Here is a 144,179-nt window from a genome sequence, read left to right on the forward strand (position 1 = left end):
CTTGCAAAGATTTGGCGTTTCTAAACGATCTCAATATAGCTACCCGGTCAGCATAATTGAGATAGCGCACGATGACAGGGCGCGGTGTGCGCCGCTCGTTTTGATGGGGGGCCAATTCTATGGGCTCTCTCCACTGTGCAAGGCATTGCGAGCCCTAAGGCCTGAGGGATGCGGGCTGAGAAAAGTTCCGGCAGTGCCCCAGGTAAGACAGTCTCAGGAACACCGATAATGCGCAGGTTGTTCCTGCGAGAGCGATTTTCTAAATCCTCCAGTTTATCAAGAACATACTGCTGGGTTTGCGCTGTTTTTTGATCCTGCAACATGTTAGACTGGAATTCTTCCTCCACATCAGAGAGCCTGTGTTCAAGATCAGCGATGCGTTTGGAGTGATCACCTAGCTCTCTGCGCAGCTGTGCAATGCTGTGTCCACTGCTGCAGTAATTGTGGGCGATAGAAGAGCAGCCACAGCCTGGGCAATTTTAGCATATTGTTCCTCTTCAGGCAGTGGCAAAGGATTCCCTGCTTGTGGCTGTGTGAGCGGGACAGCCACAAGCAGGCCTGCATGCTGCTGGTGGCCATTTTGGAAAGTTCAGGAGCGGGAGGATCGTCGGCCGGGCGGGTTTCCCCAGAGCCCGGGGTACCGTGTATCACATACCGGTCCGTCGTGGGGGTACAGCGGAGCGAGCCTGGATCGGTAGCGGGAGTCAGCGGACGAAAGTGAGCCTGTAGCGAGGTTTTGTATGCAGGGTATGCCGGAGCCACCGTACACACCGCCTACCTCATCGGGCGCCGGAACCGGAAGTGTGTGTGCTCACTTCTGAGCCCCACTGCTGTGTCCATTGACACAAACAGTGGGACTCGGCCCCACCCCCTGATCCCTTGTCACTGTGTCACTGGCTTTGAATGACAGCACTGGGAGCCAATGGCTCAAAGACAGTGAGACCTGGAAGTAACGGGAGAAAAGAGCTGCAGAAGTGCACAGCACTGGATCGAATAAGGGCTCGGGTAAGTAAGGGGGGGTGAGGGGGGATACTGATACCTAGACATTTTTTACCTTAACTACTTACTGACCAACCTATAACACTTTTACTACTACAGGCAGCAGCTGTGTGCAGGATCATACTGTATATACATGATGTTGCACTTCTGCGGGCAGAGTGTGCCCGCACTGCCAGGGGGCTGCTTCTGCTGTGATAATTCACTGCAGAAGCCGATCTGCCATGTCCTCCAGCACTCATCGTCAGTAGAACAAAAAGAACTGAGATATGCCTATGTAAACAAGGCATATCTCAGTTCTTACAGGGGGTGGATATATTTGGTGTCTCTGCAAAGTGGGAACTAGAATTGATCTCTTCCCCTAGTGAAAGCAGCACACTGTGTACACAAAAACACTGGCTAAGCAGACAGTTAATCCTTTGATTGCCTTAGATGTTTAACCCCTTCCCAGCCAGTTTTATTAGTACAGTCACAGAGCATATTTTTAGCACTGATCACTGTATTAGTGTCACTGGTTCCTGCACAGTGTCAAACATTTCAGTTAGTGTCCGCGCAATATCGCAGTCCCGCTGTAAGTCACTAATCGCCGTAAAAATTCTGTAAATATTTCCCATAGTTTGTAGATGCTATAATGTTTGGGTAAACCAATCAACATACGTTTATCGGGAATTTTTTTACCAAAAACATGTAGTAGAATACATAGTAGCCTAAGTTTTTGTAGAAATTTGATTTTTTTTTACATTTTTTTTATTGCATGTGTTTTATAGCAGAAAGTAAAAAACTTTATTTTCTTTTTTTTTTCTTTTGTTTTTAGTGCAAAAAATAAAAAATGCAGTGGTGATCATATACCCTAAAAAGAAAACTCTATTTGTGGGAAAAAATTACATACATTTTATTTGGGTACCGTGTCGCACGAACACTTAGTTAAAGTAATGCAGTGCCGTTTCGTAAAAAATTACCTGGTCAAGAAGGGAGGTAAATCTTCCGAAGGTCAAGTGGTTAATGCAAAGAATGCATTAAGGTAAACGATGTTTAGGCTTTAGAACCACTTTAATTCAATGCCATATTTTTGTCTCTGATAGTTCATTTGGATATATCAAATAATTCCTAACATACATATGTTGTTGAATGGCTCTGCTTTCTTAGGGTTAGGGTTATTGTGCTTTAGAAAAACTATGATAGATAGATAGATAGATAGATAGATAGATAGATAGATAGATAGATAGATAGATAGATAGATAGATAGATAGATAGATAGATAGATAGATAGATAGATAGATAGATAGATAGATAGATAGATAGATAGATAGATAGATAGATAGATAGATAGATAGATAGATAGATAGATAGATAGATAGATAGATAGATAGATAGATAGATAGATAGATAGATAGATAGATAGATAGATAGATTTTTCTTTCACAAAACCAATAAAGTAGAAATGTGTGCTTTTTATTTCACTTAAAACCATGATAACATTAATCTTCCATCTAGTAACATTACTCCTATTTTCATCACATCTGTGTTTAATCTGCAATTTTCACAAGACGTTTCTTAATATCCTGCTATCGCTCAAAACACCTAAGTTAAACGTATTAAATTTTAGCAAACAGTCCTGAGAGTATGAAGAATATGTACTTCGATGCCAACAAACCTGGTTAATTCAAATAAAGCCACTAAGATAATACCAGCAATTTAAGGTCAAATGCAATACAAGTATTAGATGAACAAACATGAAAACAGTGCCACGTTCTGCCTTGATGAAAGCAAAAGAACATATCCTTCAGCAAAAATTTTTTTTTATCAATAAAAAAAGGTTTATTGATATCATATACAATATACATCAAGTATGTTACATGTCATACAATAAAGAATGTACATCAGAGCTAATAACTCTCATTTCAAATTGTGAAAAAACAAAAAAAAACAAGAAACAAAAACCAACTAACATACTATAGAGCAACAAACGGTTGGAGTGTGGCATTAAGGAGCAATAATGCTCTCAGAAAGTTATCCTTTGGCTTAAATGGAGTAAGCCCTTGGTGTGTATTCAATTCTACTTGACAAAAGTATAATCATAAGCAGTTATAACCATAAGACATCAGTGAAACTTAAGTTTGCAATAGCCTATCTAAAAAGTTTTTTAGGGGCTTAACATCAAGCCAACATTGCCATATGGACTGGAATTTCTTGGGTGAACATTTATGTTATTATGTGTTATTTTCCCTAATAAGGATATGGTTTACTTGTTCTATCCATTGTGTGCGACTCGGTGTGGAGGGGGAGATCCAGAAGTGTGCAACAAGCTTCCTAGGCAAATATAGGAGATGGCTAAAAGCTATATAAGTGCCTGGAGTGTATTGTTCCACATTAATTACCCCTAAAGGGCAGATCAGTGGATCCACAGTGAGGTGTACATCATACGTCTGGTTGATTACTTTAGGTATCTCTCCCCAATAACGTACAAGTTTGGGACATTTCCAGATCATATGTATAAAGTCTCCAGTATGGGCTCTACACTTGGGACATATAGGAGATTCTCTTCTTCCCCAGGTGAACAACTGTTTCAGTGTACGATAAGTGTGGTGCAAAATAAACAACTGCGACAGCTTTTGTGCAGCTGACACTGACAAAAATGGTACAGCAGCCAATGCTGCTTCCCAACTTTCTCATCTATGGATCCTATATCAGCCTCTCACTTCCCTCTACTTGGCAGCAAACCTGAGTCTCCATCCAGAGTAATATCCATATTCCTCAAAAAGGCTCATTGCTGCCTCCAAGGAGCCGGCAGTGTCTCCCTGATAAAATAGAGCATTGTCAGCGTTCAATGAAATGTTATCCTCCCGTGTTCCTCTTTTGAAACCTATTATATTGGGGGAGGCCCTAATAAGTGCTGCTAAAGGTTCCAGTGCCAGGGCAAAAAGCAAGGGGGACAACGGACACCCCTGCCTAGTGCCCCAGTCCAGAGAGAAAGTCTCTGATAAGAAACCATTAATACGCAGTCTTGCCACTGGCTCCACATAAAGTATCTTTATCCAGGCTATCCAGGCTACAAAACAGTGCCCAAGGGGAAATGTATTAAGGAAAGCCCATAAATAATCCCACTCAATGCTGTTGAATGCTTTTGCAGCATCAAGGGAAAGGACCACTTTATTACCTGGGTTGTCAAGGGGAAGTTGGATATTTATGTATGTTTAGGGCAGTAGATCTTGTGGGGATCAAACCCGATAAATCTATATGTATTAATTTTTGAATGCTAGTCACCAATCAGGTAGCCAGGATATGGGCCAATACCTTAACATCAGTGTTTAGTAACAATATTGGGCGGTAAGAATCTGGGTATACTTTATCCTTGCCAGGTTTATTGAGGTTGTAAGTTTACCCGCATCTAGAGCTGCATTGCAGGTTTTAAGTAACTGTGGAAGTAAGGATTCGCTATACTGCTTGTAGGTTTCAGCGGGAGACCATCAATACCTGGGGATTTGCTATTGGCCATGCCAGCCACAGCTAAGAAGAGTTCCTCCAGGGTTAGGGAGGCATTTAAAATGTTAGGCTCTTGAGAGAAACTTGTGGGAGAAGCAATCTAAAAATTGGCTCAGTTCAGCAGAGGTGGGTGATACCTTAGAAGAGTACAGGTCAGCATTAAATTGGCAAAATACTTCAGATATTTGATCCTGTTGATGTACGATGCTACCAGTAGGATCAGTTATAGCATCTATATGGGAAACTTCCTGCTGAGATCTGGCAATCAAGCAAGAAGATGACCCAAATTTTCTCCCTCCTCAAAATATTTTTGTTGTGTAAAGAATCGTTTGTTTTCTGCAATTGTTAGAGATACTTGTGCATAGAGGGATTGGGCATCCAACCATCCTCGTTCTGTATTGTCCATTGGGTTTGCCACATAAGCCTCCTCCAACTCCTTAGCCTTAGTAAGAACCTGCATCTCCCACGCCTTAGTAAAGGTTTTTATATGTGTGATTTGTTTAATGATGAGTCCTCTTAAGTTAGCCTTGAGGGTATCTCAAATTACACCAACCGGGGCCGAACCATTATTTTGTTGCAGGAACAGGCTCAGAGCATCGGGAACCCTGTTAGTTTCTGTATAAATGTCAACCAAAATATATTACCCTTCTACAATCTAATTCCCTTCTTTCAGGCCAATTTCTACCCATAGAGGGGAGTGGTCAGATATATTGTGAGGGACATAGTCAGGGGAAGTTACTAAGGGTAGGGCTGGGACATTACCAAAGCAGAAGTCTATACGAGACAGACATTTGTGTGTAGCTGAATAGCAGGAGAACACTATTTTATAAGGGTTTCTTTCCCTCCACACGGTTCTCATTCCTATTTTGGTCAAAAATCTTGCAAAACGGGTGGGGCCCCCAGGGTGTGACATACGAGCAAGTCTAGGGGAAAATGTATCCAACTGTAGTCATTACTAGAGTTGGACGAAAAGTTTGGGCCGATCAAAATTTCAGCCCGTACCTTGCTGCCCAACCCTACTCCAGCTTATGTAGAACTGTCTGAATCTGGCCACCTTTACCTTTTCGACATTATCCAATCGGGGAGGCATCAGCCTTTTTTACTCTCACATGCAAGACAGGTTAAGGTTTGTGAAAGCGAACCCACAACTGAAATGGGAAAAAGATCTAGGTCAAACGTTCACGGAAGCACAATGGAAATCGGAATTCAAATTAAACTACTCCCTTAAATGCTGTTCCAATTTTAGGGAAGGTGCCCAGAAAATACACTTAAAATGGTACAGAACACCGTACATGTTGGCCAAGGTCCACACCAGGCACTCCAATGTATGTTGGAGAGGATGTGGCCAAGTTGGCACCCTCCTCCATATTCTATGGTCCTGCCTTTCCCTAAGAAGTTTTTGGGTGTCTATCAACCGTCTAATTGCTGAAGTGACAGGTATCTTAAACAAATTGAGAGTGGAACAGGCACTATTAGGCATAGGGGTGGATTGGGATCCGCCTTCATGCAGAGTGGTGGTCCAACATATTCTGTATGCTGCACGTCTAGCTATTACCCGCAAATGGAAAGATACATCTCCTCCCTCTCAGAGAGAGGTAATTCAAATAATGAGAGAATCTCACCAATATGAAAAACTCCTTATTCCTTATTTGTCCAACCCCAACAAATTTAAAACTAGATGTCAAATTTGGGAACTTTTCGTGGATCAGAGGTCTTAGTGGAGCACCCCTGTTTGGCTTGGCGACAGATGTCTGGCGCAGCCGGCTCCCCTTGGGACGTAAAGAGATCCCGGTTGGGTGTCCCGAGGAGAGCAGGTGGCGCTTGAATGCTTATCTTGTCTGTGTTAATTACCCCTGCTCTTGATCTTTTTTCCCTTCTATTTTTTATCTTCATATATCACACATCTCTGAATTTGTTTTCACTCCATCCCGATTGTTCTCAATTGATATGACATGTAATTTATGCATATTGTTTATGTAAACTCATCAACCATTAAGATGTGAATTGCACTGTTTCTATCATACATTCAAACTGTTTTATTGTTACTTCTGTTTAAAACCAAATAAAAAGATTAAAAAAAAATAAATAAATTCAGCCCGAACATTGCCTGTTCACCCATTCAGGGAACACCCCAGTTTGCAGGGCACTCTGCGTGATGTTCGCCTGCTGAGCACGCCACAATGCACTGTGCACTGCACAGTTCATTCTGGGGCCCTAATTGGATGAAGCCTTGCACCTGACCATTGATCAGGTGCAATGCTTTGACAATTGGGGCACTGTCAGAGACCTGATTGGACAAAGTGATCATGACTTTGTCCAATCACAGCTCAGTGTTCATAGTCCCACCCCCCCACCATAAAAAGGTTTTTTTCCTAGAGCAAGCTTTTGCAGTGTGTTGTTGAAGTAAGGGTAGATAGAGCATGGCTCAGTTTGCTACTAGCGAGTTAGAATATTCACTGATTGTAGAATGTAGAGTGTTAGTATAGTGTAAGCATAGTATGTCATTATAGTGTATTGTGAGTATAGTGTGTCAGTATAGTGTTAGTATAGTGTAGTGTTTCAGTATAGTGCGAGTATAGTGTGAGTATAGTGTAGTGTGTCAGTATAGTGTGAGTATAGTGTGTCAGTAGGGTGTGAGTATAGTGTGAGTATACTGTAGTGTCAGTGTAGTGTGTTAGTGCTGTATACAGTGCTGTATACCCTTTTTTTTTGGTTGCTGCATATTTTTTTTGAGGGGGGTTGTTTGTTTTTTGTCCCCCACCTGCCCCCTTTTTTTAAAATCGTCAGTCACAGTTTTCTGCCTGTGACTCAGTGTTCCCCCTTTTTTATTTATTTATTTTTTTATAGTTTTTACATTTCTATCAGCATCAGTCTTCAATTTAAAGTGGACTAAACACACATTTCCCAGTTTGTATTACATTTGGATAATAAGACCCCCCCAATCATGTCTGGGAGGCCAACAAGGAAAGGTAGACGTTCCCACGGCAGTATGAGGGGGGCCAGCAGCATCTGTGTCCACAGGCAAAGGTGGACATGGGCTATCCTCAGGCAGGGAACATTTTTCTCTGTTTAGTGATGTTGCCCCATGATATCCAGCCACAGCATGCAGAGGAGATGGTGGACTGGCTTACTAAACCATCCTCATCCTCCTCATCCTCTATGACCCAAGCGAACACTAGTGCGCAGTCCACCGCAGCTGCCAGAGTTACCTATTCTGCTTCCTTGCTCACAGCTCTTCCTGCCATAGCCCTAGCATCCTGCATGAAGGAGTCAGCCTAATTATTTGAACACAGTGTCAGCCACTTGCTTGTTGAGGATGCACAGACATTACTTGATTCTAAAGGTAGAGGAAGGGAGTAACATGAGCCTACAGAGAGTGGAGAACAGTAATAAACAACAAATTGGTAATCATGCTCCCCGAGCCACACGTATTGCCAAGTTGGCTCCAGTGATGAAGAGAATGGAGGAGATGATGATGATAAGGTCATTGATGTGACTTGGAGGCGAAAAGTGAAAGGGCAGCACAACCCCAACGAGGCAGGATGTACTCTAGAGGCAGCCATCATGGAAGGGTAGAGAGCAGCCACCATACTCCATCAGATTGTCGAGCTGTTATCTCTAGGCCCACTTGCCACAGCTTAGCTGTGTGGGCCTTTTTTAGCACATGTGCAGCTGATCCCACTGTTGCAATGTGCAATCTCTGCTACTAGCAGATTAAACGTGGCCAAAACACCAGCCATTTGTGTACCACATGCTTGACAAGGCATTTCGTTTTCCACCACTCAGCCCATTGGCAAGAACACCTGAAAGCCACACACAGGACATAATTCTTCTCCTTTTCACTCCTCACCTTTCATGCCTACAACTTCTCAACAACCTCCACTGACAGGGATGATGGTATAGCAAAGGTTGTCACAGGTCCTTGGAACACGTCTGCTAGCAGCACACCACCAGCTGTAAAGAATAGCCAGCAGATTTCTCTGCCCTAGCTGCTGCATAAAAAAATAAATAAATAAAATACAGTCCCTGCCACCCACATGCCCAGCGCCTAAATTCCAGCTTGTCCAAATAAAGAATGCTTGCAGTGAAAATCTATTTTAATGTATTTTTTTTCTTTATAAATGTCAGTTTTGCTGCAGCAGGTTCTATATACAGTACAGATGTGTCACTTTACAGGCAGACTAAGGGGACCCCCCCCCCAGGCACTATAGTTAAAGGAATTTTTCATTTTTATTGTTTCACTTCAGGCATCAATAAAATCACTGCTCCTTTAAAAACAAAATGTTTTTGCATTAGTACATGTCCACCAGAACAGTACCCTGGCCCCCATACCCTTTTTATTGCCAATAACTTGCATTTAAGCCTTTAAAATATGGACTTCATGTACTTTATTTGCCTGGAAAGTTCAGGGAGTGAGTAGTGGAGTGAAACGTCTAGCCGATTTCAATACCATTTGCCAATACAGGCCTGCTGTTCTATGCTTGCAGAAAACTCACCTGTCTAAAGATAACGTGTCTTTCCTAACACATTGGCAATATAAGACACAATTTCACTCCACATACTCTACGTTTTCAAGGGGTGTTAATATTTTGATTGATAATGCTGTACCTTTCAGATCCCTGCATGAGGTTATAGATGATGCTGGGAAGTTTGTTTTCTTACTTTGTAAGCTTGCTAACATAATATGTATCATTGCAGCCTTACATATCCCTCCACCCTTCTCACTAGAAGTCCTGAAACAGTTTTCACATTTTCTTTCCAGATATCCTGTGTAGCACTGCCCCCATGGGAGCTGCTTAGATTGGATTCCCCTGGGTTACCCATAGCAACAGCTTGTAAATTCTTAGCACTCTAAGTCCTTGGCTCAGTCAGTAAACAGTCCAGGGGATTTTTTTTTGTATTTTATTTGAACTTGGATGGGAGCTAGGGATGAGTGGGTACTCCAACTTGACAACTATGCACAATCTTGAGGACTTCTATCTCCATTGAGTGTGGCAAGGCCACTGCTTCACCCTGCCACTGAAGTGAAGTGTTGAAAGGCGAACTATTCAATAGATTACTCTTCAGGGTCTAGCTTGGAACCCCCTTTCTCGCTGACTGTGTGTGCTGACCTTCTGTCCACTGACCCCACTGGCCCCCTTCCTGGGCAGACCCCCGGCAAGCTGCCTGGTACTCACGGACACTGTTTTTCCCAGGTGGCTCTGCCTTCAGTTCCACTGTCAGTTTCCTCTGGACTTCTCTGGCTCAGCTCCACACCTGGCTCACAAGGCCAACTACCTGTGACCACTTTCTTCTCTGACAGGAGGAGAGACATCCGTCACCCTCCTCCTGGGATCTGGCTTCCAGCCCAAAGACCTCTTGTTACATGTGCCCTTGGCTTTTATGGTCAGTCCCAGGATGCACCCCTGTTGTGCCTTCCCACTGAGACTAAAAGCCGGTGTGTCACTGGCTGGGTTTCCTCCACTGTACAACAGGCTCCCCTATTGGATACAGGCCTAACTAGAAATACTGCTCCCTGATAAGCAGGAAAGCAATTTGATGCTTTTACCTAGCACCTGACTAGGAGGGTGCTACATCTGGTATCCAAGTCTGGGCACTGGGGGATTTTAATAACTGTCTGGACAATACAACATACACAAACTTAACTACAATAAATTGATCCGAGGCACTAAAGACATCAGATTCTGATCAGACATGCAAAGATGATTCAATCACCAAATGACTTTTCAAAAAGTTGATTCTTCCTCACATGTGTGCATTTAGCTTGGAGAATCATGCATGCCTAGGAATGTAGAGAAAGGAAAGGGATGAGCACATTTATTTCAGTAAATTATACTGCAATATTTGTGGTCACTCACATTCCCTAGTCTCTGATAACAAGCTTAAACATTTATGTTTAACATTAACTCCTTAAGGTCTGCACAGGAAAATGATCATACTGAATATTTCTGCACAGCTATACTCCACACCTGCCCCCTTTATTCTAGTGTGAAGAGGACATATAGATAATAATTGTTTTCTGTGTGCATTTGAGGAGAAAGTGCTAAAACACACTGGTTTCTGCACAAGTGTGAAACAGCCCTAACCCTTGATGATAACCCTGGTTCCTGATTCTAACTTAACCAAGATTGTGACAAAGGAAAGACAGTGTTAATATTTAAATAACTATATTATCTGTACTGCTAGAAAAGGGGCAGAGGCAAGTATTAAGAGCTGTAAATAATTTTATTTTCCTTCTTTTGAAGGCTGGTTAGAGTCTAAATGTTTTCTAAATATTTGGAACCAACAGTGCAAAAAAAATACATAAACCAATGCATGCATAAAACTTCCTCAATGATTGTTTGTATAAGGAAAAAAAGGTGTAATTACCAATTCTGTTTAACCACTTCCCGACCACGCTATAGCCGAATGCCAGCCCATCTTATGACGTCCTACCGTGGATCTGTGATCGCTGTGTCCTTAGGAGCAGGGTAATAGGCCAATCACAGAGGCCCTTTACCACATGATCAGCTGTGTCCAATCAAGGCTGGTCATGATGCAAACACTAGCCGGTTATCGGCATTTCTTTCCTCACACTGACAGTCTACACTGATAATCAGAGCACTGATCATCAGTGCAGCCCCAACAATGCTAATCAGTGCTGCCTATCAGTGGCCATCAGTGATGCTAATTATTGGCCATCAGTGCTGCCAATTAGTGGCCATAAGTGCTGCCAATCAGTGACCATCAGTGCTGTCCACCAGTGTTCATCAGTACCACCTTCCAGTGCCCATCAGTGCCACCTATCAGTGCCCATTAGTGCCCTTCTGTGCTGCATATCAGTGCTCATCAGTACCACCTCCTTGAGTGTTGTGAACCATCCAGCTTCCTGCTGATAAATGCCCACTTTAAACACACACACACCAGTAAAAGTAAAAATAACAACAGTCATCCTAACGGGTCATGTGTCCACATATGCACACTTCAGGGTACAGAGTTCCTGATGGATGCTATATGATCTTTAGATCAAGAGGAGCAAGGGGTTAACTTCCATTTAAGGCTGAGAGAGCCAATATCAGAAGCACTGGATGGTCCCGCCCACTTTCTCCTGGGGGGAGGAGGGAGGGAGGGGGATTGAACTGATGCAATTAAAGTTGTCATATATAGTTGTGATCTGCATGTGGTAAGACCAGCTCTGAGGAAGGGGGCCTGACCCCCGAAACGCGTTAGCGGTCCTGACTGAAGGACTTGTTCCAGTTCACACATGGTGGATTCTTGTAACATGTTTTTATCTCTACGTCTGTGAGTATGCATTTGGCATTTTTTATTAAACAATTTGCAACATTGACCACGGGTAATGCACTAGGTGTTTGCGCCTCCTCTTCCTTTCTTTTCTATGTACCCGTTTTGGAGTTCCCTGCCTGAGGAGAGCAGCACGCCAGTCTTCCCATTCGGAGTGAGCGCTGGGCTGAATTTTTGTACTCATCAGTACCACCTATCAGTGTCCATCAGTGCTGCCTATTAGTGTAGCCTCATTAGTGCCTCCTCATCAGTGCCCATCAGTACTGTCTCATTAGTGCCCATCAGTGCAGCCTACCAGTGCCAAACAGTGTCCATCAGTGCCGCCTATTCAGTGCCACCTTATCAGTGTCCATCAGTGCAGCCTATCAGTGCCCATCAGTGCAGCCTCATAAGAGCACATCAGTGAAGGAGAAAAATTACCTGTTTGCAAAATTGTATAACTAACTATGACAATTTTTTTTTCTAAATTTTCGGTCTTTTTTTCGTTTATTTAGCATTTCATATGAGTACAGTATAGCATGACCGCGCAATTGTCATTCAAAGTGGGACAGTGCTGAAAGCTGAAAATTGGCTTGGGCAGGAAGGGGGAAAAAGTGCTCAATAGGTAATTGGTTAAATAGCAGAATGGTGACAATTCTAATTTTGGCAAGGACATTAAGGCTGTATATAAATGAGTAAGGGTAGCTCCATTTGAGATTTAATTCCCAGTATAGCACTAATATGGAGTTGGTAGAGTTGGACTTGTCACCATTTTAAAATTAATGATACCAGCAAGTCTTTATGCATTGCTATTTTAACTGTTTTAGAAATGAACATCCTACAGCGATTTTCCTCAATAAAGACCATGGGGTTGATTTACTAAAACCAGAGAGTGCCAAATCTGCTGTGGTTATGCATGGTAGCCAACCAGCTTCTGACTTCAGCTTGTTCAATTAAGCTTTGACAGAAAAAACACTGAAAGCTGATTGGTTTCTGCACCAGATTTTGCACCCTCCAGTGTTAGCAAATCAACCCGAATGACTAGGGAAGTTTCATGCGCATGTTGGATTAAGTTATTTTTTCTAATTTCCTGATTTCTAAATGGATGCTGATTAATTAAACTTTATGCATGAGTTTTTTTAATAAGTGTACTGTATGTGCTGGATACTTTATAATTTATAATATTAAATGTTCAATGTTTAGAGAACTGAATTGTTCATGAAGAGAAGTATACAAGATATCTACCACCCAGATTCCTTTACTGTGTTTTTTTTTTTTATAGTAGTCTCCCTCTTTTTGTGGGCACTGGACAAATGCAATTGTATGCCTGTTTTCTAAAATAGAACAGTGTTGAAATACTCAATGACAAATTGCAAAGGCTTTACATAGGTACATGAAATGGGGTTTTAAATAACCTTCCTACAAAACATAAGACATTCCTTATCACTGACCAACATGGAAAGAAAAACACATAAATTAAGATTGTGGAGTTCATACATCTTCAGAATTTGTAATGATAAGGAATTTGATAAGAAATATTTTGGCTCATTTGGAATGTCCTTTTAACCTCATTATGGTATAAATTGAGCCACTTCAGAGAGATCATTTGCACATATCTGATTTTCGGTTCTGCTGTTCAAGGCTTGTCATTAAAACGCCACCATGAAGATCACTCTTGCCTTTCTGTTGGTGTCTCTAAGCTGCTGCTTTACTTTACCAGTGGATAAAAAAGGTGTGCCTCTATCACCAGTATTTTGATTACCCAAAATATTTATAGAAATAGTGTATCGTGTGCAATACATTTTAATATACATTCTTTTTCCAGATGAACCAGCTGTACCTGTGCCAAAGGTACCAGAATCTGTACCAAAGTCAGAACCAAAGGTTCCAGAAACAGAACCAAAACCTGTTCCCAAGGAACCACAGCCAGTTCCTAAACAACCAGAGTCAGTTCCAAAGCAGCCACAGCCAGTTCCAAAGCAGCCACAGCCAGTTCCACAACAGCCACAGCCAGCTCCAAAACAACCACAGCCAGTTCCAAAACAACCACAGCCAGTTCCAAAACAACCACAGCCTGTTCCACAATCAAGACTTGATTGCCTTATCCAGCTGCTAAAGGTAATATATATGTATCTAAATATATAAGTGATATAGCAAACTGAATTGTGGCTAAAAAGGTCTCCATTCTCCAGTTGTGTTGAGTAAAGTCATAGGCCTGTATGCACTTAAAATGAGTAAATATCTATTAAAGATTATGGGTTATATTTAAAAAACTGTGAATGTGACATTTACTAAACATTCACTGTAGGTAAATCAATCATTGTAATTTAACGTGCATGTATCACGGAAATTCAAATGCATCACATGAAGATTTCCCTTACATTTCTGTAACAAATGCAGTAACAATCCTAATAAAAGGAGGGTAAATCACCCCAGTGAGCATGAAGGCATCAACAAAAGCCTGCCAGAGGTTCTAACCCTTCAATACTACACTACCAAAAATACTGCTTATCAACAAATATATACATAAAATTGTATGTATAGTATATACTTGTATATACATTTAGATTTACTATACATTTAATGTATAGTTACATGACTGGATAATTTGATTTTTTTGGCTTATAAGAGATATATGATATTGCATGTGGCTATTCATTACACTGAACATATACAAACGTTCAATTTGTAGGAATAAGAATTGCCTTTCCTTTGTCAATTAGGGTTCTAATCATACATTCCTTATGTACAGGCATTAAAGGAACAGCCTATAAAAATCTGTATCTTTAAATAGTACACAATGATACAAGTTATTTTTATTGAACAATGTTAAATTCAATCCATTTTTCTTTTTTTTTACTAAACAGAAAGATGCCCCAGCTCTCCTTCAGAATTTGGGAACTCTCCTTTGTAATTACAGAGTGGCCCAGGTAAGTCACAGATTTGAAATTCCTCTTACATTGTATACACACTGATGGGCACTTATTGGCAGCACTGATGGGTACTGATAGATGGCACTGGTGGGTACTGATTAGCAGCACTATGGGCAATGATTGACAGCGCTGGTGGGCACTGATTAGCAGCACTGTGGGCACTGATTGACAGCGCTGGTGGGCACTGATTAGCAGCACTGGTGGGCACTGATAGGTGGCACTGGTGGGCACTAATTAGCAGCATTCGTAGGTACTGATTGACAGCACTGGTGGGCACTGATTAGCAGCACTGGTGGGCACTGTTTGGACTGATGTCCCTTTAACAGAAGCCAGTTTTTTGGCTTTCTTCTCCTCTCCTCATGCTGTCAGCATGATGAAAGAAAAGTCGACAACCCAATTGTGTTTACATCCTGTGATCAGCTGATCACGTGGTAAAGGGCAGCTGTGATTGGCCCTTTACCCCCTTTATCCTAAGGACTCGGTGATTACAAAGCGTGCTGCCCATGCACCGCAGGGGGAACATGGGCAGCACAATCATGGGAGGACGTCCACCGTCCACGTATGCCCTTCCGGCATTGTAAGCCTGTGCTGCAGCCATCTTTCAGGTATGGCCCAGATGGGAAGCGGTAAAATTACAGTTAAATACATGAAAAGTAATCATATAGCCAAAGGGAAAGCTAATTGGTATTTACCTTTATCAAAGTCTTAATATATGAAGATGAAATATTTATAAGCAGTGAAAACTGCATGTAAAATGTTCAGTAGATTCAAAAATTTAGACAGCAGTAGTTGTATGCAAATCTTGAATTTTCCTATAAAAGTCAAGCTTTGCCCTTGCTTCTTTCCCTTTTCTAAGACATCTTACTGGTCAGTAAGGCTGTCAATTAAAATAAAGGACCAATAGGGAGGCTTAGGTGATGGAAGGGGTATATGACCTCAACTACCAATGTCACTAGATCCAATTACTGCTTTGGGCTTTTACCAATGGTGACTAGTTTTTAACACTAAGTGCTTATTATTAATTTTATCTGGTTATTTAATATGAAGGGGATTTCTCTTTCCAGTTAGTATTCTATAATTTAGCTCTTCCTCTCTAATGCAGAGACTGCAAATATATAATCCTTGCTCAATGAAAAATTATAGAATAATTGTTCAGGATATGGATTATTGTTTAGAAAGTGTTACATCCAGTGTTATATCTCTTTACCAACATTATTTCAGTAATCTTTTTTTTTTATTTGTTTTGCTTCAGAAAGACCAAAATATTGCTTATTTCATGTCTTTCCTGGAACAAGTGGACAACATTCTGGTAAGATTACAATACTTAATTTTAAATCTCAGTAATAATAATAATAGTAATTTAACATGCCTTGTTTACACAAGTGGAGCATGGCGTGTGTGAACTTTATTAAGTGAAATTTCACAATTTTATTATTATAATATTTCTAAAATTATATTTTGCTAATTCTTTATTTAAAGTATGCAGCATTCACAAAATTAGAAAAAATACAATGGGAACATATTAAAGTAAAAGAACATATTACCTAAGCGTGTTTTGGATGTTTTATGATTTTCATTTATGTCACATTCATCTATATTTGTATTCACATGACATAGTGCGGCGTGGAACTATTTTTCATATTAAATACAGTACAGTATATGTAGTATGGGAACATACTGTATGTATACATGTATTCCGTCAAGGAATACATCAACAACTGCATTCATCATAAAGTGCAGAGATGATCGATCAGGGGTAATAACAACATAGCCACCATAAGACATCCTGCAGCATAGTTATTTAGCTGAACCATCACTACTCTAGTGCATACTAAATGTTATAAATGTGAAGGATACAAAAGCTTCTTCCTTTTAACAGAGTAGACAGGGCAAGTGTAGAGAGGAGCTCGAATTGGGGGGAGGGATGGATCCAAGTACTGGAGTAGGCCTCATGTTTATATTGAGCAGATAGTACCAGGTCTTCCATTTTGTTCAGTTATTCGACTTTTCTAAGCCACAGTGGGATGGAGAGAGGGAGCGGGTCTCTCCATCTAAGCGCAATGCTCTTAAAATTATATTTTTTAATTTTTAACTGGGTATGGTAACATAAATTCCATAATAAATGTAATAGATTTGGGACAGAGCAAGCATTCAATCACATTGACTTTCTTCATATTTGAAAGTGTTACAAAAGCCAAGTTCTTTAACTTTGTTCTTTTGTTGTGTTTTCTTTCTCATAATGTGTGGCATATAGATTCAGTAGATCATGTTGTCTTGAGTTAATATCACTTTTAGTTATTAGTCCACACTTTTATTTGTAGGTACTAGCTACACTATTGTTTTGAGTGAGAAATAATGTATTTTGTAATGTTTTGCTTTAGTGTGTTAGTGCTGTTTTTTTTTTTTTTTTTTTTTTTTTTTAATTAGTTAATGTGTTTTATTCCCTTATTAGAAACAAGTTGGCTGCTCTTTGAACAACCTTTTGGGTTTCAAAGTCGTGAGTATAGATTACTTTCCTATGCAATTTGACTATATACACAGATTAGTGAAAACATAAGACTGCCAAAATATGTTATGGAAGTATTTCAATATATTTGTATAGTAAATGGCACTAATCCTGACATAAGGGCAGTTAAGAGCTGTTAGCTTACCTGTAATGTACAAGTGTGCAAAATTTCAGACTTGATGAAAGCAGTATTTGTACAGTATTAACCAAAAGTTATATGAGGATAATACTAAGCCTGAGGATAAGATGACACCAATACCAATGAATGACACTTTTGTCTTATATTAACCATAACTTCCTCTTTTTTTATATGGTTTCTATGCCATGAAATACATATTTCAATTACTAATGCAGTCAATTTCTAACCATGCTAACAGGGTTGTTTTTATAGATTTTTTCTATAACAACAGAAAGTCTGGTTAAACTATTGTGCACCATATACTGTCAGCTATGACAATTACCGTATTTATTGGCGTATAACACGCACAAGCGTATAACACGCACCTTCACTTTATGAGGGAAGTTTTAGGAAAAAACATTTTAAATATTTAAAAATAACAGTACACTGCCTCTTTCATTAAACAGCCCCCCTATACATTGCACAGTTCCCCCCATGCACACTACATACCCCCTTTTATTACAGAGCCCTCTTTACATTGCACAGCCCCCCTGCACTCTGAGACAGCCCTGACAGCGTGATCTAAAGTAAAAACAAAATCACTGCCAGCCCCTTTCCATAGATACTTCCTACATTGTGTCACTGTTATTGTAAACCGATGCCTCTAAATACCTCAGTAGCTCCGTTCTTTCATGGCCGGTCATGTGACTGCTCTTCTCTGACATTCAATGGTCGGTTATGTGACCGCTCTCCTCCACCAATCTAAAGCTACAGTCAGAGGAGGAGGAGCGGGAGGAGGAGAGCAGCCAGCAAGAACGAAGCTAACAAGGTATTTAGAGGCAGCGTTTTTCAATGACAGCAATCTATTATGTAGTAAAGATCTATAAAAAGGGCTGGCAGTGATTTTTTTCTTAACAGCAGAGTACGCTGGCAGGGCTGTCCCAAGGCCAGGAGAGGCGGAGCGGACCACCCAATCCCCGCCCCCCCCCCTCGTTGGAAAAAAATATATCGTCGTATAACATGCACCCACTGTTTGCACTATATTTTCAGGGGAAAAAAGTGCGTGTTATACGCCAATAAATACGGTATATGATAACACATGGTTTAAAGAAAAATGTCATAAAAAGATGGTAAAAGTAAACTTCAGCCGGAACTAAAGTTTACAATGGCTGTAAACCTTTACATATTCCCAGTGAAAAGACTGACCTCAAGTGATACATAGAGATTAAACGAATCCTCCTACATAAGTTGTACCTTTTTATTTGAAGTCTTCTTTTCTCTACATCAGTTTAAAGTGCAGAATTTATAAAGCTTGTCTGAGCTGTCAGAAATAAGGTAGTGGAAAGCACAAAATTACACTCTGCAGAGTTCAGTGAGGTGAGCTCTGACAACTGATTGGAGGAAAGGGACACCCCCCCCCCTTCGCACAGAAACAAAGCTGAGGCTGTCAATCACTTGCTGTGTGCTGGTTCTCCCTCCCCTGTCTCCTTTTTTCTCTTGGTGTCAGAAAAACTTGTCAGAAGTGACCCATGATGATAGCAGAGGAATAAAGCAGCAGAGAGAAATCACACTTAGTGCTCTTATTTCTTGAAAGGTGAACGTATTGTTTAACTCACAGCAGAGGCTACCATGCTTTGCTGCAAGTTATCCCAAAACTAGCACCGATAACTGTGCAGCGGCTTGGCTATGACATGTAACAGCTATCCTAACTACATACATTTAATGGGGTTACACTTTTAGAAAGTTGTTCCAATAAATTTTTAATTCAGTTAGACATTTCTTCAGAAACTCAGTGAGGCAGATATATTATGGAGATGAGAAAGTTCACACAATAAATAGCTTAAATATTTACTTATATTAGCCCATTATAGGAAAAGCTCATTCCAGATTACTTATTTCATCTGCACATGATTGGGTGATCAAAGTGAATTTGATTTTTACATGATTTATCAGCCAAAATCTCTATAAGGAGATGATAGAAATAAAAATAGGTGCATTAGAGGCAATTCACACTGCCCCTCAACAGAGCAGTTGAAATGATTCACCGGTTTGTGTTGCCGGCTGGCTAGGGACAGTGTGGTGCACGGTTCAGTGCACCGCACCCCCCCCCTTTTTTTAACAAACTTTATGTGAAGTGTACAAAATGTACAATTCATACACTGCAATGTCTGACAATGCAGTGCCATTCGGGCCAGTGAGCTGAGATAAAAATTCAGCATGTCTGTTTGGGACATATATGAAACAATTGTTTTATTTATTATAGTCAGGGCTAAAGATACAAATGTAAAAATACATTTTTATTATAGCCAGGTAAACACTCAATATTAATAAAATGTAGTTTTTATTAAGCCAACAGATGGGGGCTTTCATTTATTTTCCACGGTTTCAGCTGTTTCAGCTCCTTGCTTACAGAACATGTATGAATCATCATTGTAGAGACTTACCAATTATCAGATAAGTTAGTATAAGATTTCAATCAGACAAAAAGAGTTGCAAAGCAGGCTTCATTAGCCATCTCTTTAGATAATGCATATGTCCTTCAAAGATTCTTTGTTACATATTGAATTTTTACTTGTAAAGCAAAGACTGTATATCTATACATTAAAAAAGCCGATGTGAAACAACAGTTTGAAAACAAATAAATAAAAACAGCTTAAATAAAGCTGAACCAAAAACATTATAGTTTTACTTTAAGTAAACATGTGACTTAGACTGTAAGGTATCTTAAACAATTAATTACAGTGAATAATACAATAATTGCAAGAAGTTTTTACACATTGACTGGAAATAATGTTGATATTAAATATTAGGGAACAGGAAATATTTCTATTAATTGCATAATACTTTGTACTTTTTATCCTATCTAGAAAATCAATGCTGCAAATGCTGAGAATCTGGCACAAGAAGTTTCTCTAATCCTGTTCCAGTTTATGGTAAGCAATGTGTTGCTGTCAGTGTCTCTTTTCTCTAAACTGTAAGCTGGAAACACACATAAAACATTCATTTAATAATTGCATTCTACCATCTAAAATTCTTTATCAAATACAGTACTATATACCCCCTTACATAAAGTGTTATTAACTGTGAATTTTTAATTTTAAAGGTCAGTGCTTTGCTAATTAACTTCAAAAACAAATGTGATACATAGTAAAGCCTGTCACCAGCCCCAATTTACAGAAATCCCTATTTCGTCTATTATTATCCCTTCTCTCTGTTCTTGTAGAAGTTGGTACACTCTGATTAAAGGAGTTTTCCACTTACTAAATTGAAAATCCCCTCTTTGTGTCCACAACAAAACATCACTTCTACAATGCTATATCATCTGTTCTTTACAAAGCTGCTAAGCTGTTATAAGGACCAGCAAATTAATGGTGGTTCCCACCTTATTGTACAATAATTGGATTTCAGGTACAAGGACCACTCATAGTGCTCATAGTGCTCAGAGCTGCTTGGCTTTTTATAATGCTGCGAAAAAAAGAAATCCCGATGAACCAAATTCATTAAAAGGTAACTCCACTTTCAGGGGGAAAGTAGCAAATAAAAAAAATAATATAGCATATACAATTGACACACAAGTCATATTGTATTTGAATGTTATTACCTTGCCTTTTCAATCTGCAGCTCTGTAATTTTCTGTAAAATGCAATATGGCTACCTGAAGGTGTTCTGTACACAGATGGTGTACAGAACGCCCCCCAGAGATATATTTTCCTGCTTGTGTAATTGACCCACTGATTTTCCTAGAAAGCTGTTATAAGATACCAATCCAATTTTGGGCATCCACTACAACAAAAATGTTATTTTGGTGAGATACCCCCAATGGTAAATCTAGACATGATACAGACTCTAGCATTTTTCTAATTAGAACCCTGCAAGTGCAACTGATTAATAATTACAAAATCACTTACATTTTCATCCACTTTACCATGGACACAGATAAACAAACATCTATATCTTCAGAATAATAAAAGGAAGGAATCTGCAACAAAGTTTGGTAAAATCCCTGCAATGTACAGAGATCACTCAGAGGAGAATATTTTTTTCTCAACAAAAGTGGAATTACTCTTTAAATATTTCAAAGCCAAGTTCAATGAGTTACAAAGTTTCAAAAGAGGCATAAAAAAAAAACACAATTGGTGACTTATTACGGAGTAATCATCAATACTTAATCATACTCATATTATATTTTCAAATTTTTATCATAAAGTGATCATGAATAGTTGCACAAATTTCTCTATTTTAAGTGATCTTGAAACTACAGAAACATTAGGCATTAGGCAGCCTGTAAAAGAATAAACTGAATAAGAACTTACCTGTCTGGCCACCCACGAGTCAAAGCTATTTCAATACTGTGTCCTGTATTACCAGTCGGTCCTGAACAAAATGAAGATATAACTTATTCTTTTACAGGTTGCTACATGGTATTTTTTTTTTTCATAGGAATAGAGTCACTTTAAAGATATTGCCATTTAAAGACCTTCCTTCCCTTGAATTATTTGCCTATGGGGGTTAACCATACCGTCAAAGTTACTCACAGCATTTCTTTCTTTTTTTAGTCTCATAGCTTATAAAGAAAATCTTTTATAAAAGGTTAAAGTTTTGACAGGTAACAAGCCACACAAGGCATTTGCTTCCATTGAAAATTCTAATAGATAGCTGAGGCCCCTTTCCCCACCCATAAGTTTAGCTTTATACATGTCCGTACATACAGCCTTTATCACTATCTGGGTAGCTAGTTCACTTGGTAAACATGCACTGTAAATTAATAAATGTACTTAAATTTCATTAAACAATATTAAAAAATTGTACAACCCCTTGGAACATTTTGATACTTTTCAAATAGTGTAATATAAAAAAAAAAAAACACTTTTAATTTGGATACCAGGCATAAGGAATTGGACACTAATTCACTACGTCACTTTGCATGATTTATATGTGTTTGAATATTCATTGTACGGTTATATTGCATATAGAGAATTATTAATTGTGTTTAAATTGGATTTACCGGCATCCTAAAATTTACACCACCATAGGTTGCTCGAAGTCCCATTTGAATTTATAAAAAAAGCTTAGCTATAACACTTCTGTAGAGGATTTTTCTGTAAATTTTTTACATGTTAGTAGACACAATAAAACACTGGTAGAATTTGCTTCAACTTTTTTTTATTTTTTGTTTAATATTAGGAAGACATTATTGAAAGAGCCATGAAGATTCTGGTAAGAAAAACTTGTGGATGAATTGTATTTTATATACAGTATATGTAAAACCAAACATTTTTCCCTTTACATTTTGGAGAGAGTAGGATTTTTTTTTAACCATCTCACTTGGGAATTTTTTCTATACGTCCTGACCTGTGGAAACAACAGTAAGTGATAGAACATTGCAAAGTAAAAAGACAAGTGTCCCATTTTTAATATTTCTCCTCTATTCCTGTTCTGGTTATAACTCAAAATTTAGGAATTTTCCTCACTTTCAGTTTTGATTACATTGGTCAATAGGATAAAGAGAAAGAACACATTTCCATAGCAATACAAATTTGGCTAAGATTCCAACCCCCCACCACACCATTCAAAACCTAATAAATATTTTGGCTTTAGATGCATTTGATTTCTGTATGAGAAACCAAATATGTTACTAAAGAAATGTTTTTTTTTTTTTTTACCTAAACATTTTTAAAATGGTTAGTCATATAATTTATTTAATTACTTTTTACTTTTAAGTTAAAAAGATATATGTGGATGCAAAATGTTAAGTTAAGCAAGGCTGGATAATTGCAGTTTTCTGGTTTTCGCTTGCAAATGTAGGTACTGTATGATATATTTTTATTATATACAAGAGATGAATTTGAGATGCATCAGCTACCTTTTGGAGGAAACTAAAATTGTTGCCAGCTTAATGACAGAGATTGTCCACAATTCATTAGTAACAACAATGTCCCTTTCTTGAAACACTATATGAGCAAACCTATCTCAGAAAAATCACACCTACAATGATAACCACGGCAACACAATGTAGATGGTTACAAGCAGGTGCAACTTTTGATAACTTGCAACAGTGCATATCTGTAACAATCATTGTTGACAAGGTGTTATTAAGAGAGTAGGATTAACATGATATGTCAGGAAATGTTCACTCACACCTCTTTCTGAACTGACATTCAGATCTGGCATTAGACCCTAACCATAGAAACACAGATACATGGAAGAGCACCAGCAGAAAAAAAAAAAAAAAAAACACACAGTCCATTGAGTCTGCACCATTTTTGAACCACACTGTAACTTTAATATTCTCTTTAGGAAAGAAAATGCTTTTTTTCTTGCATTCTCTCACACTACTACAAAAACTAAAAAATTGTATTCCATTTTAAACTACTTGTCTCTTGTTCTGAGGCTACCATAATAGATCTAATCAAGTTTTATAACCTTGTGTTATCTTCTGGAAATTTGAGTTTATCTGTCAGACAAGAATTCAATTATTACCCCTACCTTTAAGAAATTATATTTTGGTACAAGCTTAATCACGTTTTTACTACTCTATATCTGAAGATGAATTTGCAGCTATTGCTAAGGCTGAGCAAGAATTTCCAGTTCTATTAAATATAAAAAATCTGAGGAATTGAACTGAAATTTCAACATTTGCAGTAGAATTTATACATTTTGCAAATTAATTTAAGTCAATGTGGTTAATTTATTGAAGGTGCTGATCACTTTCCAAGGAACTTTTCCCCAGAGCTTAGTGAATGAGCTGAAGCTCTGCAGACTTCCAATATCATGTGCAAACAAAAATTATGTTTATTTTTTCTTTGCACATGATTGGGTATTTTTCACAAAGTGAGATTTGTCCCATTGCAAAGTGTACCTTTCCCTGGAAAGTGAACAGCTTATTTGTGTTTAATAAATCAACTCCAATAGGTAAAATTTGTTAAAAAGTAAAATAAAAACCAAACACACAAAAAAAGGAAAAGAAAAAACAAATGCAAGGAACTCTAAACTACCCTAAACTACTAATCTACCCTAAATACAACTCCCCTAGAAAAAATAATCCTGTAAATAAAAAAGAGTATACATATTTTCACTCATACAATAATCAAAAACTGAGAGTTTGCCCTTTGGTGAAATCGCTCATATTATCAATAATGATAAATATTTTCTGATATACATGTCGGAGTTAGCAACTGCTCTATGAAAAAAAAATCTTATTATCAGGTTTGTTAAAACAAATTTTATTTCTTCTATCATGGTCATTTAGGAGGAAATTCCAATCCTTGGTGACTTTATTGTAAGTATATCCCATTACAACATTTTATAATTATTTTACTTATTTTATTCTATACAGTACATAAAGAATAAATAAACAACTACATATAAATACATACAGATATAAGTGCATGTATAGTAAAATGTGTGGATAGTACTTGAGTTGCAAGCGTAATGAGTACAAACCTTAATGAAATGCATTTTGAGAGTTATGTAACTATTGACTTTTATGAGTAAAAAAAAGGAGAAGGGGAAATAAAAGAATATAAATAAGCAATTGTAAAAATATCCAATTACAGTAACATGTTGCATAACAAAATGTTGAAATTTTGCTTCTCTCTATTGTCATCATCATAGAATGATATTCCTCTCACTACGGACATCAGAAATCTGGCCTGCAGTGTGCTGGTAAGAACATGAACAAGAAAATATTTGAAAAGAAAACATGTCTATATGTTATATTTATGTTGAGTAAATTGCATTACATTGCATATGTTTAATAATTACCCAGTACTTATCTATCTTTTTTTTCTGAATACAGCAACATTATCTCAATGAAATCATCAAAGTCCTGGTAAGATTGTGTTTGTATGTATTTTGTTTAGTTTAGGTGTCTTCCAAATGTAAGGTGGTAAACAAACTTCCATCTACAATGTGCATGTAAAAGACACAGCTTTCTTCATATATCCATATATTAAAGTGTACATATATGGATATATTTTCAAATCAAAAGTCCACCAATTCCACCTTTATCTTTAGAGACTCTAACAATAAACTTCAAAAGAAGTACATACTTTTAAATGTGAAAATTGCAGCATTCCAAAGCATACTTAACTTCATTCTTTTCTTTGGGAGTTTCTTGCCCTTTGCCCACCACATATGTCTAGCATATGTTCAATATTTTTTTCCAAAATAAATGAAGTATGTGCCAGCTCTGACAATTAAATATTGCTATGAAGTTTTTAGAAGCAGAGCCTAGGAAGAGAGCACTCTACAGCACATGTATCCTTTGCAAATTACATTTTGTACTTCTACTCTTATCACTCACCATGTTTTTACAGGCCAGTCAGTGATCTTTATGATACCTTTTTTTTTTAAATAAGGATTGTGCATTTTACAATATTTAAAATTCAATATGTATGTATGTCTATTTTTTATTTTATTTATTATGTTATCTTACTTCCTAACTGCACTTATTTCTATGCTAATAGAACATCATAGCTGATGTAACTGGAGGACTTACACAGATCATTGAAGGGCTGTAGAAAGGCAATAAGCAAATGCAAGTCTAGCAGTGGATCGTAAGTAACTCCAATCAGTTTATTTGCAAAGCTATTCTTTCTTTGAAAGTGTTTAAACTAAACTTGTGTGGCTGTAGACCTTAAAAGCAGGTCACTATAGGAGGATGCAAAGTCGAACTCAAGCCAACCCCTTCTTGCCTCCTACATCATTAGTTAGGAAGAATACCAATTATGTTTTTGTTCCAACAGTGAGGCAAAGGAAATGTACTCGAAAGAGAGATGCTTGATACTCAAGCTGAGTTTAAAGCTAAGCTCACCTTTTTTCTAAATTCCAGCTGCCCTATGCACCAATATACAATTAATGTACCTCTGTTTCAGAAAAAAAAAAGTTTTCTATGTTCTAGGACTGGCTTTACCTGAGCCTCTGGTCTCCTAAAGAAAACTTGCCTCTATTACTTCCTGCTCCATCCTGATATTTGGGACAGTAAATCAATCTGTTAATGAACTAAGGAATAAACTAATATACCTGACCACACCCCCCCCCCCCAAAGATTGACCCTACCCACCTCTGCAGTTTCATGCTTCTCCAGTGTGGAGAGTGAGCATGCCAGTGAGCAGTGTTCTCCCTCTACACACAGCGATTGCTTGTTTTGTATCTTCTTTTTGCATGGAACATTCATTTTACAGAGTGTGCTGGAGCTGAGTGATCACATAACAACCTATGTGGAGCAGAACTGTAGTTTTAAAAACAAAAGAAGAGTGTCCCTGGAAGCCTTTACAGAACACCATACACTATACAGTCTAATTGTATGATCTCCTTTAGATCTACCATCAACTATGTAATGCAAGGGCCTGCCTGATTGAATACAGAGTGATTGGATAAATAGGTGTTTTGCCTTTTGTATATTTGTAGTAACTTTAAAGGAGGTTGTGCAGAGCTTGTACAATCAGTTTGTAAAGTGCATGGCCACCTTTACGCACTTTAATTGAATTAGTTGCACTTTTGGTGCCATTATTTGTTAATGGCACCCTAATGCGCATCCCAAATGTGGATTTTGTTGAGTGCAATAATGCACAACAAACACAAGGTAAAAAAATGTGCAAACTGCAACACGCAAAAGTGCCATATGGGCTATTTTGCTGTATTTATCGTGTGTAGGGAAGCCTATTGAAATCAATGGGCTGGCCTATGCTTGTCACAGGTAAAACACACCAAAAAATGTGCACTCCACGATGCTGTGTAAAGGGGACCTAAAAGGGAAATTGGTGTGTTTGCACCCTCCCCCACCCTGAGCTGGATTACAAGAATATTGACAGCTTAATGTCTTCCTCCCATGTACTTGTATAAAGCTGGTCAAACACTATGCAATCTGATTGTACAATCTTCATACAATTTCCTTTGGATTTACTGAAATTATGTAATAGGAGGACCCATCTGAACAATCCATTACATTTGTATCAAATCAGGCAGTCATTTGCACTACATAGTTGATGATAGATCTAAAGGAGATTGTACAAACAGACTGTATGGTGTATGGGCACCTTAAATTAAGAAGTAGGAAAGTGGGTAGAAATAAAAATGAGGTGGCATAGTAATGAGGGAGCTGTGCTCCAGAGTGGTAAACATTCCATATTCTGTGATGCATAAGAAGTGTATGATGGGATATTACATTCCTGGAAGGCCACATTATGATACAGGAAGTCAGCTCCCAGAAAGCATTTTTAAACTTATAAACATAGAGGTAAAGATTCAAACCAGCCATGGGCTAGGTAATTGACAGATGAGCATATTTGGATGGCTTGGGCAGAAAAAAAGGTTTTTTGTGAAAAGTGAAATTCTGTCCAAAAAGGTGAATTAGCCTTTACGATTTACAAACTATAGCACCTCTCAGCCCAGTGTGAAAAGGGCAAATTAGGAAGCAAACAGAAGATAAAAGGAAAGGACATTTTTTGTTTCTTCTTTACACTTCTCAAGAAGTGCTTGTCCCAGAAAGTGAGACCTTATGGCAACAAATTTTAATAAAGTGTCGCTTATACCTTTATAAGGAAATAACAAGCATTCCCCAGAATACATATAAAAAAAAAATGATGGAAAATGCCTTAAGGTGAGAAGACTTGTGGAATACTGAGAAAATGTTTAGTGAATGATGAAAGCTAAAAAAAACTGAATGCATCCCTTTACTTTACATCAACTTTTATGGGCATATTGATAGAGCATTGAATATGCCTTTCACCACACATTCACTAGTGGTGAATCACTACCTGTCATTTAAAAACACATGCACCTGAAATGGTTAATCTGTAGTTAATATTTGGAGAATCTCAGGTTTACTGATTTTTTAAATGTGTCCCTAAGAGTTAGAGAATGTACTGATTTGTCATTCGTTTTACAGGTAGAGATAGAGAAAATTACTCCAGAAAATGCACTATTGGAATGCTAGGTAGCACACAACTCCCTTTGATTGGCTGTGTCCTGAAAGTAAAACATGCACAGAAGGACAAAAAATGAATTGCGAACGCAAAGACAGGTCTTTGTCCATACATGAATTGTCATTCGACCAGTTCAGCAGGGACTGGCTGAAATTTGATCCATGTATGAGCAGGTGGGTTGCACACAAAGCGATCTATTGATCGACTTGTGTACAACTGGCCTGTTGGAAAAATTTCTCTTGATCAGCAAATGAGTGTGTTCTGATGGTGAGGATATCTCCCGACTGTCAGAATAACACAGCTCAGCGGGAGGGATTTCCTCATCCTGATTGAGTGTATGGATGGGGGAATCAAGGCAATTCATATCAATCAACATGCTGGTTGAATGAAAAAAAAAAATGACTTGTGTGTGGCCAGCCTTAGAATCCTCCTTTTAGGATCTAAAATGATATAAACACAGTTTTATATGGTATATATTTGTTTTTTAAATACAATTCTTTAAATTAATTGTAATGCTTTATTTTACAGACATCATCGAATTGGCTGGTATTTCAGTTTTATGCAATAAATTGACATCTAAGAATGTATACATTGGATTGGTTGTTGAATTTTCTTTCAGTTCCACAATAAAGTAATTTCTTGGCAAATGTGTCCTTTTTCTCTAGTTTGTGGTGCTAATATGGCCTAAAATTATAGAGCCATTTATTACAAACTGCATACAGCATGTTTCTATAGAGCAGGCCTTGAGACTCCTCAAGCAAGTATAATCTTTAAGGCAATTGTGAGAAAGGACTAAAGGAATGAAACCCCTCCAACTGAATTAGTGTGCTTTGGGATATGTGATGGAATGAGACATAAATGCCTACTGTGCTACCCACTGATTCATTTGATTCCTTGGGTCTCTTCTCATCATAAACATAAAGCCCAACACTAGGCAAAATCTACACTTGCAGCTGACACCCCCCCAACTGTAAGTTTTAACTGCTCATTCAAGCTAGGGGTGCTGGAATAAGGAGTAATACCTTATCCTTCCCAGAGTCCTTTCAGTGGTGCGATTAACCCCACAAAGCCTCCTCTCCAAGAAACTCTTAGCCACAGTTCTACTCCCTCTACGAACAACACAATGTAACAACCAGGGTTAATTACTACAGAAATGCAGAAAAATTCAATATGTAGTATATACGGTTTCCTTCACTAAATTGTATATCATTGGGGGCAGCCCTGACTCATAAACATAGATGATCTTTGTATTCCCTACTTCAGCAGAAAAAGGGATATCTGTTTTAGCCAATCCATATAGAAAGTATTTAACCTTCAAGATAAAGGGGTAAAAAAATGTATCTTTAAGATGAAGGGTTGCCAGAATTCTCATCCTTCATTTTCCTTGAGAGAAGCTATGACAGCCAATTATTCTGGTTCTCTAGATTGCCAGGGGAACATATTTGTATACTGAGGTCTTAGGAAAATCTCAGCAGGTACAAAAAAAAAAAAAAGCAAAACCAAAATCTATGGTCCTTAAAATGTGGATACACCTGCAGTTTCAGGTTACTGTTACATAAATTGAAGACCTAACGTAAGCAAGGAATATGCAACACTTGAATTGCCTGACTCAAGTTTGCATTGGAAACATTAATATTTGCCCATATAATAAATCAAGAAAATGAATGCAAGAATAATATGTCATATGATAACTTGACAGTTCAACTGAGAGCAAAAGCAAATGTGACAGTTTTCATTCACGACATGCCTTGAATCACACTGTTTGGGGAAACAGTTACATTTATGGGTTTAGTTCAGCTTTAAGCTGTGTAGGCAAGCAAGACACATTTGCTTTGACGTATAAAGAATATAGGGATGGAAATGGCTAAGTAAATTAGACATCACTCAACATTACTTCTCAGATATACTACGACTACACAGGGAATTTGTTGTTGAAAACATTTGTTCAGTTTTTAGACACTAACAATGATTAATGTTGGGCTAATTTCCTCAAGCAAACATTGAACATTTCTGCAGTCTTTAGCAGAAGATTTCTAAACAGAAGCAATGTACAAAACTGACTACAAGTTCCCAGAGCTTATAGAAAACCTTAATTTACTGTATAGTGTGTTTGTCATCACTTTAACCCTTTCACTGCCAGAACCGGCTCTCCATTTTTCACCTGAAGTGGCCAACCAATTTTTTTCATTTTTTTTATAATTTCTGACTTACAATTTCTAGATATTTGTATATTACCGTAATAGAGATATACTCTATGCAGTCAGCAGCGCTAGCTCTTACACAACAAATATATTATAATACACCAATCGCCCACATATATGGCTCACAAATTACATCAAAAATGTATTATAACATGTGCTAACAAAAATGTGCTACTGGGAAATATAAAGTGCTCGTGCAAAAAAAGAAGAAATTAACCCCATGTAACCATAGTGCTCATAAATAACAAATATTATATAATAATGTCCAATGAAAATAGTCCAACAATAAATCAATCTTTCCTAAAGAAATAACCAAATACGTAGTGAAGATATGTTTTGAATGTAGTGGTGAAGACACCCTCCATGCAGAATATGGAAGGAATTCCCACTCACCAGATGGTGTTGATCCCTCCTACCTTATGGTAAGTGGGATCAAATCTGACTTTAATGGTCTCTGTGACCTGGGAGTAGATGGCCGGATTCTCCTACCGATGAAATTCCTTCACAGATGGGTAGTAGTTAGGATGATGGCAAGGAGAGGGAACAGAAAACAAACAGGCTCCTCATGGCGTGATAATGTTCAGGCTTTATTTTCTAAAAATAATCCCCAAAGGGCTGATGTACAGACAGTAACATTTTTTAAAAAGGGGATAAAAGATACTCCTGTGCAGATTCCCGCACTACACAAGAGAGCGGTGCAAAGCCAGGCAAGCCGGTGACAGCGTGTGTTCCAACCAGCACCCAGAATGAAGCGATGTGCATCCCAACTTGACATGTTTCATCATCAGCATGACGTCTTCATAAGCTGGAGGCATGTCGCATACTACTCATTCAAACACTTGCAACCAAGCCCACATCCCCCTCCTCCTTGTTTACAAATCGGAGCAGATCCGGCAGATTTTCTTGAGCCATCTACCCCATACAATGAATCATAAAACCTCACAACTGACTGGGGAGTCATCGATATGCTCCGTGATCTCATTCATGGAGGAAAATTCCAATTTTAATTTAAGACATCCCCAAAACTCCAATGGATTGCCTTACAATCCCTAAGTAACTAAAGGTACTCAACAGTTATCCCCCTAGCCACAAGGTGGCACTGAGAATACCATCTAAAATTCTAATAGCTACATTTGGGGGAATATCAGCACCATCAAAACATACTATATGCTGATACAACACACCCAACATAGGGGAGATCAATATATTAGTTCTGTTTAAAGGGCCAAAGGGCAGAAGTAGGTACCATAACACATATATGTGTTATAATTTACAAAATGCATGTCCAAAAGTAAAGTAAAAAATATCACTTCTGTACATGCATCTTAAAATGAAACAAATATATAAAAATGTATATAAAAAAGGCAACATTTTGACTGGGATTTATTTGTACTCTTCCAATGTAATCCTGTAGTATATGGCTGATAGGCGCAAAATAATCTACCTATTACAATAATTCATACACATCAATAATTTGATATGAAACAATTAATACCCATATTTATGTTTATATCCTGGGGGCTCATTGTACCTATTTCATAAATTCAACGTGACTCATTCTGTGATACTGCTTTACGCATGTCTTTCCCCCTCCATTGTGGTTCTATTTTATCCATTGCACAAAAGGTAAGCAAACTGGGGTCCCTATTATGTTTGAATCTAAAATGGTTAGAGACACTATGTTTTTTTAAAGCCTTTTTTGATATTATTAAGATATTCACCCAATCTCACCATCAGCTTCTATGTAATGCAGCCCACATATTGGAGGCCGCATGGACAAGAAAGAAGATAGGTGACATGGGTGCTCTGACAAGTTATAAGTTTTTTTATGGGGTATTTGTTAGGTTGGTATTAGATTGGAAAAACATTGTTTTTCTCCTCCTATCCCTCACCATTCTGCATGGTTTGTATCTGCCACACGTAAAGAACCCTAGTTGGTCCAGGAAAGCACCCATCAACCTAGGGGGATATGGCACATTATGCACCAGTCTATCCCTCAAATTGGGCGCCCTGCGGTATACAAACCTTGGTTTGAGGGGTAAAATGCCTGCTAACACATTGTCTCGCAACAGAATAGGCCAGTCTTTCCTAATAATTTGTTCCAATTCCCTATAGTTTTTGTTGTAATTGGTGAGGAGGACCATATGATGGTCTGCCCCTCCCTTTACGTTGTCCCTAAGCAAGGTGGTTCCATCTAAACTCAGAATTTCTTGTTTGACCTCCTGTAAAACGTGTTCCCCATATCCTTTATCTTTAAGTCTTTTAATAAGTATGTCTGCCTGTTGATTATATTCAGTTCCTCCCATACAATTACACCGGATCCTCATTAGCTGACCTTTGGGTATCCCTTTAATCCACCCTGGGTGTTAGCAACTATGTGTTGGAATACAGCCATTCTGATCAATGGATTTGAAGAATGTTTTGGTATATAATTTATTCCCTTTTCTATATATAGTCAGGTCCAAAAAATGAACTTCCTTATTATCCCATGTGTCCGAGAATATGATGTGATAGGCATTAACATTAATATCTTCCAAAAACTCCTTAAGGCCCTCTTCCGTTCCCTTCCAGACTATAAACACATCATCTATGTATCTTCAGAACATTAACAAATTCTCTCGTTTTTTTTCTGAAAATTTTCTCATGTTCCCATTTGCTTAGGAAGATATTTGCCTTACTGGGTGCATACTTTGCTCCCATAGCGACTCTCTTATGTTGACGGAAATATGACCCATCATGCCAGAGGTAATTGCTACCCATGGCTAGTTGCAATATTTCCACTATAAATGCCTGTGGTTCCATTTTAAGTTCAGACTTCTCTCTCAAGGACCATTTTACCACTCATAGCACATCATCCTGGCCAATGTTCATGTAAAGGGACTCCACATCCATGGTGGCCAGTATGATGTTGCCTTCGAAACTGGCTTCCTCTAGCGTATTAATAGGTTGTTTACTGTCCCGCAAATATGCTGGGTAAGATTGGGCCAAAAGTTGTAAATAGGTGTCCAAATGCTCCCCAATCCTTGAGAATATGGAGTTAATTCCGCTAATTATAGGTCTTCAAAGTGGCATGGTCTAATTTTTGTGGATTTTGGGGATTTGATAAATAACCGGTAACCTAGAGGCTTTCAGTATAAGGTACCTGAATTCTTTTTTATTTAGAAAACCCTTCTTATGTGCTTTTTTAAGTAGTTTCTTACATCTGTTGCGATATTTCACTGTGGGATTATACTGTAATTTCTTTTTTTTTTTAAAGAAATATTTATTGAGTTTTCAGCATTAACAAATTATGCAAACAATCCACTCAAACACAAGCACATAAGTACAACATTAGAAACATGTTTGGTATACAGTGGGTGAAATAGAGGCCCAAGAAACTGGATCCATAGTAGAGGAGTCGGTGTGATTAGGGGCCAAGACTTATGTCAGCAGAAACAGGAAGGAGGGAAAAGGGGGGGGGGAGTGGGGGGGAATAGCGAGAGCAGGACAGACGTCCTGAGGAGAGGGAAGAGTCAGGTGTGGGAGAGCGGTAGAAACGGGGATGGGAAGAAAAAGGGGGGGAGGAGGGGTAGGAGTGACCGGATTAGCAGTCAGAGTAGTAGCTATGAACCTTCCAGGTATATCACATGTAGTTAATGAACAATTACAGCCAGAGGGGAAAAAGGGGGGGATAGGGATACCAATTGAACTTGTAACAGGTAGTGGTAGTAGAGGGCGAGTAAAAATCATATACAGAACCCAGGAGAAAGGGGAAACAGGGAAGTGTGAGTCAAGGAGTGAACTATTGAACTGTATCAGCCTTCAGGTGCCCATTGGGGGCAAAGAAATGTTCGGGTGAAACCGTAGCAAGTATGCCTGCCATTTCCTCCAAAACTTAAGTGGGTTGGACTAGAATACAGTTAAGTCCAGGCGATCCTTAGTGAGCAGGCTGTCCAAGTCCGACTGAAGTTCACTCACAGTGGGGGGGGGGGGGAGGGGGATTTCCAATGCCTGAGAATGGTCCTACGGGCAAGCATTAGGCACGTGGAGATCCAAGCTTTATGGGCAGCCAGTATAGACGCCTGGGTTTTGTTGTGTGTGATGAATGCAAGCGATGGTTTATTGTCCAGGAGACCGAACAGAAGTGAAAGGGGGTTTTTCGTGGGGAGGAGGCCCGTGACCCTATATATCAGAAGTTCCACACTGTCCCAGAAGGATGACACAATTGGACAGCTCCACAGTCGGTGATGTAGCGTGGGGCGGTGAACTAAGCACCAGGAGCACCCCTGGAAGGGGACATGAAGGGGGGAGGAGGAGAATGGGGAATAGGCATGGTGAAGTATTTTCAATTGTTGCTCCCTCCAAAATTCGTTGGTGTTGAAGGCACATGTGGTGATATACTCCGCTATCAGGAGCTGTTTGGATCCAGTGATATTCAGGGCCTTGTCCCAAGAAGATTTGGTGAAGTCCGTTCGTGTGTCCAATAGTGTGGCCTGAAGAGGGCGGTAGATATGAGCAAGTTTAGGGTGTTCCACAGAGAGGATGGTGTCCAGAATGGAAGGCATAAATCTCTTCGACCTATCCCTACACAACTCCACGGCATGGGAAGTGACCTGGTGGATATACAAGAAATGGTGAACAGGGATTTTGTACTGGCGTTGGAGGTCCTGGAAGGGGAGAGGTGCTCCCGTTGAAGAGTCAAACAATTGAGCAATAGTCTTTAGACCTTCCTGAGCCCAGGATGAGTACACTCTTTCCAGGTCCATATTATGCAAGGATGGGTTACCCACAATAGGGAGATGCTGAGAGATGTGTTGCGGCAAGCCCAGCCTTTTCCTAATCTCCCTCCAAGCCACAAGAGTATCACGGAACAGGATGTTCTGCTTGAGATTTGAGGGGAGACCGTTCAGTTTGCTATGCAGGAGGCCCAGTGGCGAAAAAGGGTCTGGAATTTGAGACTCCAGAGAATAATTCGAGAACCTAGAGGACCCCTTTAGCCAATCCATACCCACTCTCATCAGACAAGCCAAATTATAGAGTCTAATATCGGGTAGATTTGCGCCCCCAAAGGACTTTGGGGGGTATAGTTTGGGGAGGGAGATCCTTGACCTCTTGGTTTTCCACAGTAATCTGATAAGGGATTTGTGTATAGTGGTAATATCAGTGTGTTTGATGAGCAGGGGAAGAGTTTGCATAAGATACAACAATTTGGGGAACGTGACCATTTTAAAGAGATGACACCTGCCTAGGAGAGACAGGGGAAGGGAGACCCAATTGTCTAATTCTATGGCTAATTTGGATATCAGCGGAGTATAGTTTAGTTGGTATAGGGAGGTAGGGGATTTACCTATGTGAATACCCAGGTTTTAATACTGGTTTTGGCAATGGCAAAGGGGGAGTGTGACGTCCACTCTAGAGAGCGCGGTTGGCCGAGAGGAAGTATTTCACTCTTCATATAATTGATACGCAGACCTGAGTATAATTTAAATCTGTCAAAGATGTCCTTGACATGATGCATGTCCCGCTCTGGGTCGGAGGTAAACAGCAGAATATCGTCTGCGAACAAGGTGGATTTTCTTTCCTCCCGGCCAATCCGAATGCCCGTCAGGGGGGATGTGAAGGATAAATGCCTGGAAAGGGGCTCTAAAGCTAGATTAAATAAGAGTAGGGAGAGGGGGCAGCCCTGCCTGGTGCCCTTGTGCAGGGGAATGGGATCCGATAGAATATTTGAAGTGACAACGTTAGCCGTAGGGGAAGCATACATCGCAGAAATGAGGTGAAGGAAGGGACCCGAGAAACCGAACTTTTGGAGGGCCAGCTGTAGCCACTGGAAACTAACATTATCGAATGCCTTTTTGGCGTCTAATGTGATAATGGCATAGTTGTTGGAAGGGTCGGCCTGTGCTTGCACCAATACTGCTAAGACCTTGCGAATATTAGAAGTCGCGGAGCGCCCCTTGGTGAAGCCCGCCTGGGATGGATGGAGGAGAGATGGCATGATCACGGGCAGTCTGGAGGCTATAATTTTTGATAAAAGTTTAGCATCAAGGTTGATCAGTGAGATCGGACGGTAGGAGCCTGGCTCCATGGCATCCTTTCCAGGTTTCGGGATGAGCTTTATGAAGGCCTGTGAGCCCGTGGGCATGTACCTCCCTCCATCCATGATATGTTGGAAGACAGTGGTTAGCATGGGGGTAAGTAGGTTTTTGGACAGTTTGTAGAACTCGGATGTATACCCGTCCGGTCCAGGGGCCTTACCAGGGGATAGAGACGCAATGGAAGATGCCACCTCCTCAGGGGTAAAAGGGGCATTCAGAGCAGATAATTGGTCCGCAGTGACCCGGGGGAGATGGACCTCCTCCAGAAAGTTATTGGCTTCAGTGACATTTATCGGATCGGGGCCATATAGTTTAGCATAAAACTGTTGCATGATAGAGTTAACCCCTTTCGGGGTGTCATTTAGAACCCCCGACTGGTCTTTGAGGGAGGTGATATGGGTTGGAGTGAAGGGGCCCCTGCACAGTCGGGCTAAGAGTTTACCGGACTTATTACCATATTTATGATATTGGAGGTCTTGTAGAGAACGATGAAATTGCTCGTGAGCCAAGTCCCACTCGTCAAAACAATGCTTTGCCTCCTTCCATTGGGTCCTGTGGGCAGGAGTATCTTGCTTCAGGAGGTCAGAGTGGGCCGAGCGCACCAGGTCAGAGATTGATGGATTATGCAACGTAGGGAGGAGGGGTGCGGTACAGAGGAAATAGTCTATGCATGAGAACGTACCATGAGGGGAGGAATAGAAGGTGTATTCCCTGTCTGTGGGGTGGGCTAGTCGCCACACATCAGTCAAGTGCAGGCTATCAGCAAACGCCGACAGCGTGGGACCTGTGGAGTGGGTGTGAGGAGCGCCCGCAGGCGATTTCAGTGATCTGTCTTCTGTGTGATTCATGACCGCATTAAAGTCACCCCCAACCAGCAGAGGGAGGTGCACGTATGGGGCCAATATGCCCTTGAGGGTGTGGAAAAATGAGTGCGTCGGAGGTGTGGGAGCATACACGTTGGACAGAATGATGTCCTTAGGGACAGTTTAAGGATTTGGATCCTGCCCTGGTCATCAGTGTAGAGGGGGGTGCAGTCATATGTAAGGCGTTTGTGTATTAATATGAGAACACCTGCTTTGCCTTTGGATGCAGCCGAGCCAAAGACTCGGCCCACCCAAAGCTTACACAAGTGATCAAAGTCGGCTGAGGAAAGGGTTTGCTGCAACATGGCAATGTCAACGTTGAGACGTTTTAACTGTCTAAGGATGGCCATGCGCTTATTAGGCGAGCGGAGACCCTTGACATTCCAGGAGACTATCTGGTGATTAAGGAGGATCATAGGGAAGGGATCTTACAGTATGAATTGATAAGGTGAAGGAGGGAAAGAGGGTAAGCCACTGGCTGAATGTGGCAATACAATGACACGGGGGGGGTGACATACCAGAACCCTGTTGAGGTGAGTATGGATATGGCACTAACCCGGCCAACAAGGTCCAAAACAGTAGTGAACCAACTACAATATAATGCATAGTAATACATCGCAACATATAGTAATGGAAGCATGGACTTCTCTTTTTTCCACATGAAACTTACATAACCCACAGCGTTACCGGCGTTGAGGCTGAGTCCGCTCGCCATCGGAGAAATGGTGGAGTCGCTCCCAGGGAGGAATATACTCAGAGGACATGAAGAAGTGTTAACCTGTCACCTATAGCGAGAGGACCAGTGCTCCGATAAGGCTGTGAAAAGGCATAGGTTAATACATAATAACATGTCGAGAGCAAAACTAGTGAACATAACATCAAGAATGCAACAGGCATCAATGGCAAGTAAAGAAAAGCTCAGATCAAAAGCAGGAGCAGAGAATACTTCCCAAACATCAAACCTGCCTAAGGTTTCTCAGGGCCCCTGATAGCAAACTTATCTGTTAGGTGGGAAAAAACACAAAAACCGTTGAAGAACTTCAGTGCGGTCTGCCCTGGCGGGAATTGTAGGACACACAGGGTCTTTTAGGCGAGTCTCTCCTGGGGCTCAGGAGGTCTTTCGTAGAGGGGGAGAAGGAGGGAGCAGCAGGGGTGTCCAAGTTGAGATGCAGATGGGATTTAATGTAGTTAGCTGCCTCATCAGGATGGGAGAAAGATAGCGCTTCTCCAAATTGGTCCATGAACCGCAGGATTGCGGGGTATGCCAGCGTAAATTTTATGCCTTTATGGAACAATGCGTTACAGGAAGGCTGGAAAGCTTTGCGCCGACGGGCAACTTCTTGTGAGTAGTCGGCAAATAACAGTAGCTTATGACCATCCAGTACAAGCGATTTAGCATTCTTGAAGGACTTGAGGATAGCCAGTCTGTCCGAGTAGTTGAGGTACCCTTCGATAACTGGGCGGGGGGTCTTGTGATCATTAGAGGGGGCACCCAAATGGTGAGCCCGTTCTATCGTGCAGTTAGTGGTGATGCCCAGAGCGTGCGGTATCTGCGTGGTACATACCTCCGCCAGCATGCCGGTGTTGACAGATTCAGGCAGCCCGATGATTCGTAAGTTATTCCTTCTCGACCTGTTCTCAAGGTCATCCAGCTTGTCAAGGATATAGTGTTGTGTCTGAGCAAGTTTGGCTTCCTTGGTAAAGGACGATTGGAGTTCATCCTCAATGTCTGACACCCTGTGTTCCACCTCTGTGAGGCGTTTGGCCTGGTCAGCAATGTCCTTGCGGAGCTGTGCGACTCCCACTGCCACCGCCTTCTCCACAGCCTCCGTGATGGTGGGAGATAGGATTGCCGCTACTGCCTGAGCCATCTTATGGCACTGGGCATCCTCCGGTGTGTCAGGGTGTACAGCCGGCATGGAGGGAGAGACCGCGCCATCCATGGGCTCTGCAGCGGCCATGATGCCTGGGGGGAGGGCGCTCTCTGTTGCGGAGTGTCCTGGCGTGGCTGAGTGGCGGCTCCGGTCCCGGTGTGGACCACAAAGCGGTCCATTCGTACGGCAAGGAGGAGCGGATCCTCTAGGGGTGAGCGGGGCCGGTCACCGAGTCGTCTGGAGCGGTGTAGAGAAGGCTTTGTATGCCAATGATGCCGGAGCCGCTGCCCTTCACTCCTACTTCATGTGGCGCCGGAACCGGAAGTTCCATACTGTAATTTCTAATAGGTTGTTAGATCATTCACTAGCCTATTTCATCCCTTCAAATATTTCTCTTTTTTTAGAATGACAAAGCCTCTCCCTTTATCAGCTGGGCATATTACTACTTCCTTTCTCCTCTCTAAGTCATGTATACCTGGCTATATATTCTCCCTTGTTGTTGATTAATACTTTTGAGGTCTTGTTCCACCATAGACTTAAATGTTTTTAAAAAATAATTAGAGGCCCCTTTAGGGTTGAAGACAGATTTTTTTTTTTAAATTGTATTTTTATTGAAATTTTTTTAAACGAGTACAAAATAATTCCCAAAGGGACATTTCAAACAGTAAAAGAAACATACAATATCATGAACAAATGGCACTCAAAAGAGTCAAGGTATTACATAAAAAACAAAGAAGAAAAAGTTTAAAAAAAGCAACATTAAAACCTGTAACAGTATGACCTGAGGATTTTTAGGGCTAGATAATGGAAAGCCACAAGTTAAAAGGTGTAAGCTAAGTCATGGAATGTAGAGATCGGTTAGTGTGAAGATGAGAAATGGTTCCCTTTGGCCTCTATCAATTTTGGCCTGGGGGGAACCAAAGGCAGAGGAGTCCCAGGCATCCCATGTCTTATTAAAATGAGGGATAACATCTCCCACTAGTGCCGTCATATATTCCATTCTGCGTATGTCAGCAATCACTTTCAATAATTAAGTTAGATTAGGTGGGGAAGTAGATAACCAATGTAATGGGATTAATCTCTTGGCTGCTAGTAGAATAAAGGAAGCAAGTTTATTCGGAAATTTCCCTATGTTGGGAAAGGGAAGGCCCAAGAGATAATGTAGCAGCTCCAACGGCAAGAAGTGGTCCAATACCTGTTGGAGCAGAGACAGTAACGAGGTCCAAAAGGGTTCAATAACCTCACTTTGCCAGAAAATATGAAAATGAGTACCTCTAGCTTTGCCACAACGCCAACATAAAGGGTAGTGAGAATGGTTTTGACAATGGAGAACCTCTCTCTCTCTGCGCCACACATCTAGAGATCTAGGCTGTAGATGACCAGATTGTATCCCAATTTGGGAGGGAAATAGAACATTGTAGAATGGTTGACTATTTACTCATATAGGAGTGAGAGTCCATGGTTATTGGGGTTGCTTCATGGAGTAGCTTATAGGTAGAGGAAATTTAGGTGGAGTTGATGTGGGTCGTGAGCACAAAGAAGTTCAAATGCGGTGGGTTTGGATAAAACCAGTGAGGGCATAAGCTTGGAGAAAAAATGCTTAATTTGGAGGTATAGGTAGAAAGCACGTTTAGGAATGTGGTATTTGGACTGGAAGTCTTCAAATGTGCGAAACCTGCAGGTGACTGGGTGCACAAATAGGCGTAACTGGAATAAGCCCGCCTGCGCCAAGGGTAACACATGGGTCTGCGATAAGCTATCAGGGAGGAGAGGGTTAAAAAGTACATTAGTTAGGGGAGGGCATGGCAAAGAGAGAGAGAACCTATTGACACATGTACACCACAGTTTGACTGTAAAAAAGCATAGTAGCCAGGCATTGACTCTGATGTTTGGGGTCTAGAGGAAAGGAAGAAGACCAGATTAAGGAGCATGGGTGATAAGGATACCGGGAACCCATTTCAATTTCTGACCATCTATTTGGCACCTCCTGGGATGTCCAGGAAGAAACCGAATGAAAGTGAGATGCAAGATAGTATTTAAGGACATCAGGAGCACCCAAACCTCCTCTATTTTTGGGGGAAAAAGATCACTGATAGAGTTGAGCTGACACCTGGATGTTTGGGTTTGACGGATTCGGCCGAACTTCGCGAAAAAGTTTGAGTTCAGGACCCAAACTTAACCCGAACTTGAACCCAAACCCAAACCCAATTTAAGTCAATGGGGACCCAAACTTTTGAGCACTAAAATGGCTCTAAAAAAAGTCATGAAAAGGGCTAGAGGGCTGCAAAAGGCAGAAAAAAATGTTGTTAAGAGCATGGCAAGTGCTCTGCAAACAAATGTGGATAGGGAAATAACTTAAAATAACATAAAATACATAAAAATAAAAAATAATAATCTTGATCTAGGAGGACGAGGTCCATATGGAGTAGGAGGTTGAGGTGGTGGTGGATGTGGCGGTGTAGGTGGAAGCGGCGGTGGAGGAGGACGAGGTAGCCAACACTGGTTTTTGTTTTTAATTACATTTTTTTTTAAATTAGGGTACACCCCAAAAGAGTGAGAAAGATCAATAATACAACAATGGCTGGGTAAGGCCGGTATAAATGTCTATTCTGCACAAGGTACGGACAAGTCCTGTGGGATCCATGCCTGGTTCATTTTAATGAACGTGAGCTTGTCCACATTGGCTCTGGACAGGTGGCTGCGCTTGTCTGTGATAAGGCCCCTTTGTAATGGGGATCCAGCAGCGTGGCCACCCAGTAATCAGCAGCGTGGCCACCCAGTAATCAAGTTAGATTGTGGGCAACTCGGCGGTCGTTGCGGAGACACTGCAGCATGTAATCGCTCATGTATGCCAGGCTGCCCAGAGGCAACGAAAAGCTGTCCTCTATAGGAGGTGTATCGTCTGTGTCCTCTGCATCTGCCCAGCCATGCACCAGTGATAGCCATGAGCTGGTCTGGGTGCCACCCTGCTGTGAACATGGTTCCTCCTCCTCCATCTCCTCCTCCTCATCCTCCACCTCGTCATCCTCCAGAACTGTGCCCTTGCTGGACAATTGTGTACCTGGCGTTGTGGGTGCAGGAAACCACCCACGGAGCCACTTGTGAATGACTGCCCTGAAAGCCTTGGAAATGATCCCTCTTCCTTCTCCTCCTGTGCCACATCCTCTTCCATCATTGCCCGAAGCATTTTTTCAAGGAGCCATAGAAGTGGGATAGTAACGCTGAGAATGGTGTTATTGGCACTGGCCATGTTGGTGGAGTACTTGAAACAGCGAAACAAGGCACACAGGTCTCACATGGAGGCCCAGTTATTGGTGGTGAAGTGGTGCTGTTCTGCAGTGACTCACACGTGTGGGCTGCAGCTGAAACTCCACTATCACCTGCTGCTGCTCGCACAGTCTGGCCAGCATGTGCAAGGTGGAGTTCCACCTTGTGGGCACGTCACATATGAGGCGGTGATTGGGAAGGCCGAAGTTACGATGCAGCGCTGACAGGCGAGCAGCAGCAGGGTGAGAACACTGAAAGTGTGCACAGACGGCCCGCACTTTCTGCAGCAGCTCTGACATATCGGGGTAATTTTTAAGGAACCTCTGCACCACTAAATTCAGCACATGCGCCAAGCAAGGGATCTGCATCAAACTGGCTAGGCCCAGAACTGCTACGAGATTTCGCTCATTATCACCCACCACCAGGCCGGGCTTGAGGCTCACTGGCACCAACCACTCATCGGTCTGTTGTTCCATGCCCCTCCACAACTCCTGCGCAGTGTGGGGTTTTTCCCCCAAACAGGCAAGTTTTAAAACTGCCTGCTGTCGTTTACCGCTGGCTGTGCTGAAGTTGGTGGTGAAGTTGTTACGCTGACTGGATGAGGAGGCGGTAGAGGATGAGGAAGCGGAGTAGGAGGAGTTAGGAACAGGAGGCAAACTGAAGCACTCTGCAATCCTTGGTGGCGGAAGGATATGCACCAAACTGCTATCCGCCTCAGGCCCAGCCACCACTGCATTTACCCAGTGTGCTGTTAGGGAGATATAACGTCCCTGACCGTGCTTACTGGTCCACGTATCTGTAGTTAGGTGGACCTTGCCACAGATGGCATTGCACAGTGCACACCTGATTTTGTCCCCCACTTGGTTGTGCAGGGAAGGGATGGATCGCTTGGAAAAGTAGTGGCGGCTAGGCATGACGTACTGTGGGACAGCAACTGCCATAAGGCTTTTAAAACTCTGCGTCTCCACCAGATGGAATGACAGCATTTCAAATGCCAGGAATTTTGAAATGCTGGAATTCAGGGCCAGGGATCGCAGGTGGGTAGGGGGGTACTTCCTCTTCCGCTCCAGTGTTTGGGAGATAGAGAGCTGAACGCTTCCATGGGACATTGTGGAGATGGTTGGTGACCCAGGTGGTGGTGTTTTCCGGGAGATCATCTGTTTGTGGGGTGGCAGGTGCCACTGTCACTACAGAGGTGGATGAAGAGGCTGAGACTTCAGGAGAAAAGGAAGCAGGAGGAGCCAGAGACCTTTCTTGGTTTTTGAGGTGTCTACTCCACTGCAGCTCGTGCTTTGCACTTAGATGCCTGGTCATGCAGGTTGTGCTCAGGTTGAGAAGGTTTATGCCTCGCTTCAGGCTCTGATTGCACAGCGTGCAAACCACTTGTGTCCTATCATCATCACATTGTCTGAAGAACTGCCACGCTAGGAAACTCCTTGGAGCTGGCTTTTGTGTGCTCGTCCCTTGCTGCGTTGGGCAGTAGCAGGAGTACTGTCTAGGGGACAGCGGCTCTGCTATTGCACCCTGCTCTCTCTTCTGCTGTGCTGGTGGCTCTGTGCGACCACCGCCTCTTCCTCCAAACTACACAGGTCATCTGCATGACGTTGATTCCATGTGGGGTCGAGGACCTCATCGTCCTCCACATCATCTTCACCATCCTTGTTGGTCTGCACAATTCCGAAAGCTGCAGCAGTTGGCACCTGTGTTTCCTCATCATCTGAGACGTGCTACGATAATGAAACATAAGTGGTTGGCCATCGGTGCACTCAATCTCTTCCACTTCTGGGGCAGAGCTAGGTGGATGGCCCTAGGAAGCCCTGCTAACAGAGTCATCAAAAAGCAGAAGAGACTATGAAGGGTGATCGGACCAGGTAATTTTACCCAGGTCAGACGACACCACACTAGTCAAAAGTGGGGCAGAGACAAATAAGTATTGTGTGGGGTGGAAAAGAAGGAAAATTGTTGGTTGGGTGTTTGATCCTCCACGCATCAAACAGATGGTGAGTCCGTATCAGCTTCCGAAAGGAGGCAGATAGAGAATGTGTTGAGGGGGGAGAATTGGTGTGGAATAAGGATCTCCTTATTTTTTAGAGATTTAAATAATTGTTCCATATCCTTATTTTGTGTGTTAGATCCTCCCATAAATAAATTATCAATATGTACTTTCTTATTTCCCACATAATCAAATTTATCATAAATGCCCATAGCTGCTAAAAGTGTCAACTATAGTGATAAATGTGATTTCTGTGAATACACTCGTGCCAAAGGCTAAAAAAATATATGAATAACACTGTGAGCTGCTGCAAATCACAGTGAAGTCTATAGATATTTGTATATTACCGAAATAGAGATATACTCTATGTGGTCAACAGCGCTAGCTCTTACACAACAAATATATTATCATACACCAATCACCCACATATATGGCTCACGCACATTACATCAAAAGTATATTATAACACATGCTAACAATAATGTGCTCTTGGGAAATATAATTAACCCCATGTATCCATAGTGCTCATAAATGACAAATATAATATAATGATGTCCAGTGAAAATAGTCCAACAATAAATCAATCTTTCCTAAAGAAATAACCAAATATGTAGTGAAGATATGTCTTAAATGTAGTGGCGATGACCCCCTCCATGCAGAATATGGAAGAAATTCCAACTCACGAAGGTGTTGATCCCTTCTACCTTATGGCAAGTGGGATCAAAGTAGACTTTAATTGTCTCCGTGACCTGAGAACGGATTTAAGGATTCTTCTCCCAATGAAATTCCTTCACAGGGCGGGTAGTAGTTAGGATGATCTCAAGGAGAGGGAACAGAAAACAAACAGGCTCCTCATGGCTTGATAACATTCAGGCTTTATTGCCAAAAAATATTCCCAAAAGGACCGATGTACAATTAAAAAAAAGGGGATAAAAGATACTCCTATGCGGCTTCCCTCACTACACAAGGGAGCGGTGCAAAGCCGTGCAAGCCGGTAACAGCGTGCGTTCCAACCAGCACCCAGAAGGAAGTGACGTGCGTCCCAACTTGATGCATTTCGTCATATGTGTGTGACGTCTTCATAAGCTGGAGGCATGTTGATACTATTCATTCATATACTTGCAACCACGCCTACATTCCCCTCCTCCTTGTTTACAAATCAGAGCAGAACGGGCAGATTTTCCTGCACCATCTACCCCATCAACTATAGCAGCTATATAACAGCAAAAATGCACATGTCTACTTTCAAGCATTTCAGCCTTTTATGCTCCTTTAATGTAACTACAACATTATTATGTGGTGCAATAATGCAAAACAATATGTTCTTAAGAAATACTGTGGGTCTTTTTATCTTTCTTTTTTTTTTCTTTTTTTGTAAGTACATTATTTGGGGTACTTGAGGGCTTTTTTTTGGGGGGGGGGGGGGTTGTTGTTTTTTTTTATTGTTTTTTTATTTGCATGACTATATTATTGTGAATCAATCATATTTGTGCTCTATTTAATCAACAGCTATTTGACTATGGTCACATGGCCTGTAATGGCATGACTTATTTTTTCTGTTTATTCACTGATGTTTGGTTCATTGTGACTGAATATGATGATGGGAGGCAATTGTTATCCTGAAATGCTGTTTCTCATTTTTCTGCCCCGTTAAACTGAGATATGCCCTAAATTCTCGCAGCCAAAAACAGCAAATAAGAAGTAATTTTCTGCCATTTCTAGACAGGACAATGTCTAGGATTAGAGGATGCAATATATTTTCTCCAAATCTTCTGCCTTACAAAAGCATTGACCCATAGTCTGTATTGGTGGTATTTTCTTCTTTTTCTTTCCTAAACTGTAGATTAGGAAACATGTTGTCCTCTAAACCAATACACTAATGTAGGTGCCCCTGAATTCCATGTGTTGATCACAAAATGTTTTCACCTTTGGCAATTGGTGACAATATTTCTGGCCACATTGATAATTAGTCACTAATTCTTTAGGTCTTCCTCAAAGTGATTTAGCCACCTTTTTTTAATGCTGTTCATGAATCATTTGGTGGACAAGCCACACTCACCGCAGTATATGGCCAGCAACTGGTGTTCAGTCTGCATGTGGTGAAACCATAGATGTCTACATTTTTGGATTTATTTTTCAACTGAAGGGTGAAATTACCACTAATGCCAAGCAGTAATGCCAATTGCTTATTCTTGCAGAGTAGCACATGGCGCTCAACTTCAGACCAACCAGACATATTAGTTACATTATATGCACAGTATTAGTAATATTCCTAAAAAAGCTTTTTTAATATCAGATGGATAAATTCAGTATTACTAGAGGCAAATAACTAGCTTCCTGTAAAAAATGTTCACATACTAATAATGTTGTCAAAAAAAAGATTATTGGAATCATCATAACTACAATACCGATGGTTGCAATTCAAAATACACTGGAAGAATCATGGGTACATTTAAACCATTCATAAACATAGAAGTATCTTTCTAGCAGAACAGTCACTGACAGGGCAGTCTTTCTCTCCCTCTCAGTTCCTTATGTGGTAGAATCTCTCAGAAACATTTGAATATAGGGATATCTCTGATGGCATGGCAGTCTATCAGAAAACACACAGGACTCTCTAATAACAAAAGTAGCCATCTGTCATGCATTTACCAGTTTTATGTGCAGGAGTTTATACTAATATTGTGTTCTTTTTAACCAACCATTGATGAAATCATAGACCCGTGTTACAGACCAAATCCCTCTTTAGTTGCAGCACCCTCACGACCAATACACATTACAGTTTTTGTTGACATGGCATGTTTCACACATGGCTTTTAGATTTTCTAACTTAACTTGGCAAGCATATATCTCTGTTAGAGATATCAAGTGCCTGGTACTAGAACTGTAACTAATTAACATTTAATATAAAGGAAAATCTTTTTTTATATATATCACTTAGAACCAATAGAGTATAAACAAGAATTGTGATTATGGATTTATGTTTCTCATAACTATTATTAGCTGTTCATTGGGGCTATCCAGTTATTGTGTAAATATTTAAGGGGTCACTGTTACAATAAATGGGGTCTCACAATATCAAACCCTTTTGGGTTCAAGACAGAATTCTAGGACCTGTGCTTGGATAGGGGCATGCTTAAATGAGGTGCTTCTGTTTTTCTTCCAGGGTTCAAAAATCTCTTTAAACTCAGGCAAAATATCAGAAAGCATACCGGGGATTTATTCATTTTTAAAGATTTTTTAAATCTTAGCATAACCATGGTACCATAGCAAATTAAGCCTGCATCGTTGATTATTGTAATGATGTATTTAGCAGCTGCTATTATGAAAAGGTTTAGGGGTTTTTTTTTTGTTTTTTTTGTTTTTTTGGGGCGGGGGGGGGGGGCATTTAGCAATGCTGTCCAGGCTATTAATTGTATCTGCCACACAAAAAGATCTGACACCAGACCCAAAATGGACATTTAAGAATGACAAGCATACCTGCCATTCCCTCCATATATATTTAAATAATCCTCTGTTAAAGGTCATGTTCAATAAAAGACTGGAGAGATAGAGGGAAATATTTCATAAAGTCTAGATAGAGTATAATACTCAATAGCTGGTATGCTTTGACATTTGACATGCTCCTTTGACATTCACATTCTGCAAAATTCAGAAAGTTATTGTTAATGTTTTATTCCAGTTTGTGCAGGAAAGTAGGGGACCCAGTTTCTCACCCCACCTTATTACATAAGTAGGAAAGTCCTGGTATAACATGTTTTACAAGGATTTGTAAAGTCAGAAGGTTTTTTTATCTTAATGCATTTTATGCATTAAGATAACAAGCCTTCTGTGTGCAGCCGCCCCCCCCCCCTCCAGCACCCCCTAATACTTACCTGTGCCCCATCTCTCTCCAGCCATGGCCACAAGTCCCTCAGCCATTCAGGACTCTCCCTCCTGATTTGCTGAGACACAGCCGCCATTGGAGCCAGCAGCTGTCAATCAAAGTCAGTCAGCCAATCAGGAAAGAGAGGGGTCAGGACCGAAGGGCAGCTCTGGGTTTGAATGGACACACAGAGCTGCAGCTCAGCTCAGGTGCCCCCATAGTAAGCTGTTTGCCTTGGGTGTACTCGACAGGAGGGAGGTGCCAGGAGAGCCGTAGAGGGACCCAAGAAGAGGAGGATCTGGGATGCTCAGTGCAAAACCAACTGCACAGAGGAGGTAAGTATAATATGTTTGTTATTTTAAAAAAATGAGACTTTGCAATCACTTTAACCACTTTACCTCTGCTCACATTGCTGCTACTGCAGCAATGTGGCACGATCCCGTCCAGCGACGTAGACCCCTGTAGGCGGCGCTCCCGCTGTTTTCAGTCACAGCGGGAGTCGGGCCAGGGGAGGAGCGGCGGCGATTGCCGCCGCTCTTCCCCGATCGTCGGGGAATCGAGTGAGGAGATTCGCCCGCCTGTGTAAACAAAGCGGGCGGATCTCCTAAGTGACAGGCAGGGACAGATCGGAGTGTTCAGCATAGCTGAACATCCGATCTGTCCCTGTGTCACTCAGTCACCTCCCCCACACACGTTAGTAAGCACCAGGCATACATTAACCCCTCCCTCTCCAATAAAATGAACCTCTTCCCTGCCAGTGTCATTTTTACAGTAACAGTGCATATATATAGCACTGATTACTGCAGTAATGTCACTGGTACCCCCAAAAGTGTCAAAAATGTCAGTCAAGGGTCCGATCTGTCCGCCGCAATGTCGCAGTCCCGCAAAAAAAATCGCAGATCGCCGCCATTACACGTTTAAAAAAAAAACACCAAAAATGACATCAATCTTTCCCTTAGTTAGTAAACGCAATAACTTTTGCGCAAACCAATCAAAATACGCTTATCTTGATTTTTTTTACCAAACATAGGTAGCAGAAAACAAATTGGCCAAAAAATTAAAAAAAAAAATAGATTTTTAAATTGGGGGGGAATTTCATATAAAATTTTTTTTAAAATATTGTTATTTTTTCAAAATAAACGCTCTTTTTTTGTTTATAGCGCAAAAAGTAAAAATCGCACTGGTGATCAAATACCACGAAAAAAAGCTCTGTTTGTGGGAAAAAAGGACGTAAATTTTGTTTGGGTACGGCGTCGCACGACCGCGCAATTGTCAGTTAAAGTCCGAATCACAAAAAGTGGCCTGGACGTAAGACAGCAAAATCCTCTGGTGGTAAAGTGGTTAAAGAATAAAGAGGTGTGGGGGGGGGGTAAGTCTTTTTGCTCTAAGTATTGTGTGGCAGTTAGTTTCAAAAAGCTTTAGGGAGGGATTTGGGAGAACTGTTAGGGTTAGGAGAGATAAAGCACTTGAGCTGGTGGTATCTGAACAACCCCCTCTGGAGTGTCCTTCTAGTGTTAAATAGCATAGAATATAAGTCTTTATATAAAGACCCAATATTTTTTCCCCAGTACAAATGAGGCAACATATTATAATTCAGTTTACTAACTGCTCTGTTAACCTTTGCCCATTCTACATTAGTTCATGTAAACACTAGAATTGTCATCAATCTGTATGGGACTTTTCACTTTAAAAGTGTAAACACAAACAATGAAAATAGTTTATCTATCCATATTATTTCCATATGAGGACATTTTATGACTTCTCCAAATTGTGTTCTTGATACTTGTAAATACAAAAGTTGGCTAGCCAAACTTACAGATATTGATAGTGGTTTGGCAAGAATTATCAGATATACCATGAGGACTGAAGCCATATTGTTCCTTCTGGTGCTTGTAAAATAGAATATGTAATAAGGCAAGAATCGGGGCATATTCATGTGAACCATATGAACTGTAACACATACTTGGCATATTGTACTGTTGAGCAAAGTAACCTTTTGGTGGTGGTGGAGCTGCAGCAGGTGGAGGAAGGGGTGGGGTTAGTGGAGAAGTTGGAAATGCTTGGGAACATCATCCATAAATGTACATGATGACAACTCTTACTGGTGCTTGCTTGTTTGTTTAGTTTTACAGTTTAGTTTTACAGTCTTTAAGCAGCCCATCCATAATTTTTACAAGGTCTTCGGTAGCTTAGACTCCCTTCTTTGTCTATATTTCCTCCATTATCTTAAAAAAATGTTATTCTACTTGCAATTTATACAAAGGAAAAAATTATTTTAAAAGCAAAATTTATAAATGCAGAGAAAATATGTCAGAGTCTGTCATATATTTTTTTAAGGGCAATTGAAGGTGCTTTGATGCAACCACCACACCACAAAAAGTTATCTTTCGCACTAGACTGAATATTTAGAACTTTTATTCAGAAAAATAAATAAATAAAAAATTCTAATCATTTTTTTTTCTCCTAAATGTTTTGCTCCTCAATGCCCACTGAGTTCAGATTAACCAAATCTAGGATCAGTAGATTTAAAAAATTAAAACCACTTAGAAGGTGCTCAAGTGTTTGATGCCTAGTCCTACTAGCATTAGATGGGAAAAAATAGCCAACCTCTAATGGTGCCAGTGAGACTGTATTAATTCACTAGATGATAATTATGATAAATAGTGCCTGGGAGCAGGAACTCTTGGAGGAGTACTTCTCTGTTATATGCAAATCTTTATTTTTCATGAATTTGCATGCCCCACCCCCTACCCAGTAGTAATATTGGTTGCATTAAATTAATAAAATGGAGGCTTGAGAGGCAGGGAAAATAGGGTTTAGTTTACTGGTACTTTCTGATGTTAAATAATGCAGAAACATGATGTCTGGAGAAAACCTAACCAAATAGGGTTTTATCAAAGACGTTACAAAAGCACGGTCCAATTCGTCACCGAGTGTGTTGCAGTTCTATGATAGTTCAAGGCCCAATATACATAACTATCTGGTAAGCGTGTTTTGAACACTCCTTTTGGTGGTGGATTCCTTTCACTTTACTGCAAATTGGTGCCGTGCAATATCACTGGTGGAAATGGACTTTATTTATGGACTTTGTTCAAAATGTTTTAGCGCTACATATTTTATTTCTTTTTTGTTATATACATATGCTCAGTGTATGATTTGAGTGTAGCTGCTTTGTTAATTATTTTATTGTGCGTTCAATCGCTTAGTTTTTAAGTTTTTTAGCGCAACTATACCCATATTTTGTTACAAAAGCACACTTCTCTAGTTCTCTGTAATAAGTCAAAGTAGGTATGCTAGCTTGTTCAGAAAGTGTGCTGAATTAACAGTTTAAATCTATTTGAATAGTATACATGTTTTCCATAGTAAAATATTGTATTTATTAGTAGCTTTTATAGAAGTGACTAGTAAAATTAGCAGCATCAATTTTCTATTTCGGTTGACTACATCCCCCCAACCTATAGCAAAAGATTCGCTGGGCGGTGACTCCCGTTCTGGCTGGACGTCATATAACAACCTTCAAAACAAGCCGCTTGTGCGCGCCCATGGGGGTTCGCAGCACTGCAATCAGTAGCGGTGTGTTGCTTTGACACACCATATTTCTGATCATGGTAAAGAGCCTATGAAGTAGGCTCTTTTACATGTGATCAGGTGTGTCCAATCACTGCTGATCACAGTGTAATTAGGACGCTATCAGCATTCATCTATTCACGCTAAAGCGCGTAAGTAGAGGAGAGCCGATAAGCGGCTCTCCTGAAAGGGGGGATCTGCACTGATAATCAGTGCTTACCCATCAGTGATGCCCACCATGATCCACCAGTGCCCACCAGTGATGCCAATTAGTGCCCATCAGTAATGCCATTCAGTCCCCAGCAGTGATACCTGTCAGTGCCTCATCATTAGTGCCGCCTATCAGTGTCATCTGTCAGTGCCCATCATTGCCCATCAGTGCCACCCATCAATGCCCATCATTGCCCCCTATCAGTGACCATCATTGCCGCCTATCAGTGCCCATCATTGCTGCCTATCCGTGCCCATAAAGGCTGTCCATCAGTGCTCATCCATACCACCTATCAGTGCATATCAGTGCCACCTATCAGTGCCCATTAGTGCTGCATATCAGTGCCGCCTACCAGTGCCCATCAGTGCTGCATATTAGTTCCTCCTTATCAGTGTCCATCAGTGCCCCTTTATTCATGCTACCTCATCAGTGCCCATCAATGCAGCTTCATCAGTGCAGCTTCATCAGTGCACATCAGTGAAGGGTAAAATTTACCTATTTACAAAATTTTATAACAGAAACAAAGAAAAACTTTTTTTATGTATTTTCATTTGTTTAGCAAAAATAAAAAACCCAGTGGTGAATAAATACCACCCAAAGAAAGTTCTATTTATATAAAAAAAAAAAATTTGTTTGAGTACAGCGTTGCATGACCGTGCAATTGTCATTCAAAGTGTGAAATCTGAAAATTGGCCTGAACAGGAAGGGGGCGATAGTGCCCTGTATTGAAGTGGTTAAGGAAATTCTGGCCATATTTGGAGTCTTTTTATCTCTTTTGCGGCACACAGCTGGGGTTCTGGAATGGATAAGAAAATAAGATAAGAAGTGTGTGAGTTTAGGAGGTACCCACAGAAGGGGTATAAGGGTACCTACACCATATTACCAAAAGTATTGGGACGCCTGCCTTTACACGCACATCAACTTTATTAGCATCCCAGTCTTAGTCTGTAGGATTCAATATTGAGTTGGCCCACCTTTTGCAGCTACAGCTTCAACTCTTCATGGAAGGCTGTCCACAAAGTTTAGGAGTGGACAGCCTTCCATGAATTGAATTTTTGACCATTCTTCTAGAAGCGCATTTGTGAGTTCATGCACTGATTTCGGATAGAAGGCCTGGCTTGCAGTCTGTGCTTTAATTCATCCCTAAGGTGTTCCATTGGGTTGAGGTCAGGACTCTGTGCAGGCCAGTTAATTTCCTCCACCCCAAACTCGCTCACCCATGTCTTTATGGATCTTGCTTTGTGTACTGGTCTAAATCATTTGATGAAGGGGGATTATGGTGTGGGGTTGTTTTTCAGGGGTTGGGCTTGGCCCCTTAGTTCCAGTGAAGGAAACCCTTAAGGTGCCAGCATACCAAGACATTTTGGACAATTTCATGCTCCCAAATTTGTAGGAACAGTTTGGGGTTGGCCCTTCCTGTTCCTACATGACTGCACACCAGTGCACAAAGCAAGGTCCATGAAGACATAGATGACATGGATGAGCTACCATATAGGTAGATAACATGGTTAAAATCAAAGGTATCCCTAGGATGGTGACATCGGTACCCTGTGGGGAGATGGTAGAGTGGCATGGACCAGAGTAGAAGCAGTCGGCCACGGTGGAACTAGCGGGGAGCGTGATACCGTGGATAGTGCACAGTAATGCATTTTGAAACTTCCTGTTTCTTCTTCAGACCTGATTGAATGGATTACTAGATGGTCGAATAAAGGCAAGGAGCTAGGTGGGTTTGCATACAGCCAACTAACTCTGTCATCTCCGATATCCAAGCAACCTGAAAAGCGGGACTGCAGAGATCAGCAGTGGACCAATTTAAATGTCGAAGCATAGCTAAAAGTGGCTACTGATGATATTCCTTGCCAACACAATGGATAACAATTAAAAACACTAAAATGTAATAAAATAATATTATATTGATTCCATAAAACATGAAATGAAATGAAATAGAGTAAACAAAATATATAATAATAAAAACAATGGAAAATAATGCTAATTGACAAAGTATAGTAGATCATATAAGGGATCTAAAAATGCAGACAAATGCATGTAGCAGTGATCACTAATATATATGAATGAAATGAAATATGAAATATATGAATATGCATCAGCCCACTTATCCAAAGAAAGAATATATGAAAAAGGGCAGATGAAACCTGGTATCAAAAACCTGAAAATATGCATATATATATATATATATATATATATATAAATAAATAAGATGGCCAAAGATAACTAACTAACCAAATATACAGTATATATCCATATACTCATACATGTGCACATATGCCCATTCATGGACACATTGGACACATATATGGTGAACATGCATGTATACAGTTCATATAATAATGTTTGTGCTTGATATTAAATTATATTCTATAATCAGGGATAGTATGGAGATATTAGGTGGAACCTAGGTGCTGATAGCAAAAAATTAAAAGATAAAAGAATGTTGTTCAATTCATATCTACACCCTGGGCTCAAGCCAAGGTGAATGGAGTATTGTCAGATCCCTTCCCTATTAAAAATGGGACGAAACAGGGATGCCCCCTCTCTCCTCTTCTGTTTATAATATCATTAGGACCGTTCCTTTCTAGGATAAGACAGAACCCAGACATTACTGGTGTGGAGAGCGGTAATAGACAATACAAAGTCACTGCATATGCAGATGACTTGCTGTTCTCGCTTACCAAACCAGAAATATCACTACCGAACCTGTTGAAAGAATTTGAACAATATAAATTATTATCTAATATAAAGATAAATTTTGATAAGTCGGAGGCAATGGGAATTTGTGTTTCCTCCTCCTCCTTACAAAATTTGAAACAAAATTTCAAATTTAAATGGACAGAGAATGCAATAAAATATTTGGGCACACTCATACCTAAGGATATGAGACGAGTGTATGAGAATAATTTCCCTCCTCTCCTGAATACAATAAAAATATTATTGGAAAAATGGAACACAGGAATACATTCTTGGTTTGGTAGATGCAATTTATTAAAGATGACTATACTACCGAAATTTCTGTATTTGTTCCAAACACTACCGATTAAAATCCTGGTTAAATATTTTAGACAGATCCATACATTATTCATCAGATTTGTGTGGGCAAAAAAGAAACCTAGACTAGCATGCAAGATACTAATTCTACCAAAATAATTTGGAGGAATAGCCTTACCAGATGTATATAAATATTCTCAAGCTTCCCATCTTTGTAGACAAATAGATTGGTGCAGACACAATGAAAGTAAACTGTGGGTGCAATTAGAACAGTCACAAACAGAGATACCCCTAAACAGGGCTAATTCATTACCAATGGATCTGAAGACACATCCAATGATTGGAAACACCTTAAAAATAATATCACAGATTGGTCCTCGGATCCTGGGTCGAATGAATAGATCTCCCCTGTTTCCTATTCTGGGAAATCCACGGTTTCCACCAGGTCTCGATAAAAGCCCTTTTGGACGAATGCGGGAAGATGGGTTGTTTCAGGCCTCACATTTTTTGAAGGAAAATAAATGGCCCACGATAGAGAAATTGATGGATAGGGGAGATATATTTAGGTTACCATTTTGGAGTGCCTTACAGTTGCACCACTTTTTACAATCAATTGATAACCCCCAAGATTATGGTAGACAACTGACCTCTTTTGAAAAATACTGCTCAGACTCGGGTGCTATAGCTCATGCTCTGTCTAAAACGTATGTTTTATTGGTTGTTCCCCAGGAACAATCTAATATAATAGGATTTGACAGATGGGAAAAAGAAATGAAGTGCACTTTTTCCCCTGTGCAACGCCAACGGATAACAGAACAAGTCTTTAACTCATCAACATGTACTAAAATCCAAGAGACAAATTATAAAATACTGACAAGGTGGTATTATACCCCAGATAGATTACATAAGATCTATCCCACTGTGTCAGACCGTTGTTGGCGTTGTCGGGAGGAACAGGGTACAATAATACACATATTTTGGACGTGCCCCAAGATAAAGACCTTCTTTATCTTCTTCTTATTTAAGATAAAGACCTTCTGGAAGGAAGTTAAAGAAATTATACAGAAATTTATGGAGGTAGAGATTTCAGTAGACCCAGCTTTGTTCCTCCTACAATTAATGGCAAACTTCAACTAGAAGATACTGGCGCTCGATAATGAATCATCTATTAAATGCAGCAAGAGCATGTATCCTGAGAAAATGGAAAAAGAAATAGCTCCAACAGTGAAAGATTGGATAAATAAAAGTCGAAGAAATAAATAAGATGGAAGATTTGATCTTAAAAGCAAGACAATGTAGAGAGAGATATAACCAGACTTGGGATGCATGGAACTTGTTTATTCTCTTGGAAGAGGGAAGGACTTTCATGGAATAAGAATGCTGAAGCTGATAGACAGTGCCATTTGACTCCCCACCCCCTCCTTTTCCCCTCTTTTTTTTTGGGGTTGTTGATAGTGGGAAAAATAGAAAATGTGGAGGTGAAAGGTATTTAGCACTCTCAGAATGAGAAACAGAAAGGATGTTATGTTATGTGAGAAGAAAGGGTTAGGACATAATCTGCTTGTTGTTAGTATTTTTATTTTTATTTTAAGTTTGTATTAATATATCTGAGCAAAGAGACTGGTGAATATATATTGTACCTTCAATATTAAAAAAAAAAAAAGGGTATTGATCTCAATATCCTCGTTCATATCTTTGGGATCAAGGGTGTTAAAAGTAAAGATCCAATACGTTTCCTGGCAACAAAGCCTTTGGAAACATTCAGTCGGTGGTAGGGTATCAGGTATGGATTTAATGACCTGATCTGATAGAATGGATTCTGAGGTTTTTGAGGATTGTTTGTGGTACTCAGAGAAGTGGCAGGGAACACTATGTTTTGTGTTACCTTCATTTACAAATCTACAATGCTCTCGAAACGTCTTCTGGACAGTTCCAGACAAGCAATAAACTACATACATAGATGAACAGTTGTGGAAGACATTGGTATAATACACTTTACTATTTGTGGTAAAAGATTTTTGGCCATGTTGGACATGACCAAAAGTAAGGCATAATGGCTTGTTGCAATGGAAAATACCCACCGATGGGATAAGCGTAAGTTGTTTCCATATGGTGGGTTACCTTGAGGATTTAATTTTACTAGGCGCTATCTTGCTCTTAACACTAGGTGCCTTCATGTAATCAAACTTAGAAGGAGAGAAGATGGACAATGCCAGACAAGAGTCCTTATGTACAATTGTGTACACGCTATGTATACTCCAAAAATCCCTATTAATAAAAACATTTTTTGTGGGAAAAAAATATGATTATGAACATATGACTAATATAATATCAATGTGACTTTTTCAGTATTGCAATTTAGCAGAATTTATTCCACATAGACCAAGACGTGGAGATAGTACATACAGTAATTATAGACTTGTGTCCATGTCAACATTTTTTCCAGTGCTTGTTGAAAACTGGAAAAAACTAAGCTTTAAACCTATTGTACAGTGATAATCAGAACTAAATTCATTGTTATCAGTATATAACCTTGAGAATAAAAAGATTTAGAGATCAAAATCCACACAAAACAAATTCTCCCAGCATGTAACCATGCAATGTATTGAAAGACTTAGACTTATCAAAAATAAACAACTTCCCAAGAAGATAGACAAAAGTCCTGTGTTTGTTTTTTACAGCACTTACAAACTGGCATAGTAACAGCCAAGGTGCCCTTTGTGCCTTTTCACCATATAAATATAGCCAGTGACCCTGACATTACCATCTTTCACATTTCAACTCAGATCGGAGTGTAAGACTGTTGCACCATCAAAATGAAGATAGCCGTTGTGTTTTTACTTGCAGCTCTCACTAGCTCTTTTGGTAAGAAAGTTTTCTTTTAAGGTTTTAAATACAGAGAAAAAACATCAAGAAAACATATTTCAACATCCTTAAAACTACCACTAGATAAATTAATATTTGAATAATTACAATATTGTATATACACTTACAGCTTGCAAAGTTATAACAAAGACATGTATTACAGATATTTCACATTTATCCTGTATACATATAGTTTACCCCCCTCCCCCTGCCCCCCAATTTTTTTTTAAACGTGTTAATATTTCCTTGCTTGCTGGTAAAAAGGTGCTATCTTTTCAAATTGCAGCCTTCAGCATCTTTCTTTTTTCTACACTGAGCTGTCAGCAACTTTGCTGAATGGCTGTGGCTGTAAAAATAATTACAAGATCAGCCAGCTTGAGTTTCTGTTGTATTCAATGTATTATCTTAGTTGGGAGAGGACCCCTGGACATTCATGATAATAAAAGGAGCAATAGAGCACAATAATTATGTACTACTACTACTAGGCAGAAAGTACAGTATATATAGGTTATGCTATTGTTGTTTTATTGCACAATAAAAGCATTTATGTTAAACCACACATGTATACATGCATTGATATGGCATTCAAATAAACTTTAAATACTCTATGCATTGATGACCTTTAGCAAAACAGTGATCAAACACGAATTATGATTATTTTCCAGAGAGCAGTAAAACCTATTTATCAATTACATCATGTTAGCACACATACAGTAGCTCCAATTGCTGCTGTTTCTTATGATAATAAGGACCTGCAGGTGAAATCCAAACTAAGTGAATGTTTTGATATAATAATAAGCTTCAAATCCATTGCAGTTTATTTTTGATTTGTCAGACATCATTATGATGAAATGACCATCCCTTTGTTGGAATTAAGGGCGGGAGGGGAAGTAGAGGGATGGCATTGGCACCTCAAAGTTAGAGATTTAGACACTCTATACAAATTGCACTTTTGTTTGGAAAGTGCCTGTAAATGGTACATATCTATAGCAGGTAGTTTACCCTTCTCATATACAGTAAGTTGCACTTTGTTGTAGGAAAAGGTTATCCAGCACACAATGTAGCAAGACTTGTGGAAAAAGGACTTAAATGAAAAAAACCCAGGCTCTAACCCTAACAATACCCTTTTAGCACTAGGAGTTCTATGTGCAGTCCTGGAAAACAGAGGGCAAACGAAAAGCTATCCATGCCCCATGGATATCTTGGATTTAGGGTGAAGCAAGATATGTTTTATTGTTACATTTAAAGGATCATGTAAGCAGCTCTAATAAAAGGGTAAATGGGTTGTTGGCTTTCACGTGAACCTGTCATTTCAACCAAAAGTATATAAATGAATATTTTTGATGAAGTAGAGATACTTTGCCATACCTGCAGAGACCGATTGTTGCCCTCAGAATAGTTCAGTAGTTCTTCTGAAAGATCTTGGTAATTGCCAGAGCATCTCTTGCAAGCAGAGATCCTGGCTTTTGACAGTGTAAATACCAGGGGCAAATTTTAGCACTGGAAATAATACAACCTGAGCTCAGGATCCAGGTGTTGCCCCAAACACAAAGGATCTGTTAGTAAAGTAAGCACAGGTACTGCTCTTTATCAGTTGTTAGTATAGACATTTTGGTGGTTTTTATTGGGTTGTGCTTTTCATTCTTTATATCATTATGAGTTACAGGTTATATAGAATAGAACATTTTACAATTACAAAGAAAATATAAGGTTAAGTTTGTTATAAGATAAGTATTTTTAAGAAGAAATAATATCAAGAGATACAAGCCACAATAAACACAGACGTAACATACTGAAGAACAAAATGCTCCAGTTTTATTTTCATGTTTTAATGTCAATTTTTATTGTGTTTATAGATGCTGCATCAGTCTCACAGTATAACTGCCTTGAACTTCTATTCAAGGTAATGTTAGTAAATATGTTTCAATGTTCTCCAAATAACAATGACAAGCAGTAAAGCCCTAGCTGTGTAATCATGCATCCAAGACTAACAATTAACTGGTCTGTAACCACAAGGTATTGCATGCATAATGCAATATTGTTTTCCATTGTCATACTCCACTCTTAGCAAGCGTGTTTTGCCATTGTTAACAAATCTCATTGCTTTACAAGTTAATAAAATGTGTTGTTTGGTATTTCTAATTTCTAATTTAATTTACAGGAAGATGCCCCGGCTTTACTTCAAAGTATAGCTACTCTGCTCTGTGATTACAAAACAGCCAAGGTAAAACATAATAATAATTAAACATTAAAAATAATTAAACATAAATAATAATAATAATAACAATAGTACTAATAATATACCGGTATATATATATATATATATATATATATATATATATATATATATATATATATATATATATATATATATATATATATATATATATATATATATATATATATATATATATATATATATATATATATATATATATATATATATATATATATATATATATATATATATATATATATATATATATATATATATATATATATATATATATATATATATATATATATATATATATATATTACCAAAAATATACAAATATTTCCTAGTCCTAGCATTAGGATTCTTCATAATATGTATGCAACAACACCAGGTGCTGCAGATGAAGGAATAGAATATGCCTTTTCAGTCAAAAGCAACTCATCTCTAATAATCCCTAATAAATTTAATATAAATAAAATAGTGAGCTTGGGGATGAATACAAATATTTTTGCGGTAGTTACCCCACTGGTTTTACACATAGAAGTCTATGAAATCTCTAATTTGCCTGTTAATTCCTAAAAATGTCTTCTAAATCTAATATTTCTTAGACTGACGTCTACCACTCCAAATAAATAAAAAAACACTGATATTAGGGCTAAAACCATCAATTATTTATTTATAAATTTGAAGTAATTTATAATTTGTAAGTAAGAATGTCAAAAATATTTCTTCATGCTTCTATAGTCAACTGTATTTACAAAGCCAAATGTAGGCAATATGGGACTCAGTTCTGATTTAAAGTATAACTTCAGGCAAGAAAAAAAACATTAGCAACATTGAATATTAGGAGAGCCAGATGTAGGCAGTATGTGACTCATTTCTGATTTAAAGTATAACTTCAGGCAAAAAACATTAGCAAAATTGTATATAAGGATAAAATCACTTGGCATTCCTTTGTTCTAAAAAAGGAGTATAAGAAGCACCTGAGTTGAAAGTTAAAATGAGCACTTCCAGTTGTGAGCTTACTATGCTCATTATGATTGTTTTACTTTGGTCAGTTTACATTTTTGGATCAGCTAAAGGTCTAAAACTATAGTGGTTAAGTGGATGAGTAATAGTTCAAAGGGTCTCAATTATCCTGGTCATGGTATGGTCAGTAGTAGTTAGCCACACTAAACTGAAGTTATTCTGTAATGTTAAAGATGTCCCCCCATTCGTCCAAGTAGCTTCATCAGTTCTAATGAGTGACATGACACTCAATACAACTGAGGGTATGTGTGTGGATGAGTAACAAAACATTTTCAACATTACAGATCAGGCCCAGTTAACTGTTACTAATTACTACTAGCTGTAACAGGCCTAAACATCCTTTTGATTATAACCTAAAATAATTAATTATTGAGATTTATTAACATAAATATCTTTTTTTTAGGCACAACAAAATGCACTACTGTTTGAAAACTTCCTCCAGAAAGTGAATGCTCTTTTGGTAAGTGACTAACATTTGCATTACTTTTTTATTTTTCAAAACTATACTACACAAATAAATAAATAATATTTATAAGAAATGATGCTGCATTGAGAAACACTTTCAATTTAATTGATCACATTCGCAAGGGTGTCCTGTGTTTCCCTGGACTACAACAGTGACGCCTAAGTGTGTTGGTTTACATCTATTTTGTAGAAGCTTACCAACCACCCCCTGTTAGGGTATAATTAATCTTAATGGACATCTAATGCTAAAATTCTTAAGTTTTATTTTATTTTTTTTGTTTTTACACCCTTCACTGTTGGGCCCTGCTCCCCACTTTTAACCTCAGGTGACTGAACCATTTTTGACATTTTTCAGTTTTTTAACATGTTTCACTTATATTTGCTTATTGCTTTAAAAGTTGTAAAATATTCCACAAACCATACATTTTACATACATTCATACATACATACAGGGATCATGAAATAAAAAGATAGTGTTCTGGAATAGTTCTGGGATAGTTGCGCAAATATTTATAAAAACAATATTTCCTATAAAAATACACTACACTCATTATTAGCACACACACACATAACACAAATTCTCACTAGATCTAAAAAAACAAAAAAAACTGTATTGAGTTAACTGATAACAAATATTTTAAATTAGGCCTTTTTGTAAAATAGTAATAATAACAGATACGATTGTAAATAATTGCAGGCCAGATTCTATTTAGGCAACTTACTTAAAAAATATGGAGGTCGGCTTCATACCTATGCACTTTGGTAATGCGTAATTCACAGTGCAGTGTGTGCACTGTGTTGGGATAAAATAATACAGGCATACTATGGGATACCCATCACAATGCACTGTAGAACATGGAGGTAAATAAATGTAATTTTAAAGAGTGTTAGGGAAGGAAAACAAACATTGTAACCATGGACTGCAGTGCAACACAATGGAGGGATTTACTAATACTGGAGCGTGCAAAATCTGGTGCAGCTCTGCATAGAAACCAATCAGCCCCCAGGTTTTATTGTCAAAGCTTAATTGAACAAAATGAAGATAGAAGCTGATTGGCTACCATGCACAGCTGCACCAGAATCTGAGTGCTCCAGTTTTAGTAAATCCCCCCCGATGTGTAGTGTATATATTGTATGGATGGTTATTCCTGGGGTTTTTTTGCTTGTTTGTTTTATTTTTTTTTTAACCAGTACTGCCACTAGTGGACTTTGGAGAAATTTTAGGGGTCTAAACAGACTTTGATATCTCACTTTAAAAAAAGAAAAAGGGATTTAGTGCTTATTCTTTTTTTTTCCTTTGCCCTGCACTCACTGAACTAGGAAATGTTTAGTACTGGGTGCTCCTATGTTCATTCATAAAAGGAAGAAATTATGATCATGGCACTACTCTTTATGAAGTAGTGAGTACTCCTGTGTTTATTCGGGAAACTAAAGGAATTGATAAACATCAGATATATGTTTACTGATCTCCCCACATACCATCTTGAAGAGAAAATATATCCAATCCTTGCTGCTGTGTGCCTGTAATCTGAGCAAATCAGAGTGCACATACAAGGACATACTGTACTATTGGCATATAATTGGCAGGGAGCCCACATAAGTCAGGAACTAAAGTCTTTACATTAGGGTTTCCCACCCAGGGGTCTTCACCTATTCAAATGCAGACACAGTTAAAATAATGCCTGGGTTCTCCTGGCTCTCAGCCTTTACTTACAGCACCCTACAGCACCCTACAGCATACTGCTCATGCCCTGGCTTCCCAATGGGGGATCTCCTGACACCCATATTAAGCCCTCCTGTCTCCTAAAAGGATAGAAAGCAGCGCTAACCACGGTTAGTAAAATGGAAACTAAGAGAACAGCCCATAAGAGAAAGTAATGTTTATTAACCACTTGCCTACTGTGCACTTAAACACCCTTCCCATCCAGGCCAATTTTCAGCTTTCAGTGCGGTCACACTTTGACTGACAATTGCGCGGTCATGCTACACTGTACCCATATGAAATTTTTATCATTTTTTTACACAAATAGAGCTTTCTTTTGGTGGTATGTAATCATCTCTGGGTTTTTTATTTTTTACAAAAAAAAAATAAAGACAGAAAATTTTGAAAAAATAAAAAAGTTTTTATTATTTTCTGCAAGTAAATTTTGAAAATATATTTTTCTCCTTCACTGATGTGCGCTGATGAGGCGGCACTGATGGGCACTGATAGGCTGCACTGATGGGCACTGATGAGGTGGCACTTATGGGCACTGATGAGGTGGCACTTATGGGCACTGATGAGGAGGTACTAATATGCCGCACTGATGAGCACTGATAGGCAGCATTGATAGGCGGCACTGATAGGCGGCACTGATAGGCGGCACTGATGAGCACTGATAGGCGGCACTGCTGGGCACTGAGAGGTGGCACTGAGAGGTGGCACTGCTGGGCACTGAGAGGTGGCACTGATGGGCAGCACTGATGGGCACTGATAGGCGGCACTGATGGGCACTGGCGGATGGCACTGATGGACACTGATGGGTGGCACTGATGAGCACTGATGGGCACACTCAGTGCCCATAGTGCTGCCAGTCAGTGCTCATCAGTGCCTAGATGAGCAGGCACTGATGGGCACTGACTGGCAGCACTATGGGCACTGATTGTGGGCATTGATGGGGGGCACTGAGGCGGGCACTGTGGGCACTGATGGGGGGGCAATTTGTGTATTTTTTTTACCTTTAGTAATCAGGGCACTGGTGATCAGTGCCCTGATTACATTGCTGTGTGTCCCCGGCGATGTGAGGCTCCCCCTCCTTCCTCACACTGCAGGCTCTGTGTGAGGAAGGAGCGCCGGCGATGAGAGATGATCTCATATGTTTACATATGAGATCATCTCTCATTGGACGGCTTGATCACGTGGTGAATGGCCGCTGTGATTGGCCATTCACCACGATCTGTGATCGGCTGTGTCCAAGGGACACGGCCGACACAGATTCTCCCCGATGCGCGCTCGCGGGAGCGCGCGGGGAGAGTCTTTCTGGGAGGCCGTTTAAAAATTCAAGTCCGCGCTGCAGCCGTATATAGGCTTTAGCGCGGATGGCAGGAAGTTAAGAAAGACATGTATATTAATCAATAAAAAGTTCCAAACCGGTAACCTATCCAGGCTGAGGCCGCTGGTGGTGAACGGTGCACAACTGACAGAGCCACTGGGTGAGGGGTCCAGTACCCGGTGGCGTGGAAAGAGCCCCAGCTGGATGGTAATGCCTGGGGACGTGAGGGAGCCCCGGACCAGCCGGTATTCAGTAGGGACCACCTCCTGCAAAACAGAGCCGTGCAGAGCGGAATCGCCTGGACCGGAAATGGCAAACCGAAAATGACGAAACCGAAAGTCAGGACCAGTTTGGAACGCACACAGGAACAAGTTGCCGTGATGACATGTTTTGCACACGTGTGCTTGTCAAAGTCTCCTACCTCCTAGCTTTTGGGTGGAGCGCACCTGTCTCCTTGACAGAGCAGACCTGTCTCCCTAATGGAGAATACCTGTCCCCTAATTGAAGCTCTGAACTATGCCCAAGCCTATCATTAAAAGGGCTGTGCACACCTGCACACTGGTTTGAAAATGTATTTCCTCCCAAAGCACTTTGAAATCTCCAAACTACTGTACAAATCCCAAACTGGGAAAACCAAAATCTGGAGAAAGTTTTAAAAACAGGTTTCTGTGCTCTGGAGTATTCAATACTCTGGAGTTCTGCTCTGTAAATTTGCAAACCCTGTGTCCTTTTTTTACAACCATTTTCACAGTGGCTGGGCCCCATATTGTCATAACAGGCACAATTAGAAATAATTGAATTCAGTGAGTCAGGTGTAGTCAGGCATCCTCAAGCATTGGGAAATATCTTTTGTGAATAGGGGCTTAGTTACCATTCCCCTTTGGCACCTAGTATGAGTTGGGCACTTAATATGATAATATTCGAATGTCTGGCTCCCTGTTTTAGAATTGCTTGTATTTATAAAAAGAATAGTCCATTTGTGTTTATTACTTTTCAAGTCTCCCGCATGCGCAGAGAGAGCAAGGCAGAATCTGACAATTAGATTCTTCCTCAGCGCCTTGCAGATCGTCCAATAATGCCTCAGACGATCAACGCATGCACAGATGTCATCGGAGGCATTATCTGACGGGTTGCACTATTTAACACACCATCTAGCCACAATAAGCGCAGGGGTGCCACCCCCCCCCTCCCACAGCACCGCCCCCAGCTCATACCATCTGTGTGGCTGTGCACTGTACAGGGCGCCGGACCAATAGGTTTCTGCCAGGTCCATCACCCCCTCACAGGCACAAGACCATATCCTGAGGCCCCAATTAGCCAGTTTTATATTGTCGTCAGGGCGCAGTGCTCTGCACCTACCCTGCAATGCCAGCGAATTGGCATCAGCTTCTGGCTTCCTGGCCAATCAGAACCTAGAAAGAAGACCAGTTGTAGACAGAAGCTGTGGGGTTGGACAGTCCAGGGGAGCTCCACAGTAGGGTGAGTGCTGACCTGGAGGGGGCTGCCTGCTCCCCCCCCCCCAAATCCTCTAGCACTAGTCGCTACTGTATATCACAATGAAAAATGCTGTGGATATATTGGACATTATGGCTTACCTGACAGTATAAGCTCTTGTAAAAAGGAATTTCATAGAGGTTGTTTGAAAAGTATATTGGATAGCTAAATCAGGGTGTATTTTATGTCTTTAACCTTTAATCCCAAAGCATATGATGTTGAAGTATGTATCTTTATAACAGCTCAATAACTTTTCCACTTTTTTATCAGGAAAAAGTTGGATGCACCATTGACAACATTCTTGGCACACAAGTGGTAAAGAATTTTTTATAATATATAGATGTGAACTGCTTAAGTTATACAGTAATAGTGCCTTATGTTTAAAGGCTGGGCAATCAAAATCTAAAAAACAAAAATCCTTCTATTAAACTACTGTACAACATGTCAATGTCTCAGGCTGGAGTTACATGCTCTGTCTTTTTTTTTCATCCACTAGCAATAGTAGTTATTCAGATATTAAGCAATTGGTCAGGTATGGGACACCCTAGTATAAATAGTAAGTAGTAGCAATGAATCTGAATGATCATGCAGCGCTCCAATTGAATGAGATGGATTGCTACTATTTACTACAAGATGCCACCTGTGCTGCTTACACCATTGGAAGTCATTTAATTCTTCTGTCACAATGGTCTAAGGTTGAACTACCTTGGATAGTCCTCCTTGAAAATGTCTAGACTGCCTTTTTTTTTCAATTGATTTGGCTCACTGAAATTAAAACATAATTGTTCATCTTTAATTAAAAAGAGAATTTCTGTAAATAAAACGTATTGTTTTACATACATGTTTGTGCTGTTTACCTTTTAGACAATTACCCTTCAAGATGCAGAACAGATTGGAGATCAGGTTGCAAATGTCTTGTTTGGATTTGTGGTAAGGAACTGCAGTATGTTAAATACTTATAAATAGTTTTTCACATTTAGAGCTGCCATTATTACTATACAATACTCATTATGACATTCGGCATCAGCTTTGATATGTATCAATGCAATCTGCGAATGTAAGCTATATTTTCTTATCTAACTCTTCAGGAAGAAAAAACTGTAATATATTGCAGCTTACCAGTCTTTAGATGTGGTGTCTGCATAAGCTTTTTTTAAACTGAGTGCATTTTCTGCAAGAACATAAATATTTCTGTTGATCTTGCTAGAAATGCAGTGTACTTGTAAATGCCTATGCACTGAATTGAAATCCCAGAAATAATTGTCTTCCTTTCCATCTATGTTTTGAGGACTACAAAACAATTGCCCTCTATGTAATGGGGATAATGAGAGGGGAGTTGTTTTTTATTCTAAATCAGGATAACAGCCCACGGTGACAGCATTTAGATTAATTTACTTTCTAAAATGAAATGGTGCTAAACTCTTTTAAAATGTTTTAAAGCGCTGGTAAGGAAGAGAGGGGTTCTGTTAAAGCGATCAAACTCCTCTGCAAATAAACCAATGTTATGTTCCTCTCTTCCAACCTCTAATTCTTTAAATGTTTTGCATGTGCGAATAGTCCCGCTAGTGGCTGAATAACTAGGGTGAAGATAAGGGTTGATAGCAGGCAGCCTTATCTGGTGCCATTAGTTATTTGAAATTAATCGGACAGCATGCCAGAGATCCATACCTTAGCACTAGGGTCAGAATAAAAGGCCATAATAGCTTTACTTGTCTGAGATATCCCTAATGCACTCGATCAATGCATTTAAGTACAGAAGAAAAGAAGGCGTTTAATGGTATTCAGCCCATTGAATTAAATCAACAAATCTCCTTGTGCTGTCGGGTGCTTGTCGGCCTCCAATAAACCTTACTTGGTCTGGTTGTTTTATTGATCCTATAAATCTGTTGGTTAGTAGCTTAGCATAAATTCTAATGTTGCTATTTAGTAGGGAGATGGTTCTGAAGTTTGCAGGATCTGATGGTGGTTTCCCAGGCTTTGACATTGCAACAATAAGGGCTTACAAGAATTCCCTAGAAAAAGAGCCTGTCTTGGCTGCTTGGGTAGCTAGGTCACTCAGTTGTGGGGAGAGGATGTCCAAAAAGATTTTATAATATTCATTAGAATAGCCATATGAGCGAGGTGATTTATTAGAAGGAAGATTATGGATGACTTTGTGTATTTCACTGCTCATGAAAGGTGCAGATAAAGAGGCTTGTTGGGGAGCAGACAGTGAAGAATGGTGAATCGAATCTAAAAAGGTGTTGATTTAGGATTCTGTAGGAGGGTGAAAGTCTGGGGCATCTTTAAGGTTATAGAGAAGCATAGAATTTGCCAAAAGCATTCACAATCTGTAACAGATTAGTAATTAGGCCTTTTAAAGGTCCCTAAGAAAAGATACACTGGATTTACCTAATTTCTGTTTGACCTGTGCATACTCCTATTGGTTACGTAGACAATTAGTAAGGGTCTGCCTTAAATTGTGGAGAGCTATGTTAATATCTTGTAAAGTTTTATGTTTTTTTTTTTCAAAGTTTGAATTTGGTATAGTAAATCAGATATCTCTTTAGTTTTCTTCCTTTTCTCAAAATGCACCAATCTTGATCTGTATACCCCTCATAACAGCTTTATGCGAATTCCACAATATGAACTTGTCTATATCCTCAGTTTTTTTAGGGGAAAGGAGTTCCCATTTGATCTGGTCATTGTATGTAGGGTTAGTAAGCAAAGATTAATTTAGGTGCCACCCAGATGTATGTTTGTTAAATGAAGAGCTAAAGATCTCTAGGGAGATGGGAGCATGGTCTGTCCATGTAATAGCTCCAATATCCTCTTTAGAAAGATGCTGTAATGTAATTTTATCAACAAAGAGCACCCTATTTTGATCTAAAATTGTTTTTTTTTTTTATTTCTCTATTTTACATTATAGGACAGCATAATTGCAAAAGTGATGAAAATCCTGGTATGTACCATCTAAACCTGCAAAACCTATGATATTCCAATGGAAAATAGAAAACAAATCAGGAGGCTTAGAGCAGGCCCTTTCAGGGCAAATGATCCAATGTTAGATAATAACTTTGTTATCCACATGGCTTCAGAACTTGTATATAATTTCTAATTATTTAATGTTTGGCCCTGAAATTTGATTTTCATCAAAATGGTTTTCGTTCCTTACTAAAAAAAGTAGGTACATGAGAATTAAGGTGCAGACAGATCACAACTTGCACATCTCCTTCATAACTTTCCAGCATGCTTATAGGACCCCAAAAACCTAGGATGTACTTAAAACACAGATAATGATTTAAATGAGAAAGATAGCATTTAGTCTCTCCCTTTCACCTTCCACTCCTCCCAATTGGTCATTGGGGCCCCTCCCAACATTGATTGTTCTATCATGAAGCATCAACTCAAAGGACCTCAGACAGCAAGTGACAAGATGTGGGAGCACTCTTGGGTGCATGTACCCATGTTTACACATGTACAAATGGAGTTACAGTCTACCATGAATAAGTCTGAAACAAAAAGTATTCTTGACATGTGTATATCATCTATATATCTTTATACTAACAATCAAAAAGTTGACAAAAACATAATTTGTTCCCATCCTGAAATATTTTGGCTGATGTTAAATTTTAAATGTAAACACTTATAACATTACTTTTAAAGATAGTATTATATAATGACACAATTTTTCATAGATTAATAGCACTATCATTTTTGTAGGACGACATTCCTTTCTTGGGTGATATCCTGGTAAGTTTAACTGTGTAAATGAATTATATATAATATTACACATTAATAATTTCTTGTATCAGTAACTTAAATTATTTGAAAAAGTATTCACTAAATTTGCTTGCATACCTGCCTTTTGCGGACAGAAGCTGCAAGGGCAAATGCAAATCAAAAAGTGTGCTGATGATGAAGCATTAGTTAATCAGGCAGTTAATTAGACGCTAATTCATTAGACAGTAGAAACAAATTCATGATATTGAAATATAGATTATGCAAGCCAGACATGTTACAATCTCTTTAGATTTGCCAACAACTATTTAATGCTAAATCCTACCTGATTGTATTCCGAACCACCCACCGAACCACCCACCTGGAGCAATGGGTAGTTAGTCCAGTGGGGGCAAGATGACCCCCACATGACTTTATGCCTTTGGAGGACCAGAGCGAGGTCTGACATTACTTCCACTTAGGGGCCCTTAAAGAGCCAATTTTTTTTTTTTGGGTAAATGTAAAATTACATTTTTTTTTGCTTTCAAGTGTAAATGTGAGATCTGAGGTCTTTTTTACCCAAGATCTCGCAATAAAGAGGCCCTGTGCTGCTTATTTCTATTAAAAGGGATATTTACATTCCTTTTAATAGGAATAAAATTGCTAAAAAAAATTAAAGGGACAGTGTAAAAATAAAAAGTAAGATAAATAAAAAGAAAAAATCTCAGAGCTCCCTCTGAGCTCGTGTGCAGAATGCATACGCAAGTCACACCCACATATGTAAACGGTGTTCAAACCACACATGTGAGGTATCACCGTGATCATTAGAGCAATAGCAATAATTCTGTTTCTAGACCTCCTCTGTAACTCGAAACCAGTAACCTGTAAAAAAAATTTAAATCCTTGCCTATGGAGATTCTTAAATACCGTAGTTTGTCGCCATTTAACGAGCATGCACAATTTTAAAGCATGGCATGTTAGGTATCTATTTACATCATCTTTCACATTATACAAATATTGGGCTAAGTTTACTGTTTTCTTTATTTTTATACAATAGTACAAAAATTGTGTTTGTAAGACATTTGCGCAAATACGGTGTGACATAAAATATTACAACGATCTCCATTTTCCAAAAAAAAAAAAAAAATATATATATATATATATATATATATTATATATAAAATGTTTGAGGGTTCTAAGTTATTTTCCAGCAAAAAAAATACTGATTTTACCTTGTAAACAACAAATGTCAGAAATGGGACTGGTCCTTAAGTGGTTAAATGGAGTGGATTGTTGAGGCAGGCCCTAACAATACACAGTTAATGGTAAATTTTGCCCAGTATGATTTTCTGTACATTGCAATATACAAAGATAGTAACAGTGTTTCTTTTATTACTTATAGAATGATAAGCCCCTAAGCACTGACATCAGAGATGTCTCCTGTGAAATAATGGTAAGAAAGTGTGCCTAAGTATGTTAGAGAACTCTGTCATGGGTCACTACATTTTTAAAATCTTTTTTTTAAACATTTGAACAGCTTCTAGGTGTATATTCTGCACTGTGCTATAATATGTGTAGCAATATTTCCAGGCCTTGAGCCTGATGTGGGTCTGCGATTGTTACCGGTGACACTTCTAACACATTTAAGTTGTGAACCCAAGTGTGAGAATTGAGACAATGACCACTCCGGTTGGTTTTGTTTATTGTATTTAGGATGGGAGAAGGGAATGAGTGGGATACTCCTCTGGCTCAACTATGTTAACTGGGACTTTATACAAAAAGACCCATTGGCGCTGTTTTGACGCCAGCTGAATGCCGACCAGTGCTTCCTGGCATTTGAAGATACTGTTATGCTGAACTTGTGCTGGAACTTCGACTTTAACTTGTTTGTTAACTCAGAAGATCCAGGACTGTAGAACACTTGACTACTTACACTCAAAAGTCACTGAACAGCTCCCTTCAGTCCTTCACTGACCGAGGTAGCTCCTTGTCACTGCTTGTGCCACTGCAACTCTTAACTCTGTACACTGCACACTGTACACATTATCTCTTTAGGGCCCAACCGCTGGTGCCCCCTCTACACTTCACGGTCCCCTAACTAGGCACCCCCTCTAACACTTCAGGGTCCTCTGACTAGGCAACACCTTTACAGCTAGCTGACTCCTGGATCCCTGGAATCTTCTCTGGAGTGGTCCCCTCTACACTTGGCAGACCCTTAAGGGCAGTTCACAGTACTCATGACCTTGGCAGACTTTCTTGGAACTAAACCCCTCTTCCTCCCCTGGTCATCAGCACACCGGATCCCTTCTGCAGCTCAACTCAGCACTCTCTGGATTCCCAGGCAGCCACCCGAGACACCCGATCCTTCTGACAGGAGGAGAGACAGACGTACTCTCCCTCCTGGGACTCTGCTTCCCGCCAAAGACGCTGCATCATGCATTCCTCTCAAACTTATACCCACTCCCAGAATCCTCTGCGGCAGAATCTGCCTTCTGGGGTAGATACAGACCTGAATGTGATTGGATTTCCTCCACTGTCCAATGAGAATCCTCTCATGGAGCCAGTGGGGAAACTCCTCTCTCAGCAGACACACCTGGGAGACATGACAGCCCAGCTGAAATAATGGCCCTGCTGTTAGGCAGCCAAGGCCCACTATACTTTTACCTAGCACCTACCCTGTAGGGTGCTACATATGCTAAAGCTTTACCAGGCCAGAAGATCTGCATATGGATCAAACAGCAACTGAAATAAGGGACATGTTATTTTTAGCTGTTTGAAATTAACCTGGGTGCCTTGGTCTCAAAAGTTAAATTACATCTCTAACATGCTCATCTCCAACCACTCTCCTGCCTGTGTTCATGTATGCCTACTGCCCCCACCTCTGCCTATGTATGCCTACTGCCCCCTTGCCAACCTATATATGCCTATTGACTTGTAGAGAGCAGTGTCACAAGAAGGGTAGTAATGTCTTAGACAAATGGGTTGTAATTGATAGCCTGTCTTCACCCTTTCTATGTTGTGTGAAAGACAACATTAAAGCACTGAGTGGAGGAATAACTGGTTTGGTGGGACAGACTGGAGCAGAGGTTTTGTTCACTAATTATGTACAAGAAAGTTTTTTTTTAACTCACAACAGCTTCTAAAACATTGAATACAGGGTATGCAGTACATGAGGGGGTTTCTACAGATAGAGTTTAGAAAAAGTTGTTTCCATTTAAACACTCTGGGATTGATTTACTGAAAAAGCAGACTGTACATGAACTTAGTAAATAGGGTAAACCTTTGACCACTCAGTCCTGGCAATAAGACTTAATTTTTTTCTTACATATTATTGTATGAGTGAGGTTAATATAGTTTCACTTTTCTTTATTTGTTTAGTGAACATTCATATTTCAAAGTAAGCTCCACCACCATGGGTTCAAGGTGAACCCTGTGTGTTTGGTTTGCGATCTCGGTGAAATAATGTGGGAATTTGCCAAATTCAAATTATTTGTACCCTAATGCTTTGCCTGGCCTTTGAGCTTAAGTCAGCTGCTTTAGATGGGGGCTTTTGAATAATTCAGTCTATTCACTATAAAAAGGTGAGGTCACAACAGTCATATTGACAGTGCTCTTTAGTTGTACAATGGAAAGCATAGGGTGTAGGAAGTGCAGCTAACAAACTGTATAGAGAGAAAAAATGTAGGGCTTGCAGGCGGTGACAGGTATCCTAAAGCAAAATGTTGTTTATCTTAGAGAATTGGGGAAGGGTTTTACCTTTTTTTCATTCTTTGTTACAGCGTGTCCCTGTCTCCATACACAACAGTGATAATAGGCTGCATGTGATTTTTCACAGGGCGTATTTTCTAATTGTTGTTGGCTGCAATTTCTTTCTTTTTTCACAGACCTTTTTAACCTTTCTAGCGGTATTCCCGAGTGTGACTCGGGGTAAGATTTTAGAGCCAAAAGCGCTAAGAAGATCGCTGGATGCTGGAAGAGGTTTTACTTACCTTTTCTCCGGGATCCAGCGAAGACTGCGAGCGGTATGCTGCGGCGGAGCTCTCTCCCGATCGTCTGCGAGCCCCGGCTTCCGTCTCCGGCGACGTGACGTCCGCCGGGGGGTGGAACCGGCTGCAAATTCAAATGTAAAATGCACCAAACACACTGATACCGTTCAAAATAAAATAAAATCACATTACATTGCCCCCCAGTGCCCTTTCCTGCAATTTTACTGTACTTTTTATGTAAATATATGTATATATATATATATATATACATATATATATATATATATATACAGTATATATATATATATATATATATATCTATATATATATATCTATATATATATATATATATATATATATATATATATATATACACACATATACATATATATATACACATATATATATATATATATATATATGTATATATACCTATCTATGTATGTATATCTATATATATATATATATATATATATATATATATATATATATATATATACACATATATATATATATATATATACACATATATATATATATATATATATATATACACATATACATATATATATATATATATATATATATATATATATATATATATATATATATATATATATATACACGTATTTCTTGTGAATGAGCAGCCCAAACCAACTGTATACATTATATATATATATATATATATATATATATATATATATATATATATACGTATATATATATATCTATATGTATATATATATATATATATATATATATATATATATATATATATATATATATATATATATATATGTATACATAATATATGTATATTTGTTTTTACATGCAAAATAATGGTACCGCTTTCAGCACCTAAAATCCAAAAGAATCATACCGCCAGGGAGGTTAAATGTTGACAAGAGTATAATATGCATAGGGAATGTGCATAAGCACTGCAAATTATAGTTTCCTTAGATAGAACATGTGACAGGATGATTTACAGCAAAAGATTGAGGGAGAAAGTGGCAGGGCGTTATCACTAGAAAACACAAAGTCACTAAGTGCCCGAACAAGGACCTTTAGATCAGTGTCACCAACTTTTATTTTCATGAAAGCTAGTTAATACCAAAATATAGGCTTCTCCAATCATATCATAATGTTAAATGTTATGTGAGATTTTAGTCGTGGGATTTACATCTACTTTAACAAACTATGCTTCAAGCTTGTCATGCTGGTTTGCATTTTCTTATGTGCTCCTGCAAGTGTGCAGAGATCTGTTCAACCAAAAATAACTATCTGAATCAACTCATTGATAGAGCTCTTGAATTGTCAATACCTTACCTACTTTTTTCTATGAATTGAAAACATTTTTATTTTAAGCTATAACTTTTAGCTTTAGGTGATTAATGTGCATCATGCAGCTATTGCTAATAGTCCATACAAGAGCTACCTTTTTTCTTGTAACTCCTCAACCTCATCACCTGTACACCCAAAACACCACACACCCTCACTCCAAGTGCACCACAACCTCCTGCCGTATCCCCATATACTCGATTTTTCAAGGATGTCAGAACTATAGCCCTTAGCCAAGGTTTGATACAAACTGTCTAGTACCAAAATAGTATGTGACCAGGTAAAACAGGCTAAAATGTGGAAACACAAACACGGCTTTTGCTACACTGGAAACTTAAGTGTACCATCTCAGATACACTTAAAGTCTAAGATTAGTAATTTTTTGTAAACAGGAAGTTAGGTTACTTATATTTAATTCGCAGTGTCCTTTGTACTGGCTGGACCTATTAATTAAATGTAAGTTCTGTCAATTTTTTAATAAACTTAAAATGGTTGCAAATGTAGAAGTTTTTTTTTTTTTTGTACCCTAATGCATTCTCTGCATTAAAGTTAAAAACCTTCTGTGTTACCCCCTCCCCCTCCAAACTGCCCTAAATACTTACCTGAGCCTGATCTCGATCCAGTAATGTGTGAGCAGCATTGTGGGTCTCTCTCTCTCCTCTCCAGGTCCCGCTCAGGTCGCCAATATGCAGCAGTGATAGTGCACACTGGACAGTGATGTGCACTCTACGGTCACTCTCACCGCAAGAGGAAGCTGTGCCCTGTACAGCCTAGGAAAATGTAGCTCTTTCCTGTCCTCCCAGCTATCTCCTCTCTGGAGAATAAAGCTCAAAAGCTCTTGATTACATAGTAGAGTCTCTCCTCAGGACTACAGTTCCCACAGTGTATTGCTACCTACACTTAGTCTTTTGAAAGCATCCTGCTCAGCAGCTCCCTCCTCTTGCTAATTTAGCTGTTAACCAGTTTAGCACAACAGGGCAGCAGCTACAGAGAGCAGTTGAAGCCAGTGTTTCTCACAATCACATTCTTAGCTAATCACCTGGCTACACTTCACTTTACAATAAATACCCAGAGCTATGCAATCTAGTGTAGCAAAAAGGCCTTATAAGTAATATACACAAAGGGGTTGATTTAATAAAGACAAATAGACTGTGCACTTAGCAAATTCAGTTGCCCTCTGCTAGAGCAGTTGCTCCAGTGAATGAGGTGAAGCTTTACTTTGCAAAAGGATAGCCAATCACATACAAGGAACATAAAAAAACAACATTTTTGTTTGCAGTTGACTAGATGTTTGAAGTCAGCAGAGCTTTCCCTCATTTACTAAGCTCTGGAGCAATAGCACTTGCAAAGTGCACAGTCTTTTTGCCTTTCGTAACTCAACCCTATTCAATGCTATAATCATGCATAATTAGTCACAGATGTTTTGGGCTATACACAGTCATCTAGAGAAAAATCTAAAAACATTGAATAGATGCAATTAATCACAGCAATGCACAACCAGTTACACACAATTTACAATTAGCACAAACAAACTTCTGGAAAATGCCAGTATTGTTTAGGCTAAATTTCCAGTCATGATCTAGATCATCATATAAAATGGTAGTGTTTAAGGCACAAGAATGCTGTCACCGATAACCAAATTGTACAATTCTTCTATTAGTACTTTAAAAAAAAAATTGTAGTCTTGCATTTTTTTTATTTAAAAAGCATACATTTTATTTTACAATAGATGGTATGCTTTACTAATGAGACCCTTGTAACATACAAGTTATCATGCTTCCATACTTGTTGTGGATTTATACAATATATCTGTCTATAGTTCCAATTATCTATACATAGTTTTGTAAAAAAAAAAATGTCAAAAAAGAGGTACGGGTAATATTCACTGATACACATTAAAGGATAATTTTTGGATCAAATACATGACACTTATATCACTTTTTTTAAGAATTACACATATACAGTATATTCCTGTGATTTAAAATAAACATTTAAAAAAACAAAATCAAGTTCAATATATTTTTTTTTGCTTACACTGAATGTGTTTTATTGTTTATAGGTGGGAGTTATTACAGATTTAGACAAGGTTCTGGTAAGTAAAACATTTACTGCATTAACTACTTTATAGGTAGTTTCTACATTATTCTATTTTGTTTGTTAGACCACTTCTATTTTTAGAGGTATATAATAAAGGATTTGTATTTCACAAATTAAATTTGCTTTAACGATAAATTGACATGGTAAACACTAGCAATGTAAATTATTTGAATTTTGTAAGATCATCTGACACTGCTCCTCGCAATAGCCTAGTAAAGAAGCTGAGGATGCAGGGACTAGGGAAAAAGCCTGTTTAAACATGACCTGTTGGATAGTAGCGAAATAAATGCTGCCCTTTCTGTTGATGACACAATTTATGTAGAAAAATTAAAACTCACCAGCAATACATTTAACAGAAGGATCGTGACAACATTGAAACATTGTCATGGAAGAAGAAATTTTAATTAATAAAAATGGAAATAGAAAAAAAATGGAGAACATCCTGGGAACATAGGATATTTGTAGGCCAATCAGAAGCATTCAGTGCCAAGCAGTAGTTGAACATCTATGGATGTACAGGAATATATGATGATGACTGGACAGAGATGCAAATATATAATTGTCTCTGGAAGCTTTATGTTGAATATGGAGTACAGTTTGAGGCATCAGAGTAAGAGGTACATAGTAGTGCATAGATTAAAAAAGTGTACAGGGTTGGGTAATCAAATTATTAAGAAGGATTGGAGACCACACTCGTAATGAAATGTTGGAATAAATTGGTTTAGTTTAAAAAAAAAAAGACTAGACAATCAAATTAATATATACATATCTCCAAGATCTATAGTAGAGTTGATAGATTAACTTTCAAACACAAGAACTGTACACAGTAAAATGGGATACCAGTTGCAAATAGAGGAAAGGTGGTTTTAATATTGTGTATGCTTGTGGACAGGGACAGTGAGGGACAGGGTTGGGTGTAATTCTGTAGTCCATAGAGGCATGGCCAACAATGCTGCTTGGGATTTCAGAGCAGTGAAGGCACTGTATTGTCAGCTAAAACAGGACATTAGGACCACGCTGGATTTCTGACAGATTAACTGGTATTTGCCTGTTGGGGTTTTTAAAGGGATAAAACAGGGTTTTTAGAAGGAAAAACATGTGAAAATGTCTATGTATTGCAAAGATGTACTGAATATATCTTTTTTACGCTTTGTTGTTAAGTATTTTTGTGAAACTGTGTGTTTCAGAAATTTGTTTCAACCATCACAGAAAATCTGGCACAGAGGACATAGTAAAATAAACATTGCTCAAAGCTGAATGCAAATTCAGCATTAAAGGTGAGTACTAAAAACATTTTACACAACCAAAGCTATATTGTTAAAGAATGTTTTTAGGCACAATAGACTTAATTTGGGTGGAACAGGGAAAGGCACCTAAAGCAGCCATGGTATGCACTAATTGCAGATGAGAATTCATTGGGGTTGATTAAAGTTTATTAAATGAAGGGCTCCTCAGCTAAGCACAAAATAAATTTGACCACACTCCACCATATAAAGGATAAAGCTTTTCTCTTTATTCCTTATGTAAATCAATCTTGACAATACAAAAAACAGGCAAGCCACAGTTACCTAATTTATGTCATTACATGTGGAGCATGTTCCATTCGATATGTTGGAAGAACTGTTCGTAGACTTAAAGATAGGTTTCGTGAACATCTGGGAGAAATTGGGGGGTGCAAATCCACCAAAGTTGCTCGTCATTTCAATACTATACATGCAGGTGACCTTTCATTAGTGCAAGTACAAGTTAACGAATGGGTAAGAGTTCCTCCAAGAGGAGGGGATGTTTTTCGCCTTCTATGTAAGATGGAAGTATTCTGGATCTTCAAGCTCCAGCCTAGAATACCAAATGGGTTGAACTACGAGTGGGATGTAACACACTATAATAAATAGCAATAGGATCGCCTTTAACTTGAGTTCGCCCCCCCCACCCCTTTTTCTGACCCTTTTTCTGACCCTTTTTTCTGCTCCTTTCTGTTATATTTCCCTCTGGCAGTTCGTTCCATATATAGTTATCGTCCATTACAGATACCTCTGTGCTGTCAAGAGATATTAGATGGATATGGAGTAATTTTTGGTTTCTACATATGAGAGGGATCGCATATGGTATGTGTTCTCTCTTTGTATGGAAAACAAACCTTCTCTTGCAAGTATATAATCAGAAGGGTCTCTCATGTTTTATTTGTTTTTCCTGCTAAATGCCTATGGTTACTGTTGTTTCTGACCCTTTGGCGATTCTCGATCATTCCCCAAGGGGATCTCTTGTTAGATTCATATCTGTATGTCTTTATTATCCACTGACAAGATCGGTCAAGAACATGCCAATGATACATTGGTTGTAATTTGCACAGTCTACACTCTTGAAATTTTGGATGTTTTCTATTTGATTTCTTTCATTTCCTTTATCAATTATATATATATTTGGTATCTCCTGTTTGTGCGACTATGATGCTCTTTTCATCGATGGGTGTATAGGTCTTGTTTATACAAAGGACGAGACATGGCTTCGTTTTTTGTAAGTTTTTAGACTTTATTTGTATATTTCTATGCCCATACCCTATTGATGAATTCACTAAGGTTCTGTATTTTATACATTTATATGTTGTTTTTAAAATAATAAATGTTTGTTACTTAGTTACAAGGTCTGTTCCTTCTTTGCATTTAGGAACCTGTTGAATATGCTAAACAGCGTAATCTTGCACCTATTGTGTTCAGCTGTTGTCTTTACTATTTAGGCAACACATGCAGAGGGTGCATTTTAAGTTATGATTAAGCAAATTTAGTTTGTGAAACACGTCAACTTACCCTGTGGCTTGTCTGTTTTTGGTATTGTCAAGGTTGATTTAGATAAGGAATAAAGAGAAACGTTTTACCCTTTATATGCTGGAGTGTGGTCAAATTTCTTTAGTGCTTGGATATTTACTCAGACCATGGACTGGACCTGCACCTGGTCATTGAAGAGAGGATCGATCTCACCTGGAGCAGTGTAACCTTGTTTTTGTCTTAGAAGCTCCTCATCCAATCATGTGCAAGGAAAAAATCATTTTTTTTTAATTTTTTTGTGCATGTGATTGGTTATTCTTAGTAAAGTGGAGCTTTACCTCATTTACTAAGCTCTGGAGCAGCTGCACTTGCAAAGTGCACAGTCTATTTGTCTTTAGTGAGTTAACCCCTTTGTATTAATTTTCAGCAGCCTTTAGAATGTTTCAAAAAGGATTAAGGTTTTAGAGTGTGCATCTGTTTTTCTCTTTTGAAATTTTCATGATCTCTTTCTGGTTTATGTAAAACACGGGTAGGCCTTTTACATCAACTCAATTCTAAAAATGATTTTCAATTGTTTGGAAGGCCTCTAAAAAGAAGAACTCTGCATTGGTTTAATGAGTAAATTCTGTTCTCTTACTCAAAAGACATAACTTACAGGTCTACGTCTGCACAGTTCATGTCCCACTGGACTTTAGCCAATTTCCAGTGCTAGAAGGTAGATTAATTGGCACAAACATGAAGTACCTACTTGCTAAAGCAGACCTTCACCCAGAAAAAACGATTTATTTGCACCTGGCTCCATACCCCTCCCTCTCCCAAAATTCGATTTTAAAAAATTAGATACAGCACAGCATTTCCTTTGATATATTCTTGATTAAATGAAAATTACATTGTGCTCCGTGTAGCCTATTATTGCACATACACGTTGCCAGATTCCAAATGTATGGAGAATTGCCACAGAGCTTCAGGAGTCAGCATTGGAGATCTGTGCACGTGCATTAATATGCCTTAAGTGGATTGTCCACAGAAGAATATGTATGGCAGATAACATGGGAATTCTACACGCATGCAGGAAAATACGTTGACTGTTCTCTTTAAACAGCGAACAATTGGTGGTACATAAACTCCTAAAAGAAGAGATGCACTGTACATACAAAATGCAATTATATACAAAGGTAGATATTTTTGCAGTTCAATTTTACTAATTTTGATTCTTCTTTGTTTTTTGCAGGTACAAGTCAAAAATATTACTCTAGAAACATTTTACATCTTTGTCGCAACATTTACTGACATTTGTCTCATCTTTAATTTCTTCAGTTTCTTGGAAAATAAATATGGTTGTCTAGCAAAATATTGGTGTAATTTCTTATTTATTTTGTAAGATGACTGGGTTGATATATAAATTTAGTTTGCTCACCTTTGCATTGGTGATAGATAAATGAATACCTGGCTAGCCAAGTCTCCAGGGGCTTCCTGATATCTAACTCTCTCCCCTACACGAGTATGTGATACCTCTTGCAATTCATTCACTAAAAATGAAATACAAACAAAGTAAATAAAACAGACACTGAAAAATTCACAGTAGATCTAGTGTCAATCATGATGATGCCATCCCACCACTTCTCCCTTAGTGAATAACAGTTCGCCAACTCTGCTGGAATGTAAACAATAGTGCCAGGGAACCTGGGTAAAATCATTGCCCAAATATAGCCATGACCTATAATGATCAATGATGTCACCTGAGATCCCTGCCAGCTTGTTTACAATTTATTTACAATAGGAAAATATTATTCTGCCTGGCAGGTGTGAAAAAAATTCTGTAAATTAAAAATTATTTGATAAGAGAAGTGTTAATAGTAAAGAAAGTGAAGTGCTAATAGTTTATTTTTATTAATTAGCAAAATGAAAAGTAAATGAACAGAAGAGACATCCAAATCAAATCAATATTTGCTGTGATCACTCTTTCCCGTTGAAACAGCATCAATTCTTCTAGGTACAATTGCACATAAACTTGCAGGTAGGTTGTTACAAACATCTTGAAGAACTAACCACAGATCTTTTGTGGATGAAGGCTGCCTCAAATCCTTCTGTCTCTTCATGTAATCCCAGACAGCCTTGATGAGGTTGAGATCAGGGCTCTTTGGGGGCCAAAGCCTCACTTCTAGGACTCCTTGTTCTTTGTTATGCTGAAGATAGTTCTTAATGACATTGGCTGTAAGTTTGGGGCCATTGTTTATTTACAGAACAAATTTGGGCCAATCACACGTCTCCCTGATGATATGGCATGATAGATAAGTATGTGCCTGTATTTATCAGCATTAAAGACACCACTGATCCTGACCAAATCTCCAACTCCATTTGCAGAAATGCAGCCCCAAACTTGCAAGGTTCCTCCACCATGCTTCACTGTTACCTGCAGACAATTATTATTACACCGCTCTCCAGGCATTCGGCAAACAATCTGCCTCCTGCTAAAGCCAAATATTTCACATTTTGACTCATCAGTCCAGAGAACCTGCTGGTACTTTTTTGAACCCCAATTGCATCCCAAAATGTTTTTGTGTATAGTTGAGTCACTTAGCCCTGTTTCCACATTGGAGGTATGGCTTTTTGGCCACAATCCTTGCATGAATACCACTTCTGGCTAAACTTCTCCAGACAGTAGATGGTTGTACCTAGGTCCCACTGGTTTCTGCCAGTTCTGTGCTGAAGGCACTGCTGGACATCTTCCGATGTCAAAGGAAAGTAAGCATGATGTATCTTTAATCTGCTGCATTAAGTTTCCTTAGCTGACAATCGTCCACAACATCGCCTGTTTTTTTGTGTACATCTTGAAACCCCAGTCTGCTTTAACATTTTTGCCTGGGAGCGACCTTGCTGATGCAGTAAAATGACCTTGTGTCTTGTTGTTGTGCTCAGTCTTGCCATGGTGTATGATCTGTGACATGAAATTGTCTTTCACAGCTTCACATTAGTAGCAGAGTTTGGCTTTTTCTCATCCAGTGTAAAGCCTCCTACATAGCTTTTTCTGTTTCGGTTAATGACTGTGTTTCAACCTGCATATGAAATTATTAATCATTTGCACCTGCTTGGAATAAGTGGTTAATGATTCACCAGATTCTAACCCTACAAAATCCTTGACTTTGTGCAAGTGTACAAAGTGTGCAATAGTAAGAATTGATGCCAGTTTGATGCTAAAGGGTACTTCAGATTCATCAGGTTATTGATTTGATCTTTGTACTACACTCTAACTGGGACAACCTGGGGCCATAATACGGAATGTTGCTTTCTTTGGACCCATATTGGGCCTTTGATTCTCTGTCTTGCCCTTTTATTTTCCATATTCTGCACCTCTGGAATTTTGGCCTGAAGTTCCTCAATCTGCTTAAGGGCTTTATTCTCTGTTTACATACGGAAATAGCTCGGACGTTATTAATCTTAGGACCGGGTTTAGGCAGGGTTGCCCCCTTTTTCACTTCGGCAGTGGCCATTAAAGCAAACCTGGACCTAAAAGGCTGTTAGTGGTCTCAAAACAAATTTGCCTTTTTTGCAGATGATCTGTTATGTTATTTGCAGATCCGGTGGTAACCCTGCCTAATCTGCTTAAATTATTATCTGACTTTGAGTCTATCTCTGGCCTGACAGTGAATTAGGTTAAATCTGAGGCACTCAACATCAACCTTTCTACACCACTCCTAATGACTATCAAAGCCTCATTTTGCTTTAAATGGTGCGCTTTATTGCTTCCATACTTGGGAGTGAAACTTACCTCTGATGTTTCCCAGCTTCATTGTGCCAAGTATGTGCCTCTATACTTTTCTGTGGAGATGGAATTAAAACTTTGGCAGGAGCATACCGTTTTCTGCATAGGAAGAATAGCAGCTCTCAAGATGATGGTCCTACCTAGGATATTGTACTACTTTTGGTCCCTGAAGATTTCTGTATTTTACAGTTTTTGACAACTCCTTTATTAAAAAAAAAAAAAAAATATCCCCTGATGTAGATCCATCCTCAATCATGACGTGGCCACCACCGTGCCCCCAAAAAAGACAAAAAAAAAAAAAAACCTCCGCCGTCAACTAAGGCAAACCACCAAATGCTTGGCTTGCCATTTGACTGTTCTCATATAGATAGGGGACTGAGCCACCTGGCGACATCACCTGGTGACACCCCCTCTTTTGACATCACCGGCCGCTGCATGCTGGGTCAGTGACGTCACAAGGGGGCAGTGTCACCAGGTGACATCGCCAGGTGGACCCGCCGTTACTTATATAAGAACTGTCGAAACAGCAAGCCAGGCATTTGGCAGTTTGCCTTAGTTGACGACGGAGCTTTTTATTTTTATTTTCTGGGTCTGGCGGTAGGGTTGTCCTTGTGATTGACAATGAATCTACATTAGGGAGCACTGTTTTTTATTTTTAATAAAGGAATTGTCAAAAACTGCCTAGGGGTACTATGTATCCTATACTCATTTACATGGTGGGGTGGAATCTGGGGAATTCCTAATAGAGGGGACTTTCAGATTCAGATAAGCACTGCTCAGGGTTGTCGGGAACAGGACTTTGTCCCCATCAACAGAGCCCCCCCACCCTAAAGCACCCTCCCATGTTGAGGTCTTGTGGCCTGGTATGGTTCAGGAGGGGGGACCTCGCTCACCCCTCCTCCCTTTCCTGACCTGCTGGGCTGCATGCTTGGACAAGGGTCTAGTATAAATTGTGAGGACCTCACGTCGTTACTTTTTACATTTTTCTATTTTTAGCAATGGTATTGTATTGCCGGCAATTTATCGTAAATGTAATTTCATTCATTTTATTTTCTTTAGAAGTGTCAGTTTTGCTGCAGCAGGTTCTATCCATGGTACAGATGCACCACTTTACAGGCAAACTAAGGGGACCCCCCCAGGAACTATATTTAAAGAAATTTTTCATTTTTATTGTTTCACTCTAAGCATCATTAAACTCACTGCTCCTGAAAAAACAATCTTTTTTTAATGTTTTAATGCAATTTTTGCATTTATACATGTCCCCCAGGGCAGTACCTGGGTCATCATTCCCTTTTTATGGGCAATAACTTGCATATAAAGCCTTCAAAATGGGTATTTTTATTTTTCAAGTTCAGGTCTCATAGATTTAAAAAGAGTTCGCTGTTTGGGTCAGAACTTTTTCTCTGTTCGGGAGTTCTGGTGCAAACCGAACAGGAAGGTGTTCAGCCTATCTCTAATGAGGAATTTAGTCTCTGTTTTATAAATTTTTCTGGAGCTCTAGGGGATGTGGAGGTGCCTGTTAAATCTTAAATTTTCCTAAATCTAAGGAAGGTTTGGGGGTTCCCCACCTTAAAAGATACCATAGAGTTGCTCAATTGATCCAGCTGGCACAGATATTCTCCTCACGTTCACGAACTGACCAAATTCCACTTCAGGCCCATGCGGTTCCCCCCCCCCCCCCCATCCAAGCGACCTCCTGTTTTGGCTGCCTCCCAAGGATTGTAGGGCTGTTATGAGACATCTTTTGTCTCACTCCCTTAGGCTCTGGGAAACGGTGTGTTAATCTTATCCTCTTAGATCCTCTCACATACCTGCGGCCCCACCATTCAACAATCCTCTCTTTCCTCAGGTCAATTCCCCTCAAGAGTTTTCCTGGTGGATTAACAATGGCCTGTATAGGATAGTATACCTAATAGGGCTCAGTGGCATCAAAATGTTGGCATACCTGCAGCAAAACCTAAAATTGCCACACTCAGAACTCTTCCGTTATTGTCCAATAACGAATTTTCTCCATTGCCTTCAATGTACGGAGGATATTTCAAGTAGAACTTTTTATGAAAACAGATGCATGAGCAGGCTTGGCATGAAGGGAGGCACTTTGGAACAGGTTTGCTTTAATGGCCAATGCCAAAGTGGAAAAGGGGGCAACCCTGCCTAAACCTGGTCCTAAGATTAATAACGCCCGAGATGTATCTGTATGTGAGCAGAGTATAAGGCCCTTTTGGAACTGTATTCCTTCTTCTCTGCCCCTATGAGTAAACTCCCATACCAAAGAGCATGAGAGGAAAACTTTGGGGAGGAGATAGCGGAGTCGGACTGGGCTCCATGGTCAGACATGATACACAAAGTTTAGGGGTCAAGAGTATGTACAGTACAGAGTGCAGGACTCAGGAAAAGGTGCAGAGGTCAAGGCACATAATGCACAGATCGCAGTTGAAGAATACAACACTTTGTGCAATTATGCAGGATTCCCCTATGGAATTCATACCAGACTTTGCTCAAATATAAGGGTCTAGTATGTATTTTTAAGGGGAACGACGGTGTGAGAGAAGGTATTTAGCATTATCATTAGGACTTTTAAGCCCTGATATGGGACCTGGAAATTGCAGGCTTTGAGAAATGTTTGGGAGGGAAAAGCCTCCAGCCCTGACTATGTGTATCTTGCTCCCAAAAGGGTTAACTCTCTGGCAAGATAGGGCTAAAAAGGCCAGGAGGCTGCCAGCAAGTGTCAATGAGGTGTGGTGTAGACCTGAACACACTTGTAAGAGGAGCTGTGTGTTGCAGGACTACTGAGATACTACTGAGCTGGGGGGACTCTCCCTTTGGACCCTCAGAGCAGTAGGGAACTATAAACCCAGTTTAGAGACAAGTAAATACTGGTGGTGAGCCAAAGCTTTGTTTTGTGTATTACAGCAGTGGACTGTTTTATTTCATCCTTGAGAGAAGCTGTTTCATTTGCCTTTTTGAAAAATAAAGACAGTTTTGCTTTTACAAAGTCATCTGGCTGGTGATCTGAACTCCAAACATAACACAATTTGAAAATCCCAGAGAAATAAGACAAATCTCTTATAAACCCCTAACAAAAATTCCCAGTGACACTCCATATAACAAAGCCAATTTCAATTCAAATTACTTCACACATCTGTCTGTGCAATCATAAGAATCATAATGTTCTCCTTTATTCAATCTGATAAAATCATCTTTTTGAAGCATACCTCTATCGGCTTGTGATAAACAATTGCATTATGTTCTATTCTCATGATTGCACACTAATGCAGCCTGAATGAGTACTGAATGAGAAAGTGTGCCCATTCTGCACCAGTATCCCTGGAACTAATGGCCAGAATGCATTTTAGGATCAACTGACCAATGTTCAGCAGTCATTTACATTCAGTGCCAAGACAAGATCATCCAGCGCCCAGGGCGAAGATGGCAAACTGGCAGAGTTGGCGGGGCTAATAGTGGTGCACAGAGCAAGAGGCTCCATTTACGCCTTTGCAGATATGACAGAGTGTGCATGGTTTTGCACAGTACTTATAGTCCATTCATTTCAATGGTCTGCCCTACTCCTAAAGAATGCACAAAAGAACCTTTTTAAAAATCACACTGCACTAAAACATATGGTACTTTGTTATCATGCGTTTTGTTGCAGGTGAATGAGCGCCAAAGCAATGTGTCTGTTGTGCAATTAAGAATTACCTTTGCCAATTCACACATGTAAAAGAGCAATGTGTGTTTGTGTATAGCAGGAATGCACACAACTTTACGCACATTCCTGCAATGAACAAATGTTTACCTAAGGAAGAGGGAATTCATTCAAATTCAAGGTCCAGTTGCTAAAAGTTCCAAATCTCTCTGTAATAAAATATTAAAGTAGGCCAATCACATCCACATCCTTTTCAAGTAAAAGAAAATAAAACCACTTAACATAAGGTGTCCTCATCAGAGTCCCCCTTTACGTCAGGTATCCCATTCAGAGTTCCCCTTTACATCAGGTGACCCCCTTTACAGCAGGTGTCCCATTTAAAGTCCCCCTTTACATCAGATGTCCCCATAAGTGTCCCCTTTTACATCAGGTGTCCCCATCAGAGTTTCCTTTACATCAGATGTCACCATCAGAGTCCCCTGTGATGGAACTAACCCACACTGTGCTTGAGTGCTTCAGTCAGTATACCGCTTCCTCCGGTCTGAACATAGATATCAGATATTATAGCCGCATAACATACAAGGCTAGCCGACAAATAAATTGTATGAAATCTGGAACCTTTTATTGAACAAACTCACAAAGAACATATATCCCACAGGAGGACAGTCTCCTCCTGATCATATTACCCTAACAATACAAACTGTAACCAGAAACATAATTAACCTGAGCTAATTAACTAGCCATTTGGACAATGTTGTGATTAATCAGATATTCCCACTTCAGATCAGACTTGCTGGCATCAAGCTCCCAAGTACAATACACATTATTACAAGTGTAAACACATCCCCCTAGCAGACAATAGGTGAGTTAATTAGCACAATTAACAAAAAACTATGAGAAAGACATGCTTAGCAGAAAACACATAACACCTCAATACACAGACAATAGCAGGAGACCACCAATAACAGACTGTTTGTCTCCTACATTGAAGAACATGAAACAGAGGCCAATGTGACCAGGTCTTTCAATTAACACGTATAGTTCAGAATCAAACTAGGAAAAGTCTTCATATATTTCTTGAGAGATATTGTAAATAAATATTACTGTCCCATTTGAAGTAATCCAAATCACATTCTCAGTGTCCATTAAGTAGTTGCCCATAATTTTCTCGGTCACCCTGTGCCCCTAATAGACATAGGGTGACTTACACATAAGAGGGACCTGGGGAGCATCAAGTGTCCTCCCCATCAGAGTAAACCTTTACATCAGATGTCCCAATCAGTGCCCCCCTTTATATCAGGTTTCCCCATCAGAGTCCCTCTTTACATCAGGTGTTCCCCTTTTCATCAGGAGCCCCCGTCAGAGTTTCCCCTTAGATCAGGTGTCCTCATTAGATTGCCCCCTTACACAATGTGTCCCATCAGAGTGTCCCCATCAGTGTGCCCCCTTACACAATGTGTCCCATCACAGTGTCCTCATCAGTGTGCCCCCTTACACAATGTGTCAACATCAGAGTGTCCCCATCAGTGTTCCCCCTTACACAATGTGTCCCCATCACAAAGTCCATATCAGTGTGCCCCCTTACACAGTGTGTCAATGTCAGAGTGTCTCCATCAGTATGCTCCCTTACAAAATGTGTCCCCATCAGTGTTCCCCCCTACACAATGTGTCAACATCAGAGTGTCCCCTTACACAATGTGTCCCATCAGAGTGCCCCTTTACATAATGTGTCCTTATCAGTGTGTCCCCATCAGATTGCCCCCCTACACAATGTGACCCCATCAGAGTGTCCCCGTCAGATTGCCCCCTTACACAATGTGTCCCCATCAGAGTGTCCCCGTCACAATGTGTCCCCCATCAGAGTGCCCCCTTACATCAGTTGTCACCCCTCCCCATGTGTACTCACAGTTCTCTTAAATGAAGGCAGCTTCTCCTTCCTCTCCCCATTCATGTGAAAAGTGACATGACAAGGGGAGAAAGGAAGGAAATTCTGCCGGCTGTCTATCTCCCCCTGTAAGCTGGAGGGAGGAGAAAGCCTAATCTTCCCTTCAACAAGTGTCAGCAGCTGCTCCTTGTGTCAGAAGTGAAATCCTGTCAGTGAGGAGCAGCACCCGTAGTGCACCCCCCTTCAACACAGTGAGGTAGTGGGCAGATTGCCGTTTAGCCCCGCCCTTATACCGACCCTGTTTACATGGAAACCTTTTGCCTAGAATATTATCGTTTTCATTTTTCCTACACCCTGCAAAATTTTCACCCATAAACTGTCACTCTATTTTTTTAAGTTCAGTTTTAGCTGTATGAACCCAGTAAGCCATTTCTCTAGCTAAGATGCACAAATTATGCAGGTAGGACAGCAATCTGCTGCTGGTAGCTAATTGCAAAATGTTGCCGCATGCTGCAACCTTAGTGTTGCCTTAGTGAATTGGGGTGCCATTCAATATGAATGGCTCTGAAGCACACTAACACACATCATGCATGTTATCACAATGCAGTAGTTTGCACCCGGCCTAAAGAACCAGAGCAGAAAATATTAGTCAGGTATTTATTGCTTTCTCTGCTCTCCTTGATAGAGTCTCCAAGATAAGAAAAAAAGTTGAGGTTTCACCCTAATGATTTTGTTCTGTATGCACCGCGACATGGGGCAGTTAGCTCTCGTGGTAGATGCATTTATACAGTGAATCTGTGGAAGACAGGAGCTATATTTTTGTCCAGCTGTCCTGGATACTTGGCTCTCTAGCTTTTAGTAGCACTGCCCTGCTGCAGAGCCCACCTCTGGCCTATAGATTGGGGTTTTCCTGGCAACCCGATAGCAGCCTACCTGACTCCAGGAACAACACCTGCTGTCTCCTGGCATCTGGCTGAGCACCTCTGAACCCTCAGTAAACCCCCCTGTCTCTTGGCTTCTGGATGGGCACATCTAACCCCTTGCCAACTGTAATCTGTCCTGCTGTAGCTCAATCCCAGGCTTGGTCAGTAGCAGTTTAATTGCATCTAAATACATACACTGCCAGGCAGTGTATGAATTTAGAAAATCTAAATAGCCTTTCAATCTTCTCCAGTGATCTTCTGCACACTCGCTCTGTGCCCTCAAGCACTCCGATCCTCCTTCCTTCCCCCACCCCAGCTTAGAGAAGCCGGAGCTGGAGCACAGCTGATGCTGAAACTGCAGAGAGGGAGGTGAGCAGTCTGAGGAAAGTTTGAACAGATAAGCAGATAGCCTTTCATGTCGGGATACAGAATGGATTTGTTTGCAGGACATGAGATACCAACAAGTAGGGTCAGAAGAGTAGGGGAGTGAGTGGGGGGGGGGGAGGGTGGAAGCCTACAGTCTGCAGTCTCCCCATAGCTGATACACATCTTCCAATCAGGCACACAGCACTGTATAAGCATCCCCCAATCGTTCTTTGTATGTCCAGATAATGTGCACCTAAATTCTGACCATTCCATTTAACCCTGTGTTATCCAAACTTTTTACGATAAAAAGTGTAAACTCATCACATAAACTGAACACTCCATATACAAAAAAACAATCCTCAACAAACAGAGCATAGCGCAGTGTTCACAGCTATTTGCATGGTAGCACTATTGTATGAATACTGATTATGTAGCCAATTACTTTTGTTTATGGAGAATTGTTACTTTCTCACAGTTAGGCTCAGTTCACACATACAGGTGCGACCAAGCATGGGTGTATGTTCCACGTGTAGGGCAGTCTGTTCATTTCAATGGGCTGCCCTATGTGCAAGCGACTCAGACAAGAAGTCTCTGAATCATTTTCAAAAGTGTGGTACACTGAACTACAGGGTTCTGCAGCACCATGAGGTTTGACATGCACGTTTGCAGACAAGTGGGGTGCCATCAACAATTATTGGCACTGCTAAAGGGCAGCGCAATTCTCTGCATGTTGCAAAAATATGCAATTTTTGCATGCACTCCCCACATGCAAAGATGTAAACATAACCTTCATACTTTATTTATGTGGTGTGCTTACACTTTTGATTTTACAGAGTTTATATCAACATAGGGTTAAATGAAATGGGTATAAATTAACTTCACATTATCTGGACATACACAGTACACATATATATATATATGCAGCATCTCACAAAAGTGAGTACACTCCTCACATGTTTGTAAATATTTTATTATATCTTTTCATGTGACAACACTAAATAAATTACACTTTGCTACAATGTAAAGTAGTGAGTTTACAGCTAGTATAACAGTGTCAATTTGCTGTCCCCTCAAAATAACTCAACACACAGCCATTAATGTCTAAACCGCTGGCAACAAAACTGAGTCCCAACTCGCCTAACTCCGCTCCGCTCCACTGTATTGCGGACACTCCGTTGCTCTCGTCAGCGTTCGGGAACTTCCGCCTCCACCTCGCCGACAGCACGTAGTAGTTGGGGTGATAGCGTGCTCACGCCCTGACGAGCGGAGTTAGGCGAGCGAGGTAGTCTGAGTGTCCGTGGAGTAGCGGCAGTGTCCCGATCCAGGATTCATCTCCGGGGACGTTTAGGCACTGGTGAGCTATTGGCCGCACAGCTTCTGGTCATCTCCACTCGTTTACATGCCTAATTTTGTACTGAACATGTGAGTTTAATGTGAGGGGGATGGGGCTTGTTTGTTACAATAAAGAGTTTTAGAATTACTGCCCTATGAGCGTTTTTCCCTTTATATGTACACATGTGATGCCGCTCTGAGTATTCCAGTCATCTTTGAGCCATTCCCGAATGAGATCCTTCTGAACACTTGCTAGTGTTAAGTATCCGGTGGAGCGATCCGGGATTTATACTGTCATTATAAAGGCTCATTGTTTGCAGGCATTTGGTGAGTGTTGACTACCTAAGGGGTCACGAGGTGTGGTGGAAGTTTGTCATCCATATTTGCTTCACTTCATGGTGACGGGTCATCCCTTTGGATTTGTCAGATGGACTCTTACACAGACTGCTAGTGCATCTTTCTCACCTGATTGTTGAATTTGCACATATTGTATATGTATGCATTTAATTTTAAGCGCTGCTTATGTGGTACTTCCTTGTCCTAGACTTTGAGGCTATTCACATCCTTTTATCTATCTGTATATATCAAGGCAGCAGCTAGATATTGCTAATTTACTGTATTTATACAGTTTAGCACGTCCACATCCTCCTACCAGCGCAGGGTGATAGAGATATTGGGCTTTGGTTTTATATTCTCTTTCTTTGGTTTTACATATATATATATATATATATATATATATATATATATATATATATATATATTTTTTTTTCACAAATATTTTAACATTTATACTTACACACTGTTGGCTTTCATACCCTCTACATTCCTCTCCTGTACATACTGCCCACTGTCATACCCTTCACACTCCTCTCCTGTACATACTGCCCACTGTCTTACCATCCACACTCCTCTCCTGTACATACTGCCCACTGTCATACCCTCCACACTCCTCTCCTGTACATACTGCCCACTGTCATACCCTCCACACTCCTCTCCTGTGCATACTGCCCACTGTCATACCCTCCACACTCCTCTCCTGTACATACTGCCCACTGTCATAGTTAGATGGGGATGACACTTTGCTGGATTGGGCTGTCTATTTTCTGAATATATGGGTATGTCTCTTTGCTGAATATATGGGGCTGTCTCTTAACTGCTCTTTGTCCAAAATATAATTTCTTATTGTTAACTCTTTTAAGCACTGATGACTTGGAATGCACTTTTCATTTTTCTATATTAAGTTGTAGAGTGTTACTGTAAAATAAAAGTGGGTGCACTGAAGGACAGTGGGTGGATTCAGTGGGAGGGCAAGTGGGTGGACCCTGGGGAGTGTTGGTGGTCAGGCCAGGGGTGCCCAAGCCTTCAAGCTGTGTGAGGGGTCCCAACATTTTTAATGGCTGCCCTAGTCACAGTACATAAATGCAGGGGCCCTATGTAAAATTTTCATTAAAAAACAAACAAACAGCCCAATGCTACACCAATTCAAGACCATGTATAAAATATAAATTCGACCTTGGAGTATGTTACATGCTACAGTAGTATTTAGGGTGTAACCTGTAACATGCTCCAAGCCCACCCACTCCTTGAGCATCCACTCCTGTGACCTCAGATGGTGGATCCTCTCCCCACACTTGCTTTCACATTTCAAAATGGGCACAGCTGTGCAGGTGGAGCCTCATTCATTCGCAGCAATCCATGAATGGGAAAACTACAAGTTCTGTTTGCCACTACAGTAGATGGCTTGCAGTTCTCAAAAAACTGTGAGGGAACTGATGAGTGTCCTTGTGGTTTATTCACAAGCCCTGCAGCTTTCATACAAGAGCTGTAGGACTTTTTTGAAGAAGCCTGACATTGCACCTGCAATCCACTGATCGCAAATGCAATGCTTTGCAGGTTCCTTCTGCAAAAAATATGTGCATGTATAATTTTTCCCCCAAAGGTGGACATAGTGTTAACCACTTGCCGACTGCCGCAAGTACATATACTGCGGTGGTCAGCCCCCCTGGGCAAAGTGATGTATAAGTACGTCACTCGCCCGCGAGCCAATAGGGGGCGAGCTCGCGCCGCCAGAGGCGTGCTCCCGCCCCCGCTCGTTCACTGCCATCCCCGCGCGAATGACCGGCGGCTCCGATGTCTGCCGGTCACTCGCGATCTCCCGTTGGAGAGGGAGAAAGGCAGGCGGCTAATGTAAACAAAGCCGCCTGTAATTCTCCCTGATGTAAGAGCAGAGATCATACGATCCTGCTATGTAGGATCGTATGTCTCTGTGGTTACATCAAAAGCCACGCCCCTTTACAGTTAGAAGCACACCCCTAGGGACACACTTAACCCCTTGATCTCTAATAAAGTTAACCCCTTCCCTGCCAGTGTCATTTTTACAGTAACAGTGCATATTTATAGCACTGATTACTGTAGTAATGTCACTGGTATCCCCAAAAGTGTTAAAAATATCAGTCAAGGGTCCGATTTGTCCGCCGCAAAGTTGCAGTCCCGCAAAAAAAAATTGCAGAACGCCGCCATTACTAGTTAAAAAAAAACAATAAAAATGACATAAATCTTTCCCGTAGTTAGTAAACACAATAACTTTTGTGCAAACCAATCAATATACGCTTATTGCAATTTTTTACACCAAAAATATGTAGCAGAAAACAAATTGGCCTAAAATGTTAAAACATTTTGATTTTTACATTTTTTTTGGGGGGGAGGGGGATTTCATATAAATAAATGTGAAAAATATTGTTATTTTTTTCAAAATTGTCACTCTTTTTTTGTTTATAGCGCAAAAAGTAAAAATCGCACAGGTGATCAAATACTACCAAAAGAAAGCTCTGTTTGTGGGAAAAAAAGGACGTCAATTTCATTTGGGTACAGCGTCGCACGACCTCGCAATTGTCCATTAAAGTCACGCAGTGCCGAATCACAAAATAGGCCCTGGTCTTTGAGCAGCCAAATCCTCCGGGGCTTAAATGGTTAAGTGTGGTTGCAAAAATTTGAGAGCCTAAGCAGCCTAAGTATGTAATGTTTGTAATGTGTAACACTTTTGATTATATATGGTCTGTGATTACATTCAGGCCAGCTAGTTGTGTACATATTCCCCATCTTATCTGCCTTTCTTACTGCACCACAGGTCTCCAATCTGACGGCTTGGAGGAGATCCTAATTATACGGCAAAGTCAAGGATGTGCTCCATAACCTTCAGTCACACCTTTTCCCCAAAGCATTGCTTTAACAATATGTCCTCCTGTAGTCTAACACCACATATAGGCAGCCCTTACATAGTTACATAGTTGGTGAGGTTGAAAAAAGAAATCAGTCCATCCAGTTCAACCTATGATGTGTGTGTGTTTACTGTTAACCGTACATCGTATACCCCTGTATGTTGTGGTCTTTAAAGGTGCCCATCTTATAGTTTTTTGAAACTGTCGATGTTCCCTGCTGATACCACTTCTTTTGGAAGCAAATTCCACATCCTTACCGCTCTGACAGTAAAGAACACCTTACGTAGTTTAAGGTTTAAGGTTAAACCGCTTTTCTTCTAGTTTTAGTGAGTGGCCCTGTGTCTTATTGTATTCCCTTTCTCTGAATAGTTTGTTTGTTCCTTATGCTATGTTCACCAGTACAGTATTTGTACATTGATATCATATCCCCTCTCAAGCGTCTCTTCTCCAGAGAGAATAAGTTCAATGCTTGTAGTCTTTCCTCATAGCTGATGTCCTCCATTCCCCTAATTATCTTTGTGCCCTTCTCTGGACTCTCTCCAGTTCCATCACATCCCTTCTGAGGACCGGTGCCCAGAATATTCAAGATGTGGGGGACCAGAGTCCTGTAAAGTGGGAGAGTAATCTCTTTATTTGTGGAGTGAATCCCCTTTTGTATACATGCCAATATTCTCGCAGCTGCTGTCACATTTAAAAATCATCATGGCTATGTGGGGCTGCATTCATTCACATCATTTTTTTTTTTTTTTTGTTTTCCAAAAAAATTTTATTGAGGTATAAAAGTGTACAAACATCAGTACAATACTGTTGAAATGAAACATGTAAGCATACAGAAGCTCGGAAATGAAGAACAATGCTAACATAGGTCAATTAGTCGGCCTGAAAATTGCGGGAGTCAATGAGGACCTGAAGCATAATAATGGTAGCAGGAAAAAGAAAAAAACCCCAACAAATTAGAAAAGTACACAGTATCATTCACATCATTGACTACAAGTCCAGCCTGCCACTGCAGTTCTTAGTGAAGTACAAGGATACTGATGAGCAACCTTGTAGTTTATTGACACTTCCTCCAGCTTACTAACAGATATCCTGAGGTATAGGCAAGAGTTACAGGAAAGCCTAAAATTTCACCCACAATCCACTGATCGTGAAGGCAATGCTTTGAAGGCTCCTTAGGAATAAAATAAAAAAATGACATTTATTATTTTTTCCCCAAAGGTGAACTTAGCCTTAGCTGTGGTTGCATGGTTGCAAACATCTGAGAAACATTGCTTATTGTTTGTTATTGGAAAATAGCAGTTAAAAATATGCATCCATAAAAATTCTACAATATACAACTGTGATTTTTTTTTGATCAAGTATGTAAAACAATTGTGATTGTACGTGGTTTGTGAGTATATTTAGGTCACCTGGTTGTGTAAATATTTCCAAATTCTTTGCAGGTTCCTGAGGGAATTATTAATACATGTACATTGTTTTCTGCAAAAATATGTGCATTTAATATGTATTCCCCAAAGATGAACTTTAAAATGCACCTGTGCCCAGACTATGGACATTAAACTATTTCAACTTTCATAACAAGCAGTTGAAGAGATTTAAAACAAGCCATCCCTGACCTCTCTTAATTGTTTTAATGTAAAATTATTAATTCTCTAAGATCACAACAAAGACTCTTGAGATTACTTGGTTTCTTTTTTTGTTTAATTTATATTTTATTGTTGCAAAGTTAACAGAATACAAACATTGTGTAAGAAAGCACTTACACATACATCAAATACAACAAGCCAGATGTATCAAACACTTGGTTTCTTAACAGTTTTGAAAAACTCCTTCTGGTTGTTGTTTCAATTACTGTATTTTGAAATTCAAAATTAAATTTTTTTAACAATGCTTACAGATACAGAGATGAATGAAGGCTTATATTAAACTGATTTTACTGCTTGTTATATATGTAGATACTTCAGTGTGTATGATCTGGGATAAGATATATACATACACACAGTGCGGGGAAAAAATGTTTTGATCCCCTGCTGATTTTGTATGTTTGCCCACTAACAAAGAAATGATCAGTCTAAAATTGTAATTGTAGATTTTGTTTTAACAATGAGAGACAAAATAACAACAACAAAAAAAATCCAGAAAAACACATTTAAAAAAAAGTTATAAATTGACTTGCATTTTAATGAGTGAAATAAGTATTTGACCCCTACCGCAAAACATGACTTAGTACTTGGTGGCAAAGCCCTTGTTGGCAATCACAGAGGTCAGATGTTTCTTGTAGTTGGCCACCGGGTCTGAATAATAATAATAATATAACTATAGCTTTCGATCTGGCAAATGGCACAGCTTCAAGATTGTTATTCCAGATCTGAAATATTGTATATTTATGTATGGTGTTCAAAATACAGGAAAGACACAAATATTCAGTTTAACGAAGGTCACTAATGACTGTTCATTAAAACATACTTCCAACAAAGGTAAGACACAAATAGAGACGTGTACAATTCAAGCAAATTAAATGCAATAGTAAATATATACAAGATTAGTGAATTGAGATAACCATAGCTTTATGATTAAAATAAAACACGCACTCTTTAGAAGGCAAAGATTTATAGATTAAAATTAAGATAATTGAGAACATTGCATTATTTGTTGTAATGCCATTGACATTAATGGCTTGGCTTTGTCATAAGTGCCAACTCATAACATAGTGTAGATAAATATCTTCGTGTAAGTATACTTTTCCACTGACCACTAGTTCAGCTGGCACAGAAAACTGTTGTGACCTTTGTGCTTTGAATTATATAAAAAGGGTTCCCGAACAGTACTTTTACTATTCTCTACAGTTCCATTTGGAGTTTGAGACTGTTCTATCCACAAAATGAAAATTGCAGTCGTCTTTCTACTAGCTGCTCTATGCAGCTCCTATGGTTAGTATATATTTTTATAAGGAATGAAAGTTAAACTACTTGTCACTCTGTGGACAAATATCTTGATAGATTAATTTCTGTGAAAACTGTGTTTTTATTGTATTTAAATATGTTTACATGTAACTGTTAGGCTATTACTACAATGGCTTGGGTCAAATTGGGTTGTTAGAAACCCTTATCGCCACTATGCTAGTATAAGATTTGGTATTACTGTCAATATATTGAATAATATAAACAATATTTGGAGTTTATTTCTATGTTAAGGCATGACAATGTTAGTATATGCTTAACATGTTCATTGTAACTTTCATTAATCCAGATGCTGCAGCAGTCTCTGAGCCAAATTGCCTTGTGCAGCTGTTCCAGGTAGGCATCCACCTTATAATACACAAATAAAACATGTTTGGTAAACTGCTAAAGGTTAGCATTGTAGCTGTGTGGTTAGCTCAGCAAACATTCTAAAATCATTTTTACATTGCCCCAATACTTAACATAGCTCATATAGATAGCAGATGATAAAAATGGCCTCATCGGATAAAGATTTCATATGGGGGAGGGTAGCAATCAAATGATCTCGGTGGGAACAGTGGTTAGACAGAGTAAAAAAACCTGTCTCAATCTTTATTATTCTCTCCAAAGATAAGTGGCACCAGCAAGTCCTTTCTCATTTTTTTAAATTAAACTAAAGGTGCAGAGTTTACAAGCCAAAACTGAAAGTTTGTGAACAGCTTGGCTGCCCTCCGGGGTGGTCAGATCATGGCTTCAAGAATGACCACCCTCTATGGGCAGCCTTGTCAGTCAAAGAAAGCAAGTATGTATTGCAGTTATAGACAAATGACTGACACATCAGCCTGCATAAAAAGTAAGAGCAGGTATGCAGAGCTCTATTACTTCCCTAAAATAAATTCTTTAAGTTGTAGTTCAGTGCAGTAACAAAAAACTAAATAGGAAAGAAAAAAGTAATAGTGTGTGCTCCTTAAACCTCCTGTTTATTGCTCATAATAACATATATTAATTTTACACAAGGTAGAATTGTCAGTGCTGCAGGGATTAGGATTATTTAAAAAGGCAACACACTTGCATTTCAATGGGTCATAATGCACAGTAGTGTGTTGCATTGTTGTGCATTAGTAAAATTAAGACATGTTAGATATTTGACAAATGCTGGGTGCATTGGCAGCCCATTATTTTATGGGGCTGCCCTAATGCACTGTTCGTTATTGCATGACATAACATGCAAAAATGCATGAAATGTGTTGTTGCTTTGCAGTGCTATTCATTTTAAATGGCACCCAACTCACTAAAGCAAAGTATCTGGCTTTGCAATGCACACACTGGTGAAGAGTGGGTTGTCAGTGCCTGGGACAAGTAATTTTCACTCCCTAATCCGTGGACCTTTAGATACCCTTACCCGGATCCCACCCCCAGATATCCCCCCACCCTGATCACACTCCTTAGATACCCCCCCACCCTGATCACACCTCCAAATACCCCCCACCCTGATCACACTCCTTAGATACCCCCCACCCTGATCTCACCCCCAGATACCCTCATCTTGATAACCCCCCCAGATACCCCTATCCTGATCACACCCCCAGATTCCCCCACATATTACTCCACTCTGATCACAACCCTACATTCCCTTCATTCTGATCACATCCCCAGATTCCCCATTCCTCCACTCTGATCACACCTCCAGATCCCCCCCCCATCCCTCCACTATGTAAACACCTCTAAATCCCCCCAGACTCTTATCACACCTCCAGATACCCCACTGGATCCCTCCACTCTGATTACACCCTCAAATCCCCCACCAGATCCCTCCACTCTAATCCCACCCCTGTCCCTCCACTCTGATCACACCTTTAGATACCCCACCTGATTCTTCCACTCTGATCACACCTCCAGATACCCCACCAGATCCCTCCACACTGATCACATCCCCCAGATAACCCATCACAAACACAATCCCCCCAAACATCAATGGTCCTGCAGCCCCAGGGACAGGATCCTTGGCTGTGTCTTATGCAGGCAGGAGAATATCTCCAGCAGGATCTCCGGGGGCAGAGGCAGCTGCAGCAACCAGTGGGGAGCCTCCTTCACCCTGAACACCTCCTTCGGAAGCATCCTCAGGCCTGCCCCCCCGCACAGCATGGTGCTCACTGCCTGCACACACTCGCAATCAAAATCCACCCACCGCTCTGCCCTCTTCTGCATGCTTGGATCTGTTCTCCCATCTTACTCAGCGACAGCAGCTAAACAGCAGACTAAAACATCCAAGCTATGCCCTCCATCCTGCTGAGAGCAGCATGGAAGTTTTAATTTGCCTACTGGGGGAACAGGTATTTTAAAAATCCTGGCTTTCTTATGGTGGCACCCAGGGCGACCGCACCAGCTGCCCCCAACGCTACGCCACAGAACGCACAACAATGCACAATAACTTTTTTTTTTTTTTTACACTTTTAGGTGCATTGACAGTCAAATATTTTAAAGAGATGCTTTAAAAGAACAAACATTATCAAAAAAATGTGAATGGGCCCCCAAAACGGGACAGACTGTGTTTTGGCTAATATATCAAAAATGTAAAAATAGATTACCGGGTATCAAATGTATTTTATATAGTTTAATAAATAGTGTTATTTTTAAAACTATACACACATTAGGTATGTAATTTATTTTGTAATGTAAGTAATTTATTTTAAGAAATTAACAAGCCTTTTTATTTATTTTTTTTCAGGATGATGCCCCACTTCTTCTCCAAAATCTGGTTACACTTCTGTGTGACTACAAAGTAGCCAAGGTAAAACAATGACATTATAAGAAAGAATACTATTAGTAGTAATACAAGCAACATAAATAATAAAAAAAATGACTGGATATGACCAGATTAACAATACTCATAGCACCAACATCCCAACTTTTAGAGAATTCAAAGCAAAAGTGGAAAATACGGGACTTTTTAGGTGCTCAATCACATAATACAAAAAAATTGTTAAAAACAGTAATGTTTTTTATTTAGACATAATCAGGCTAAAAACATTTGTACAATCATTTGTAGTCATTGCTCCAATGTAAATGTATAGCATTTGCCTAACACCACACTTATGCTTCCGACATGTTTTGCCGTTTTCAGCTTCTTCAAAGGAAAGATTGATGGATTCACTCCAAATGTTGCACAAAGTGGTGGAGTTAAAAATAGATTTGATATGGATCTCATGCAGAGGGGGATAAATAGCCTCAAGTTATTTATCCAAGTTCAGGTTATAGTGTAGGGAGCCTAAACATCCACTAGATGGCAGTCCAAACACAAAAAAACAAAGCACCCAAACATCTGCCAATCAATTATTTATTGCTGAACTGGTAGTCCTCAGACACTCCAGACCTGTAATCTCTAGTGTAGCAAACATAAGCTCACTGAGACTTTGGTTGTACAAATGTTTTTAGCCTGATTATGTTGAAATAAATAAACATTACTGTTTTTAACATATTTTTTGAATTTTGTGACTGAGGACCTAAAAAGTCCCGTATTTTCTACTTTTGCTCTGAATAAAAAAATGACAGTTTGCAGAGGAGAAAAGCATACAAACACAGGATTTCATCAGCACTTTGATTCTATAGGATATCCTGTGTACCCTTTGTGCAGTAATACTGGTATTTTCTTGTTTATTAGTAAAGGTATAAGCACCATCACAGAATGCTTTAAAATAAAGTGTAAAATTATTTATGGTTAAAACATTTTTGTATTTCACCTAGAAGCCCATAGAGGACTTTGTAGTTAAATAGCACAGGCATACCACTACTCTCAGCAGCTTAAGACAGAAGCAAGGCAAATCAACAAAAAGGCATTCCTAGTTGTTTGGGAGGGTGTAGGAGCCTTTACAAGAATTTTAATTGTATGTTTAGTTTTAATTTACCTTTATACTAGGGCATTTTCCTCACTGTAAATAACAGCTTTACTGTAAAAAACACCTTTTAGGTAAAAAGTTAATAAATGTACTTATCTTAGCTAGAGTTTCCATGCGGCAGGGGGTGACATCAACATCCTTCAATTCACAATGCACAGATTATGCGCCATCACAGGGTAGGAGTGGCTTCTTGTCTTGTGAGATTTTGGGTACTTAGCAATTCCCCATGATCTTGCCAGAAAAATGGTGACATCATCCTTGCCTAAGTGCTGTGGGTGGAAGTCAGGGATAGGTAAGTGTAGCATATTTAAAAACAGTTTTTCCCTACAGGGATTGGGGAGGGGGCCCTAATATTTCAAACAGACCTTGCATTTTTTCTGCAAGTTCCATTTTATGCATAACTAAAATTCAAAGCTCATTATAAGGGCTAGAGTAGGGTTTGACTTTAGGGTAAGGTTAAGTATTACGATCAGGTCAAGTTCTAAAAACTGAACTGCACAATTGGACAAATGCGAGGTGAATTTCATTACACTGGGTTAATCCAGGTAAAATCAGGTTAAGTTTTAAGGCTTAAAGTTAAAATCAGGTTAAGTTTTAAGGCTTAAAGTTAAAATCAGGTTAAGTTTTAAGGCTTAAAGTTAAAATCAGGTTAAGTTTTAAGGCTTAAAGTTAAAATCAGGTTAAGTTTTAAGGCTTAAAGTTAAAATCAGGTTAAGTTTTAAGGCTTAAAGTTAAAATCAGGTTAAGTTTTAAGGCTTAAAGTTAAAATCAGGTTAAGTTTTAAGGCTTGGTTTGGGTAAGTGTTAAGGTCAATCTTAGAGTCAGATTTAGGTTGGAAGTCTGAATGTGTGGGGAACCCTTATTTTTTATTCTTTGGCACTGTAGCTCTGACACTAAAAAACCTGGAACCCTGTTTTTATGGCTTTAAAAATGTCCATTACAACAGGCGACATACTCTACATCCACAATAACAGTACAAAATAAGACAGTTTATACATTATGTGTACTACTGTGTTCAAATTGATTGCTATAATATATACAAACCTGATGTTTATTTTGCCTTTGACTGTCTGTTTGTTCACTTCTAGAAAAACCAAAATGCTGTCCTCTTTCAAGCTTTCCTGCAACAAGTGAATACCTTGCTGGTATATATAGTTTACTACCTTACACACACACATACTGTCTGAGATTTTTTTTACAGGTTTCAAAAATTGAAAACAAAAATTCTTTTTTTTACTTTTTAGGGAAAAGTTGGATGCACCATCGACAATATTCTTGGCACAAAAGTGGTAAATATTTTTTTTTTTTCTATGTTAGAACTATGCATAAAATTGAATAAACTGTTGCAAATTACTAATCATTTACATGCCATTCTTGCAACTTTTCAATGAAGTCACTACAAAAAATTCACTGCAAAGTAATTGCAAACTTTTTTTTGTCTCTTCATTAACAACTAAAACAATGTGCCTGCTTTAGGAACAAAAGTCATGGATTATGTTGCTTTAAAGAAATTCATGAATGTATGCTTCTGTTTGCAGAGTGGTGTGTAGTGACTGCAAATAATTTCTGTGGCGAGATTCTTTTTTGAGCTAATATGTTGATAGACGCACATTTTCCTGTCGTGTCTGTGCTCACAATCATATTTATTTGTTTACAAACTATTTTATTGGGATGGTCAAAATTAGGTACAACCTCATAGTTATATTTAGGCCCATCTGCTAGACCTGTAACCGTAGTTTCTGGCACAATTCAAGAGAAAAAACTTTGGCCATAATGTTATCCTTACTGGTTTATGCCATCTACCCTAAACTTTAGAAATTACCCTGATTAGTACTTGTCCTTTGGGGCAGTGCAGTAGCATAGATTGCATAGATTGCCTTTACTGCATGTTAATCAGCTATGGACTTGCCAATCAAATGTATCAACTAAAACTTGATTTAGCTGCATATGCTTATGTTAAAGATTCTTGTGCAGGTATAATTTAGCAAGCATGTACTAAACATTGGTGCAATTTACTAAAATTCAAAGTTCTGAAAATGTCCTAATTACCATTTCGTTTTAAATAAATTCTAATTTAAGCCTTAATTATTGGCCAAATTAAAGTTTCCTTATAACATGGCATAATAGCCCCCATTTCCCAGATATTTTCAGAGAGATTGTCTATATTGTCTATGTGTCTATGGACACCCTTAAGCTTTCAAGGTCCAGTGACCTTTTCCAATATTTATTGTACAATGGCATCAAATGCAGGCTCCAAATGCCATTGCCGATCACATATAACTCCTACATAGGAATCCTCTTTAGATATGCAGTAATATTATGTAGACGCCCTAGGTTTAGCTATTACTATGATTACAGCTCAGTCCAATTTAACTTTAATAGTCCAGTTAAAGCAGAAGAAAACTGTATCTGAGCACCATAAACTTAAAACTCTATTAAATTCATTTTCAATATTTAAAGCAAACTCACCCATCCATCTATGTCTCTGTGCTTTATTTTGTTGAAAAATTGCTCTGAACAACACCCCCGTAGCATTTCTAGCTGCATCCATGTTAAGTAAGGGCAGATGATTCAGTAGCATTTACTTCCTGGAATCCATTTGCCCTTAGCTTAGGCATGAGGGCAGGGGGGGGGGTGCAAACCTTAAAAAGCCCCCATACCTTCCTGAAGACTCATGTGATGTATGAAATCCTTTTTGGCATAGGCCAGAAACCAGGAAGCAACTGGAAAATGTAAAAAAATATGTTTAAAACAAATAAATATAATTTACCTTACCTTCCTATCAATTTACTAATGATATCAGCATAATAGTTAATGTTGATTGAGAGAGTTTAGTTCTGCTTTAATGTCTACACCTCTGCATTTATAGTTACACTAATGGTCTTAAAGTGTTGCTAAACTCACAACAGTAAAATCAGTCTGTATATGCAGTAAAGCATGCTTGTTATACTCGCTGTGGAACCTAGGGGGTTAATCCTCTGCATTCTGTATAAAGGCTGTTTGATCCTGTCTTCTCTGATCCTCCCCCTATTCGGCTGCAGTGTGGGTGCTTCCCCTGCTACTGTAACTGTATGCTGGGCACCGCTGTGCCCACCCAGCATGGTACACATGTTACCATGTGCTGTGGTAAAAAGCATTAATCACGAGTTGCTTTATATATAAAGGGTATTAATAAGAAGCTGAATTCTGCAAACTGACTCCAGAAGTCAGGCAGCAGGGAGAGAGCTAGTCGCAAGTATTGCTTGTGTCCTCTCTGCAACTGATCTTTTCCCCATTATTGATTTGCCATGCCTTGTTTTGCACTGTCTCTGTATGGAGGTAGTCATCTTGGAAGAGGAATGGCTTTGTTTTCCCATGTTAGAGCCTCCAGTAAGGAGAAGAAAGAGCAGCACAGTAGTGACATCACTAAATAACACAAGATTAGCAGTTGGAAACAGCAGTGCCCTAGCTCTCAAACTGAAGATATACAGCTGTAGACACCGGTGTGCCTTTTCAAACTCATATACCAGAAAGTGCACTGCTACTTTTGAGGGTACTGGTTAGGCACACATACAATTCTAGGTGTTCTCAGTAAATAGAAGATCTTTACTTTTTTGAGTACATTTTGACTGTAAGTAAGATGCAGGAAAAAAAAAGAAAAATAATTGTAAAATAAAGTTATTGTTCTGGGTAGTAATGTTTTTAAGCTTAAAGCCCCCTGTTCAATAATCCCACATAAAATAAATAGATAAATACAGAGTTAATTAACAGCAAACAATGGCAAATTGCATTTGATACAACCTTTACTTTTTTTTTTATAGACAGTCACACTTCAGAATGCTGAGACAATTGGAGATGATGTTGCAAATGTTCTGTTTGGATTTGTGGTAAGAAATTATACACCCTCTGTACAGTATCTTCCTAGATTCATATTGATTACTGGTTTAACAAGGAACATTTGAAGAATAATAAAATAAATGTACAAATAAAATACATTAGCTTTTTTATCATATTTAGACTAATTAAGCAAGTTAGCAAATTTCACTTTTTCTTTTTTACTATTCTCTGAAAGGCCCATTCCAATAAGTTTTATTTAGGGCTTATGCACAATGATGGTTTGTGGCACAAACGTGCTCTAATGTGTTCAGGGAGCCACAGGTGATGCATACTTCTGGCCATTGAAATGAATGGCCATATGCAGCATTTGATGCATTCCCAGAATTCAGAAATTTAGTGCTTGCAGAATTCATCATATGCACATGCACCTATAAACACCAATGCAAAAAAGCACAGGTGTTTACCCTGTTACAGCCACATACATTTACTTCTAAAACTGGCTGTTGGTGCCATGGGCATGGAAAAACATCAAGCTTTTTACACTAGAACAGAAGAAGGTTGATTTCTTATTCAAGGTTTTATTGATAGTTAACATAGAGAAACATAGGAATGTACAGTAACTGCCATACCATGGAATATAGTATACAGGAAACGCAAGGTATGTGTACGTAACAAAGTTGAGATAACAATTAACATTTCTTAAACAATGGAAGCGCTGTTAGAGGTTAAGTAAGTTACGTACTGAGTGTTGTCCTATTCCCCTTGGCCCCCCAACTGGGAGCAATCTGTGTTCCGAGGGGAAGGCAACAAAAGAATAAGGTTGATTTAAACAATAACCATACAAAAAAGTTTTAGTCATAGAAAAAACATGCTTTGATGCTGCCCTAAACAGTTGTAATGGTGTAATAAAATAACCTGTGCTTGCTCCCTAAATTACCTTCACATTTGCTATTGACTGTTTATGCATGACTACATTTATTAAAAATAGAATACATAACATATGATTTGTTATTTCTATGTTTCAATAAATGAAATAAATTCTGACTACAATGAAAAAATAAAAAAAAATATGCAGGCTTATTGCAGACAAAAATAGAATCTTGAAGGGGAGGGTGAGGATGGAAATGTGTGTTCATTTTTCTATATTTATGTCTGTAAGTGATAACTTTCATTTCTTAACTCTAAACCTTTGCTAATATTTTTACACTGATATTTTAAACAACTAGGCAATTCTAGCTATAATATAAAACGTGCATTACTTTTTTATTTTAGGACAACATTATCGCCAAGGTGGTCAAAATTGTGGTAAGAAAAGTTGTTTTATTTTTGCCTCCACAGTTGTATATAAAAGTGCTGTTCATAATAACATGGTCAAATTCTTATTGTGCAGAATTTTTTTTTTTTTCAGAATAAAAGTTTTTTTGTAAAAATGAGATTAAACAAAATGTATATCATAAAGACCCTCTTAACATAGATGTGTACAGAATTTGGTTGTAGCAACATTGAGATACAATGTATAAAATATTCATATTGTATATTATAGTACAGATAACAGGTCACATTAGGAGCAGTAACAAAGTAACTTATGGTATATATTATACTTCAGATTCAAATCAGGTATATAAAGAATCTCTAATGGTTAAGATGAGTTTTGAATTTTAAAAAGGGAAATAAACTTCAGAAAAAAAGTAAATACCATGAAAAAGGAATAAAATGAACATACCATGATAATCATTATTACTTAGCAGTTTAAAGTAATTGGTAAGGCCTCCAAATCAGAGGTCAGTTAGTTTCCTGTAGTCCTCAGTGGGGGGTGAAAAGGTACCAGGATTTCAACAGTTTATGAAAGTGAGATGTGGATTCTATTTTAATTGCAATAGTTTCTTCCATGTCATATATTGAGTTTACTTTTAGTAACCAGTCTTTAACGTTTGATGCGTGTCTAGTTTTCCAGTGCATAGGTATTAATGCTTTGGCTGCATTTAGAAGATGCCTGGCCAATGAATTGTTATATTTTCTGTAGGAGAAGGAGTTGACGTGAAGAAAACAGCAGGCAGGGATACGTTTGAGTTGAGTGTCAGTGATATATAATATCCATTTTTTAATTTGTTGCCAGTAGTACAGAATTAAAGGGCATGACCCCCAGATGTGCAGAAAAGTCCCTTTGACTGAATGACATCTCCAACAAATGTCTGACTCATGAGGAGTCCAATTTTTGACTTTGGCAGGCGTGCCATTATGTGCATATTTTAAATGAGTTCTCTTGAATGCGAGTACTCAGAGAGCATTTATGGGTGAAGACATATGCTTTTTAACATTGTTCTTCTGAGATTTGTATCTAAGTTCCTGTTTCCAGATTTGTATGTAATTATATGGAGAGTCAGTGATTAGTTGTGAGAGCGAATTGTAAGCTATTGAGGTGAATTTTCGGAATTCATTTTGGTTATAGCATATGTGTTCAAAGTTAGTGAGAGGTCTTGTCAATTTTTCTAGAGACATTTTTTTAGGAAAGACATTTTATACTATTTTCAGTCTAAAGGCCCACCTAGTCCTATGGATTTTAATGCATGTTTTATTACACATTAACACATGCACACAGATTACTCATTGTTGAAACAGTGCTTGGTAATTCCAGTATGACATGTGTTGGGCTAAAAAGTGAATGTATTCTTTTTGATGTATCAACAAACTAAAGGGTGTACTAATGACAATGGCAATGCATAAAAATCACATCACAGATGTGTTAACAGAGATGGCTGACACATGTAAAAATGAAAAAAAGGCAGTATAATGTTGAAAAGTAAGGGCAGGAATTCTTTTTTTTTTTCTTAATTAATATTTAATTTATTACATTCTAAATCCATCTTATTGATGCAAAAAATATGGGGGAGTTTTGACCAACAGCAATTTAGTGTACTTCAACAAGCTGTGCCAAAATACTGGCCCATTAGTTTAGCAATGTGATTTAAAGATCCATGTATCTTTCAGGATATTTATCACATGTACATGTGGGCTTCTGCTGGAAAGAAAATTGATATATTGATATGTACCATCAATTTCTTGGGTTGTAAAGTATTGTAGTATGTGAAAAGAGCAGTTATAAATGCTGTATTGAATCAGACTAAGAATTAAATATGTATTTTCCTTTATCACAGCTATAATAAGTTATGATATATAATTTTCTCTTTATATAGAATGAAATTCCTTTCTTAGATGATATAGTGGTAAGTTAAACCCCCTACTTGCTCTATGTGATACTCAACTCAACTCAGCCAAAACCATTTTTTCTTTTAGAGTTGTACAAGAAGCATGGAGGGTGGGGGTGTTGAATTAGAACCTGGCAGGATTTTATTGCTATTTGTGTCCTCATTAATCTTCACCCTCAGGAACAGGGTATAACATGAGCAGGAAGTGACAGAAGACCTCTATAATGGCAATGGAAACAGTATCAAAAAAGTAACATTGTTGGTAAATTATTAATTACCTAATAACCAAGTTCCACAGCTGCTCCATATGGATCAGAGCAATTATGATATTTCACTTTACCAAACACAATTTCCATTTTTTTTTTTTATCACTACTTTTGATAAAAAAAAGTGATAGTTATATTGAGAGGGGAGATGATGGAAAAATATGGCTTTAATTTGATGATATTGGCTCACAAGTCAAACAAGTCAACAATTGTAGCTCCTATATTTTTGTGTTGAGAGGTTCTCCTAAACCACTTGTCCTCTGGAAGGATTTACCCCCCTCCTTACCAGGCCATTTTTTGCTATTCAGCGCTGCGCCAATTTAACTGACGATTGTGCAGTCATGTAATGCTGTACCAAAAGAAATTCTCCAATCGGCATACAATATTGCAGTGAAAAATCCGTCTGTAGTAAATGGAATAAATAAAATTACATCTAGTGCTCTCTGCGTATACTTAAGCATTAAATAAACAAAAGTAAAAAACTTACGAACACTGCACTTCAGTCAAGAGCAGATGATCAGCATTCTCAGTACACAGGTAGACTGTAAGGATGGCCGCAGGTGACGTCACATATTGCTACTTCCCCGTATGCATTACATCCTGGGCAGGACTTCGTCAGCAGGAATGGTTGATTCCATTTATATAGTCAGCAAGTGATTAAAGATCAACTTGTCCTTCAGTCTTTTATTACCCACTAAACAAACCATGTACAATTTATGCCTATGTAAAACTTACTGGGATAAAAGCCAGATCACGTATACATACTAGATTTGGCATTTCTGGCAGCAGGGGGTGCATAGCCTGCCAGTGCACATTGAATATTCACAGCAGAAGTCAATCTGCAGGTGCCAGGCACTCATTGTCCTCTGCCACCTGCCAATCATTGGTAAAGACCACAGAACAGTGATCTGACTATGTAAACAAGGCAAGCAGCTGTTCTGACAGGGGGGAAGGGATGGATTCTGTGCTCCTGCTAAGCAGGGACAAGAATTTATTTCTTCCCCTAGTGAAAACAGCACATAGGCACACATTTAACCCTTTGATTGCCCTAGATGTTTAACCCCTTCCCAGCCAGTGCCATTAGGGCATATTTCTAGCACTGATCACTGTATTAGTGTCACTAGTTCCCAAAAAGTGTCAAATGTGTTAGTGTCCGATCGTCCGCCACAATATCACAGTCCTGCTATAAGCTGCTAATCACTGCCATTACTAGTTAAAAAACAAATACAAATTCCAGTATATATCCCATAGGTTGTAGATGCTATAACATTCGCATAAACCAATCAATATACGCTTTCTGGGGGTTTTTTTGTTTTTTTTTTTACCAAAAACATGTAGCAGAATACATTTTGTCCTAAATTTATGAAGAAATTCAATTTTTTTCAGTTTTATAATTGAATATGTTTTATAGCAGCAAAAAATATTAGTGTTTTTTTTTTTCAAAATTGTTGGTATTTTTTTGGTTAAAGCGCAAAAAATAAAAAAACACTGGTGATAAAATAACACCAAAAAAACCCTCTATTTGTTGGAAAAAAAATACACATATTTTATTTGGGTACAGCAATGCATAACTGTGCAATTGTCAGTTAAATGAACGCAGTGGTGTATCACAAAAAGTGGCCTCGTCCTGAAGAGGGGTACATTTTCCAGTGTAAAGGCTGCCATCATAACCTTGGTTTGAGACTGTTTCCTTCAAGAAAAAATTTACTTTTTTGCCACTTTAACCTAAATATTTTGGTTGGCTAGGGTAACATTATAGGGCTTTTACTAAGACTGTTGTATTTTTTTATTTTTTTTGTGCTTTGCTAGTAAGTAAGTAAAGCCTGATTATTTCTTTCTCATTTTAAGACTGTAGTAAATCTGCGTGTGTTTTACCTCCTCCTAGAATCCCATTACAGTTTTTACATGTGGCAATTTGACCCAACTATGTAAATAATACAATTTTTCTTTACATTTAGAATGACCAGAACCTAATCACCAGTCTCCAAAATACTGCATGTGGAGTGATGGTAAGAAAACGGTTATATTTGCATTAAACATTAAAAAATGTAATTTTCTTCCTTGTATTATAAAAATATGTCCTCCCATCTCCGACCCTAGGTCCCACCTTTTCCCTGAAACAAACCCTCACTTAACTGCTGTTATTAGGATAATTTGACCCTATTTATGATATATTAGATAGTAGGCTTCCATGAAGGAAACAATTAATAATCTGGTAAGAATTTAACACATATAACATATCTAAATCTGGTTATAGAGTTTTTACAGTTTTCCTAGGTCATATAAACGTTCTAGGTGATCTGCACTCTCCCTGGCATCTCCTTCCAATTCACTGTTCCTGGTCAGGCTCCAGTTATTGCTTCCAACAGTCAATACTCTCACATAGGCTGTAAAAGACTAAACATTTGAAATGTGTTTGTTGCCTATAAACCACACAAACTGGAATACTGATTAAGATTTTATGTTCTCTTATTTATAGGAAGCAGTGATAGGTGATGTGGATAAAGTGCTGGTAAGATATTATTGCTTTGAAAAGTTTTACATGCTTCACTAGCATCTGAAGCCTGGCCGTGACTCATGAGACCACAGCATAAACCTTTATGACCTACTCTTAAAGAAGGTCAAGTTAAAGCTGGAATGTCCTGATAGTCATTATAATATAAGAACTTCTAAGTTGTCTGAAAGAAACAAGCGTATGATAAAAGCTTGTCAAATTACCATTAGGCACAGCAGGCCTTCCAAAGAAGGTTATACGTTTATCAGGTTATACATTTTCTTTAATCAGCAGCAGTAAATATAGTAAACGAGTTAGCTCATACCGGCTTAAAAATAAGTTGGCAGAGTTCTGCATCAATTATGAGATCCCACCCTTTATATTCTATCTGTGTTTTTTAGTTACATTACTATACAGGCAGTCCCCAGGTTACAAATAAGATAAGGCTCTGTAGGTTTGTTCTGAAAGTGATTGTAAAGTCTCTTTTTTTAAAAAAAAAAATAACAAACATATTATACTTACCTGCTCTATGCAGTTGGTTTTGCATATCCTCCTCTTCTCAGGTCCATCTTCGGCTCTCCTGGCCCCTTCCTCCTGTTGAGTGCCCCCACAGCAAACAGCTTGCTATGGGGGCACCCGACCTGAGTCACAGCTTCCTGTGTCCATTCAGACACGGAACCACGACTGGCCCCGCTCCCTCTCTCTCACCTGATTGGCTGAATGATTTTGTTTGACAGCAGCGGGAGCCAATCGTGCTGCACTGCTGTTTCAGCCAATGAGTTCTAGGCAGCTTAAACACTCCAGCAGCATGGCTGGATAAATATGGGCTCAAGTACTATAAGTATGAGGAGGGCTGAAGGGGGCTGTTGCACACAGAATGTTTTTTTTTTTTATCTTAATGCATAAAATGCATTAAGATAAAAAAAAACCTACCTTTACAATCCCTGTAAGTTGAATTTGTATGTAAGTTGGAAAAGGTATATTTTTTAGGTGTAATTGCAGCCAAAAGCTTTTTTTTTTTTTTAAATTTTGGATAGATAGCATAGGAAAGGGTTAACACCCCAGAAATGTTAGTTTTCTTGTCTGTGCCCCTGTTCAGAAGATTGTCCCTGTGACAATTGGATTTTGAAAATTTTGAGTTATTGTGGAAACAAGGATTGGTGATGAAGCTTCAGTGGAGACCCCTTTTCCCCATGAGAACTCTTACAGGAGTGAATTTCCCTTCCTAGGGGTAGATTTCCTCTCACTTCCTGTTTCCTCCCTCCGTTTGTAAGTATGAGTCGTATGCATATGACTCTAGTTGGCCTTTTTCTTTTCTTATCCAAGAGAACACTGAAAAATGACCTACATATGATCATTGATCAGTATACTATTGTGACAGTTTTTCACTCCATGCATGGTCAGATTTAAATACCCTTTAAATACCCTTTCACTGGAATCATTAAAAGTTTGTGACAGCTTGACCCTGTGAATCGGTGTTTGAATATATTAAGCGTTATCTCCAAGAGAACTGTTGTGTAGAACTCTTTTCAGCATACAACATATGTAAAGATACAAAAAGAGGTGTTTTCTTTCGATTTTTAGTTGGTCAGTACATGAATACTTTTTTATTTGCTGGTCTCATTGTTTGTGTTTGATTTGTCCTAAACTATTATTATTTAATTTAAATGATCCTAATTTACTATTACCAGAAATTCGTTGCAAACATCGCTGCTAATCTTGCAAAAAAACCCTAAATTCCAGAATAGGATTATGGAGATATAAAAGACAGCTACTTTGTAAGTATATATCTGTGAAGAAATATAAAAATTAAATGAAAGTCTTCAGCCTGACAAAAAGTTGTTTCAGTGCTCTATCTATGCCACTAAAAATGCCAGTGCTCCAACACTTACACACCAAGCAGCTTACCAGAAGCTTAGACCTCACTGCATAAGAGGTCGAACAATGCTCTGTAGGGAAAGACTCAGATCCCTGATAGATGGATGGCTCTCTCCCTGACTTCATACATCAGTGGCGACTTGCACTATAGCTCAATAGCGCATACAGAGGAAATGTAAGAGGAACTCCATAATGTAGTAACTTAGGGCAGCTTTTTATTAAAATAAAAATAAATACTTGCAAACAAAGGTAAACTTCAAACAGATCAAAGAACCTGCAATTTGATCGAGCAGACGTGATGACGTCACCTCTAAGCTCAGCTTCTGCTTGGAGCGCTGAAGCTAATTTTTGTCAAGCTGAAGAATTTCACTTGTTTTCACAGTTTTGGGACTTTTATGTCACTTTATTACTTGGGGGAAATGCACAAATTTTAACTGTGTGTGTTTATAATTTTATTTTTTTAGTATGTTGTATTGATTGCCACTTTGAAGTTGATTTACTAAAACTGAGTAGTAAAAAATAAGGTGCATCTCTGCACATAAACCAATCAAATGTCAGGTTTTTTTTTTTGTTTTTTTTGTCAAAGCTTAAATTGACTAAGCTGAAGTTAGAAGCTGATTGGCTGCCATGCACTATGGCACCAGATTTTGCACTCTCCAGTTTAGTAAATCAACTCCTGCATTTTTAAACAGTAACCACAACACATTTTTTTAAATATAGTTTTTGATATTTGGATGTCAAAACATAGCACAGATGTTTTTTTTTTATTGTTTACAGTATTTTTTATAGCAGGACTATCAAACAGGGTATCAAACTAAGTTTGATAGCTGGTACATTTTAGACCACTTCAAGTTATCCTTTCCGTTTGAATATATTGTTCTTGTATATGTGTAGCTATGCATGTGTGTATGATTCTTTTCTAGGTCATGGTATACCTAGCTGTAGTAAATGATATTTTCACCAATCAAAATGAACAAACCCAAGTCTTAACCCTACAACTCTGCAGCAAATTACATTTCCACCAATACAAAAACATATTTTTAAATATAAAAAAGTAAACTTGGTGCAGCGCTTTACAAAAAAACATTTAAAAAAAATTAAATAAACCTTCAACTAATATATCACTAAATACTACCAGTACTATAACTACCAGTATATACTAATCTTCTTCCACAGCCGTGCTTCACATCAGCCATAAAAATGCTTGTGCTTCTCCCCACACCCTCTGTGGGAAAAACTAAATCTAAATGACCCCTTATGGTTAATAAACAGGTCACTAGCGCTTTAAGAGCTTTCCTTCCTCTCAATATTCTCTTTCCTAGGTCAACTCAGTATCTCTTCACCTCTCTGTTCCACCTCTCCACTTGGGTTAGTAGGCCAGAGAGAAGACCCCAATAGCATAACTCGGTTTATTTAATCAAATAAAAACCAGATCATTACACTTACAGAGTAAATGAGTATACGGCAGCCTCCATATCCATCAATGGCACATACATTTCCTAGTAAAGATGACTGTGTGCTTTACTGCGTCAGAAATTACGTCAGCGGATTTAACATCAACAGCGTGGCTCCGGCCTAATGCGTTTCGTCTGTGTGATGTCTTCAGCGGAGCATTTAATATATTGAAGGAGCAGTCTTATCCCTGGGAGGCACTATAGAACTATAAAAGCCTGCAAAGTTGAGTTAAGGAATGTGCTCCAGCCCTAAACAATTTCAGCTTACTACTGCAAAAAGAAATACAAGTTATTTGTTCAGCCTAATACTAAATGTATTCATTTTTGTCTCCTTTTCTGCAGAAATTTGAAGCAACACAAAATTTACTTTACGTTCACCCAGCTGATCTATATGGCAAGACACATCTTCATTGACCTTTAAAAAACAGTTTGATGCACATTCATATAATTTTTTTGTTTTTCTTCCAAAATAAAGTTTCAATGAAGCAAAAACGAGTCCACAATTTTCTTGTACAGCTAAGTACTCTGATGTACACTTAACATATTTATTAAAGCCAAACCCAGCCAGAACTTAGTTTTTTTGGTTAGAGTGGAGAACAGATAGAACCTTTACAGGTTTTGCTTTACCTGTTTGTGGGGAGATTTCCCCTTAGTTATTATCAGACAGGAAGTGATGCGAAATCTTCTCTAGTCAGGACACACACTGCAACAGAAGTCTTAGAACCTCCGTCAGGTCATTTTTACTGTAGCAGAAATTGCAAACACAGAGATCCTAAATCTTTACTGAGATCTTAGTTGTTATAACAGCATTGCTAGTGCAGCAGAGACTCTAAAACCACAGATGATTTTAAGGCATTGTGGTTCCCCTTTTTAACCGCATACTGCCTACCCTATTGTAACAATACCTGGAGATGGGTGTTCTCTTATCCTGGTCTTATCCTGGGTGGATTTCATATGACGTCCTCCCACTCATGCACCTCACGATCTACTACTGATGTATCCACCAGCAAAATAGAGCAATTGGTACCAAACCACTGTGATTGGCTTAGGGACCATGTGATTGTTTTGACCAATCACAGTGATCACATGAATGAATGGCTTTCATTGATCATTCATTATTTACTATTGTAATGCTGTGATTGGTCACACTGATCACATGGCGTACAGGGCCAAACACATCAGTCCTGTAACATGTGATAGCTGTTGTCAATCACAGCATCACAATAGTAATTAGGAGTCATGAATGAAAGCTATTCCTGACAGTTAAAACAATTGCTATTGCAGTGATTATCAACTCTATCTGTCTGAAAAAATGGTAAACATTTTATTTGGGTACAGTGTTGCATGACGCAGTAATTGTCATTCAAAGTGTGACAGAACTGCAAGCTGAAAATTGGCCTGGGAGGGGGTGAAATAGTCTGGTATTCAGGTGGTTAATATGGTACATTGAAAAAAAGGGACCACCATACCACAGAAAGTTTGGGGATTTTATAGTTCCTGTTGCACAAGCTATATTGTTATTAAAACTTGAACTTGAGATCCCAATAAAGATTCAGACACCAATAATGTAACTAAACCTTGCAACAACAAACACTGTGAGCTGTGCAGTCAAATCAACCCAGTGTAGCACAACACTTAAAGTGGCCACTGTTTGAGATGGGTCTTGAGATGCTGGCCTTGACCTCTCTTTTAAACTCCAGCCTCTTTAACACACCTGGCTGGATACATAGACCCTGAAGTCAAACAAAAAAAATCACAGACAGCAAACTTACAGTGCCTTGAAAAAGTATTCATACCCTTTGAAATGTTTCGCATTTTGTCATGTTACAACCAAAAACATAAATGGTTTTTATTGGGATTTTATTTGATAGACCAACTAAGTGGCACATAGTTGTGGAGTGGAAGGAAAATGATAAATGGTTTTCACATTTTTTTACAAATAAATATCTGAAAAGAGTGCATTTGCATTTAGCTCCCTGAGTCAACACTTTGTAGCACCACCCTTTGCCACAATAGCAGCTGCAAGTCCTTTTGGGTATGTCTCTACCAGCTTTTCACATCTAGAGGGCAAAATTTTTGCCCATACTTCTTTGCAAAATAGCTCAAGCTCTGTCAAATTGGATGGGGAGCATCCGTGAATATCAATTTTCAAGTCTTGCCATGGATTTCCAGTTGGATTTAGGTGTGGACTTTAACTGGGCCATTCTAACACATGAATATGCTTTGATCTAAACCATTCCATCATAGCTCTAGCTGTATGTTTAGGGTCATTGTCCTGCTGGAAGATGAACCTCTGCCCCAGTCTCAAATCTTTTGCAGACTCTAACAGGTTTTCTTCTAAGATTGCCTTGTATTTGGCTCCATTTTCCCATCAACTCTGACCAGCTTCCTTGTCCCTGCTAAAGAAAAGCATCCCCACAACATGATACTGCCACCACCATGTTTCATGGTTGGGGATGGTGTGTTCAGGGTGATGTGCAGTGTTAGTTTTCCACCATGCATAGCGTTTTGCTTTTAGACCAAAAAGTTCATTTGGAAAAAAAAGTTAAATTTTGGTCTCATCTGACCAGAGTACCTTCTTCCACATGTTTGCTGTGTCTCCCACATGGCTTCTCACAAACTGCAAACAGGAATTCTTACAGCTTTCTTTCAAAAAATGGCTTTCTTCTTGCCGTTCTTCCATAAAGGCCAGATTTGTGAAGTACACGACTAATAGTTGTCCTGTGGACAGATTCTCACACATGAGCTGTGGATCTCTGCAGTTCCTCCAAAGTTACCATGCACCTCTTGGCTGCTTCTCTGAATAATGCTCTCCTTGTTCTGTCAGTTTAGGTGGATGGCTATGTCTTGGTAGGTTTGCAGTTGTGCCATACTCTTTCCATTTTCGGATGATGGATTGAACAGTGCTCCATGGGTTGTTCAAACCTGGGATATTTTTTTTATAAGCTAACCCTGCTTTAAACTTCTCCACAACTTTGTGCCTGACCTGTCTGATGTGTTCCTTGGCCTTCATGATGCCGTTTGTTCACTAAGGTTCTCTAACAAACCTCAGAGGGCTTCACAGAACAGCTGTGTTTATACTGAGATTAACTTACACACAGGTGGACTCTGTTTACTAATTAGGTGACTTCTGAAGGCAGTTGGTCCCACTAGATTTTAGTTAGGGATGTTAGAGTAAAGGGGGCTGAATACATCATACGTCACGCTACTCTTTTCAGATATTTATTTGTAAAAAATATTTGAAAACCATTTATAATTTTCCTTCCACCTCACAATTATGTGCCACTTTGTGTTGGTCTAACACATAAAATCCCAATTAAATACATTTAAATTTTTGGTTGTAAGATGCCAAAATGTGGAAAATTTAGAGATGAATACTTTTTCATGGCACTGTAGGTGTCAACAATATTGCCAGTTTTCAAAGAGAGACACGAGGCCTGTCAATTAAAGATAGTAAAGTAGGTATAGTGATACCTGTTAGTGATTCAATAAAACAAGGGGTAACTATAAAAAGCATTGAATGGTAAAGATAACATTTCACTAAAGCGGCTTACAGCAACATGTAATCTAATGTTTTACTGGCTACCCGGGTCAGCTTAGGCAGTATAACACTGTCACGCAGAGTGTAACTGGGAGCAGTCAAATGAAACAGACATGTCTAAACCCTCAGAGCTATGCTGCTAATGTACACAAGGGTGTTTATGCTAGACCTAAGGCTATCCGCAGGACACCAACCTGGCCCTAGCGACCCCCAATAGGAAACAGTAAGTGAAATGTGCATAGATTAAATGAACCAAGGGACAGTCCTTGAGTTCTAGGTAAAAATGGTGTCCTTGAAGTCCTTATAATAGGAGCTTATTAGGTCCTCAAGACTCTATGAGACCAAGGGCTTCAAGACTCTCTGAGACCTAATCTCTCTGGATATGAGTAAGCATAATGCGGGTCGTGGACAGGATGCAGTCTTCAACAACTTGTGTAGGAACAAACTTGGAGCCTATTAGCTGCTGCAATTGTGCTGCTATATAATAGAGCCAGGGGTTAGGGAGGGCAAGCCCCCCCCCCCCCACCCATCCTTGAGCTGTTGTAATTGTTCCAGTTTGATTATTGGTGTGCGCTTTCCCCATAGCAGAATTCTAAAAATGTAATTCCCTATTCTAAACGTTTTTAAAGGAACAACAGTAGAGGAGTTGTGTAATGGGTAGAGCAGCTGGGGCTTCAGTGTAATTTTGATAAGGTTTGTTTTACCAGCAACCGACAATGGCAATTTTTTTCCAGCTTCTTATTTTATCTCTGAATTTGTTCAGTAGGTGGGAAATATTCAGTGAGCCGTACTCTAAGGGAGAAGAAGTCACATAAATCCTTAACTACTTGAATTTATCTGCGATAGATATGGGACAAGCAGGAGCAATTGGTTGCATAAAATCACATTTGGTCCAGTTAATTGTCAGTCCAGAGTATTGATCAAATTCAAGGACTGATGACATGACCGCTTGCAGTTACAGGGTCGTATCCCCTAGCATTAGTTGCATGACATCTGCATATAGCATGATTTTTTCGTGAATTTCGCCATAGCGAAACCCAGTGATTAGAGGACTTGCTCATATAAGGGCAGCTAATGGTTCAATGGCAAGTGCAAAGAGCAGTGGAGATAGGGGCAGCCCTGCCTAGTGCTTCTGCCAAAAGCAAATGAAGATGAGACCCTATCTAATACTCTTATAGATGCAGTTGGTGCACGGTAAAGAAGGCATACCCAGGATATGAACCATGTACCGAAAATTTATTTGGTCAGGACCAGCCAGAGATAATCCCATTCAACACACTCAAAAGCTTTGTGAGCATCTAGGGATAGTAAGGCTCTGTTACCCATGTTATCTGTGGGGGTCTGCATACTGACAAAAAGTCTTTGCAGATTAACCGCTGTTGACTTTCAGTGCATAAATCCTGCCTGGTCCTGATGCACCACCGACAGTATAACCTCATTCAGACTAAGAGCTAGGACTTGTGCAAAGAGCTTTACATCGCTCTGGAGTAAGGATATTGGCCTATAATAACCTGGATTCAAGGTGTCTTTACCCGTTTTTCAAAGAACAACTATCAGGGCTCACGACATGGACTCTGGAAGGTGGCTTACTTACACCTTTAGCAGTTGTGGCGTAATAAACTCTCCATATCTAACATACACTTCCATCAGGATGCTGTCATTACCAGGGGCCTTGCAGGTAGGGAAAGAGCTGGCCTTTCTCTGTAACTCAGCCAAAGTAATAGGAGCATCTAATTTTCCCCTTTGGGCTGCCGTTCCACAGCTGATCCAGAGAATCTTGGGCCAATCTCCAGAATCAGAGCAGAATCAGAAGGCTGCACAATATAAGCTAGCTCAGATTGCTTAACCTGCTACTCCATAAGAGGAGTGCAGATGATCTCTTTTTTACTGCCTGAATTTCTGCAATAAATATCCCCCTGAGTACTGTTTTAAATACCTCCCATTGTCAAAAGCGTCCATATAAGCAGCAAAATTGTGAAAAAATTCAGCAATCTGACGTTCAATGCTGTCATGTGACATGAACAACTGTAGCCAGTATACATATCGTTTTTAGGGCACTCTAGGGAGATCTGTCGGAGGGCAGACCGCAAGTTCCGCAACAAGTGGAGAGTAGTTGTAAACTCCTTGAGTATGATATTTAATATTAGACATCTGACCAAGCATAAGAGCATTGCCCAGACAAAGCTCTATCCGGTACTGTGACAGGCATGTTTTGGAAAAGCAGAACAGCTTAGTAGTAGGAAATTTGAAATGCCCAGAACCATAGCCCCTGGCCTTCCTTGATTAGTCAGTGGGGGATGGCAGTCTAAGAGGGGGTCGAGATAACAATTAAAGTCTCCCATTATTAGTATCAAGGAGGTCTGGTTTGTCAGCTAAATAAGTCATCAAAATTTGCAGAACATCTCTTGAGAATGGGGGTGGGATATACACAAAGGCTAGTATCAAGTTTGTAATGGGTAGGTGTGTAGATGCGCTAAACCCGAATAGTAAAAGCAGCACCTGAATTCCTGAACCTTTGGAATAAAAAATAAACTGATATGTGGAGGTTCGCTAATAAAAAAGTGATCAAATGCATAAACTATATAGTGACACAAAAACTAATCATAGATTGCTAAAAAACAAAAAAAAAAAAAAAAAGTGTTATACGCACATATGAGAAAATCGTTGCAAAAACAACGTATTTTCATTTAAACCAGAGTGATCAAAGAAATAAAGTGCTGAGTGAGGTGAAAAAAGTCCACAGTGAAAAACCTCTTGGAATGAGAAATCTTCAGGTAAGTCCATAGGATTTCAGACTGCACTCAGCCTCAGCAAAAGGAACAAAAAGTAAAAGAAACAGCCTGCTACAGGTGCATACATTCAACTTGGTGGACAAAAAGATTGTAGGCAATTGGTGAATAAAAAGCATGTCATAATCCTCTCGCTTGTCAGCACTATAAGTAATGGCTGCCCAGCCTGGATAAGTAGAAATAGGTTGAAGTGTATAATCAAACGCCCACACACACTGGAACCGGGACACTGGTACCCTCAAAGGATCACTCATCTTCTGCAACCACTTTTTGTTGGCGCAGGCTATTCTTATTGCAGTCCAGCCAGGAGGCTGCCTCAATAGCTGATTTAAAGAAATGTGATTGGCCGTTGGTGGTGACTCTGAGTTTATCCGGGAACATCATGGCATAAGAGAGTTGTAGACGGCGCAGTGATTACAGGCAGTTAAGGGCAGCAGAACAAAGCCTCTGGGCAGTAAATTGAAGGCTGGGGAGAGGATTGGTGCAGGATTACTTGTGGAAGCACTGTGAAGCACGTCTGTTTACATGCACATCCTGGCCATGCCACACAATTTTAATGGACATAAACTTTAAAATCCCAAGAAGTTTTTTTAGAAGCATAGACAATATTAGACAATATTAACCACTTTACCACTAGAGCATTTTGCTGTCTTACGTCTGGGCCACTTTTTGCGATTCGGCGATGTGCGAATTTAACTGACAATTGCGCGGTCGTGCGACGCCATACCCAAACGAAATTTACGTCCTTTTTTTCCCACAAACAGAGCTTTCGTTTGGTGGTATTTTATCACCTGTGCGATTTTTACTTTTTGCGCTATAAACAAAAAAAGAGCGTAAATTTTGAAAAAACAACAATATTTTTCACATTTTTTTATATGAAATTCCCCCCCAAAAAATGTAAAAATCAAATTTTTTTTTAAATTTTTGGACAATTTGTTTTCTGCTACCTATGTTTGGTAAAAAAATTCACAATAAGCGTATTTTGATTGGTTTGCGCAAAAGTTATTGCGTTTACTAACAAAGGGAAAGATTTCTGTAATTTTTGGTGGTTTGTTTTTTTAACGCGTAATGGCGGCGATCTGTGATTTTTTTTGCGGGACTGTGACATTGTGGCGGACAGATCGGACCCTTGACTGACATTTTTGACACTTTTGGGGGTACCAGTGACATTACTGCAGTAATCAGTGCTATATATATGCACTGTTACTGTAAAAATGACACTGGCAGGGAAGGGGTTAATTTTATTGGAGAGGGAGGGGTTATTGTATGCCTGGTGCTTACTGACATGTGTGGGGGGGGGAGGTGACTGTGACTGTGCTGTGCTATGCTGAACCCTGCAATCTGACCCTGCCTGTCACTTGGGAGATCCGCCCGCTTGTGTTTACACAAGCAGGCGGATCTCCACACTAGATCCCCGACGATCGGGGAAGAGCAGAGGCGATCGCCGCTGCTCCTCCCCTGGCCCGACTCCCGCTGTGACTGAAAACAGTGGGAGCGAGCCTCCAGCGGCGCGCGAGCGCCGCCCACAAGGGGAGTGTCTGACGACGTAGTACTACGTCGTCAGACGATAACGAGTCACTTTGCCGCAGTAGTACTACAGTACTCAGCGGTAAAGTGGTTAAAACAGCACCCCTAGATTTAGGAAAGACACCTGCATATTATGGTATTTATTCATTACACTTGGATGAGTCTATATGGAGTTAGCATTATAATTTTATTCTTGGCTAAATATGTTTCCCCGAGAACCACTACTTCTAGAAGCACTTGGGTGTGGGGTGTATTGGTAAACTATGTATTGTAAAACATATCAAATTGGAGAATAAAGTAAAATAGTCCATAACATTTACATGTAAACTTGTTTCCATGTACTTACATAACCAAGTAGCGATCATGTACAGGCAAAAACGCTGGTTGGGTGTGGGAACGCACCCACAGGACAACAGATGAGGACTTGATAGGACATTGGTATCCTAGGAAAGTATCATAGGTAATGAATGTCAATACAGACACCATATGGACATTACCATATTCCACCATAGATAAGCTTACTTGTAGAATAAATCTAACGAGTTTAATCATCTAACTACATGCCAGAGTTAAGGGAGTCTGTATATTTGAAGATCAATATGTATGTGAAATCTGTGAAACTAAGGGTAGAATTAAAGTCTGCCACAGCCCCTAGAACAGTGTATACATGGGTTCTCACCTATTTTACAGTGTGTAGAAACATTAAAAAAAATGGAAAAACCTCCTTTATGAGACTTTGAATTTCATGCCCATGATGGATGTGAACTAAAATAGATAAACAAATATACATGGCGGTCATTAATAGGTAAAGGGATGTGCTCAATATACAAATAAAATATTAGCATATTATCAATGCGTGAATGCGTGAAAAACCTACCTTGTTAGAAAAAAGGGGGGTCTATTGGCAATAAATGTACACATGTCTTCTAGTCTCCACACTACTCCCCTGCTTTTAAATAGGCTCCAACTGGCAGTGAATCCACCAGAAATTACTCCGGCGTCTAATGTCACCTGGCTTGGCCTGGCTTGGCTAACCATCGCGCATGCACCAGCGAGCCTCCATCACCATCTGCATACTCATCTTAAACGGTACTTCCAAAACAGCAAAATCATCATATAATATTACAAATTACAATGAACCATGTCATGTTTTGTACAGCACATATAAATCAGAACATACAAAACAACCGTTTTCTTAGTTTCTGTTATAAAGTTTGGCAAATAAGTAATTTTTCCTCTTCACAGATGTTTGCTGATGAGGCTGCACTGATGGGCACTGATAGGCTGCACTAATGGGCACTGAAAAGCTACATTGATGGACGCTGATGAGGCTGCATTAATGGGCACTGATGAAGCGGCATTGATGGGCACTGATGAGGCTGCACTGATAGGCAGCACGGATATGCTGCATGGATGGGCACTGATAAGCTGCTCTGATGTACACTGATATGTTGCACTGATGGACACTAGTATGCTGCACTGATGGGGTGCACTGATTATCAGCGCACTGTTGATCGGTGGCCTTATTATCAGTGTAAATATCCCCTGTAACTGGAAAGTCGGTTATCGGCTTTCCTTTCCTTAGACACTGACAGTTCTGAGGAAAGAAAAAGGCTTATAATATAGTAAAGAGCATACGTTATCAGCTCTTCTCCCTGATCAGTGATGTGCTGTGTCCCACAAGCTGCGCAATGCGAAGGATGTCGTATAACGTCCAGTCAGGATGGTAAAACACCCAACAGGCAGTAAATCTGCTATAGGCCGAGTGGGAAGGTGTTAAAGTGTACTAAACATCCACCTGCAGTGACTAGGTATTATATAAAATCTAATTTGTCTACACCTTCATTTGTTTCATTAACCACTTCTGGGCCGGAAGGTTTTCCCCGTTAATGACCAGGCCATTTTTTGCGATTCGGCACTGCATTAATTTAACTGACAATTGCGCGGTTGTGCGACGCTGTACCCTAAAAAATGTATGTCCTTTTTTTCCCCACAAATAGAGATTTCCTTTGGTGGTATTTGATCACCTATGCAGTTTTTATCTTTTTGCGTTATAAACAAAAAAAGAGCGACAATTCTGCAAAAAAAAAAAAAAAACAATACTTTTTACTTTCTGCTATATAACATTCCCAAAAAAAAATTAAAAATCAAATTTTTTCATCATTTTAGGCCAATTTGTATTCTGCTACAATTTTTGGTAAAAAAAATTCCAATAAGTGTATAATGATAGGTTTGTGGAAATGTTATTGCATCTACAAACTAGGAGAAGGATTTATGTCATTTATATTTATTTATTTATTTATTTTACTAGTAATGGCGGCGATCAGTGATTTTTAGCTGGACTGCGACATTGCAGCGGACAGATCGGACACCTAACTGTCATTTTTGAAAATTTTGGGGGGACCAGTGACAATACTACAGTAATCAGTGCTAAAAATATGCACTGTTACTGTACTAATGACACTGGCAGGGGAGGGGTTAACACCAGGGGTGATCAAAGGGTTAAATGTGTCCCTAGGGGGTACTTTCTAACTGTGAGGGGATGTATTTACTGAATGAACACAGAAACCTGTGTTCCTAAATAAGAGGAATGCAGGATCCCTGTTTACAACAACAGACCGCCAATCTGTCTCCACAGGGAGCGAGCGTGGGTCCACCGGATCTGCTTACTGGCTGCACCTGTGGCAGTCCAGCAAAGTGACGTACAGTTACGTCGTTTCGCGGGACAGAGCCAACCTTAGGGCTGCGCATCTTCACTTACCTCACGATTCGATGCAATTACGATTATTAGGGTCGCGATTCGATACGATTCGATTCCGCGATGCATCACGATGCATCACGATTACTATGGGGACCCTTTTCTAAAGGGGGATCTATGGTGACCCTGCTCTGAAGGCGGATCTATGGGGACCCTGCTCTAAAGGGGGATCTATGGGGACCCTGCTCTAAAGGAGATCTATGGGGAGCCTGGGCCTGTCCTAAAGGGGATCCAGGGGAACTGAGCTCTAAAGGGGGATCTATGGGGACCCTGCTCTAAAGGGGGATCTATGGAATAGATCCCCTTTAGTGCAGGGTCGCCATAGATCCCCCTTTAGAGCAGGCCAGCATCCCCAGAGATCCCCCTTTAGTAGAGCAGGTCCCCCCATAGATCCCCCTTTAGTAGAGCAGGTCCCCTCATAGATCCCCCTTTAGAGCAGGCCACATCAGGTTAGAAGAGTTACCTGATGCCAGTTGTAGTACTGTAGGCCCTGGTAAGGAGGAATGCTGGGCTCTGTAGTCCCCCTAGTTGTAGTACAGCAGGCTCTGGTAAGGAGGAATGCTGGGCTCTGTAGTCCCCCTAGTTGTAGTATAACAGGCTCTGGTAAGGAGGAATGCTTGGCTCTGTACAGAGCTACAGAGCCCAGCATTCCTCCTTACCAGGGCCTGTTATACAACAACTAGGGGGACTACAGAGTCTGTAGTAGCCCCCCTAGTTGTAGTATAACAGGCCCTGGTAAGGAGGAATGCTGGGCTCTGTAGTGCCCCTAGTTGTATTATAGCAGGCCCTGGTAAGGAGAAATGCTGGGCCCTGTAGTGCCCCGACTTACAAGGAAGCAGAACTGCAGCCAGTTGTGGATGAAGTAGCGGTAGGTGTATGGAGTAGGGCTCGGACAGGTCCTGGGTGATGAGCCTCATGTCGGGAATTTGGAGCTCGGACTAGTGCAGTGCACGGTACAGGTGGAAAGCAGGGCCTCCTCGCTCCCCTGCGGTCAACTCAGGCTGTCTGCCGAGAACCGCACCGCTACCAGAAGTGTACCGTGCTGGGAAGGCCGCGACTTCGGGCGGCCGGGCTGTCAGAGCGGGCGGTCGGGCAGCAGCGTGCTAAGTGGGCGTGCCGTGTGTATCCCGGGACCAGAGAGAGCACTGATAGCTCCGCTCTCCTCCTCTCCCGGGCTGCGAGGAGGAGCTCCGTATCCCACAAGCCCGGCCAGCGCCGCCATGTCACTTCTGTCCCCGCCCCCGGAAGTGACTTCATTAGGTAATCGATTATTCAACCACCCCGAATCGATGCAGAATCGCGAAGGGTCACATCGCGATGCATCGATTCGGCGATTATATTCAGCAGCCCTAGCCAACCTGCTACAGTATATGTACTACTGACAGTCGACAAGTGGTTAAAACCAACTTCTATTGTTAGCAATTACTGACTTCACTGTGAAAGCATTAAGAGATAAATGGGCCATCTGGCTATCTAACCCTAAATGCACAATTAAAGTTTGATAACTTATTGTTTATGACTGTCTTATAAACAACTCCCTGCTCCACCTTCTGTGATTACATTATGGTGATTGGGCTGATTCCTCCCTCCCTCCTTTCTTCCCCTCCCTCCATCCTTTCCCCCCTCCTCTAGTGCCATTCTTCTGCTCCCCTTTCTCCCTCCCCTCTTTCCTTCTTCTATTTTTGGTCAGTGCACCTTTACCATTGTACAAGTGTACAAGAGATTTTCTCTCTTTAAGTTTGTACAAGCAATGCCTAATCTGGGTTATTTTGATATTCTGTTATTTGTATCGTATGATGTATCGCTGCCATATATTGTACAATTAATGTTTTTGTATTACTTTATTCTGTTCCAATAAAGAAATATTGCCATTGAAACCGACTTCCAATAAGGCATTAACTGGGGACTAAAATTAGGGTAATACCTAGTTTTTCTACAATTCATTGTGGACACCAATTATTTATGGATAGGGTTGAGCGAACACGGACTGTATTATTCGTGTTCGTACCGAATAATTGGATTTTTGTTACCCGAACACGGACCCGAAAACTTTACTGTATATTCGGGTAAAAATCTGTGTTCGGTCGTTTTATTTCCGGGTTTTGCATGCATTGGCGCGCTTTCAACAGCCAATCAAGAAGCGTTTAACTGGTGTGCCTAAGCCATCCCAGCCATGCCTACAAATGTATTAGTAGCTGTGATTGGCCATCTGAAGCATGTGACCAAGTCTTTACAAGTTCGAGGCAGCGCCGCTGCGGCGTCATTCTGCTGTTTAGTTCAGGGACAGAGCACACATCAACGTGCTGGCTGCTGATTAGGGACAGACAGGAAAAAAAAAAAACATTTGTGTCCGGATAGAATTGAGGGACAGGTCGGAGTGTGTTAGGCAGGGCGAGTTGTAGGCATTTTAGGGCGAGGCTGCTGCTGATTTTTAGGGTCAGACTGTGTGTTCTACAAACTACAATCGATATTGCTGTGTGGGGTGGGGTTTGCAGTCACACGATCTACGATCTTATCAATCCTTTTAGGGAGAGAGTCTGCTTATTTTTAGGGTCAGATAGTGTGTTCTACAAACCACAATCGATATTGCTGTGTGGGGTGGGGTTTGCAGTCACCCTATCTACGATCTTATCAATCCTTTTAGGGAGAGAGTCTGCTGATTTTTAGGGTCAGACAGTGTGTTCTACAAACTACAATCGATATTGCTGTGTGGGGTGGGGTTTGCAGTCACCCGATCTACGATCTTATCAATCCTTTTAGGGAGAGAGTCTGCTGATTTTTAGGGTCAGACAGTGTGTTCTACAAACTACAATCGATATTGCTGTGTGGGGTGGGGTTTGCAGTCACCCGATCTACGATCTTATCAATCCTTTTAGGGAGAGAGTCTGCTGATTTTTAGGGTCAGACAGTGTGTTCTACAAACTACAATCGATATTGCTGTGTGGGGTGGGGTTTGCAGTCACCCGATCTACGATCTTATCAATCCTTTTAGGGAGAGAGTCTGCTGATTTTTAGGGTCAGACAGTGTGTTCTACAAGCTACAATCGATATTGCTGTGTGGGGTGGGGTTTGCAGTCACCCGATCTACGATCTTATCAATCCTTTTAGGGAGAGAGTCTGCTGATTTTAAGGGTCAGACAGTGTGTTCTACAAACTACAATCGATATTGCTGTGTGGGGTGGGGTTTGCAGTCACCCGATCTACGATCTTATCAATCCTTTTAGGGAGAGAGTCTGCTGATTTTTAGGGTCAGACAGTGTTCTACAAACTACAATCGATATTGCTGTGTGGGGAGGGGGGGGGTTTGCAGTCACCCGATCTACGATCTTATCAATTTTTTAGGGAGAGGCTGGAGATAGGCAGGTGTCAGTGGTCCACATCCATTTTGCTGTGTGTGGGGTGCAGTGAACACAATCTTTTTGGGGTGCAGTGAACACAATCTTTTTGGGGTGCAGTGAACACAATCTTTTTTGCCCACTGAGGAGGAGGGAGAAAAGTATTTTTCTATCAGTCACTGTGTGCAGCGTTTTTCCTTCAGCTGTGCTGTGCTGACTCTGATCATACACTGCTGTGTTCAGTGTTCAGTGAATCACATGTGCTATTATTGAGTGGTTTAAAAATCATACACTTTTTTCTATTCCACTATTCAATATACAGCCTTGGGTTAAAAAAAAAAAATTGTGGCCTGCAGCAGAGCTGAATGATATTTGGGGTTTTTGGGGTTCATCTCATACTTCTGAAGATTTGAGGGTGCTGCCTGTTCCAAACTCCTCCTACTCCTCATCCAGCCTTTTAGGGGTACAAACAATAGTAATTGGGGCCTAGTGTGGTTTTGTACGTGTGAGATACATACACTTTTTTTGATCATATTTTCTATTCCGCTATTCAATAAAAACCTTTGGGGATCAGTTAAATTGCAGGATAGTCTGTGTTGGTACGTGTGAGATCCACCTTTCCAAGTTTTTGGGGTTCATCTCATACTTCTGAAGATTTGAGGGTGCTGCCTGTTCCATACTCCTCCTACTCCTCATCCAGCCTTTTAGGGGTACAAACAATAGTAATTGGGGCCTAGTGTGCTTCTGTACGTGTGAGATACATACACTTTTTTTGATCATATTTTCTATTCCGCTATTCAATAAAAACCTTTGGGGATCAGTTAAATTGCGGGATAGTCTGTGTTGGTACGTGTGAGATCCACCTTTCCAAGTTTTTGGGGTTCATCTCATACTTCTGAAGATTTGAGGGTGCTGCCTGTTCCATACTCCTTCTACTCCTCATCCAGCCTTTTAGGGGTACAAACAATAGTAATTGGGGCCTAGTGTGCTTCTGTACGTGTGAGATACATACACTTTTTTTGATCATATTTTCTATTCCGCTATTCAATAAAAACCTTTGGGGATCAGTTGAATTGCGGGATAGTCTGTGTTGGTACGTGTGAGATCCACCTTTCCAAGTTTTTGGGGTTCATCTCATACTTCTGAAGATTTGAGGGTGCTGCCTGTTCCAAACACCTCCTACTCCTCATCCTGCCTTTAGGGGTACAAACAATAGTAATTGGGGCCTAGTGTGCTTCTGTACGTGTGAGATACATACACTTTTTTTGATCATATTTTCTATTCCACTATTCAATAAAAACCTTTGGGGATCAGTTAAATTGCGGGATAGTCTGTGTTGGTACGTGTGAGATCCACCTTTCCAAGATTTTGGGGTTCATCTCATACTTCTGAAGATTTGAGGGTGCTGCCTGTTCCAAACTCCTCCTACTCCTCATCCTGCCTTTAGGGGTACAAACAATAGTAATTGGGGCCTAGTGTGCTTCTGTACGTGTGAGATACATACACTTTTTTTGATCATATTTTCTATTCCGCTATTCAATAAAAACCTTTGGGGATCAGTTAAATTGCGGGATAGTCTGTGTTGGTATGTGTGAGATCCACCTTTCCAGTTTTTTGGGGTTCATCTCATACTTCTGAAGATTTGAGGGTGCTGCCTGTTCCATACTCCTCCTACTCCTCATCCAGCCTTTTAGGGGTACAAACAATAGTAATTGGGGCCTAGTGTGCTTCTGTACGTGTGAGATACATACACTTTTTTGATCATATTTTCTATTCCGCTATTCAATAAAAACCTTTGGGGATCAGTTAAATTGCGGAATAGTCTGTGTTGGTACGTGTGAGATCCACCTTTCCAAGTTTTTGGGGCTCATCTCATACTTCTGAAGATTTGAGGGTGCAGCCTGTTCCAAACTCCTCCTACTCCTCATCCTGCCTTTAGGGGTACAAACAATAGTAATTGGGGCCTAGTGTGCTTCTGTACGTGTGAGATACATACACTTTTTTTGATCATATTTTCTATTCCGCTATTCAATAAAAACCTTTGGGGATCAGTTAAATTGCGGGATAGTCTGTGTTGGTACATGTGAGATCCACCTTTCCAAGTTTTTGGGGTTCATCTCATACTTCTGAAGATTTGAGGGTGCTGCCTGTTCCATACTCCCCCTAATCCTCATCCAGCCTTTTAGGGGTACAAACAATAGTAATTGGGGCCTAGTGTGGTTTTGTACGTGTGAGATACATACACTTTTTTTGATCATATTTTCTATTCCGCTATTCAATAAAAACCTTTGGGGAACAGTTAAATTGCGGGATAGTCTGTGTTGGTACGTGTGAGATCCACCTTTCCAAGTTTTTGGGGTTCATCTCATACTTCTGAAGATTTGAGGGTGCTGCCTGTTCGAAACTCCTCCTACTCCTCATCCTGCCTTTAGTGGTACAAACAATAGTAATTGGGGCCTAGTGTGCTTCTGTATGTGTGAGATACATACACTTTTTTTGATCATATTTTCTATTCCGCTATTCAATAAAAACATTTGGGGATCAGTTAAATTGCGGGATAGTCTGTGTTGGTACGTGTGAGATCCACCTTTCCAGGTTTTTGGGGTTCATCTCATACTTCTGAAGATTTGAGGGTGCTGCCTGTTCCATACTCCTCCTACTCCTCATCCAGCCTTTTAGGGGTACAAACAATAGTAATTGTGGCCTAGTGTGGTTTTGTACGTGTGAGATACATATACTTTTTTTGATCATATTTTCTATTCCGCTATTTAATCAAAACCTTTGGGTATAAACAATTAAATTGCGTGATAGTCTGTGTCGGTACGTGTGAGATACACCTTTCCAATTTTTTGGGCGCATCTCATACTGCCGAGGATTTGAGGGTGCTTCAGTCTGCCTCCTGCCTGTTCCGAACTCCTCCTACTCCTCATCCTGCCTTTAGGGTAGAAAAAATTGTAATCGGGGCCTAGTTTGTGTTTGTACGTGTGAGATACACCGTTTTGTAAAATTTGTCCTATTCCGCTATTCAATATACACCCTGTTTGAGTGTAAAAAATTAAATTGCGGGATAGTCTGTATCGGTACATGTGAGATACACCTTTTTAAATTTGTTTGGCGCATCTCCTTCTACCGCCGAGGATTGCAGGGCGCTTCAGTTTGCCTCCTGTTCCCAACTCCTCCTACTCCTCTTCCTCATCCTGCCTTTAGGGCACAAAAAATTGTAATCGGGGCCTAGTCTGTGTTTGTACGTGTGAGATACACCGTATTATAAGATTTTTCCTATTCCGCTATTCAATATACACCCTTTTGGAGTGTAAAAAATTAAATTACGGCATAATCTGTATCGGTACGTGTGAGATACACCTTTTAAATTTGTTTGGCGCATCTCCTTCTACCGCAGAGGATTGCAGGGCGCTTCAGTTTGCCTCCTGTTCCCAACTCCTCCTACTCCTCTTCCTCACCCTGCCTTTAGGGCACAAAAAATTGTAATCGGGGCCTAGTCTGTGTTTGTACGTGTGAGATACACCGTATTATAAGATTTTTCCTATTCCGCTATTCAATATACACCCTTTTGGAGTGTAAAAAATTAAATTACGGCATAGTCTGTATCGGTACGTGTGAGATACACCTTTTAAATTTGTTTGGCGCATCTCCTTCCCCCGCCAAGGATTGCAGGGTGCTTCAGTTTGCCTCCTGTTCCCAACTCCTCCTACTCCTCTTCCTCATCCTGCCTTTAGGGTACAAAAAATTGTAATCGGGGCCTAGTCTGTGTTTGTACGTGTGATATACACCGTATTATATAATTTTTCCTATTCCGCTATTCAATATACACCCTTTTGGAGTGTAAAAAATTAAATTACGGCATAGTCTGTATCAGTACGTGTGAGATACACCTTTTAAATTTGTTTGGCGCATCTCCGTCCCCCGCCAAGCATTGCAGGGCGCTTCAGTTTGCCTCCTGTTCCCAACTCCTCCTACTCCTCTTCCTCATCCTCCCTTTAGGGTACAAAAAATTTTAATCGGGGCCTAGTCTGTGTTTGTACGTGTGAGATACACCGTTTTATATCCTTTTTTCTATTCCGCTATTCAATATACACCCTTTTGGGGTGAAAAAAATTAAATTTGCGTCATACTTTGCATATTTGACTGTGAGATACACCCGTGCGATACTGTTGTTGTTTTGTTCCGCTATTCAATAAACACCTTTCTAGGGCAAGATCTTAAATTACAAAAATATGAGGAGACCGTCAAATAGGGGCCGTGGCCTGGATCGTGGTGCTGCTGGTAGAGCTCCTGTTGCAAGGAGAGGACGTGGTCGATATGTGCCAGCTACACGCACAAGTGAAACACCTTCCTCAAGTGTTAGTAGGCGACAGAACCTGCATCAGTATTTGGTAGGGCATCATATGCCTCTAGAAGTGATGAGGCCAGAACACAGAGAGGCGATAGTAGATTGGTTTGCTGCTGACAGTGCCTCCAGTTCCTTCACATTGTCTCCCACCCAGTCTACTGCAGAAAGGTCAGAGTTGGCACCTGCAGCCGATGTCCAACCGTCTTTCACCTCACCCCCTTGCAAATCAGGCGAGCAGTCTGAGCCCCAAGCCATACAGCAGTCTCTTGTTCTTTTTGAGGACTCTGTCAGCAGGGTTTCCCAGGGCCATCCACCTAGCCCTGCCCCAGAAGTGGAAGAGATTGAGTGCAGCGATGCCCAACCACTTATTTCTCAAGATGAGTACATGCAAGGACCATCGCAGCACGTCTCCGATGATGACGAAATGCAGGTGCCAACTGCTGCGGCGTTCAGCATTGTGGAGACCGACAAGGAGGGCAGGGGTGAAGACTGGGTGGAAGATGATGTGGAGGACAATGAGGTCCTCGACCCCACATGGAATGAACGTCATGCAGGTGACCTGAGTAGTTTGGAGGAAGAGGCGGTGGTGGCACAGAGCCACCAGCACAGCAGAAGAGGGAGCAGGGTGCAGGGAGCGGCCGTGCCCTAGACACTACGCCTGCTACTGCCCAACGCAGCAAGGGAACGAGCGCACCAAAGTCAGCTTAAAGGACTTCTCTAGCGTGGAAGTTCTTTAGAAAATGTGCTGATGACAGGACACGAGTGGTTTGCACCCTGTGCAATCAGAGCCTGAAGCGAGGCATAAACCTTCTCAACCTGAGCACAACCTGCATGATCAGGCATCTAAGTGCAAAGCACAAGCTGCAGTGGAGTAGACACCTTCAAAACCAAGAAACGTCTCTGGCTCATCCTGCTTCCTCTTCTGCTGCAGTCTCGGCCGCTCCAGCCACATCTGTAGTGATACCGGCACCTGCCACCCCGCAAACAGAGAATCTGTCAGCAACACCACCACCTGGGTCACCAACCATCTCCACAATGTCCCGTGGAAGCGTTCAGCTTTCCATCTCCCAAACACTTGAGAGGAAGAGGAAGTACCCCCCTACCCACCCTCGATCCCTGGCCCTGAATGCCAGCATTTTAAAATTCTTGGCCTTTGAAATGCTGTCATTCCCTCTGGTGGAGACGCACAGTTTTAAAAACCTTATGTCGGTGGCTGTCCCACAGTACGTCGTGCCCAGCCGCCACTACTTTTCCAGGCAAGCCATCCCTTCCCTGCACAACCAAGTGGGGGAAAAAATCAGGTGTGCACTGCGCAACGCCATCTGTGGCAAGGTCCACCTAACTACCGATACGTGGACCAGTAAGCACGGTCAGGGGCGTTATATCTCCCTAAAGGCACACTGGGTAAATGCAGTGGCGGATGGGCCTGAGGTGGATAGCAATTTGGCGCATGTCCTTCCACCACCGAGGATTGCAGGGCGCTTCAGTTTGCCTCCTGTTCTTAACTCCTCCTACTCCACTTCCTCATCCTCTACCGCCTCCTCATCCGGACAGCGTAACACCTTCACCACCAACTTCAGCACGGCCATGGGTAAACAACAGCAGGCAGTTTTAAAACTTGCCTGTTTGGGGGACAAACCACACACCGCGCAGGAGTTGTGGAGGAGCATGGAACAGCAGACAAATGAGTGGTTGCTGCCAGCGAGCCTCAAGCCTGGCCTGGTGGTGTGCGATAACGGGCGAAATCTCATAGCAGCTCTGGGCCTAGCCGGTTTGACGCACATCCCTTGCCTGGCGCATGTGCTGAATTTGGTGGTGCAGAGGTTCCTTAAAAACTACCCCGATATGTCAGAGCTGCTGCAGAAAGTGCGGGCCGTCTGTGCGCACTTTCGGCGTTCTCACCCTGCTGCTGCTCACCTGTCAGCGCTGCAGCGTAACTTCGGCCTTCCCGCTCACCGCCTCATATGTGACGTGCCCACAAGGTGGAACTCCACCTTGCACATGCTGCAAAGACTGTGCGAGCAGCAGCAGGCCATAGTGGAGTTTCAGCTGCAGCACGCACGCGTGAGTCGCTCTGCGGAACAGCACCACTTCACCACCAATAACTGGGCCTCCATGCGAGACCTGTGTGCCTTGTTGCGCTGTTTTGAGTACTCCACCAACATGGCCAGTGGCGATGACGCAGTTCTCAGCTTAACTATCCCACTTCTATGCCTCCTTGAAAAAACAATTCGGGCGATGATGGAAGAGGATGTGGCACAGGATGAGGAGGAGGAGGAGGAGGATGAAGAGGTAACATTTCTAAGGCTTTCAGGGCAGTCATTCGCAAGGGGCTCCGAGGGTGGGTTCCTGCACACACAAACACCAGGGACACAATTGTCCAGCAGGTGCACATTTCTGGAGGATGAGGAGGATGAGGAGGAGGAGGAGCTGGAGGAGGAGATGGAACCATGTTCACAGCAGGGTGGCACCCAGGCCAGCTCATGGCCATCACTGGTGCGTGGCTGGGGGGATACAGAGGACACGGACGATACACCTCCCACAGAGGACAGCCTTTCGTTGCCTCTGGGCAGCCTGGCACACATGAGCGATTACATGCTGCAGTGTCTCCACAACGACCGCCGAGTTGCCCACATTCTAACTTGTGCTGATTACTGGGTGGCCACGCTGCTGGATCCCCATTACAAGGACAACGTACCGTCCTTAATTCACTCACTGGAGCGCCATCGCAAGATGCGCGAGTACAAGCGCACGCTGGTAGACGCGATGCTGCTGGCATTCCCACCTGACAGCGGGGCCACAGTGGAAGCACAAGGCAGAGGAGGAGGAGGAAGAGGTCGCCAACGCAACCAGGGCACCGCCAGCACCTCAGAAGGCAAGGTTAGCATGGCCGAAATGTGGAAAAGCTTTGTCAGCATGCCACAACAAACAGCAGCACCAGCAGCTCATATGGAACGTCTTAGCAGGAGGCAGCATTTCACCAACAAGGTGGAGCAGTATGTGTGCACACGCCTAGACGTACTGAATGAGGGGTCTGCCCCCTTCAACTTCTGGGTCTCCAAGTGGGGCACATGGCCTGAGCTTGCCCTTTACACCTTGGAGGTGCTGGCGTGCCCTGCAGCCAGTGTATTATCTGAACGGGTATTTAGCACGGCTGGGGGCGTTATCACAGACAAGCGCAGCCGCCTGTCCAGAGACAATGTGGACAAGCTCACGTTCATTAAAATGAACCAGGCATGGATCCCACGGGACTTTTCCGTACCTTGTGCAGAATAGCGATGGATACCGACCTTACCCAGCCATTATTCTATTTTTGCTCTTTCTCACTCTTTTGGGGTGTACCCTCATTTAAAATTTCTGAAAAGAAGCAGTGTTGGCTACCTCGTCCTCCTCAGGGCCAGATTAACGTAGGAGCTATTGGAGCTGCAGCTCCAGGCCCCTACCTTTATATAGGCCCCGGGTTGGCCATATTTACTGTTACCACTCTTCTGTCACTTGTAAACACAGACGTCTGGCTTCTATGCTCGCTTCCCCAGGCAGCTCCCTCAGAACCTCCCCGTTGCTGATGCATGGATGTGTTTATGGGCTTCAGAGACAGCATCCCATGTTGAATTAGGCATGCATGGCTGCACCCTTCCTCCTCTGGGTGCATGCCAAGGCACGGCCCTTAAGGCCCTTCAAAATCCTCAGCACCAAGCCCATGATGCTCTTAATCCGGCCCTGGTCCTCCTCCACCGCCGCTTCCACCTACACCGCCCATAGGTGTGCGCAGCCTATTGCATTAGGGTGTGCACCCCAAAGTTTAAATACACATGCATGTGTTTGCCTACATGTACATGGCCCCGATACATTACTCTCCCTGCTGGCAAAGAGAAATAGAGCAGAGCAGGTCCGAGGGAGATCTTTCCCATCTCCTCACTGGCAAACAGAGCGATAATGCTAATGTGCCCTAGGTGATTAGGGTGTGCCCAGGTACACCCGGCACACCCTGTGCGCACGCCTATGACACCGCCACATCCACCACCACCTCAACCTCCCTCCTACTCCATATGGGCCTCGTCCTTCACAGATGAAGAACATTGTTTTATTTTTCTGTTTTTTTTTGTTGTTTTAATTTATTACCCTATCCACATTTGTTTGCAGAGCACTTGCCATGCTCTTAAATACATTTTGCTGCCATTTGCAGCACTCTAGCCCTTTCCTTTGGTGTTTTAGAGCCATTTTAGTGCCTGGAAGTTTGGGTCCCCATTGACTTCAATGGGGTTCGGTGTCCGGGAAAAGTTCGGCAAAAGTCCGGGACACGGACCCGGACTTTTTTTTAAAGTTCGGCCGAACCCGCCGAACACGGACATCCAGGTGTCCGCTCAACTCTATTTATGGAAAGATCAATTGAAAAGATCAACTGATATGTCATAGCCCCGGTCCATTATAAAAATGGTTTGTACAACAACGCTTCATTTAAGCCTGGTGGCGATATGGCATTTCCACTCTCTATCCATTTAGTTTCTTTTTTGTAAAATGTGTTTATGCCTATATTTGCACCATGGGTGCTTTCTCACCACCTCAAGAATATAAAACTGCACAAAATAAGTATTACATTCATGATAAAAGCCAAGGTGGCCACTGACGGGGGTGACCATCTTGCTATTCCTTGAATAATATACTGCATATGATTATTTGTTTTTTGTCTAATCTGGTAGATGGTGTTGCCCACATAGAAGACTCCACATTCACTAAGCATCAAATAATTACTCCCCCGAGTGCCACAGTTGGAAAAAAAGGAAGGTATAAACCGCTTACCATTGGGTAATAGATATCATACACCTGCATGAACCCAATGGCAATGGAGACATTGTCCACATCGATTTATGTTCCTGGGCTCACGTCTGGATGACTGCCTGGGTATGTAGTGAATCTTGGTGTTGCACTGAAAACTTAGTGACAGCTCAAGGCCCCTTTCACACCTGTCCACTCCGTCGGCGGACTCCGTTTTTCTCAGCGGGGATCAATGCGCCGATCCCCGCTTAGCAGGCGGATGACAGCTCCGTCTCCGCTCTGTGTGCGGAGACAGAGGTGTCAGATCCCCCATGTCCTCTATGGGGGAATCAGATGAGAACGGACCGCCTGTCCGTTCTCATCCGATCCGATACGTCAGGCGGATGGAAAATAGGGTTTTTTTTTACCGAAGACATGTACGAGAACACATTTTGGCCTAAATTCATGAAAAAACTTTCTTTTCTTTTTATTGGGTATTTCTTTTAGCAGAAACTAAAAAAATATTGTTTTTTTTTCCAAAATATTTGTTTATATTTAAAAAATATAAACCCCAGTTCAATAAATAAAAAACCCTGTGGTGATTGAATACCACCAAAAGAAAGCTCTACTTGTGTAAAATAAATGGTAAAAATTTAATTTGCGTACAATGTTGCATGACCATACAATTGCCAGTTAAAGTAGCACAGTGCCGAATAGCAAAAAATGCCCAGGTCATGAAGGGGGTAAAACCTCCCGGAGCTCAAAGCTTTATTATATGCCTTTCGTAAAGATAACTTACTATAACCATGTAGCAATAAGGGCTGTTGAAGCTAAGCCGCTTGTGCAATAAAATCCTGCAAATTTGTACAGTTTTGTTGTTTCGGAACATATTGAGCATATGGGATGCTATGAATGAGGGCAGGTGGATGCGCATTATGTGAATGGAAGATTATGTTTCTGGCCGTGGGTTGGAGATACAATGTTGTGACCAGACAGCTATTCACATTTTTGAAAATTTGTAAATCTAAGAAGGCAATGTAATTTGTATGTGTTCTTGTTGAGTTTCAATATAAGCTCCTGTAAAGCTTTCCCTGACCCTGTCAAAATTATCAAGATTATCTATATATCGAAACCAACATAACGCATGATTTATGTATGGAATGAATGTTTAATTTAACAATATATCAAGTTTCCACCCCCCCAGGTACAGAATAATGTAGGCCGAGGGAACAGTATGTGCCCATGGCCACCCCATCACGTGGAGCTAGTGGGAAACCGAAAAAACAAAATAATTATCTGTAAGAATGAAAAATAATAACTTCAGGATGAATTTGTTGAATTTTCATTGTGTCTGGTTCTGCTCCGTAAGTAAGGTTCTAACCACTGGCTCATCGCTCATGAGGGGGAACCAGCATTCCCCCAATCTGTTTCAACAAATCAAGCATATCATGTACGTATGTAAGTAGTCGGATGACATGAAGCATAAGAAAAAAGTCTACAAATCTGTTTACATTTTCTGTACTCAAGCCAATCTCGGATACAATGAGTCTCCTGGGAGGTGATATGGTATCGTTGTGTATTTTTGGCTTGTGACAATTGATGTGGAGGTGTTTGTACTCTAGCATCCCTCACTTTTTTGAATTATCATTCTCAGACCATTGCTTTCTTAGGTTTACAATTTTTCAAAGATGCGCATAACTGTCTGGCCACAATATTGTATTCTAAACTCACAGCCGGAAACACAATCTTGCATGCACAGTGTGCATCCATCTGTCTTCATTTGCAACATCCCGTATGCTCAATATCTTGAGTCAATATATTCGGATACAACAAAATTGTACACATTTTAAGAATTTTAATACACAAGTGGCTCAAGTATGACAGGCTTGTTACGTGGCTATTTTAAGTAATCAAAAAGCACTAAAGAGGGCCTAGAAAGAATCATAGACTTCTTTGTTATATCAGAAATGTAAACAAATGACACAACTGTCTACAGTTAAACTGGTCACTAAATATTCAGCACAACACCAAAAGTTATGAGCCTCACTGCGAAAGTACTGGCATTTATCCATTATCGAAAGACTTTACCCTAGCTAAATATATCAGAAACACTCCTGAAACTATTTTCTGCAGAGGCACCTCATTACAAGATAGGATAATGTCAAGTCACTACATACCCAAGCAGGTGTCCAGATGAGATCTAAGAGGCATATATGAATGTGGACAGTGTCCTCATTGCCCCTGGGTTCATGCAGGTATACAATATCTATTACCCAATGGTGAGCAGTTTATACTCTCCTTTTATGCTGATTGTGGGTCTCAGGGTTAATTTATTTGATGCTACATCAATGTGTTTCTTTCTATGTGGGAAAGACTATCCACCAGTCTAGACAAAGAATAAATGATGACATATATTATTCAAGCACTGGCAATATGGTCACCCCCTTCAGCTTCCACCTCGGCCTTTATCATAAATGTAATACTTCTTTTGTTCAATTTCTTATTCCGGGGATTTCTACTATTCCAAGTTGGAATAAATGCGTTTTACAAAAAATTACTTAATGGATAGATAGGTGTAAACGCCATATCACCACCAGGCTTAAATGAAGTGTTGTCATACAAACCATTTTTATGATAAACCTGGGTTATGACACATCTGTTGATCTTTTAAATTGTAGCCAATTTGCCATTAACAATTGGTATCCATAATGATTTGAGAGGCAATGTAGAAAAATTAGGTATCACCTTAATTCTAGTCACCAGTTAATGCCCTATTGGAAGTCAGTTTCAATTGCCATCTGACACATCACTTTTTTTTTTTTTATCTATAAAGAAACAAATAAAGGCCATGTAGGCAAATGGGATATTAGATAATACCTAGTCACTGCAGGTGGGTGTTTTAGGTTGGTACACGTTAAGCCCCTTTAATGAGTGACTTACATCTTTCTGCTTTATCCAGAACAAACTGCATTTTTCTTTCTGGCATGTATTAAGTGGTCCTTTTTGATGTAGCATGAGTGATACAATATGATATAGTTGTTAGTCTGTGACAATTTTGTTGTGCATGTAGTAAAGTACAATATGATATATTCTGATTTATTTGTGCTGTACAAACAAGCCAGGGTTCATTGTAATTTGTAATATTATACAACGCTTTTGTAGTTTGGAATGACCCTTTCGGATTGGTATTCAGAGGGTGGTGGATGCTGGCTGCGATCCTCTGGGCGGGTGTGCCGCCTTACGATATGGCCGAGCACTTCCTCTTGGGGGTGGGAGAATGCGAGGGGATAATACCTCCTGCCCCCCTTATTTTTTCTGCCCTGGTTAGTCCTTGCTGTTTCTTTGTGGCCCCAAAGTGCGACCATATTATAGCTGCCCCTGGGTCTGTCTATTGTGCATGCACCGGCTGGGGCATATGTGCTGGTTGCAAATCCCACTTTTTGGTGTATGCCAGACTGCGCATGCAATGGCTGGCGCATGAGTGATGGGTGGCCAAGCCGGGTGAAGTCAGACACCAGAGTAATTTCTGGCAGATGCACTCCCAGTGTACTTAAGAGGGGGGTGTTTGGAGACTAACAGGCATATGGGCTCATGTTATCAAGATACACAATCACCAATTGTTTTTGAGCAAGGCTTTTTCATGCAATGGAACATTGTGATAATATTATATTGTATATATTGAGCAACTCCCTTTACCTATTAATAACTGCCATGTATATTTTATTGTTTATCTTTTTTAATTTAGGGCATCAAGTTACCATCCAAAATTTGCTGAAATTTTATTGAATCCATTTGTCCTTCTACTCGTGAGATGTTCCCTGTGCCACTGGCTGCAATACAACCCCAAAGCATGATTGATCCACCCTCATGCTTAACAGTTGGACAGAGGTTCTTTTCATTAAATTCTGTGTCGCTTCTTCTCCAAATGTACCTTTGCTCAATCCGGCCAAAAAGTTTGATTTTAACCTCATCGGTCCACAGAACTTGTTTCCAAAATGCATCAGGCTTGTCTATATGTTCATTTGCAAAGTTCAAACGCTGATTTTTGTGGTGAGGACGTAAAAGAGGTTTTCTTCTGATGACTCTTCCATGAAGACCATATTTGTACAAGTATCTCTTTATAGTGGAATAGTGTACCACAACTCCAGTGTCTGCCAGATCTTTCTGGAGGGATTGTGCAGTCAAATGTGGGTATTGAATTGTTTTTCTCCCAATCCTGTGAGCTGTTCTGTCTGATATTTTTCTTGGTCTTCCAGATCTTGCTTTAACTTCCACTGTTCCTGATGACTGCCATTTCTTAATTACATTCCGAACAGAGGATATTGACATCTGAAAATGCTTTGCTATCTTCTTATAGCCTTCTCCAGCTTTGTGAGCGTCAGCTATTTTCAGTTTCAGTTTTCTAGACAGAAGATCCCATGGTGCTGATTGTTGGGGCAAGGTCAGATGAGTCTGGACATTTAAAAACCTTTGAGATTGACATCACCTGGTCTTCCCAGACGATGATTGAGAACAATCCATGACACTGGCAGGTTTCAGCCTTGCAAAGGGGAAGTGCATGCTATAAATTCTGCAGGGTGCCCAAACATTTGCAGATGCTATTTTTTTGTTTTCTTTAATTTTGAAAGTGTCAATGATGGAAATAAAATCTAAATTTTGTTGACATATTATAACAATGTCTAATCTGTAATTTGATGCCTTTTGGAGATTTTTCCATCTTTCCTTGGCTTCTTTATGCACATTAATACAAATTTTTACCTGGGGGTGCCCAAACTTTCGATCACCACTGTACATCATGGGCATGAAATTTGAAGTCTCATAAGGGAGGTTTCCCTATTTATCAGATGTTTCTATACACCGTAACATAGAGAAACCATGTATACACTGTTCTAGGGGTGTGAAATGTATATTAGAAGTAAATTACAAGTTTACATGCATATGTTATGGACTTGTTTTACTTTATTTGCTAATTTAATATGTTTTTTCTCTTTGTCCATATGTAGTTTAACAATACAACCCACAACCAAAAGTTACTGAGGAAGTGGTTGTCACATACCTGAAGGGAGACTGAAATGATGAGGTTATCCTCTCTTGTATCTCCAACCCAGGACCCACTGAGAGTGAAACAGAGGGTGCTGAGGGACAGGAGGTACACGAGTGCCTGTAGGTGTAGATCCAGGGACTTGCAGTGGTAAATGCAATTTTGGGGAGACAGGAGAATCATCAGGTCAGGAGCAATAGCCATACATCATAGTTCAGCTGAGGTTAAAGAAGCACTCCACTTGCACTGCAGGGACGGAGCGTGTGGCTGGTCTGAACTTTCAGCATACTTGCAGCAGGAACGCAGAGTGGGTCACAGAACTGTGATCACAGACATCCAGACAGACTCGCAAACAAGTCAGGAAGCCAGGACCAAAGACAGGAGCGTAGTCACAGGATAGCAAGGGTCATAACAGGTGGACAGCGAAGTACTGAATCAGCAGCAGAGCCAAAGTAAGAAAAGAGGCGGGTCAGGAATAACGACAAGACAAGCAGGATCCAAGATCAGGTCAGGAGTTAGCTAAGTCAGCAACCAAAGAAATACACTGGAAGTGCACAGGACACAGGGAACAGCTAAAGACTGGTAAGCAATAGAGCACAGACAGAGACATCCCTAAACAGTCCGTATGATGCCAAAATACATTGTGCGTGCACCTTTTAGCATGCGCACATTCCCACGCGGATGCGCATTCCTGATAGCCAGATGTCTCACAGGAATTCCCTGACATTGTCCCCCCCCCCCCTTAGTGGCAGCCTTCGGATGCCCATTATGGACGGCTTTTCAGGATGAAGATGGAGGTAAGCTTGCACCAACTGTGGAGCATGAACATTAGAGGAAGGTTCCTAAGAATTATCCTCGGGCCCATAGCCC

General features: G+C 40.1%; 2 protein-coding genes across 2 annotated transcripts; both read left to right on the plus strand.

Moving 5' to 3' along the window:
- Positions 1–13,401: 13,401 nt before the first annotated feature.
- LOC309554038 (uncharacterized protein) lies at positions 13,402–28,861 on the plus strand (the record flags this gene model as incomplete). Its single annotated transcript, XM_082255560.1, has 12 exons — positions 13,402–13,471; positions 13,565–13,857; positions 14,607–14,669; positions 15,925–15,981; positions 17,125–17,169; positions 20,164–20,229; positions 22,481–22,513; positions 24,546–24,575; positions 24,911–24,961; positions 25,095–25,127; positions 25,765–25,854; positions 28,753–28,861. The coding sequence occupies 11 exons, from the start codon at positions 13,402–13,404 to the stop codon at positions 25,816–25,818; spliced, it is 795 nt and encodes a 264-aa protein (XP_082111686.1). The 3' UTR covers positions 25,819–25,854; positions 28,753–28,861.
- A 12,307-nt stretch (positions 28,862–41,168) lies between these two features.
- Positions 41,169–113,616, plus strand: LOC309552641 (uncharacterized protein; the record flags this gene model as incomplete). Its single annotated transcript, XM_082253579.1, has 11 exons — positions 41,169–41,256; positions 59,867–59,913; positions 60,172–60,234; positions 61,661–61,717; positions 66,519–66,563; positions 67,113–67,178; positions 69,157–69,189; positions 69,951–69,980; positions 71,350–71,400; positions 77,331–77,363; positions 113,572–113,616. 11 exons carry the CDS (start codon positions 41,169–41,171, stop codon positions 113,614–113,616), a joined length of 558 nt encoding a protein of 185 aa, XP_082109705.1.
- Between the last annotated feature and the right edge of the window lie 30,563 nt (positions 113,617–144,179).

The sequence above is a fragment of the Pelophylax lessonae genome (genome assembly GCF_965119305.1).
Source record: "Pelophylax lessonae genome assembly, chromosome: 4".
Classification (NCBI taxonomy): Eukaryota; Metazoa; Chordata; class Amphibia; order Anura; family Ranidae; genus Pelophylax; species Pelophylax lessonae.